General features: G+C 39.1%; 6 protein-coding genes and 1 pseudogene across 6 annotated transcripts; 4 read left to right on the top strand and 3 right to left on the bottom strand.

The window, feature by feature from the left end:
* The first annotated feature begins 4,981 nt into the window (after positions 1-4,981).
* LOC131959962 (integrin alpha-M-like) lies at positions 4,982-22,826 on the top strand. Its single transcript, XM_059325174.1, has 30 exons — positions 4,982-5,184; positions 7,447-7,549; positions 7,702-7,802; positions 8,899-8,969; positions 9,074-9,188; positions 10,924-11,048; positions 11,384-11,526; positions 14,550-14,700; positions 14,781-14,931; positions 15,100-15,173; positions 15,372-15,495; positions 16,563-16,699; positions 16,798-16,944; positions 17,049-17,261; positions 17,344-17,477; positions 17,634-17,773; positions 18,312-18,472; positions 18,555-18,680; positions 18,988-19,061; positions 19,174-19,315; positions 19,417-19,515; positions 19,597-19,676; positions 19,757-19,843; positions 19,952-20,021; positions 20,118-20,216; positions 20,341-20,424; positions 20,995-21,105; positions 21,268-21,381; positions 21,464-21,574; positions 21,720-22,826. The coding sequence occupies exons 1-30, from the start codon at positions 5,148-5,150 to the stop codon at positions 21,807-21,809; spliced, it is 3,414 nt and encodes a 1,137-aa protein (XP_059181157.1). The 5' UTR covers positions 4,982-5,147; the 3' UTR covers positions 21,810-22,826.
* A 2,576-nt stretch (positions 22,827-25,402) lies between these two features.
* LOC131959968 (integrin alpha-X-like) lies at positions 25,403-42,397 on the top strand. The gene is made up of 30 exons (XM_059325179.1): positions 25,403-25,593; positions 27,620-27,722; positions 27,881-27,981; positions 29,913-29,983; positions 30,080-30,194; positions 30,907-31,031; positions 31,369-31,511; positions 33,686-33,836; positions 33,917-34,067; positions 34,234-34,307; positions 34,481-34,604; positions 35,679-35,815; positions 35,912-36,058; positions 36,163-36,375; positions 36,458-36,591; positions 36,743-36,882; positions 37,991-38,151; positions 38,234-38,359; positions 38,667-38,740; positions 38,853-38,994; positions 39,096-39,194; positions 39,276-39,355; positions 39,436-39,522; positions 39,631-39,700; positions 39,797-39,895; positions 40,020-40,103; positions 40,554-40,664; positions 40,824-40,937; positions 41,020-41,130; positions 41,280-42,397. The coding sequence occupies exons 1-30, from the start codon at positions 25,557-25,559 to the stop codon at positions 41,367-41,369; spliced, it is 3,414 nt and encodes a 1,137-aa protein (XP_059181162.1). The 5' UTR covers positions 25,403-25,556; the 3' UTR covers positions 41,370-42,397.
* A 3,893-nt stretch (positions 42,398-46,290) lies between these two features.
* On the top strand, positions 46,291-67,400 carry LOC131959967 (integrin alpha-X-like). The gene is made up of 30 exons (XM_059325178.1): positions 46,291-46,341; positions 48,363-48,468; positions 48,644-48,744; positions 50,943-51,013; positions 51,120-51,234; positions 51,944-52,068; positions 52,396-52,538; positions 54,894-55,044; positions 55,125-55,275; positions 55,446-55,519; positions 55,694-55,817; positions 56,886-57,022; positions 57,121-57,267; positions 57,372-57,584; positions 57,667-57,800; positions 57,952-58,091; positions 59,275-59,435; positions 59,518-59,643; positions 59,981-60,054; positions 61,959-62,100; positions 62,205-62,303; positions 62,385-62,464; positions 62,543-62,629; positions 62,770-62,839; positions 62,936-63,034; positions 63,159-63,242; positions 66,447-66,557; positions 66,714-66,827; positions 66,910-67,020; positions 67,220-67,400. Exons 1-30 carry the CDS (start codon positions 46,305-46,307, stop codon positions 67,307-67,309), a joined length of 3,417 nt encoding a protein of 1,138 aa, XP_059181161.1. The 5' UTR covers positions 46,291-46,304; the 3' UTR covers positions 67,310-67,400.
* Positions 67,401-78,580: 11,180 nt separating this feature from the next.
* Positions 78,581-96,109, top strand: LOC131959965 (integrin alpha-M-like). Its single transcript, XM_059325177.1, has 30 exons — positions 78,581-78,709; positions 80,993-81,095; positions 81,243-81,343; positions 83,539-83,609; positions 83,717-83,831; positions 84,532-84,656; positions 84,993-85,135; positions 85,891-86,041; positions 86,122-86,272; positions 86,436-86,509; positions 86,683-86,806; positions 87,731-87,867; positions 87,966-88,112; positions 88,233-88,445; positions 88,530-88,663; positions 88,820-88,959; positions 89,741-89,901; positions 89,984-90,109; positions 90,959-91,032; positions 93,055-93,196; positions 93,301-93,399; positions 93,479-93,558; positions 93,638-93,724; positions 93,833-93,902; positions 93,999-94,097; positions 94,222-94,305; positions 94,443-94,553; positions 94,716-94,829; positions 94,912-95,022; positions 95,215-96,109. Exons 1-30 carry the CDS (start codon positions 78,673-78,675, stop codon positions 95,302-95,304), a joined length of 3,414 nt encoding a protein of 1,137 aa, XP_059181160.1. The 5' UTR covers positions 78,581-78,672; the 3' UTR covers positions 95,305-96,109.
* A 190-nt stretch (positions 96,110-96,299) lies between these two features.
* LOC131959950 (transmembrane protease serine 9-like) lies at positions 96,300-102,506 on the bottom strand (annotated as a pseudogene).
* An 81-nt stretch (positions 102,507-102,587) lies between these two features.
* LOC131959949 (uncharacterized) lies at positions 102,588-110,575 on the bottom strand. Its single transcript, XM_059325164.1, is given in 26 exon segments — positions 102,588-102,608; positions 102,803-102,919; positions 102,921-103,082; positions 103,171-103,316; positions 103,400-103,674; positions 103,792-103,954; positions 104,116-104,431; positions 104,520-104,665; positions 104,761-105,029; positions 105,141-105,303; positions 105,465-105,780; positions 105,869-106,014; positions 106,110-106,378; positions 106,488-106,650; positions 106,812-107,127; positions 107,216-107,361; positions 107,457-107,725; positions 107,837-107,999; positions 108,161-108,476; positions 108,565-108,710; positions 108,806-109,074; positions 109,186-109,348; positions 109,510-109,825; positions 109,914-110,059; positions 110,155-110,423; positions 110,535-110,575. Coding segments are annotated over 26 exon segments (5,217 nt in total). The 5' UTR covers positions 110,561-110,575.
* Positions 110,576-110,664: 89 nt separating this feature from the next.
* LOC131959948 (transmembrane protease serine 9-like) lies at positions 110,665-119,772 on the bottom strand. The gene is made up of 16 exons (XM_059325163.1): positions 119,616-119,772; positions 116,346-116,456; positions 114,893-114,913; positions 114,579-114,741; positions 114,199-114,467; positions 113,958-114,103; positions 113,554-113,869; positions 113,230-113,392; positions 112,849-113,117; positions 112,608-112,753; positions 112,204-112,519; positions 111,883-112,045; positions 111,491-111,765; positions 111,262-111,407; positions 110,894-111,173; positions 110,665-110,669 (listed from the first exon to the last, which is right to left on the bottom strand). Exons 1-16 carry the CDS (start codon positions 119,770-119,772, stop codon positions 110,665-110,667), a joined length of 2,946 nt encoding a protein of 981 aa, XP_059181146.1.
* Positions 119,773-120,057: the final 285 nt, after the last annotated feature.

Genomic DNA, 120,057 nt, shown 5'->3' with positions numbered 1-120,057 from the left:
ACTATACTGAAACGCGTGTACAGCGCCTATGCAATGAAATCCATCCTCTAACGTGCGCGTGTAAATTCCATTCACTTTCATTGGACAGACGAGCGTCGCATAGGCGTCGCGCAGGTGCTGCACATGCGTTGTTGCGCATACACCTACATGACGGCTGCATGACGGCTGCGTGATGGGTGAACTGCCTCAAATACATGACATGAAGACCCGCGTGACTGTTACACGCTGTGTTTGTGGAAATCAAATAGCGAGGGGTCATTTGTGCCATGCCACAAGCGAACATAGTGGACGCCTGTGCGCACACTCGTGTCAATCAGGTGGCAATCTCCGTGTCTGAGCATGGAGGCCAACCAGGAAGTGCCTTAAGCCTGCAATCTACGAAAATTCCAGCAGGGGGTGCTAATTGGCTGCAAAAAAAATGTGGCCATTCATTTCAGTGCAAAATTTGAAAACTTCTCACTTGAATCAAAATGTTTTCAGGACAACACTATGGTCTTGATCGCTAGTAAAAAAAAATCATCTTCAAGACAATTTGATATCAATAGTTCTAATAATGGCCCCATTTAGAAGAAAATAGAAGATAAAGAATTGTATGATTTGGGGCGTGGCTAGCTTTGATTGACAGGTCACTGACAAGGCCAGCCATCATCAGGAGAGAAGCAGAACAATGCGTATCCACAGCAACGTGTCAATAAAGTTATATATAACGTTATATAGATAGAAAAGAGGACGTTTACCGTTTTGGTCTCATAACTTTGACCCTTTCACACTGTATTTTCACTTAATGACAGTTTATTTGAATGTTTTGTTCAGTAAAAATGTCTTGTTCAGCATTTGGTTGGGCTAACAGACACTCTAAGGAGTCGCTGCTCAGTTTTCTGAGGTAAGAAAGACACATTTTGTTTTTGTTTTTTTGCTAGCCAAAACTAACATCCCAGTTAATGCTCCAATTAATGCTAACATGAATTAGCAGTGGCTTCTCTCAGTCGGGTTGCCGGTGTAGAGAGGCTGTAGTCAGTGTCGTCAGATCCCTCTCGCTCCTCCACAGTCCAATTATGGTCTGATCCGCATATCGGAAACAAGATGGCGACGCAAGATGTCGATGAGTATAACGCTGAACTCGAGGCTTCCAACGGGCAGTCCACAAACCAATGGGTGACGTCACAGTGACTACGTCCATTATTTATATACAGTCTATGGTCTCAATGTACAAATAATTATTGACTTTATGATGACAAATTTTGAGTTTAACAGCTGCTTCGCCTTCCAATTCAAGCAGCCCATGTATTACCAAGAGAGACCGATGAGACAGTTTAGGCTATTTCAGTCTACACACACAGCGATTAAGTCAACGTCACAGCTAACATTATAGCCTCGAAGTGCAATTAATCTTCACTACAGTGCGACGCTCACAGCCGGTTCCCAGCTTCGTGAGTGATTTTATGCGCGTGGACATACAGTTCATTACTCATCAGCTGAGTCGTATAAACAACGCCCAGGTGTGCGTAGGTTTACGCTGCCTGCAGACACCATGATCGATGTCACCGCTGAATATTAAGTCACCATGTGGAGTTGTCTAAAGAATATTAAGTAGCCATGTGGACAACGCAGTCTCTTCACAATATGATTCCGTCAGACCTTATATCTACACTGTTTAACCGAATTCGGTACCTATGCACAGTCCCATTATGTTTAACAGACATTTGTAGTTAACTAATAAGGTAAAACATTTTGTTTATGCTGCATTTTGCTGACTTTCACTTCCCTTTGTATCGTGTGTCAGGCATTTCCCTCAAAATAGCCTAATTAAGCCTCGGGTTTTGGCTGGAAATAGAAATAAAAAATAGAAAATATCCTGACAGCTCTGTTGGGGCTTGGGGTTCATCTATGAGTTATGCTTTCTTATAAACAATCCCGAATGAGACTCGTGTAACAGCTGATCTGTGTAGATATGCTGCAGAACATAGAAAATGAATAACTGTCAGGTCCTGATGATCCAGTGGACCTTGTGCGTAAATGCGCAAAGCCTCTTTCTCAGTTTGGCACCTGAGCAATGGTCCAGTACTGTTATAGGCTTACATGTGTTACAGGCGTTAACGCGTCTGATATTGTCCTAAAGCCAACGCTTCAGACACCTTAACGTGTGCACTTTTAGACTAGACTCTCTTGGTGATACATGTACTGCTTGAATTGTGAAGCGAAGCAGCTGTTAAACTGCAAATTCGTCTTCATAACTTGTTACTCTGTTCAATGACAATAAAACTGAATCTCATCTCATCTCATAAAGTAAATATTTATTTGAGACATTGAGACAAGCGTGCGCTACGTTCGCACGTGGCATGACACTTGTCACCTGTCACCCCTTCATTATCTGGTGAACTCACAATACACGTGCCTGTACACACGCCTATTCATCAGTCATTATGCAGGTGCAGGCGATGCAGTTAAGTCGTTTAAGTATAGTTCGCTGGCATAAAATACCCCTCATAGCCATGGAGTATCATGCATGCACATGAAAACAATTACCTATCACTACATGTACAGCACCTAACTTTACATAAAATAATGTCCATACACTGCAGCGGGTGGTCAGTACCTTTCCCACTGTGGACTGAAGCCAATTATTACAAGGTTTAAATGCAATTTTCGCCCAGTGCAAAAAGGCGGACTCAGAGCGGATCAGAGCGGGTCAGAGCAGGGCAGAGTGGTGCAGAGCTATCATCAGAGACATCGCTGTCTCTCTCTCTCTCTCTCTTTTTAAAGCAATGGCTGAAAAGACTAATTCTGTTTGTCAGCACTTCACTGAGCCAACACCAGGCAAGGCTCGGTGCAACATCTGCCATTCGCTGGTGAGCATGGGTGGTGATACCGGAAAAAAGAAAAACACATCAAATATGTGGACTCATTTGAGGAGCCATCACCCTGAGGCCTATAACAACATACAAAAAGGAAAGGAAGAACGAGCAGCTGCTTCTTTTAAAGGCAGTTCAACTCAGCCCACAGAAACTAAGCTTTTGCACTACAAAGGCCTCATGCTGCTAAGTGAACAAACATTTAAGTGTGAAGATTGTTTATTTCTATTGTTATATCTTTAAATGTTCTAAATTGTTTGCTATTCAACTGGTAATATGGTTTGTTTGTTTGTTTTGTCAATAATTGTTTCTTTTTTTTGTTTAAATTGAGACTTGTGTAACATTTGTTATCATTGTGTCACTTTTATCATGTAAATATAGAGAGGAAAAAGGAAATATTGGCTTCAAGAATCAGCCCAAAAAAATTGGCAGCACATATCGGGGATTGGTTAAGACTAAAGACTCAAAATAATCGGTATCGGCATCAACCTCTCATCAAAATAAAACAGGAAACACAAGACATAGAACATGAAGTCAAAATGAGATACTGGACAGACAGTGAAAGCATGCCCTGTCGGTTGTGGCTCCGATGCGCAGGGGCCATCTACAAAGTGCAATACCGAAGAGAGATGCTACAAATATAAGGTTGTAGTAGTAGCACTACTACCACCTTCAATAATGTAGTTATTACATATTTCATGTCTAAAATATTAAATTACATATATATATATATATATATATATATATATATATATATTACATAAAGGCAGATTTCACCTAAGTAATTGCTGTAGTGTAATCAAGAGGAGCTTGTTAATGTGTGAGGGGATTTTGGTACGACAACAAGCTTCAATATTGTAGTTATTAAATATTTATTCTATTCTGAACAGGCTGTGGGCTGAAAGAGTTAACATGCAGAGTTGTGACAATAAACAGGGTCACTTGGTTTACCATCTGTCAGACAGGCTGAAATTATAGAATGACAAAAGTTATTCTTTATACTTTGTACTGGTCTCTTAAAAATGACGTTCTGACACAATGAAATTGCTTTGTTCATAACATTTGTTTGTTGAAGTCAGTAGTTAGCATTAACTTTTATTTTTTATTAAAAAAACCAAAACCACAATTCACTCAATATGTTATAAACTGCGAAGACTGTAAATGTTGACCAAATGTTTCTAAAAAGTAAAAAAGAAAGAAGGAATGTATCCCTCAATACTGAATTAAGAATGCACTTTAGATATATGAAAACATAACTTTTAGAAGACAGAGTTGTTTAATTCATATGAAGTTCATATTTTTAAATGAATAGTAGGCGGAATGTAGACTAAACATGAAGAGACGATATGTATAAAATCATCAAGCATAGCCTCTTATGGCACGCAGGTTCACAGATTGGATGAGACAGTGCAGAGGAAGTTTTGTAAAAAAGGAGAAATGGATCTTTTTATTTTTAGGTTTTCTTGTCATGAAGAGGCTCATTCGAACAGTGTTTTTTTTTTGCATGTTCATTTAGCTATATAGTGAAGTTAGGCCAGACAATCAATTCAAGTTTGTTTGTGAAATGACATGAAACTTCTTCTCTTCTTCAACAGGTCTCTGAAGGAGACACGAGATAACAACGGCACTGTTTGTAAAAAGGAAGTATGTTAATATCTCAAGGAAAGCAGCGCTGTGTATATGAATTCATACAGTGTTCTAGCTGAATGCCTGAGTGGTCTCCTTGCTGCTCTGTTACATATAAAGTGATGAAAACATGTTCGAGGTTTGATGAAAACACTTTTTCACACTTCTTTTGTCTGAATAAAAACACAGAACATGAGGTTCCTTTTTGTTTCCAGCTAGGAATTTAGCACCACACGAGCTGTAACTAGTGTCATTATCTTAATCATTATTAATTTACCTTGTATCTAAATTATTGTCAGTATCCACTACACCACTCTGATCTTAAATATAACATGTTGAATAAGAAGTGTTTGGACTCATGTCTTAGTCTTTGTCTTTGCGTGGGTGATCAGATCTAAAATAAATAATAGCTATGTGTGTCATGTGACGACATGTAGTATGCCCATATAAAACAGAAAGTGTTGAAACACCTCCTACACAAGGGTTCCTCTAACTGGCTGCCTTAGCTCCGAGCAGACACCTTATAAATTCTGCATTTTGCTTTCGACATCCCCCTCCTTGACAGTTTCTGTGGTAGAAAAAGTCACTAGGTCGTCTGAAAGCACAAATAAATGTCTATGAGCTCAGAGAATACATCAGGCTTGTAGTATTTTCCATGGGAGCATCACAATGGGCCGGATAATTACTACAGCAATATATTTGTCAGGTAAGACAAGTTTTTATCTTTTGATTTTGTCTCTTTTTAAACATATTTGTGCCAGTAGTGAAACTAGGCTCCTCTTATTTTATTTATGACATTTTATTACTAAGTTGTCTTCCTGTAGCATGCTTATTGTGTAACTTATGGTGATGAATTATTTGTGTTATTTAAAAACCACCATAAATAAAATATTAACATGCAATAAAAACTATGTAGAAAAACAGTTACGATGATCAATTCTACATTTGTATTTCATCCTCTTTGAGCCTTTCTATGTCATGAGTAGCTGAGTCAGCTCCTTCCTCATTTTTTTCATTTTAATATAGAAAATGATTTGGTTAGTTGGGAACATTAGGGCTTTGTAAAAAAAAAAAAGGATCATTTGAACTTGTGATGTTAGAGCACCATTGACTATTGAAATCCATAATTTGATGTATTAAAGAGTGTGTTTGCAAAAATGTTAACACTTCATGTTTTGACTCATCATGCCATATGCCATATTTGGTGATGATTGGAAACATCTTTTAAAATTCGGAAAAGCACAAAAATTGGCGTGACCATTACTGTATATGACATATGGGCCCCAGCTGTTACCATTGTGGCAGCCACATAACCTCCAGCTAATCCGGAAATGGGTTAGGGTTAGATGACAGCACCCGCCTGTCACTCAAAGCAGCCACATCCCCAGTTATGCATAACTTTATAAAAGTATAGTTGTGTATAGTGTAGAGTGTAGTTATATAACAATTTACCCCTGTAAAGTTGTTTTGAAGGGGAAAATTAGCTATTGAGACCGAAATCTGTTGTTTGTACCAGGCTGTAAATATATCTATTTCTGCTATAAAGTTGGGCATATTAACATGGGGGTCTATGGGAATAAAGTTGTTTCTGGAACAAGCCTCAAGGGGTCATTCAAGGAACTGCAGTTTTTGACACTTCTGAGCTGGTTAAGTTTTTTACCAGTAGAAGTTGCAGCTTTGGGCTTGACCTATACAAATAGATTTGTCTTGAGCTCTAAAAAGTTGAAGTGAAAGAAAAGTTTTATGAAGAGCTACTTCTCTATATTTATCCTCTTAGTCTATGTAGGGTAACATCACTTGGCTCATAATAGTAAACATGATGGGGTTTGATAGTGGTGTCACACAACTATCTGGACCAACATTTTACACCCTGAGCGGGTGGTGACAGAAGTGACAGACTTCCTGCAACCACTTGATTAATATATATTTAGTGGATGATGATCAAGACTACAACACAACAGAAATGGATATCAGGAAATAACTAATTTCTGTGACTGTCTCTATGAAGCCAGATATCCTGCAGTGACTAAGTAAGACTGTACAGTACTGGTCACACACAAAAAGCAGAACCTTAGGGCGTTAGTGTCTCAGTGATAAAATCAGTATGTGGTTATTTACCATGACAGAAGAACTGTTGTCATGCTATGATGAGACCAACATTTACTGTCAACAGATTCATTAGAGGACCTTTTAACCTTTAATCTATTCACAGAATTTCTGGTAACCATGCAGAAATATTTTGTCAGATAGTCAAGGTGTGTGTATCACATTGACCATTTTTAGAAAACCTCAAGCTATGGCCAAAAAAGGCAACAAAAAAGGAAGAAAGAAAAAGAAAGAAAAAACAGGAAGGCATTTTTGTGCGACCAAAATAACTTGATGTCAGGAAATCCCATGTAAAAGCAAATTAAGAAGGAAGACTTCCTACGTGTTGCCATTTAAAACAGTATTAGTATTCAGTATTTTAAGACACAGAGTGTCTTGTTTCTGTTATTAAAGAATAGAAGAAATGTTAGAGAGAATCAGAAACAAAAGTCAAATCAAAAAGATTCAAATAACTGTCTCAAAAATGTTATCTTGAATATAGACACCCTCTTAAAAAAATAGCCTATGTCATTTTTTTTCTTTTTCTGGTGATAGGTGGTCAGCATCATGAGGAGATGTTTTAGGCAAAAAATATTTTTGGTCAAAAAATGACATAGGCCATTGTTTAAAGACCATATGTTTATAAAATGAGGAAAGAACCTTCTTGTGCAGAATTAAAACACAACCTGACGTTAGCACTCCCTAGTGGTTTTTATCAGAAAAGACACCGTGGCAGACATCAGTTCACACTAATACACTATAAATATAAATGCACTAAATGCAGCAAATACAAGCCGGAGTCCAAGACAGTTGGCTAAAATAATCAAAACAGAAATTGAAAATCCTTGGCTTTAAATCAAGTTGTTCCTTCTTCTCTCCTCAGTGTTAACAGCTGCACTTTGTTTTAATATCGATCCCGTGGCTTGGAAAACCCTGACTAACCCTGCTGAAGGTTTTGGATACCAGGTGGTGCAGAGACGATTAGAGTAAGTCAAAGCATGGATGTTGGCTCATAGACTAATAGAGTGTGTCCTGTCTGTGTGTGTGTGTGTGTGTGTGTGTGTGTGCGTGTGACATGAAGTGGGATTCATTTAGCTACACTGCTCTTTCACATGTTTGTCTGGTTGTGTTTCCTCAGCCTGCTGGTTAGTGCTCCTCTTGCACAGTATTCACAAGGAAGAAAGGGGCAAATATTTAGATGCTCTACCAACGGAGGCTGCAGAGAAGTTTCAGTTCCACGTAAGCAACTTCTCCTTTTCAAACACTCATTAAAAATGATAAATCTTAAGTTATGTTTTAAAAAAAAAAGGTATTTTAAAAGCAAGGAATGTGATTACTTGCAATTAGTAAGGTAATACAAGCATTAGGGGACTGGGTATTAATTCTAAAGAGCAGTTTTTCAACAGATGGGATCAAGATGTGGACAGAATAATTCTAGGAAATATACTGACATAGCTTCCTGAAAATATATTCTAAATATACAACTTCCTTTCGTTGTTGCATATTTTATGGCCTAAAATGAATAACTTGCTATATTGGAAAGTTTTAATGCTGTCGTTACAAAAGTATATATAGTCATTAGGTAGTTAATGTGGTAGGAAGAGAGTTTTGGAGAGAACACACTGAACTGACGAATGTTGCTAATAGTTAATATAGTGAACAGTTCACATAAGGAAGCTTGTATTCAGACGAATGTTGTGCTGCTAATACAAACTGTCCTGAATTATGGAGTATATGCCAAAATTAAGTAAATTAATAAATACATTAAATTACAAATAAATTAATAATGCACCAAATATGTTTTTCTTAAATGTAGGCATTCAGTAATTGGTAAAATGTGACATAAATTGATATTTTTGTTTTAATTTGCTCTTTCATTTATTTACCTTCATAGTAATACCCCTGTTTAATAAATATCCTATTTATTTTTTCCTTTTATTTATTTTCATTTTTAAATGTATTTATACATCTTACTTTTTAAAAAAATATTTTAAATTATTTTCAAATATAGTTATTGATTTTGCAGTTTATTTATTCTATTTTTATTATTTCTAAGCTATTAGATGATTGATGTCTTCATGAAAATAAATGAAATGGAAAATTTTATGGAACAGTAAATAAATAGAAAAATGTACACAAAAGGTAAATAAATGAATAAGGTAAATAAACCCATTCTTAATACCTTAATTTATTTTTGGTACTTTTAATAGCACAATATTTATGTATTATGTATATATGTTTTTATGATCCTATATATTTATTTTTCAACTTGTTACCTTTTGGCCTCCATACTGAAAAACTGTATTTTAACAACTGACAAATTTTTTTAATGCAGTGCCAGCGTATGCAGTGAACATGTCTCTTGGTATGACGATGGCAAGTGATCCTACTACACTTAACACTGTGGTGAGCTGATAAACTGCAAATATTTACAATTTAACGTTGGAAAATCCTCAAAAATAGCGGAAAAGATTGCCCAGGACTACTGACCAGGACTTAACTCTTTACAGGCATGTGGCCCAACCATCCCAAAGGACTGCAGAAGTATCACCATGTACAGTGGTATGTGCATGGAGATAGACAGTTTTGACAGAGTTACAGGTCCTGTCCCTTCTTCTGCAAAAGGTAAATATTGAATAATAAACATAATGATTCAACACAATTAACATAGTGTGCATTTTGTTGTAACTTAACTCAATAAAGCATGCTGTGACAATACAGACATGAGCATTAAGAATAGCGATAGAACCATTTACAAATACATTTTTAAAAATCAGTAAGTCCATGTTTCTTATTGTCTACCGAAAGGAACAAAACTAACTAACAACAACAACTAACAGCATGTGAAATTAGTGTATGTATTAGGGTAAAGGTTGCGAAGATTACATTTACATTCAGTCATTTAGAAAATGCTTTTATCCAAATTGACTTACAGAAAAAGGGAAACAATCAAGGCATATTGCGATAAGAGTCGTTAGTTCACCAATAAGTACTAGTGACGATTCTTTAAGGAGTACAATTGTCGTTTGGTGCTTGGAGAGAAGGTCCTCTCTGAAGAGCTGGGTCTTCAGGAGTTTTTTTAAAAAGGTAGAGAGGGACGCCCCTGCTCTGGTAGGAACTGGTAGTGCGTTCCACCAACGGGGAACAAGAAATGCAAAGAGTTTGGATTACCTTCAACAAACGGGTGGCAGAGCCAGGCGCCGTTCATTGGAAGAGTCAACGGTTGTGAGGTAGCATATGCCTGAATCAGGGCATTCATGTAGGTAGGTGCAGTACCGGAGACAACTTTATAGGCCAGCATTAGAGATTTGAATTGGATGCGGGCTGCAACAGGTAGTGGAGCTCGATGAGCAGCAGTGTGACATGTGACCTTTTTTGGCTGGTTGTAGACCAGGCACGCCACCACGTTCTGGATCATCTGAAGGGGTTTTACTGTGCAGGCTGGCAGGCCTGTCAGGAGGGCATTACAGTAGTCGAGTTTTGAGATGACAACAACTTGTGTCAGGAGTTGAGTGGCATGTTGAGTTAGGTAAGGTCTGATTTTTCTGATGTTCTAAAGTGCAAAGCGGCATGATCGGGTAACTAAGGCAACATGACTGGAAAAGGTGAGTTGGTCATCAATCATCACCCCTAAGTTTCTCACCACCCTGGTGGGGGCAAGACACAGGGGGTCAATGTTGATGTTGATGTCATGCTTTGCTGCTGCTCGTTTCTCTTAAGGCTTCTGTCACAGACAATAGAGCAGTTTCAGTCGAGTGACCGCTCTTAAAATCAGATGGATTTGGGTCCGCCCGTTCAATAGTTTTGGATAGGAATGGAAGAAGTGAGACAGGACGATAGTTCTCGACTTCAGCAGGATTGAGAGAGGGTTTCTTGAGCAGTCACGCTGGTTGAGAAGGAGCATAAGTCTAGTAGCTTTTGAGGTCATCGGAAGGAAGGCTGTCTCTTTGTCTGCTGACAGAGTCTGTTAATCTTTCACAAATGTGCTATAAATGTACAAAGACATCTCAGGATGTTCTCCTTTACATGTTTTCATTGTCTCCTTCTATAGCAGAATGATGGAGGCTGAGCAAAAAGCCAATTTGCATCATCTATTCTATAATTAACATTATATAACATCTATAATTAACATTTAAATATTTGGTTCACCTAATATTTGGAAAACTAAAGGGGTCACAGCTTTGCAGGACTCTCAGGAACTCTAAGGCAAAGGCTTTGGGTTCAGGTTAGCTTCAGGTTTATGTTGTCCTTATTGTCAATGTATTGAAAAGTCCAGAACTTGCATTGTTTTGCTGCCTTTATGTGATGTGTACTGTGTGAAAAAACCTGAATTATAAGTTACCTGACATCTCTTTCACAGAGTGCCAATCAGCAGACATTGCATTTCTGTTGGATGGTTCCGGTAGTGTATCCCCACTGGATTTTCTAACAATGAAGACCTTTATGAAAAATCTGATCCGCTCACTCCTGCCAGTAGATACAAAGGTAATGCTGTTTTAACAATTAGTCGACTATCATTTTGATCTTTAGTCAATAACTCATGCTGCATTACTTATTTCTAAGATACTTATGAGCACATATCTGGTCAACACAAGATTTAAAGTTATGATTTTGCATGATTATTTGTGTATTAAGTCAGTTTCATAAATCTGAAGATTAAATAAACTAATCCACTGGTCAAATAAATCATATGAGCAATGGTCAACTAAGAATTCCTCTAGTTGAGTCAGTTTGACTGTATAGCACAGACTGAGTAAGAGTGAATGTTACATTCAGAGACTGTTGAATTTGACTTCATTTTTTAACTCCTATTTTTGCAGTTTGCTATTGCCCAGTACTCCTACAATCCCAAAGTCCATTATTACTTTGATAATTTTCCCTCTGGATCTTGGGAGACTGCAGTTGATAACATTGGGCAACTCCAGGGCGCAACGTACACAGCCGCAGCCATCAAATATGTCGTGTAAGTGTTGTCATCATGTTGCCCTCCTGTCTGCACAGGACATTTAAGTTTTACTCATGGAAACTTTTAAAACTTTTTTTCAGCTTTTAGTCCTAAGATAATTCATTGTGAAGTAGCTATGTGTGGAAAACTTTTTAGTTTGTTTTAGCTTCCCTTTGCTGAAATTTCATTTGAGATCACAGACGCCTTGTTCTTTCTGCAGTATAAAATAGGAACCAGCTGAAAAACCACTGCTCAGCAATCCATAGCATACATTTTATTACATTTAAAGTGCGGGTAAAGGAAAAAATATATAGGTGATCTGAGTTTTCCACAGCACAGACGAATGTGTTATTAAACATTTTGGATCAGAACTGGGGGCAAACATGACATCTTATATCTAACTTCTCTGCTGACTCTCTGCTGCTGTCACACTGGCTCTCTGCCTCTCTCTCTTGTGTTTCTGTTTGGGTGGTCTGCAGTGCAGAGATCAGCTTGCATGTCAGAGTCACCACCACCTGTAGACAATAGCAGTTTATTTTTAGGTTCATAAAATGCTCCAGAATTTACGTGCATGTGGGATATAACTTCAGACATTGTAATATTCTGTTGCTATGACTGCTGACACGAGTTAATAATAATAATAATAATAATAATAATAATAATAAGTAAATGTATCCATGTTAGCCACTGTTAGTAAAGATATTATATAGTGTTGGTGGGGAGTTATGATAAGGAAGCTCAAGTGTGTCATCAAGTGATGATTTGAGAAACGCCCAACAAATCCTCTACCACTGAAATGGAGAAAAACAGTTTAATAGTCTAACTCCAAAATTCTGTCATGTTGGGATTTTAGGATGCCTCTTTTGTAAATAAATGATATCTTGCACAGGGCACTATTAATGTATGGATTTTTTATCTCTGACAGTTATGGGATGCCTCACGCCAGAGCATCAAAAATGTGAAAAAAAGAGAGAAAAAAGGGCATTATCATAAATGCTATTCCTCCCAGAAGCATTTCAAATATGTAAGGGTGAACCTGAGCAACACTTGTGTGGGTCCTTCGGTGTGTGTGTGTGTGTGTGTGTGTGTGAAGCCGCATGGCCGAACATGTCTGTGAGACAAAGAGTTATAATTCACAAGGATGGTTTGTTGTGAGGAGTGGCTTTCCTTTCCTGCCTTGGAGGGCAATGGCCATGTGCTGGTGCAAGCTTCTACAAATTCTTAATTTTTGTTAAAAATCAATTTAAAGTATATTATATGTCAATCAGTGTGTGAGCAAGTCAAAGTAGTTAGTATAGTTAGCTTACATGTACGACTAAATGTCTGTGTAAAGCAAGATTAACATATGTCTTCAAATGACGTTGCTACACTAATATCACAACAATAATACTTAAAACACACATAAACCAAATAGTTGATTACAAATCAAGTTCTTGCTGATTTTCTTATCTAAGCTCAGGTTAATTACCAACAGTCAAGTTGAGAAAGGGGAAAAATCCCTCCCTATGTGAAGAAGGTTCGGAATCAGGTTGACTTCAAGCAGTTCTTTGCCGATTGAGGCCCCGTTCACACGAGGACGCTCGCGGGTAAAAACGACAAAATATTTTATCGGAAGTGCCTTTCGTTTAGACGGTGACGGCGTTTTGGGGGCTTAAAGACGCAAAAATCTGAAACCACCTTCCAAAGTGGAAAAGTTAAATACACTCCGCCGTAGCGTGTCGTCTACACTGACAAGACGCAAAACTCTGATCTGATCTGCTCACGTCACGTATGTGTTTACATCACATACATGCTCCAGTACAGGAAAATAAACAAACGTGGGATTATTTCCATGCGTCGGACCTTCAAGCTGCTCTGGCAGCTCTAATAAACTTACAGGAGTCTTTCCACCAAATGTACAGGATATGTACAGATAGTATTAGTGAACAGAGAAGGATCTGTAATTACCTCTATCACATTTTGGATGCAGCAATTCGTCGGAGGCGAGCCAGACGGCTGTAAACGAGACCTGGGAGATCTAGTGATGGTGGATAACTTTGTGGAAGGAGAAGCTGATGAAAATGTGTGGCGTGAAAACTTCTGCATGCCCAAAGATGCTCTTATGGCTTTAAGTGATGCTGCCTGGCATGCATACAATCGAATTTCAAACACTTTTGCATCACTTTTATGCACGCAGATTTCCTCCCGAAAATGCTCGTCTAAACGAGGAATAAAAAGTGAAGACGCGACGCCACTTTTGCGTCTTCTGTTGAGACCGTCCTTGTGTGAACGGGGCCTTAGTTGCAGGCTGGTTTTCAATAATTTGCCATCTTGCAAATTAGGTTTTGCTCGCTCTGGTTCGTGAAGGGAAGTCTTTCTGGCAGTTGCAATGAATGTGTGTTCAATAATCCAACCAGTTTAGAGTCAGAGTTGGTTCCAGGAGAGGTGAGCACAGCACAGGACCAAGCTTGTGCACCAGGCCCTTTGTGTGGCTGCAGGGAGGTCAGTAGAGAAAGAGAAAAAATCTGGTAGAGATCTGGTCTAGACAGTGGACCACCTGCGGTGTCAAAGGTCCCTTGACCAATGAGATGGTCTGTCGGTGCCATAAACGCAAGGCATCCTGGGAAAGAGACATCTCTCTGTTCCTTGCCAGATGCCCAAAATGGAGGGGAATGCCATTTTGTGAGTTGAATAAGAATGCTGTTGCATTTTAGTCCACATCAGTTAAAGTCCACAAATGAACCCAAGATTCATATGTGGCAAGATCCCAACAGTCCTGTATAGTTTTAAGTCTTTTTGTCATGTGTTCAACTATTATTTTGTACCTTGTTAAATATGTTTTCTTACAAATCTCTGCAGTGATACTGCAGTAATGGCATAACCACAGACCCTCAAGGGAAAATGAAATCTCTAGCTACAACAGTTAGATTAACCCAATGATCTGCAGATGCGCCTGTGATCCCAGTTGATATCACTGTCTATAAGAGGCTTTCGTGGGCTCAGATAAGATGCTGGTATCATATGAAACTCCTGTGAAATCCATTGCATCTTTCTTTTGACAGGCAAAATGTTTTCACATCATCAAGAGGTTCCAGGTCAAATGTGAAGAAGGTCTTGATAGTCATTACCGATGGAGCATCCAATGACCGGGATGAATTGAGCTCTGCAGCAAACTTAGCTGAGAGGAAAAGGATTGTTCGGTTCGCTATCGGAGTAAGTTCCCTGTGACTTTAAGCAGCTAATAACTCTGTTGTGCAGGACAACACCTCAAACACTTGTGTTTATTATCCTAGGTGGGGGACGCATTTAGAGATCCAAATGCAAAAAATGAACTGGACACGATTGCATCTGATCCCAAAGCTAACCAAGTGTTTCGGGTGCAGAACTTTCAGGCTCTTGAAAGAATAAGGGAGAATTTGCAGGCCAAAATCTTCTCTATTGAAGGTATAGTTGTCTATTGTTTATATAAAAAAAAGATTTTATATAAAGTTCTACCTGCACACAATTTCAGGCTAAACATGAACGGTTCCTTTGTAATTCAGCTCTATGAAAGCATTAACTGAAATGCAGTGATTGCATTGCTGAAATATTTATTTTTTGTTGCTGTTACAGGATCACAAACAAGTGGAGAGTCGCTGAAAATGGAAATGGCACAAGAGGGATTCAGTGCAGTATATGTGCCAGGGGTAAAAAAAAACCCCACAAAAACAAACAAACAAACAAACAAACACCAGACATTCACTAGACAATGCAGACATACATATAAACACGTCTTTGTTTATGGAAAGTAGATATACAGAATAAACACTTTTATATATTAATAAACTAGTTTTGTGGAAATGTGTATCAGACATCTGTTTAAAAGACTTCTGTTTAAATTGAAGGGAATTCAGATGGGTATTGTTGGTGCTAATGTGTGGAAGGGAGGCTACCTGAAATACCAGATGAGGCCAAATGCGCAGAAGATGGACTCCTATGAGCCTGACATAGAGTCTGACAGTTATGCGGGTAAGAACGTCAAAACAAATGTAAACATGCATCATGTCTTTGCACTGCTCCACTGCATCTACTCACTCTGAATTTTACTCATGATTTGTGTTAATATAGAAATATCTAATTTTAAAGGCAAAGTGAGTATAGAAACCATAATGTTTTTACAAATGTCTTAAAGGAAGATGAATATGAAGACTCTTCACAGTGTCAAGACTTGAATATTGTGAAGAAATATTAGATATTTTCTTGTTTAAAGGGGAGCTATTATACTTACATAAGTTCATGGTTGTATTTGGTTATATTTCTACTTGAAAATATTTACATGCTTCAATTATATATATTAAGAGACTTATTTTTTCTCATAAACGGTTATAAACTATACTTCATATCCTATTCACCCTCAAATGCTCCGTTATAGCGCCTGTCTCTGATTGGGCAGCATGCATTTCTGGAACATTTGCACATTTGCGTCTGTCATTACAGTCAGAGGAATGAAAACCAAGTTAATAGATTTCCCTGCCTGATGTTAGCATTGAGCTCCAAGTAGCAGTGTATGTAATGCAAACACTGTGGTAATGTACGTGGAGCATGACCATATACACATTTCTGTCAAATGTCCAAGTATCAAAAATTAAATTCCTCACATGGCCACTTGAGGCTGGCTCCAAAAGTGAGTCAATCCCCATAGACCCCCCATGTTAAAATGCCCGACTTCACAGCAGGAATAAACATGTTTTCAGCTCTTTTACAAAAAACAGTATTTGTGTCTTTAAAACAAACTTACTTTTTCTTAACAACTTGGCAGTAAATTATGATAAAATTCACCCGGTTACATTATTTTAAGGTTTAAAGTTATGCATAACAAACTTTAGCCACATGTGATATGAACTTCCAATATGTGAACTTCCAGATCTCCTTAATAGGTCTTATTAAACTGAGAGATCATTTTTGGAAGATTATTTTTATTCTAAAATATGTAATGTTTTTGTGTTTTACTTCTGCAGAGGCGATGTTAATAACTAACAAGAATCTGCATAAATAGAGCAGCTGGCTAGACTTTTAACTGACTGCTTTTATTCTAGGATACTCCATGGCAGTTGGGAATACGAGGCGAGGCATGTTGACAATTGTTGGTGCTCCAAGATATAAACACAGAGGAGCTGTGATGGTAGTTTCCCAACACCAGCATCGGAAAACGATCGATCCCGATCCATGGCAGGTACGTGCTTACTATTATGAAGGTCCTAAAAGTCAACGTGAAGCATAATTAAAATAAAAAATGTCCTGTTTTTTTATTGATCACTTGTTGTTCAACAGTCTCAGAGCGGTGAATATTTTGGGGCTGTTGTTTGTGCGATGGACGTGGATGATGACAGCTACACTGACATAATCCTCATATCTGCCCCAATGTTCGTGGACTCTGATAGAGAGGGAAGAGTTTACGCTTGCAGCTTATCTGGTTTGGTAAATTACATTATTATCTGGTTTCATTAAATTAATGTATTCAGTATTTTTTAAGGGCCATGCAAACACTGACTCTCATCCTTTTCTTTTTTTATTCTCACCAGAATGTCGAGTGCCACTTAGATGATTCTCCATTAATATTGAAAGGGGATGCCTATGACAAAGCAAGGTTTGGGTCTTCTCTTGCTGTGCTGCCCGACCTTAACACGGATGGTCTCAAAGACTTGGCGGTTGGAGCCCCTTTGGAAAATGACGGGCAAGGCAGCATCTACATATTCCATGGCGAAGGAGCAAGAATTAGTTCAGCATATTCACAGGTGAGCAAGATCGAATTTAGATTCAACAGATCCAAATCGAGTTAAATCAAGTTGATGAATTAAAATATTTCCATTTTGATAGAGAATTGCTGGCTCTGAAGTCCGACCAGGACTGAAGTTTTTTGGCATATCAATCAGTCAGACATCTTTTGACCAAAGTATGGACAGTCTGCCTGACCTGGCGGTGGGTTCGAAGGGTGCAGTTGTTTTACTCCGGTAAGTCCAACATGCAACAGTAATTCAGTGTCTTTTTGCCAATTCAGGACAGAACTCTTCACTGGATGTCACTGGATGTACCAGTTTGGATTTCTGCTAGTTTACTGATAACAAAGCCTAAACGTATCCAAATGTTCCTGCTCTCTCCATTTCCAGATCAAAGCCTATCGTAATGGTAGAAGCTACAGTGGTGTTCAGCCCAAACCAAATCCCTACCAGCTCAGACTGCTCATCAGCATTGGAATTCCAAGCTAACATCTGCTTTATCATGACCAGACACTCTTCAGTGAACAACGGTACATTATTTTCCACTGTCCATGTATTTAAGGCTAAAGCTTTATCATGAGGGTACAAAGCATATACTTAAAGAAACATTACGTGGAATTGTTGTTGTATAGATCACTTCCACACTGCTGTTGTTGTATTAAAAGCTTTACACATCCATTTCTGTGTGATTATACGATCAAAAACCAGTTGACATCTTTGCTTACACAGCCGAACGACAAGTGCAACAACACAAGACATAGCAAGCCAGCTAATATAAGTTACGAGTCCAGCAGCAAGAAGGCCAGCTCAGCTTCTGCCTGCAGGCTTTCATTTTGCAAAGCTTAAGTTCAGGCACAACACAGATAACGCTAATTGTTGATCTGTTGAATGTGAACTAGTCACATGAAGTCATAGAGATAATTTGTTGATGGTGGACAAATCCTTCATTTTCTCTTCATGCTTTAGTGAATCACTGCTTAACTATATGATTTGCACCGTTATTATGAACCCATTTAAATAATTGTGTGTGTACATGAGTGACCTCTTAATGAAACTAATATGTTTAAGTTCAAGCAAGGGTTACATATAATTTAACTCTGGACGCCACGCGCAAAGTGCCAAACAACCGAGCTTATATGACTACGAAACAACAACGAGAGATTCCTGGAGCAGTTAATCTTGACTTTGCACGACGACCTAAGTGCCACCAGGTGATTTTCAATGTTGAGGTGAGTTGTTAGACATACACAATGTTAAATGTTGTACATTCTGCAACTTGAAAAACACAGCAACAGTGCCCTTTTCTTGCAGGCTTGCACGGATGATGCTCTCAATGCACTTTCCAATGAACTCAGATTCTCCTTTGATGGTTTGCCTTGGGACCAAAATCTGCGTCCGAGTCTAGCGCTTCAGGCACAGACATCAACTTTTCATCCTGTAAGTATTCTAAAAAAAACCTTGCTAATGTGTCCAACACATTCATGACTTCATAGTCTCTGGAGAGCCCTGCAGCATGCCATGCCTTATAGGGGAAAACATACAAAGCTAAATGAATGAAGAAGCAAATTAAAACAAAATTATTATATTTTTGTTACATTTAAAGAACTAATTAAAGGCTTATTTGTGGTACCTTCAATGGAATATCTATTCATTTATCTATTTTGGCAGCATCTGTCCTCCATATTTATCTGTCATGTGTACTGGTTCTGATCAAACATGGTTTATGTCTTTCTCTCTTTCACAGTTAGGGTTCCAGATCAACTGCGGCATGGACAACAAATGTGTAGATAACCTGAAAGTGGATTTCAGCTTTACCAGGTGAATTAAAAATGTAAAGCCTCATTTCAGTGTGTGCTCACATGTTCAAAACTGTGGACCTTTGTCTTGTTTTCTTCAACCTTCACTTTTCTCTTTTCCCATAATCCGTCAGTTCCTCAGAGGTCAAAGTGGGCATTGATGAACTGTTGGATGTCACCGTCTCAGTGGAGAACAGAGAGGAAGACTCCTACAACAGCAAGGTCATTCTCACATACCCAGCCGGACTCTCCTACAGGAAGTTTACCATCCTGCAGGTAAGGCTTCCAGGTCAAGTTCACTTCATCTCTGCTGAGCTGCTTTCTCAGGTCACACTTTTTAAAATAACTTACTTTTTAAAAATGTATTTGCAATAAAGGGAAGAATCGAGTGCAACTCCTTGGACAGTGAAGACGGCTTATCGCGAGGAAGGACAGATTGCAGTGTTGACAAGCCTATATTCAAGAGCAACGCAAAGGTTTGTTTGTTAGGACAAAATGATCTTTTCTCACTGCTACAGACAAAAAAGACGATCTAATCCCTCTCCATGTCATTTTAGGTTTTGTTCATTGTCTCCTATGGGATTAAAACCAATAGTCAACTGGACAAAAGCATCTTTATCACTGCAAATGCTACCAGGTACTGCTCAGGCTCCTGCATTATAAATGTGCAATATTTCTATTTCCATTTGTAATTGAGTAATTTCACTTCTCCTTCAGTGGGAATCTGGAGCACTCCACCTCAAGCCAACTCTACAAAATCAAAGAGATTGATGTCAAGTACAGCATTTTTGCTACAATTGAAAGGTTTGTGTCGCTCAATATGAAACAAAAGAAATTATTTAAAAAGTGATCATACTTTGAAGCTATTTTATTACCTATAATATTACTCAAATGTTTGTTATGTCTGTTTAGTACCCTCAGCTACAGCAATTTCACTTTCGGAAAGAATGATTTGCAGAAACCAGTCCAACAATCAGTTGTGGTAAAACATCTTATCATATAATCTTCAGACTTCACTTTCATGCTCATTACGTCAGTTTATTAACTACCACTCTTTTCTATTCAACCCTTCTGTTAGCTTACAAATGACAACAGAGCACTAAATTTCACTGTGGTGATAATGGTGCCAATGAAGCTCGGTGACAAAGACATCTGGAGCGATTCGAGCAGTTTTGAGGTAATGTGGGAACCTCAAAAATGTCTCAAATATTGCAGCTTTCATGCAGCTACAGCCTGGCTGCTGTTCAACAGCGACCACATCTGGTTCTCTGTTAAACTGACGTGAATCGGCTCCGTTTCAGATTCCGGATTGCCAAAGAGACGGAGAAGATAAAAAGCCTAAAGTCACTGATTTTGTTGATGAGATACAGAAAAATAAGTTAGTGGTAAGTATACTGCTACCACCAATCAGAAAGGACTACGCATATACTCATAGAACAGGAGTTACATCTATGTAACAATTTTCTTTTTTTAATTGGATTTTATTTTATTCAGGCTTCTTTTATTTAACGCCTTACCAGGAAGTTTTTTTGCCCTAAACCTAGATCATTGGTTTTGTAGCATAAATTGACCGAAAAATGAAGCCCTTTTCTTTTACAAGCACAAATCATACCTGTATGTATAATGACATGTGTGCTATTTGTAGAACGTTCCTCTCTGTACTGCAAAGTACTCATATGGGTCATTCTGACAAATTATTTCACATTCATGAATTTTACCTACAGGCTACAAAACAAAACAAACAAAATAATAATAGATATCACTCTAATAAATTAGAATAAAGACATGTTAACACTATGTACAAATGTATGAGACAAAAGAGTGTGAAAAAGGTACATTTCAGTTATGAGAAAAAAAGGTTGAATAGGATAAGAAAGAAATGGTGAGCGAGAAAGGGGGATAGAGGGCTGTGATCTGGACTAATGATCTTTTTGCCTTCTTTGAATGACCAACAGGACTGCTCTGTAGCCTGGTGCGCAGTGTTCAAGTGCAGCAGGTTCATGGAAAGACTGGAGCGGAAAGAGTACAAAATCTCTGCCAACATTAGTTCTAGATGGATAGAGCAGGTAACTGATGTGCATGCATCATTTTGAAGAATGTTTTATACGCATTTTAAATGATACATTTAAAATATTACAACTGCTCCTGGCTGTGTTAAAGTATCTATATGAATATTTATTCTCTACTGACATTAACAATATTAAATCACATCCCTTTTCCTCAAACAGATCAGACTTCAATCTGCCAAATTCCTCTTGACCAGCACAGCCAGTCTGGAGTACAACAGAAATCAGTACATCTTTGTTTCTTCTGCATCTAATAACAACCCTCCTGTTCGTAAGGTAATGATTACACCTTTTTTTATTTCTTCGTGTTTGAAAAGAGGTTAAAGTTTGACCTATATTCTGTTGTTTCACCTCTCAGATTGAGGCAATAGTAGAAGTGTATTCTGAACCAGACTTTACCAAAGAGATTGTTGGAGGATCTCTGGGAGGGTTGGCTCTACTGGCGCTACTCACTGCCGCCTTGTACAAGGTGAGACACTGAACATGCACTGTGTCAGGTTATTATGCAGCTTTATAGGGCAATGAAGCCATATTGAGATGTGGTATTGGGGCAAAGATTTTTGTATTTTTTTTGTCCTTCATTTATTATGCAATTCCTTATTTTTTCCTCTCAGGCTGGATTTTTCAAGAGTAAATACAAGTCAATGATGAACGAAGAAGCAGCGGATCCAGGGGCTGAAGGAGACGCTCCCCCACCAGAATAACAATAGTGGATGTCACACAGACACGGGCTATCTCAAGATTCAATACATTGGCCAGCTGATAGCAGAAGAACGTTATTATTATTATTATTATTATACTTGTACTTTTTAGCTTTTTAGGAATTCAAATGTTTTGTATTGTAGAAATATTTGCACCGCAACAGTGAAATCAGATTTGCTCATTCAGTCACTATTGCCGATTCCAAAGAGTTTTACCTCTTCAGGCCCGTAACATGATTCTAATAAATAGTGTGATCAGGGAAAAATCACTCACAGTTTGAACTGCTAACATCCCACACATGCACGTGTGATAAAATATGGAAAGTAGAGAGCGGTGGAGATCTCTTTCCAACTTTTAAAACTGAAGACTTTTTTGCTTGCCACTGCTTTTCAGTTCTCGTCTAAAGATGCCGCATTTTTTTCCTAAAAAACACGATGCCGGTTGTGCCGCTGCCACATAGGGCAATACTGCAATGAGGCGATGAACTAATATTTTCCTTAATAATCAGTGGAAGAGAGAATCTCCTGTTGAGTGGTAGAGATAAACAATCATTTTTAATATTGTACTGTCATTTCTATTTGATATATTTTTTTAATATTTTATCTTCTCATTTACAATTCTAAAATGTTATATGTATATGTCATTTTATATATGTCTCTTTCTAATACTTTTAATGTTTGTGAAAAGCACTTTGAATTCCCTTGTTGTTGAAAGGTGATATACAAATAAACTTGCCTTGCCTTAATCTACAGGAAGTAGCCAATTTGTGGTCTGCAAGCTGTGCATGTTAATTTGCAGAATCTGTTGTATGATGAAAACAAACCAGTTTCATCACATGGATTCTGGTTTTCATCAGATATTGAAATGTAAAAATGCTGAAATTAAATCTAGTTAAGTATTCAGATTTTATGCTAAGAGACACTTTTTTATGCTTCATAGATATTATATATGTGATTAAAAATGCTTTTCATTTGTCTTATTAATATAAGATCTTTTGAGTCATCATCACAGTTTATGTAGAAAGACAGCAGAGTATAAGCAACATATTGAATAAATAACACAAAAGTTGTCCTTCATTTAACTGGATTCATGGAGACACATGGACACTTTGGAGACACTTTGGAAGTGCCTGACAAGTGACCTGAGTATTTTAAGTATTTAGAGAAGGAAGATGAGTGGTGAAAGCTTAATAATAGCAAAATAATGTTTTTATACTTAAGTAGAGAAGCACTAGGCAGAAGTGAGAACAAATGTGTGAGAAATCAAAGTTCCTCCCAAGTGTAGACCCCATTTTTGTAGAGACTAACCTTCCAGGGCCACGTTCCTCCAGATACAACACCACTGTCACCAGGAGCACGACTGTTCATAGGAGCTTTACCACACACCGGTCCTGTAGAAACATTTAAAAAAACAATAGAAAAATGAACGACAGAGGGAAAATCTAACAGTGAGAAATGTATATTACACTTTTTTTCAGGACGCTTACTTGCAGGACTGGTAACAGTTTGGGTAGTAGTGGTTGGTTTTGTTGCTGTGGCAGCTTGGACACCAGGACAGGTGTAGCTGCTGTCAGCATCCAGCCCACTGGAGGTGAACTGGACAAAGCCTGGCTTATCAGAGCTGATGTGGGAGTTGATCCAGGACTGGTACCTGGACACTCTGGAGTAGACTCCAGGCAGATTGGGCCGAGCACAGCCAAAACCAAAACTAACAACTCCAGACTGGACCCAGACAGAGCCCTGCTGGTTCACCATCGGACCCCCTGAGTCACCCTGAGGAGATAGAGAGGAGGCATATGAGCATTTCAGAAAACCCTAAACACCTTTACCAACACGTGACAGATGAAATGAAGCAGCCTACCTGACATGAGTCTTTACCAACAGCGAACTGGCAACAAGACCAGACACAAAGGGGGTTATATATACAGGGCTAATGGGGAATGATGGGAAACAGGTGTGGGAGACACAATCAGGGCTTGGGTGCACACAGACGAGCAGGGGGACGGGACAGACAGGAACCTGAAACAGTGACAGTAGGACTCAATGAGGCCCTATCTTCCTGCCCTATACATCACATCAGGACAGAGCCCACTGGTCTACATGTTCCCCTCTCTCATGGTGTTATCATTGTTAAGTTCACAGAGTCAGTTCCCACAATGCCTTGTGTCTTGAATATCAAGTAGGTCGCCGCCTACCTCATGTCCCACCATGCAGGAAACACCAAATTTCTTTCACAACCTAAATAATTGTTGTCGTGTAATCAAGAGGAGCTTGTTAATGTGTGATGGGATTTTGGTACGACAACAAGCTTCAATATTGTGGTTATTAAATGTTTATTCTATTCTGAACAGGCTGTGGGCTGAAAGAGTAAACATGCAGAGTTGTGACAATAAACAGGGTCACTTGGTTTACCATCTGTCAGACCGGCTGAAATTATAGAATGACAAAAGTTATTCTTCATACTTTATACTGGTCTCTAAAAAATGACGTTCTGACACAATGAAATTGCTTTGTTCATAACATTTGTTTGTTGAAGTCAGTACTTAGTATTAACTTTTATTTTTTATTTTAGTAATACAAAATTTTGTTGCCTAAACCATAATTCACTCAATATGTTATAAACTGCAAAGACTGTAAATGTTGACCAAATGTTTCTAAAAAGTAAAAAATGTAAGTAAAAAAGAAAAAAGAAATGTATCCCTCAATACTGAATTAAGAATGCACTTTAGATATATGAAAACATAACTTTTAGATGACAGAGTTGTTTAATTCATATGAGGTTCATATTTTTAAATGAATAGTAGGTGCAATGTATACTAAACAGGAACAGACCTATATTATATAAAATCATCAAGCATAGCCTCTTATGGCACGCAGGTTCACAGATTGGATGAGACAGTGCAGAGGAAGTTTTGTAAAATGGAGAAATGGTCTTTTTTATTTTGCGTGGTTTATTGTGTGTTTATTTAGCTATATGGTGAAGTTAGGCCAGACAGACAATCAATTCAAGTTTGTTTGTGAAATGACATGAAACTTCTTCTCTTCTTCAACAGGTCTCTGAAGGAGACACGAGATAACAACGGCACTGTTTGTAAAAAGGAAGTATGTTAATATCTCAAGGAAAGCAGCGCTGTGTATATTAATTCATACAGTGTTCTAGCTGAATGCCTGAGTGGTCTCCTTGCTGCTCTGTTACATATAAAGTGATGAAAACATGTTCAAGGTTTGATGAAAACACTTTTTATGTGTCTGAATAAAAACACAGAACATGAGTTTCCTTTTTTTACACAGCTAGGAATTTAGCACCACACGAGCTGTAGCTAGTGGCATTATCTTAATCATTATTAATTTACCTTGTATCTAAATTATTGTCAGTATCCACTACACCACTCTGATCTTAAATATAACATGTTGAATAAGAAGTGTTTGGACTCATGTCTTAGTCTTTGCGTGAGTGATCAGATCTAAAAATAAATAATACCTATGTGTGCCTATGTGTGTCATGTGACTACATGCAGTATGCTCATATAAAACAGAAAGTGTTGAAACACCTCCTACACAAGGGTTCCTCTAACTGGCTGCCTTAGCTCCGAGCAGACACCTTATAAATTCTGCATTTTGCTTTCGACATCCCCCTCCTTGACAGTTTTTGTAGTAGAAAAAGTCACTAGGTCGTCTGAAAGCACAAATAAATGTCTATGAGCTCAGAGAATACATCAGGCTTGTAGTATTTTCCATGGGAGCATCACAATGGGCCGGATAATTACTACAGCAATATTCTTGTCAGGTAAGACAAGTTTTTATCTTTTGCTTTCGTCTCTTTTTAAACACATTTGTGCCAGTAGTGAAACTAGGCTCCTCTTATTTTATTTATGACATTTTATTACTAAGTTGTCTTCCTGTAGCATGCTTATAGTGTAACTTATTATGAATTATTATTTGTGTTATTTTAAAGCCACCATAGATAAAAGATTAATATGCAATAAAAATATGTATCAAAACAGTTACGATGATCAATTCTATATTTGTATTTCATCCTCTTTGAGCCTTTTTTATGTCGTGAGTAGCTGAGTCAGCTCCTTCCTCTATTTTTTTCACTTCAATATAGACAATTATTTGGTTAGTTTGGAACATTAGTGCTTTGCACAATTACAGTTTGACTACAATTATTGTACAAAAAAATGATCATTTGAACTTGTGATGTTAGAACACCACTGATAATTGAAATAATGAGTGTGTTTGCAAAAATGTTAACATTTTGTAACAAATAGATCACACAGTCTAATTAGAGATCATGTTATCGACCTGCCTGTCACTCAAAGCAGCCACATCCCCAATCATGATTAACTTTAAGTCTTTAGATAATTTAAACTAGTCTAGTTGTGTATAGTGCAAAGTGTAGTTATATTAAATCTAAAAAAAAAATCACCCCTGTACAGTTGTTTTGAAGGGGAACATTAACTATAAAGACCAAAAACTGTTGTTTGTAACAGGCTGTAAATATTTATTTCTGCTATAAAGTTGGGCATATTAACATGGGGGTCTATGGGAATAAACTTGTTTCTGGAACAAGCCTTAAGGGGACACTTCCGAGCTGGTTACATTTTTTACTAGTAGAAGTTGCAGCTTTGGGCTTAACCTATACAAATAGATTTGTCTTGAGCTATAAAATCCAAGATGAATAAAATATTGCTTCTCTGTCTCATGGTTTAAGAGCTTTGAGTGAAAAAAAAAGTTTTATAAATAGCTACTTACTAATTGTGTGGAAAGATTAGAAATTACAATAAATATTTACGTTCTCTATATTTATCCTCTTAGTCTGTGTAGGGTAACATCACTTGGCTCATATATATATATTTGATAGTGGTGACACACAACTATCTGGACCAACATTTTACACCCTGAGCGGGTGGTGACGGAAGTGACAGACTTCCTGCAACCACTTGATTAATATCTATTTAGTGGATGACGATCAAGACTACAACACAACAGAAATGGATATCAGGAAATAATTAATTTCTGTGACTGTCTCTATGAAGGCAGATATGCTGCAGTGACTAAGTAAGACTGTACAGTACTGGTCACACACAAAAAGCAGAACCTTAGGGCGTTAGTGTCTCAGTGATTAAATCAGTATGTGGTTATTTTTCTGTCGAGACCATGACAGAAGAACTGTTGACGTTTGTAGGAAGCCTCAAGTTATGGCCAAAAAAGGCAACAAAGAAAGAAGAAAAAAAACAGGAAGGCATTTTTGTGCGACAAAAATAACTTGATGTCAGGACATCCCACGTAAAGGTAAATGAAGAAGGAAGACTTCCTATGTGATGCCAACAGTAATAGTATTCATTATTTTAGAATTAAAAGAGTCTTGTTTCTGTTCTCAAAGAATGGAAAAAATGTCTTTTTTTCTTTTTTTTCCCAGTGAGAGGTTGTCAGTAACATGAGATGATTTGGGCAAAAAAATATTTTTTGTAAAAAAAAAAAAAAAGACTTAGGCCATTATTTAAAGATTATATGTTTATAAAATGAAGACCCTTCATTGTGCAGAATTAAAACAAAACTTGACGTTAGCACTCCCTAGTGGTTTTATCAGAAAAGACACCGTGGCAGACAACAGTTCACACTCCCACACTCTATAAATGCACTAAATGCAGCAAATACAGTCCAAAAACGTTGGGAAAAATAATCAAAACAGAATACAATAATTGGAAAATTCTTTGCGAATTACATTGTATTGATCCATTTCATGGCAAAGTGATTGCATATCCAACATATGTGGCTTTAAATAAAGTTGTTCCTTCTTCTCTCCTCAGTGTTAACAGCTGCACTTTGTTTTAATATTGATCCCGTGGCTTGGAAAACCCTGACTAACCCTGCTGAAGGTTTTGGATACCAGGTGGTGCAGAGACGATTAGAGTAAGTCAAAGCATGGATGTTGGCTCATAGACTAATAGTGTGTCCTGTGTGTGTGTGTGTGTGTGTGTGTGTGTGTGTGTGTGTGTGCGTGTGACATGAAGTGGGATTCATTTAGCTACACTGCTCTTTCACATGTTTGTCTGGTTGTGTTTCCTCAGCCTGCTGGTTAGTGCTCCTCTTGCACAGTATTCACAAGGAAGAAAGGGGCAAATATTTAGATGCTCTACCAACGGAGGCTGCAGAGAAGTTTCAGTTCCAGGTAAGCAACCTCTCCTTTTCAAACACTGATTAAAAATGATTACGCTGAACTTATGTATTATTTATTATTATTCTACTTATTTTAAAACCAAGGGATCTGATTACTTTTAATTATTAAAGAAGTACAAGCATTAGGGGGTTAATTCTGAAGAGCAGTTTTTCAACAGAATGGTTCAAGATGTGGATAGTTTCAGGGTAACTGTAGGAAAGATACTGACATAACTTCCTCAAAATGTATTCTGCCAACAGATTAACTTCCTTTTATTGTTGCATATTTTATGACCAACAAAAAGAATGACTTGCTGTGGTGGAATTTTAATGCTGCAGTTACAAAAGTATATATAGTCATAAGGTAGTTAATCTGGTATAGAAAAAGAGTTTTGGAGAGAACACACTGTGAACTGACCATAGACTGTATAAAATACTGAGGCATACTGCCAACTGACCATTCGCAGAAGCTCCGCCCCTTAGTCACTGTTGCTATGTCCAACAAGCTTACAGGACCGTCAGCCGCCATGGGGCGGACAGGTGCGGTTTTAGCAAGTGTTTGTGCTACAAGTGTGCTACAAAGATTAAAATAAACGAAGAAAAATAAATAAAGTGTTGATAACGGTGATATTAATTTGGCTTAAACAGAAACTTTTTTTTCGTCTCCAGTAAACCCGATGTGGGGTTCAGTGACGCTAGCTATTAGCACTGTACAGCCCTGTAGTATGTTTACCTCCTAGCAACATTGCTAGCTAGGTTAGCGTGTTCATTTTACACACTGTGTCATTAGTATAAGTTTGTTGGACTAGTTCTGCACTAGTAGTGATAAGAATACCTGTTGACAGGAATGTAACTGTTAAAACCGGTTTGGGTTATCTCATCTAACAGCTCAACAATCGTTTGTTAGTTCATGTTCTAGCCAGCAGCTTACCTTGGAGCAGACATATGTGGGTCTTTTGATCTTCCAAATATTAAATTGGAAGTGGGCTCTGTCACACTGTTTAATCCACAGCCAGCATCACTTCTCTTGTTTATTGAGTTTTGGAAAAGGGGAAAAAACACTCCTCCTGAAAAACTTCGGGTACCTGGTGTCAGATTTACAAATCCCGTATGCACACTGTTTCACCATGTAGCTCAGAGCTTGAAGCTTGACGGACCGTCTTCTCTTAGTTATGGTTGCTAAGGTATGATTGGACAAGGAATGTTCAGGGGAGGAGTTTTACGAACGGTCAATAGTTAATATAGTTAACAGTTAACATGTTTTTGCTGTTTTGTTGCTATCACAAACTGTCGGAGGATTATGGAGGATGTGCACAGCCAAAATTAAGTAAATTAATAAATACATTAAATTATAAATAAATTAATAATGTACCAAATATATGTTTTTTTTTAAATGTTGGCATTCATTAACTGGTAATATGTGTCATAAATTAATATTTTTCTTTTAATTCGCTCTTTAATTTATTTACCTTTATATTAATCCCCCTTTTAATAAATGTCCTATTTATTTTTTAAATGATTTAATATTTTTTTCTTTTAAATTTATTTCAAATGTATTTATTGATTTTACAGGTTATTCATTCATTAATCTATTTCTGAATGATTTCATCTTTGCATCCCTCGCACCATTTATCTCCTCATTCATTTTTTACTGTAATTTTGTTTTTTGCATTATTTCATGCAGTTCTTTCCTTTCTAAACTATTAGTAGATTGACGTCTTAATAAAAATAAAATAGAAAAGTAAATAAATAGAAAAATGTATGAAAAGGTAAATAAATAAATAAGGTAAATAAACCAATTCTTAATACCTACATTTATTTTTGGTACTTTTAAGAGCACATTATTTTATTTTTCAGGTCATTTATTTATTTTTTAATTTGGCACCTTCTGGCCTCCCTACTGAAAACTGTGTTTTTAACAACTGATGAATGTTTTTAATGCAGTGCCAGAGTATGCAGCGAACATGTCTCTTGGTATGACGATGGCAAGTGATCCTACTACACTTAACACTGTGGTGAGCTGATAAACTGCAAATATTCACAACATTTAATGTAAAAAAATAGCAGAAAAGATTGCCCAGGACTATTGACCAGGACTTAACTCTTTACAGGCATGTGGCCCAACCATCCCAAAGGACTGCAGAAGTATCACCAAGTACAGTGGTATGTGCATGGAGATAGACAGTTTTGACAGAGTGACAGGTCCTGTCCCTTCTTCTGCAAAAGGTAAATATGGAATAATAACCATAATCATTCAACACAATTAACATAGCGTGCATATTGTCGTAACTTAACTCAATAAAGCATGCTCTGACAACACAGACATGGATATTAAGAATAGAGATATCACCATTTACAACTTCCATTTTTATAAACCAGTCAGTCCATCTTTCTTATTGTCTACAGAAAGAAACAAAACTAACAACCGCATGTGAAATGAGTGTATGTATGGCTGCAAACATGGAGGTGATACATTCACAGGAAGGAAGGCTGTCTCTTTGTCTGCTGACAGAATCTGTAAAACCTTCACAAATGTGCTATAAATGTACATCTCAGAATGTTCTCCTTTAGATCTTTTCATTGTCTCCTTCTAGCAGAATGATGGAGGCTGAGCAAAAAGCCAGTTTTCTGCATCACAGATTCTAATGAACCTCACATTTAAATATTTGGCCGCTATTGTATTTGTAAAGATTTCAAAGACGCAGAAATGTTTAGTTAATATTTAGAAAACTAGAGTGGTTACAGCTTTGCAGGACTCTAAGGAACTCTAAGGCAAAGGCTTTGGGTTCAGGTTAGGCTCAGGTTTATGTAGTTATGTAGTTTGACTTATTGTCAAAGTATTGAAAAGTCCAGAATTTGCATTGTTTTTGCTGCCTTTATGTGATGTGTATTGTGTGAAAATAACTGAATTATAAGTTACTTGACATCTCTTTGACAGAGTGCCAATCAGCAGACATTGCATTTCTGTTGGATGGTTCCGGTAGCGTATCCGGACAGGATTTTCTAACAATGAAGACCTTTATGAAAAATCTGATCCGCTCACTCCTGCCACTAGATACAAAGGTAATGCTTTGTATTGCCATTAGTCGACTATCATTTTGATCTTTAGTCAATAACTCATGCTGCATTACTTATTTCTAAGATACTTATGAGCACATATCTGGTCAACATAAGATTTAAAGTGATGATTTTGCATGATTATTTGTGTATTAACTCAGTTTCATAAATCTGAAGATCAAATAAACTAATCCACTGGTCAAATAAATCATATGAGCAATGGTCAACTAAGAATTCCTCTATTTGAGTCAGTTTGACTGTATAGCACAGACTGAGTAAGAGTGAATGTTACATTCAGAGACTGTTGAATTTGACTTCATTTTTCTTACTCCTATTTTTGCAGTTTGCTATTGCCCAGTACTCCTACAATCCCATTGTCCATTATTACTTTGATAATTTTCCCTCTGGATCTTGGGAGACTGTAGTTGATAACATTGGGCAACGCGGGGGCGGAACGTACACAGCCGCAGCCATCAAATATGTGGTGTAAGTGTTGTCATCATGTTGCCCTCCTGTCTGCACAAGACATTTAAGATTTACACATGGAAACTTTTAAAACTTTTTTTCAGCTTTTAGTCCTAAGATAATTCATTGTGAAGTAGCTATGTGTGGAAAACTTTTTAGTTTGTTTTAGCTTCCCTTTGCTGAAATTTCATTTGAGATCACAGACGCCTTGTTCTTTCTGCAGTATAAAATAGGAACCAGCTGAAAAACCACTGCTCAGCAATCCATAGCATACATTTTATTAAATTTAAAGTGCGGGTAAAGGAAAAAATATATAGGTGATCTGAGTTTTCCACAGCACAGACAAATGTGTTATTAAACATTTTGGATCAGAAAAAAAAGGGTAAAACATTTTGTTTTGAAATAGTAAAAAAAAAAGAGCAGTATTCTCTGCTCTGCAACGCTGGGGGCAAACATGACATCTTATATCTAACTTCTCTGCTGACTCTCTGCTGCTGTCACACTGGCTCTCTGCCTCTCTCTCTTGTGTTTCTGTTTGGGTGTTCTGCAGTGCAGAGATCTGCTTGCGTGTCAGAGTCATGTGAGCCACTGTTGGCATCAGCCAATACAGACCTGTTGTTTCCCACACAGAGGTCCTCACGACCACCTGTAGACAATAGCAGTTTATTTTTAGGTTCATAAAATGCTCCAGAATTTACGTGCATGTGGGATATAACTTCAGACATTGTAATATTCTGTTGCTATGACTGCTGACACGAGTTAATAATAATAATAATAATAATAATAATAATAATAATAATAATAATAATAATAATAAGTAAATGTATCCATGTTAGCCACTGTTAGTAAAGATATTATATAGTGTTGGTGGGGAGTTATGATAAGGAAGCTCAAGTGTGTCATCAAGTGATGATTTGAGAAACGCCCAACAAATCCTCTACCACTGAAATGGAGAAAAACAGTTTAATAGTCTAACTCCAAAATTCTGTCATGTTGGGACTTTAGGATGCCTCTTTTGTAAATAAATGATATCTTGCACAGGGCACTATTAATGTATGGATTTTTATCTCTGACAGTTATGGGATGCCTCATGCCAGAGCATCAAAAATGTGAAAAAAAAGAGAGAAAAAAGGGCATTATCATAAATGCTATCTGTCTTCAAATGACGTTGCTACACTAATATCACAACAATAATATTTAAAACACACATAAACCAAATAGTTGATTACAAGTCAAATGCTTTGTACTTAAGTCCTTGCTGATTTTCTTATCTAAGCTCAGGTTAATTACCAACAGTCCAGTTGAGAAAGGGGAAAAATCCCTCCCTATGTGAAGAAGGTTCAGAATCAGGTTGACTTCAAGCAGTTCTTTGCCGATTTAGTTGCAGGTTGGTTTTCAATAATTTGCCATCTTGCAAATTAAGTTTTGCTCGCTCTGGTTCGTTGAGGAAGTCTTTCTGGCAGTTGCACTGAACGTGTGTTCAATAATCCAACCAGTTTATAGTCAGAGTTGGTTCCAGGAGAGGTGAGCACAGCACAGGACCAAGCTTGTACACCAGGCCCTTTGTGTGGCTGCAGGGAGGTCAGTAGAGAAAGAGAAAAAATCTGGTAGAGATCTGGTCTTTACAGTGGACCACCTGCGGTGTCAAAGGTCCCTTGACCAATGAGGTGGTCTGTAGGTGCCATAAACGCAAGGCATCCTGGGAAAGAGACATCTCTCTGTTCCTTGCCAGATGCCCAAAATGGAGGGGAATGCCATTTTGTGAGTTGAATAAGAATGCTGTTGCATTTTAGTCCACATCAGTTAAAGTCCACAAATGAACTCAAGATTCATATGTGGCAAGATCCCAACAGTCATGTATAGTTTTAAGTCTTTTTTCATGTTTTCAACTATTATTTTGTACCTTGTTAAATATGTTTCTTACAAATCTCTGATTTTACTTTACCTGGACATTTTACTTACACTCCTACTTTTTTTTACCAGAGTGATGCTGCAGTTATGGCATAACCACAAACCCTCAAGGGAAAATAAAAAGTCCCTAGTTTAGCTACAACAGTTAGATTAACCCAATGATCTGCAGATGCGCCTGTAATCCCAGTTGATATCACTGTCTATAAGAGGCTTTCGTGGGCTCAGATAAGATGCTGGTATCATATGAAACTCCTGTGAAATCCATTGCATCTTTCTTTTGACAGGCAAAATATTTTCACATCATCAAGAGGTTCCAGGTCAGATGTGAAGAAGGTCTTGATAGTCATTACCGATGGACAATCTCATGACAAGAAAGAATTGAGCTCTGCAGCAAACTTAGCTGAGAGGAAAAGGATTGTTCGATTCGCTATCGGAGTAAGTTCCCTGTGACTTGAAGCAGCTAATAACTCTGTTGTGCAGGACAACACCTCAAACACTTGTGTTTATTATCCTAGGTGGGGGACGCGTTTAATAATCAGAATGCAAAAAATGAACTGGACACGATTGCATCTGATCCCAAAGCTAACCAAGTGTTTCGGGTGGCGAACTTTCAGGCTCTTGAAAATATAAGGGAGCGTTTGCAGGGCAAAATCTTCTCTATTGAAGGTATAATTGTCTATTGTTTATATATAAAAAAATGATTTAAAATAAAGTTCTACCTGCACACAATTTCAGGCTAAACATGAACTGTTCCTTTGTATGTCAGCTCTATGAAAGCATTAACTGAAATGTAGCCATTGCATTGCATAGATAATTTTTGTTGCTGTTACAGGATCACAAACAAGTGGAGAGTCGCTGAAAATGGAAATGGCTCAAGAGGGATTCAGTGCAGTATATGTGCCAGGGGTAAAAAACAAAAAAACACAACCGACATTCACTGGACAATACAAACATACATTAAACACATCTTTGTTTATGGAAAGTAGATATACAGAATAAACACTTTTATATATTAATAAACTAGTTTTGTGGAAATGTGTATCAGACATCTGTTTAAAAGACTTCTGTTTAAATTGAAGGGAATTCAGATGGGTATTGTTGGTGCTAATGTGTGGAAGGGAGGCTACCTGCAATACCAAATGAGGCCAAATGCGCAGAAGACGGGCTCCTATGAGCCTGACATAGAGTCTGACAGTTATGCAGGTAAGAACGTCAAAACAAATGTAAAACATGCATCATGTCCTTGAACTGCTCCACTGCATATACTCACTCTGAATTTTACTCATGATTTGTGTTAATATAGAAATATATTATTTTGTTTTATGTTACATGCTAAAGCCAGGCAAAGTGAGTATAGAAACCATAATGTTTTTACAAATGTCTTAAGGGAAGATGAATATGAAGACTCTTCACAGTGTCAAGACTTGAATATTGTGAAGAAATGTTATATTGTTGTGTTGATATTTTCTCGTTTAAAGCTATTGTGCTAATATTCAAGTTCATGGTTGTATTATTGTGGTATATTTTCTCATACACTGTTATAGACTATACTTCATATACTATTCACCCTCAAATGCTCCGTTGTAGCGCCTGTCTCTTTAAGACCCCTCCTGAAAAAGCCCAGTCTGCTCTGATTGGTCAGCATGCATTTCTGGAACATTTTCACAATTGCATCTGGATATTCTAACATGTGATCAAAAACTAGAAGAATCGGCAACCAAGTTAATAGATTTCCCTGCCTGATGTTAGCATTGAGCTCCAAGTAGCAGTGTATGTAATGCAAACATGTACGTGGAGCATGACCATATACACATTTCTGTCAAATGTCCAAGTATCAAAAATTAAGTTCCTCACATGCCCACTTGAGGCTGGCTCCAAAAGTGAATCAATCCCCATTGTTTGGGAGGATCCCCCATGTGAAAATGCCCGGCTTCACAGCATAAATAAATAACAACAACTTGGCAGTAAATTGTAATAAAATTCACCCGGTTACATTATATAAAGGCTTAAAGTTATGCAGAACAAACTTTAGCCACATGTGATATGAACATCCAATATTATAACATTACATTGTATATGACACAAAGGAAAAAGGCATAATAGATCACCTTAATAGGTCTTATTAATCCGAGGGGTCATTTTTTTTGGAGGATTTTTAAAATTCTAAAATATGTCATATGTAATGTGTTTTTTTTCTGCAGAGGAGTTTAATAACTAACAAGAATCTGCATAAATAGAGCAGCTGGCTAGACTTTTAACTGACTGCTTTTATTCTAGGATACTCCATGGCAGTTGCGAATACGAGGCGAGGCATGTTGACAATTGTTGGTGCTCCAAGATATAAACACAGAGGAGCTGTGATGGTAGTTTCCCAACACCAGCATCGGAAAACGATCGATCCCGATCCATGGCAGGTACGTGGTTACTATTATGAAGGTCCTAAAAGTCAACGTGAAGCATAATTAAAATAAAAAATGTCCTGTTTTTATTGATCACTTGTTGTTCAACAGTCTCAGAGCGGTGAATATTTTGGGGCTGTTGTTTGTGCGATGGACGTGGATGATGACAGCTACACTGACATAATCCTCATATCTGCCCCAATGTTCGTGGACTCTGATAGAGAGGGAAGAGTTTACGCTTGCAGCTTAACTGGTTTGGTAAATTACATTATTATCTGGTTTCATTAAATTAATGTATTCAGTATTTTTTAAGGGCCATGCAAACACTGACTCTCATCCTTTTCTTTTTTTATTCTCACCAGAATGTTGAGTGCCACTTAGATGATTCTCCATTAATATTGAAAGGGGATGCCTATGACGAAGCAAGGTTTGGGTCTTCTCTTGCTGTGCTGCCCGACCTTAACACGGATGGTCTCAAAGACTTGGCGGTTGGAGCCCCTTTGGAAAATGACGGGCAAGGCAGCATCTACATATTCCTCGGTGAAGGAGCAAGAATCAGTTCAGCATATTCACAGGTGAGCAAGTTCGAATTTAGATTCAACAGATCCAAATCGAGTTAAATCAAGTTGATGAATTAAAATATTTCCATTTTGATAGAGAATTGCTGGCTCTGAAGTCCGACCAGGACTGAAGTTTTTTGGCATATCAATCAGTCAGACATCTTTTGACCAAAGTATGGACAGTCTGCCTGACCTGGCGGTGGGTTCGAAGGGTGCAGTTGTTTTACTCCGGTAAGTCCAACATGCATCAGTAATTCAGTGTCTTTTTGCTAATTCAGGACAGAACTCTTCACTGGATGTCACTGGATGTACCAGTTTATATTTAGTTTACTGATAACAAAGCCTAAACGTATCCAAATGTTCCTGCTCTGTCCATTTCCAGATCAAAGCCTATCATAATGGTAGAAGCTACAGTGGTGTTCAGGCCAAACCAAATCCCTATCAGCTCAGACTGCTCATCAGCATTGGACTTCCATGCTGACATCTGCTTTATCATGACCAGACACTCTTCAGTGAACAACGGTACATTATTTTCCACTGTCAATGTATTTAAGGATAAAGCTTTATCATGAGGGTACAAAGCATATACTTAAAGAAACATTATGTGGAATTGTTTTTTTTTTTTTTTAATCATTCATTTCCACACTGCTTTCGTTGTATTAAAGCTGTACACATCCATTTCTGTGTATTTATATGATCAAAAACCAGTTGACATCTTAAGCTGAACAACAAGTGCAATAACACAAGACATAGCAAGCCCGCTAATACTTACTAGTCCAGCAGCAAGAAGGCCAGCTCGGCTTCTGCCTGCAGGCTTTCATTTTGCGAAGCTTAAGTTCAAGCACAACCAGGGACTGACTGGAACTAAAAAAAGGCCTGTGACTTAAAAAAAAATTTAAGCCGACAACCCATATGCGTTTACGGGTTTAAATAACCTCTTGCCAGTGTGTCAAGACACTATACCACAATCCTGCTAGGCGAGATATCCATAGAGGAAGAGAGAGTGGGAGACTGACAGCAAGTGCGCTCCCCAAAACACAATCCCCCTCCCCCTCCACAATCTTACAAGGTGGTTCAATACTAAACAGCTCAGTAAGCTTTCTACATTTTAATACCTCCGTCTCTAATGATTTGGCCCTCTTCTCTTTTGATTTTTCCCAGCCACCTTTCTCCTTACGCTTCTTACTTGACATTTCTCACACTCTTCTTTGTTATTTTGTTTCAAGTTTTGTGTTTTTTTCCCCAACATGTAATAAATGATCCTATTGGCACTAATCCGATTTTTTTTTTGATGAAACACAAAGGCCACAGACAGGGTCTGTTCTGGACTTTGACAGAATTTCCTGTTGTTCAGTCTGCCCCTGGGCACAACACAGATGAAGCTAATTGTTGATCTGTTGAATGTGAACTAGTCACATGAAGTCATAGAGATAATTTATTGATGGTGACCAACAGGGAATCAAGACAAATCCTGCATTTTCTCCTGCATTATTTTATGCATTAAATCATCATGAGTCATGCTTTAGTGAACCACTGCTTAACTATATGATTTGCACCCTTATTATAAACTCATTGAAATACTTGTGTGTGAACATGAGTAACCTCTTAATAATACTCTAATATGTTTAAGTTCAAGCAAGGGTTACATATAATTTAACGCTGGACGCCACGCGCAAAGTGCCAAACAACCGAGCTTACTTGACTACGAAACAACAACGAGAGATTTCTGGAGCAGTTGATCTTGACTTTGCACGACAACCTAAGTGCCACCAGGTGATTTTCAATGTTGAGGTGAGTTGCGAGACATACACAATGTTAAATGTTGTACATTCTGCAACTTGAAAAACACAGCAACAGTGCCCTTTTCTTGCAGGCTTGCACGGATGATGCTCTCAATGCACTTTCCAATGAACTCAGATTCTCCTTTGATGGTTTGCCTTCTGACCAAAATCTGCGTCCGAGTCTAGCGCTTCAGGCACAGACATCAACTTTTCATCCTGTAAGTATTCTAAAAAAAACCTTGCTAATGTGTCCAACACATTCATGACTTCATAGTCTCTGGAGAGCCCTGCAGCATGCCATGCCTTATAGGGGAAAACATACAAAGCTAAATGAATGAAGAAGCAAATTAAAACAAAATTATTATATTTTTGTTACATTTAAATAATTAATTAAAGGTTTATTTGTGGTACCTTCAATGGAATATCTATTCATTTATCTATTTTGGCAGCATCTGTCCTCCATATTTATCTGTCATGTGTACTGGTTCTGAACAAACATGGTTTATGTCTTTCTCTCTTTCACAGTTAGGGTTCCAGATCAACTGTGGCATGGACAACAAATGTGTAGATAACCTGAAAGTGGATTTCAGCTTTACCAGGTGAGTTAAAAATGTAAAGCCTCATTTCAGTGTGTGCTCACATGTTCAAAACTGTGGACTTTTGTCTTGTTTTCTTCAACCTTCTCTTTTCTCTTTTCCCATAATCCGTCAGTTCCTCAGAGGTCAAAGTGGGCATTGATGAACTGTTGGATGTCACCGTCTCAGTGGAGAACAGAGAGGAAGACTCCTACAACAGCAAGGTCATTCTCACATACCCAGCCGGACTCTCCTACAGGAAGTTTACCATCCTGCAGGTAAGGCTTCCAGATCAAGTTCACTTCATCTCTGCTGAGCTGCTTTCTCAGGTCACACTTTTTAAAATAACTTACTTTTTAAAAATGTAATTGTTATAAAGGGAAGAATCGAGTGCAACTCCTTGGACAGTGAAGACGGCTTATCGCGAGGAAGGACAGATTGCAGTGTTGACAAGCCTATATTCAAGAGCAACGCAAAGGTTTGTTTGTTAGGACAAAATGATCTTTTCTCACTGCTACAGACAAAAGAGACGATCTAATCTCTCTCCATGTCATTTTAGGTTTTGTTCATTGTCTCCTATGGGATTAGAACCAATAGTCAACTGGACAAAAGCATCTTTATCACTGCAAATGCTACCAGGTACTGCTCAGGCTCCTGCATTATAAATGTGCAATATTTCTATTTCCATTTGTAATTGAGTAATTTCACTTCTCCTTCAGTGGGAATCTGGAGCACTCCACCTCAAGCCAACTCTACAAAATCAAAGAGATTGATGTCAAGTACAGCATTTTTGCTACAATTGAAAGGTTTGTGTCGCTCAATATGAAACAAAAGAAATTATTTAAAAAGTGATCATACTTTGAAGCTATTTTATTACCTATAATATTACTCAAATGTTTGTTATGTCTGTTTAGTACCCTCAGCTACAGCAATTTCACTTTCGGAAAGAATGATTTGCAGAAACCAGTCCAACAATCAGTTGTGGTAAAACATCTTATCATATACTCTTCAGACTTCACTTTCATGCTTATTACGTCAGTTTATTAACTACCACTCTTTTCTATTCAACCCTTCTGTTAGCTTACAAATGACAACAGAGCACTAAATTTCACCGTGGTGATAATGGTGCCAATGAAGCTCGGTGACAAAGACATCTGGAGCGATTCGAGCAGTTTTGAGGTAATGTGGGAACCTCAAAACTGTCTCAAATATTGCAGCTTTCATGCAGCTACAGCCTGGCTGCTGTTCAACAGCGACCACATCTGGTTCTCTGTTAAACTGACGTGAATCGGCTCCGTTTCAGATTCCGGATTGCCGAAGAGACGGAGAAGACAAAAAGCCTAAAGTTACTGATTTTGTTGATGAGATACAGAAAAATAAGTTAGTGGTAAGTATACTGCTACCACCAATCAGAAAGGGCTACGCATATACTCATAGAACAGGAGTTACATCTATGTAACAATTTTCTTTTTTTAATTGGATTTTATTTTATTCAGGCTTCTTTTATTTAACGCCTTACCAGGAAGTTTTTTGCCCTAAACCTAGATCATTGGTTTTGTAGCATAAATTGACCGAAAAATGAAGCCCTTTTCTTTTACAAGCACAAATCATACCTGTATGTATAATGACATGTGTGCTATTTGTAGAACGTTCCTCTCTGTACAGCAAAATACTCATATGGGTCATTCTGACAAATTATTTCACATTCATGAATTTTACCTACAGGCTACAAAACAAAACAAACAAAATAATAATAGATATCACTCTAATAAATTAGAATAAAGACATGCTGTGATCTGGACTAATGATCTTTTTGCCTTCTTTGAATGACCAACAGGACTGCTCTGTAGCCTGGTGCGCAGTGTTCAAGTGCAGCAGGTTCATGGAAAGACTGGAGCGGAAAGAGTACAAAATCTCTGCCAACATTAGTTCTAGATGGATAGAGCAGGTAATTGATGTGCATGCATCATTTTGAAGAATGTTTTATACGCATTTTAAATGATGCATTTAAAATATTACTGCTCCTGGCTGTGTTAAAGTATCTACATGAATATTTATTCTCTACTGACATTAACAATATTAAATCACATCCCTTTTCCTCAAACAGATCAGACTTCAATCTGCCAAATTCCTCTTGACCAGCACAGCCAGTCTGGAGTACAACAGAAATCAGTACATCTTTGGTTCTTCTGCATCTAATAACAACCCTCCTGTTCGTAAGGTAATGATTAGACCTTTTTTTATTTCTTCGTGTTTGAAAAGAGGTTAAAGTTTGACCTATATTCTGTTGTTTCACCTCTCAGATTGAGGCATTAGTAGAAGTGTATTCTGAACCAGACTTTACCAAAGAGATTGTTGGAGGATCTCTGGGAGGGTTGGCTCTACTGGCGCTACTCACTGCCGCCTTGTACAAGGTGAGACACTGAACATGCACTGTGTCAGTTATTATGCAGCTTTATAGGGCAATGAAGCCATTTTGAGATGTCGTATTGGGGCAAAGATTTTATTTTTGTATTTTTTTTGTCCTTCATTTATTATGCAATTCCTTATTTTTTCCTCTCAGGCTGGATTTTTCAAAAGTAAATACAAGGCCATGATGAACGAAGAAGCAGCGGATCCAGGGGCTGAAGGAGACGCTCCCCCACCAGAATAACAATAGTGGATGTCACACAGACACGGGCTATCTCAAGATTCAATACATTGGCCAGCTGATAGCAGAAGAACGTTATTATTATTATACTTGTACTTTTTAGCTTTTTAGGAATTCAAATGTTTTGTCTTGTAGAAATATTTGCACCGCAACAGTGAAATCAGATTTGCTCATTCAGTCACTATTGCCGATTCCAAAGAGTTTTACCTCTTCAGGCCCGTAACATGATTCTAATAAATAGTGTGATCAGGGAAAAATCACTCACAGTTTGAACTGCTAACATCCCACACATGCACCGTGTGATAAAATATGGAAAGTAGAGAGCGGTGGAGATCTCTTTCCAACTTTTAAAACTGAAGACTTTTTTGCTTGCCACTGCTTTTCAGTTCTCGTCTAAAGATGCCGCATTTTTTTCCTAAAAAAACGATGCCGGTTGTGCCGCTGCCACATAGGGCAATACTGCAATGAGGCGATGAACTAATATTTTCCTTAATAATCAGTGGAAGAGAGAATCTCCTGTTGAGTGGTAGAGATAAACAATAATTTTTAATATTGTACTGTCATTTCTATTTGATATATTTTTTTAATATTTTATCTTCTCATTTACAATTCTAAAATGTTATATGTATATGTCATTTTATATATGTCTCTTTCTAATACTTTTAATGTTTTGTGAAAAGCACTTTGAATTCCCTTGTTGTTGAAAGGTGATATACAAATAAACTTGCCTTGCCTTAATCTACAGGAAATAGCCAATTTGTGGTCTGCAAGCTGTGCATGTTAATTTGCAGAATCTGTTGTATGATGAAAACAAACCAGTTTCATCACATGGATTCTGGTTTTCATCAGATATTGAAATGTAAAACTGCTGAAATTAAATCTAGTTAAGTATTCAGATTTTATGCTAAGAGACACTTTTTTATGCTTCATAGATATTATATATGTGATTAAAAATGCTTTTCATTTGTCTTATTAATATAAGATCTTTTGAGTCATCATCACAGTTTATGTAGAAAGACAGCAGAGTATAAGCAACATATTGAATAAATAACACAAAAGTTGTCCTTCATTTAACTGGATTCATGGAGACACATGGACACTTTGGAGACACTTTGGAAGTGCCTGACAAGTGACCTGAGTATTTTAAGTATTTAGAGAAGGAAGATGAGTGTCGAAAGCTTAATAATAGCAAAATAATGTTTTTATACTTAAGTAGAGAAGCACTAGGCAGAAGTGAGAACAAATGTGTGAAAAATCTAAGTTCCTCCCATAGGGATGGGTACCGAATTCGGTACTTTTATAGGTACCGACCGAATTCCGTCGGTACTACCGAGTACTGATTCATGTAAAATCAAACGGTACCATGTTTCGGTACCTTAACGGCGTTAACTTTAAACTGATCATTGATTTCAACCCGATTTCATTTCACGTCTTTGATTAACAAGCCTGGTGACGATCGCACTATTTTTTAGTTTTTTATTTACCTCCTCGTCTGGTCCTGTCTGCTCACCGCGGCCACTAGCCACTAGCTGCTGCCCTCTTCCAACCCGGCGCAGAGACGAACAGCCGGCTCTCGGCCTGCTAGCCGCCAGCTGCTATCTCTCCAATGTCTCTACCCGGGCTTGGCCTTCGTCTGCCTCCAGATTGGACCTTCCTTACTCTGTTTGCTCTCTCCATTCTTCTGTAGACCAGTCATTAGCAGCTAGCAGCTAGCTGCTGCATCTCTGGTCCTCCGCTAATACTCTGCTCTTCAACTCAGGAATATTACCTGCCAATTTACTCAAAACTGCCTCGCTGAAATGAAATCCCTCAGACTCCTGCGTCATCCTCGATATGTGCACAGAGCAGCCCGACTCAACTTTGTTTATTCCAACCATGCCCACAATACTGTCTGACCGGTGCTGCGCCGCACAGCTACGACGTCATCACAACAAATCACACGTGCACTTGCAACCTTTTTTGCAACCTGAGAGCGCTCCTCTGCTTTCTTTGATAACACTGCAACCTTCATGTTACAAAATGCACGTTCGCTCAACAATAAAGCACAGCTCATCCTGGATTTTATATTGTTTTGATATATTTTTTAAAGTTTATATTTTGAGAAATAAATATGTTGAATTGAAAAAATTAGATTTTATTATTAAACAAATTAACATTTATTACCACATAAACAAACGCAAAAGTAAGTAAAGGGACAGACAGGAACCTGAAACAGTGACAGGGGTGAGTGATCAAAATAAAACAGGAAACACAAGACATGGAACATTAAGGCAAAATAAGATACTACATGCGCTGTCAGCTGTGGCTCGCATGCCCAGGGACAGTCTACAAAGTGCAATACCGAAGAGAGATGCTACAAAAATAAGGTTAGGGTAAAAAAAAATCCACCCACCCAATAATCCATCCCAGCTGGTAAAACTACAACTATTATTTAGGGAAAATATGCTTTTAAGTAACTTATGTGAATATTTTAGACAAAAAATATTTAATAACTTCACTATTAAAGCTTGTAGTAGTACTTAAATCCCCTCACAGATCAATGAGCTCCTCTGGATTACACCACAACATTTAATTTGGGAAACCCTGCCTTTATGTAATTTATGTGAATATTTTACACATGAAATATTTAATAATGACACTCTTGGATGCAGAATCACTTAAATTCCCTCACAAAGAACACAAGCTCCTCTTGGTTATACTACAACACTTTATTTACGTAAATCTGCATTCATTTAATTTTTGGGATTTTTTTCATCCTTAAAACGACCAACATGTGCATGACAAAAAATGCTTTGGGCATACATTGTCTATACATTTTTAACTTTGTATGCAGTTGCATAAAAATGCATGTAATCTGAAAGACACAATAGTCGTCTTTAAACCTCATGTTATTGTGTTGTTATAACATAACTAGTCATGCACATCACAACAAATGCTGTTTACTTAAACTACTACAACACACATCTAAGTTCAATTCTATTGTATGAAACCACAATCTTAGTTTTGAAATGGCAAAGAAGCCTTTTATCAACAGGCACTGACAACTGCACTAAGTTAATGGGTGAGCTGGCCAAACACAAAGCACTCAATACTCTGTTCAGCAAGTTTTATTAGCACATTCGTATTCCATACACCGCACAATTCCGAATGGCTATTTTACAATACAACAAAGTCCCATACACCACTCAACTTCTGACTGTTGCACTTTTCAGCATTGGCTTTTAAGTAGGACTCAATGAGGCCCTATCTTCCTGCCCTATACGTCACATCAGGACAGAGCCCACTGGTCTACATGTTCCCCTCTCTCATGGTGTTATCATTGTTAAGTTCACAGAGTCAGTTCCCACAATGCCTTGTGTCTTGAATATCAAGTAGGTCGCCGCCTACCTCATGTCCCACCATGCAGGAAACACCAAATTTCCTTCACAACCTAAATAATTGTTGTAGTGTAATCAAGAGGAGCTTGTTAATGTGTGATGGGATTTTGGTACGACAACAAGCTTCAATATTGTGGTTATTAAATGTTTATTCTATTCTGAACAGGCTGTGGGCTGAAAGAGTAAACATGCAGAGTTGTGACAATAAACAGGGTCACTTGGTTTACCATCTGTCAGACAGGCTGAAATTATAGAATGACAAAAGTTATTCTTCATACTTTGTACTGGTCTCTTAAAAATGACGTTCTGACACAATGAAATTGCTTTGTTCATAACATTTGTTTGTTGAAGTCAGTACTTAGTATTAACTTTTATTTTTTATTTTAGTAATACAACATTTTGTTGCCTAAACCATAATTCACTTAATATGTTATAAACTGCGAAGACTGTAAATGTTGACCAAATGTTTCTAAAAAGTAAAAAATGTTTGTAAAAAAAGAAAGAAGAAATGTATCCCTCAATACTGAATTAAGAATGCACTTTAGATATATGAAAACATAACTTTTAGATGACAGAGTTGTTTAATTCATATGAGGTTCATATTTTTAAATGAATAGTAGGTGCAATGTAGACTAAACAGGAACAGACCTATATTATATAAAATCATCAAGCATAGCCTCTTATGGCACGCAGGTTCACAGATTGGATGAGACAGTGCAGAGGAAGTTTTGTAAAAAGGAGAAATGGTCTTTTTTATTTGCGTGGTTTATTGTGTGTTTATTTAGCTATATAGTGAAGTTAGGCCAGACAATCAATTCAAATTAGTTTGTGAAATGACATGAAACTTCTTCCCTTTTTCAACAGGTCTCTGAAGGAGACACGAGATAACAACGGCACTGTTTGTAAAAAGGAAGTATGTTAATATCTCAAGGAAAGCAGCGCTGTGTATATTAATTCATACAGTGTTCTAGCTGAATGCCTGAGTGGTCTCCTTGCTGCTCTGTTACATATAAAGTGATGAAAACATGTTCAAGGTTTGATGAAAACACTTTTTCACACTTCTTTTGTCTGAAGAAAAACACAGAACATGAGGTTCCTTTTTTCCAGCTAGGAGCACCACACGAGCTGTAGCTAGTGGCATTATCTTAATCATTATTAATTTACCTTGTATCTAAATTATTGTCAGTATCCACTACATCACTCTGATCTTAAATATAACATGTTGAATAAGAAGTGTTTGGACTCATGTCTTAGTCTTTGCGTGAGTGATCAGATCTAAAAATAAATAATACCTATGTGTGCCTATGTGTGTCATGTGACTACATGCAGTATGCTCATATAAAACAGAACATTTTGAAACACCTCCTACACAAGGGTTCCTCTAACTGGCTGCCTTAGCTCCGAGCAGACACCTTATGAATTCTGCATTTTGCTTTCGACATCCCCCTCCTTGACAGTTTTTGTAGTAGAAAAAGTCACTAGGTCATCTGAAAGCACAAATAAATGTCTATGAGCTCAGAGATTACATCAGGCTTGTAGTATTTTCCATGGGAGCATCACAATGGACCGGATAATTGCTACAGCAATATTCTTGTCAGGTAAGACAAGTTTTTAATCTTTTGATTTTGTCTCTTTTTAAACATATTTCTTTGCCAGTAGTGAAACTAGGCTCCTCTTATTTTATTTATGACATTTTATTACTAAGTTGTCTTCCTGTAGCATGCTTATAGTGTAACTTATTATGAATTATTATTTGTGTTATTTTAAAGCCACCATAGATAAAAGATTAATATGCAATAAAAATATGTATCAAAACAGTTACGATGATCAATTCTATATTTGTATTTCATCCTCTTTGAGCCTTTTTTATGTCGTGAGTAGCTGAGTCAGCTCCTTCCTCTATTTTTTTCACTTCAATATAGACAATTATTTGGTTAGTTTGGAACATTAGTGCTTTGCACAATTACAGTTTGACTACAATTATTGTACAAAAAAATGATCATTTGAACTTGTGATGTTAGAACACCACTGATAATTGAAATAATGAGTGTGTTTGCAAAAATGTTAACATTTTGTAACAAATAGATCACACAGTCTAATTAGAGATCATGTTATCGACCTGCCTGTCACTCAAAGCAGCCACATCCCCAATCATGATTAACTTTAAGTCTTTAGATAATTTAAACTAGTCTAGTTGTGTATAGTGCAAAGTGTAGTTATATTAAATCTAAAAAAAAAATCACCCCTGTACAGTTGTTTTGAAGGGGAACATTAACTATAAAGACCAAAAACTGTTGTTTGTAACAGGCTGTAAATATTTATTTCTGCTATAAAGTTGGGCATATTAACATGGGGGTCTATGGGAATAAACTTGTTTCTGGAACAAGCCTTAAGGGGACACTTCCGAGCTGGTTACATTTTTTACTAGTAGAAGTTGCAGCTTTGGGCTTAACCTATACAAATAGATTTGTCTTGAGCTATAAAATCCAAGATGAATAAAATATTGCTTCTCTGTCTCATGGTTTAAGAGCTTTGAGTGAAAAAAAAAGTTTTATAAATAGCTACTTACTAATTGTGTGGAAAGATTAGAAATTACAATAAATATATACATTCTCTATATTTATCCTCTTAGTCTGTGTAGGGTAACATCACTTGGCTCATATATATATATTTGATAGTGGTGACACACAACTATCTGGACCAACATTTTACACCCTGAGCGGGTGGTGACGGAAGTGACAGACTTCCTGCAACCACTTGATTAATATCTATTTAGTGGATGACGATCAAGACTACAACACAACAGAAATGGATATCAGGAAATAACTAATTTCTGTGACTGTCTCTATGAAGCCAGATATCCTGCAGTGACTAAGTAAGACTTGAGGACCTTTTAACCTTTAATCTATTCACAGTATGTCTGGTAACAATGCAGAAATATTTTGTCAGATAGTCAAGGTGTGTGTATCACATTGACCATTTTTAGGAAGCCTCAAGTTATGGCCAAAAAACAGGAAGGCATTTTTGTACGACAAAAATAACTTGATGTCAGGACATCCCGCGTAAAGGTAAATGAAGAAGGAAGACTTCCTATGTGATGCCAACAGTAATAGTATTCATTATTTTAGAATTAAAAGAGTCTTGTTTCTGTTCTCAAAGGATGGAAAAAATGTTGTCTTGAAATATCAGCCTAAGTCTTTTTTTTTCTTTTTTTCCCAGTGAGAGGTGGTCAGCAACATGAGGAGATGATTTGGGCAAAAACATATTTTTTGTAAAAAAAAAAAAAAAAAAAAAGACTTAGGCCATTATTTAAGGATTATATGTTTATAAAATGAAGACCCTTCATTGTGCAGAATTAAAACAAAACTTGACGTTAGCACTCCCTAGTGGTTTTATCAGAAAAGACACCGTGGCAGACAACAGTTCACACTCCCACACTCTATAAATGCACTAAATGCAGCAAATACAGTCCAAAAACGTTGGGAAAAATAATCAAAACAGAATACAATAATTGGAAAATTCTTTGCGAATTACATTGTATTGATCCATTTCATGGCAAAGTGATTGCATATCCAACATATGTGGCTTTAAATAAAGTTGTTCCTTCTTCTCTCATCAGTGTTAACAGCTGCACTTTGTTTTAATATCGATCCCGTGGCTTGGAAAACCCTGACTAACCCTGCTGAAGGTTTTGGATACCAGGTGGTGCAGAGAGGATCAGACGAGTAAGTCAAAGCATGGATGTTGGCTCATAGACTAATGTGTCCTGTGTGTGTGTGTGTGTGTGTGTGTGTGTGTGTGTGTGTGTGTGTGTGTGTGTGTGTGTGCGCGTGTGACATGAAGTGGGATTCATTTAGCTACACTGCTCTTTCACATGTTTGTCTGGTTGTGTTTCCTCAGCCTGCTGGTTAGTGCTCCTCTTGCACAGCATTCACAAGGAAGAAAGGGGCAAATATTTAGATGCTCTACCAACGGAGGCTGCAGAGAAGTTTCAGTTCCAGGTAAGCAACCTCTCCTTTTCAAACACTCATTAAAAATGATTACACTGAACTTATGTATTATTTATTATTATTCTACTTATTTTAAAACCAAGGGATTTGATTACTTTTAATTATTGAAGAAGTACAAGCATTAGGGGGTTAATTCTGAAGAGAAGTTTTTCAACAGAATGGTTCAAGATGTGGATAGTTTCAGGGTAACTGTAGGAAAGATACTGACATAACTTCCTCAAAATGTATTCTGCCAACAGATGAACTTCCTTTTATTGTTGCATATTTTATGATTAAAAAAAAGAATAACTTGCTGTGGTGGAATTTTAATGCTGCAGTTACAAAAGTATATATAGTCATAAGGTAGTTAATCTGGTATAGAAAAAGAGTTTTGGAGAGAACACACTGTGAACTGACCATAGACTGTATAAAATACTGAGGCATGCTGCCAACTGACCATTCGCAGAAGCTCCGCCCCTTAGTCACTGTTGCTATGTCCAACAAGCTTACAGGACCGCCAGCTGCCATGGGGTGGACAGGTGCGGTTTTAGCAAGTGTTTGTGCTACAAGTGTGCTACAAAGATTAAAATAAAATAGGTTCATAGTGGCCTGTTGGGACGTTATGTTCAAACTTGATATATACATTACAGGGCTGTACAGTAACTTTTTTTGCTTATAGAACTCTAGAAAACATGAAAATAAGATGACACTGGTACCAAGATGGTAAATCATCCATAGCACAGACTGATGTAGCATGTGCTATAGGCTACATGTGTATTTTTATTGTACTGTGACTTATTGTGAAGGACTGAATAAATAAAGATCGGTGTGCGGATTGGGTGTGTTGATAACGGTGATATTAATTTAGCTTAAACAGAAACTTTTTTTTCGTCTCCAGTAAACCCGATGTCGGGTTCAGTGACGCTAGCTATTAGCACTGTACAGCCCTGTAGTATGTTTACCTCCTAGCAACATTGCTAGCTAGGTTAGCGTGTTCATTTTACACACTGTGTCATTAGTATAAGTTTGCTGGACTAGTTCTGCACTAGTAGTGATAAGAATACCTGTTGACAGGAATGTAACTGTTAAAACCGGTTTGGGTTATCTCATCTAACAGCTCAACAATCGTTTGTTAGTTCATGTTCTAGCCAGCAGCTTACCTTGGAGCAGACATAAGTGGGTCTTTTGATCTTCCAAATATTAAATTGGAAGTGGGCTCTGTCACACTGTTTAATCCACAGCCAGCATCACTTCTCTTGTTTATTGAGTTTTGGAAAAGGGGAAAAAACACTCCTCCTGAAAAACTTCGGGTAGCCTACCTGGTGTCAGATTTACAAATCACGTATGCACACTGTTTCACCATGTAGCTCAGAGCTTGAAGCTTGACGGACCGTCTTCTCTTAGTTATGGTTGCTAAGGTATGATTGGACAAGGAATGTTCAGGGGAGGAGTTTTACGAACGGTCAATAGTTAATAGTTAACAGTTAACATAAGGAAGATTAAGTACTCAGACTGTTGTTTTGCTGCTATCGCAAACTGTCGGAGGATTATGGAGGATGTGCACAGCCAAAATTAAGTAAATTAGTAAATACATTAAATTATAAATAAATTAATAATGTAGCAAATATAGCCTATGTTTGTTTTTTTAAATGTTGGCATTCATTAATTGGTAACATGTGTCATAAATTGATATTTTTTCTTTTAATTCGCTCTTTAATTTATTTACCTTTATATTAATCCCCCTTTTAATAAATGTCCTATTTATTTTTTAAATGATTTAATATTTTTTTCTTTTAAATTTATTTCAAATGTATTTATTGATTTTACAGTTTATTCATTCATTAATCTATTTCTGAATGATTTCATCTTTGCATCCCTCGCACCATTTATCTCCTCATTCATTTTTTTACTGTAATTTTGTTTTATACATTATTTCATGCAGTTCTTTCCTTTCTAAACTATTAGTAGATTGACGTCTTAATAAAAATAAAATAGAAACGTAAATAAATAGAAAAATGTATGAAAAGGTAAATAAATAAATAAATAAATAAGGTAAATAAACCAATTCTTAATACCTACATTTATTTTTTGTACTTTTAAGAGCACATTATTTTATTTTTCAGGTCGTTTATTTATTTTTTTAATTTGGCACCTTCTGGCCTACTTCTGAAAACTGTGTTTTTAACAACTGATGAATGTTTTTAATGCAGTGCCAGAGAATGCAGTGAACATGTCTCTTGGTATGACGATGGCAAGTGATCCTACTACACTTAACACAGTGGTGAGCTGATAAACTGCAAATATTCATATATATATAACATTTAATGTAAAAAAAAATATCAGAAAAGATTGCCCAGGACTATTGACCAGGACTTAACTCTTTACAGGCATGTGGCCCAACCATCCCAAAGGACTGCAAAAGTATCACCATGTACAGTGGTATGTGCATGGAGATAGAACGTTTTGACAGAGTTACAGGTCCTGTCCCTTCTTCTGCAAAAGGTAAATATGGAATAATAAACATAATCATTCAACACAACTAACATAGCGTGCATATTGTCGTAACTTAACTCAATAAAGCATGCTCTGACAACACAGACATGGACATTAAGAATAGAGATATCACCATTTACAACTTCCTTTTTTATAAACCAGTCAGTCCATGTTTCTTGTCTACAGAAAGAAACAAAACTAACAACCGCATGTGAAATGAGTGTATGTATGGCTGCAAACATGGAGGTGATACATTCACAGGAAGGAAGGCTGTCTCTTTGTCTGCTGACAGAATCTATAAAACTTTCACAAATGTGCTATAAATGTACATCTCAGAACGTTCTCCTTTAGATGTCTTCATTGTCTCCTTCTAGCAGAATGATGGAGGCTGAGCAAAAAGCCAGTTTTCTGCATCACCGATTCTAATGAACCTCACATATAAATATTTGGCCACTATCGTACTCTTAAAGATTTCAAAGATGCAGAAATGTTTAGTTAATATTTAGAAAACTAGAGTGGTTACAGCTTTGCAGGACTCTAAGGAACTCTAAGGCAAAGGCTTTGGGTTCAGGTTAGGTTCAGGTTTATGTAGTTATGTAGTTTGACTTATTGTCAAAGTATTGAAAAGTCCAGAATTTGCATTGTTTTTGCTGCCTTTATGTGATGTGTATTGTGTGAAAATAACTGAATTATAAGTTACTTGACATCTCTTTGACAGAGTGCCAATCAGCAGACATTGCATTTCTGTTGGATGGTTCCGGTAGCGTATCCGGACAGGATTTTCTAACAATGAAGACCTTTATGAAAAATCTGATCCGCTCACTCCTGCCAGTAGATACAAAGGTAATGCTGTTTTAACCATTAGTCGACTATCATTTTGATCTTTAGTCAATAACTCATGCTGCATTACTTATTTCTAAGATACTTATGAGCACATATCTGGTCAACACAAGATTTAAAGTGATGATTTTGCATGATTATTTGTGTATTAACTCAGTTTCATAAATCTGAAGATTAAATAAACATTCCACTGGTCAAATAAATCATATGAGCAATGGTCAACTAAGAATTCCTCTATTTGAGTCAGTTTGACTGTATAGCACAGACTGTGTAAAAGTGAATGTTAAGGGACTGAATTTGACTTCATTTTTCTTACTCCTATTTTTGCAGTTTGCTATTGCCCAGTACTCCAACAATCCCACTGTCCATTATTACTTTGATAATTTTCCCTCTGGATCTTGGGAGACTGCAGTTGATAACATTTGGCAACTCTGGGGCGGAACATACACAGCCAGAGCCATCAGATATGTGGTGTAAGTGTTGTCATCATGTTGCCCTCCTGTTTAAGTTTTACACATGGAAACTTTTAAAACTTTTTTTCAGCTTTTAGTCCTAAGATAATTCATTGTGAAGTAGCTATGTGTGGAAAACTTTTTAGTTTGTTTTAGCTTCCCTTTGCTGAAATTTCATTTGAGATCATAGACGCCTTGTTCTTTCTGCAGTATAAAATAGGAACCAGCTGAAAAACCACTGCTCAGCAATCCATAGCATACATTTTATTACATTTAAAGTGTGAGTAAAGGAAAACATATATAGGTGATCTGAGTTTTCCACAGCACAAACAAATGTGTTATTAAACATTTTGGATCAGAGAAAAAAATGTGTAAACATTTTGTTTCGAAATAGTGAAAAAAAGAGCAGTATTCTCTGCTCTGCACAGCTGGGGGCAAACCTGACATCTTATATCCAACTTCTCTGCTGACTCTCTGCTGCTGTCACACTGGCTCTCTGACTCTTGTGTTTCTGTTTGGGTGTTCTGCAGTGCAGAGATCTGCTTGCGTGTCAGAGTCCTGTGAGCCACTGTTGGCATCAGCCAATACAGACCTTTTGTCTTCCACACAGAGATCCTCACGACCACTTGTAGACAATAGCAGTTTATTTTTAGGTTCATAAAATGCTATAGAATTTGCGCACATGTAGGATATAACTTCAGACATTGTAATATTCTGTTGCTTTGACTGCTGACACAAAGTAGCGTTAGCTTCAGCAAACATCATAAGTTGTATCCATGTTAGCAACTGTTGGTAAAGATATTGTATAGTGTTTAGCGGCGGAGTTATGATAAGGAAGCTCAAGTGTGTCATCAAATGATTTTAGACACGCCAAAAAATCCTCTACCACTGAAATGGACAGTAAAACAGTTTAATGGTCTTTTTACAAAATTCTGTCATGTTGGGATTTTAGGATGCCTCTATTATAATAAATTATCTTGCAAGGGGCACTGTTAATGTAGGGATTTTATCTCTGACAGTTATAGGATGCCTCACGCTGGAGCATCAAAAATGTAAAAAAGGGCATTATCATGCTATTCCTCTCAGAAACATTTTAAATATGTAAGGATGAACCTGAGCAACACTTGTGTGGTTCCTACTGTTCAAAGGTGTGGTTAATTGGCTATCAGAATTATTAATAATTATCATAAATAATTTTTAATTATAATATATGACATGACTTGATTTACTCTAAGTCAAGTCTCGATTGGGACACCACTCTGTTAAACAGAGAAAAGTAGGTCAATTCATCTAAATCAGTCTCATAAAGTTACTAAACTGTCAATTTGGAACGCTGATTAATAATTAACTTAATAATTATAAACAAATGACCATATTTATATTTAGTAGTGTTTGAAGGAATTTGGAATTCTTTTCATCGAAGATGTTGGCATATCATTCGTATTGTACATCATTAAATGGACAGCATGTATATTCCAAAAAGGTATTAATTCTTAATAAACAAGCAAAGCAAACAAAAGCACACAATCTATGGAATATAGAGAGCTACAAAGTCTAATCTATGATTATCAACAGTATAGAGGTGCTAAAGAGAAAAAGTGTGTGCGTGTGTGTGTGTGTGTGTGTGTGTGTGTGTGCGTGTGAGTGTGTGTGTGTGTGTGTGTGTGTGTGTGAAGCTGCATGGCCGAACCGCATGTCTGTGAGACAAAGAGTCATACATCAAAAGGATGGTGTGGTGTGAGGAGTGGCTTTCCTGCCTTGTAGAACAATGGCCATTTGCTGGTGCAAGCTTTTACAAACTGGGTGTTTGTTAAAAGCCAATTTAAAGTAAGAGAAAGATCTGGTGGAGATCTGGTCTTTACAGTGGACCACCTGCGGTGTAAAAAGTCCCTTGACCAATGAGGTGGTCTGTAGGTGTCATAAACGCAGGGCATCCTGGGAGAGAGACATCTCTCTGTTCTTTGCCAGATGCCCAAAATGGAGGAGAATGCTATTTGGTGATTTGAATGAGAATGGTGTTGCATTTTAGTCCACATCACTTAAAGTCCACAAATACACCCAAGATTCACATGTGGCTTTTGTATGCCTTGTTAAATAGGTTTTCTTACAAATCTCTGACTTTACTTTACCTGGACATTTTACTTACACTCCTACTTTATTTTACCAGAGTGATGCTGCAGTAAAAGCATAACGCACTCTCAAGGGAAAATAAAAAGTCCCTAGTTTAGCTCCAATAGTTAGATTAACCCAATGATCTGCAGATGTGCCTGTAATCCCAGTTGATATCACTGTCTATAAGAGGCTTTCGTGGGCTCAGATAAGATGCTGGTATCATATGAAACTCCTGTGCATTCCATTGCATCTTTCTTTTGACAGGCAAAATGTTTTCACATCATCAAGAGGTTCCAGGTCAAATGTGAAGAAGGTCTTGATAGTCATTACCGATGGACAATCTCATGACCGGAATGAATTGAGCTCTGCAGCAAACTTAGCTGAGAGGGAAAAGATTGTTCGATTCGCTATCGGAGTAAGTTCCCTGTGACTTGAAGCAGCTAATAACTCTGTTGTGCAGGACAACACCTCAAATTCATGTGTTTATTATCCTAGGTGGGGTCCGCGTTTAATAATCTGTATGCAAAATATGAACTGGACACGATTGCATCTGATCCCAAAGCTAACCAAGTGTTTCGGGTGGAGAACTTTGAGGCTCTTGAAAAAATAAGGGAGACTTTGCAGGCCAAAATCTTCTCTATTGAAGGTATAGTTGTCTATTGTTTATAAAAAAATGTTTTTGTATAAAGTTCTACCTGCACACAATTTCAGGCTAAACATGAACTGTTCCTTTATAATTCAGCTCTATGAAAGCATTAACTGAAATGCAGCCATTGCATTATTTAGATAATTTTCTTATTTTTGTTACTGTTACAGGATCACAAACAAGTGGAGAGTCACTGAAAATGGAAATGGCTCAAGAGGGATTCAGTGCAGTATATGTGCCAGGGGTAAAAAACAAAAAAACACAACCGACATTCACTAGATAATGCAGACATACATATAAACACGTCTTTGTTTGTGGAAAGTAGATATACAGAATAAACACTTTTAAATGTTGATAAACTAATTTTGTGGAAATGTGTATCAGACATCTGTTTAAAAGACTTCTGTTTAAATTGAAGGGAATTCAGATGGGTATTGTTGGTGCTAATGTGTGGAAGGGAGGCTACCTGCAATACCAAATGAGGCCAAATGCGCAGAAGACGGGCTCCTATGAGCCTGACATAGAGTCTGACAGTTACGCGGGTAAGAACGTCAAAAACAAATGTAAAACGTGCATCATGTCTTTGCACTGCTCCATTACTCACTCTGAATTTTACTCATGATTTGTGATAATATAGAAATATTTTATTTTGTTTTATGTTACATGATAAAGCCAGGCAAAGTGAGTATAGAAACCATAATGTTTTTACAAATGTCTTAAGGGAAGATGAATATGAAGTCTCTTCACAGTGTCAAGACTGAAATATTGTGAAGAAATTTTAAATATTTTCTTGTTTAAAGCTATTGTGCTAATATTCAAGTTCATGGTTGTATTATTGTTGTATATTTTCTCATACACTGTTATAGACTATACTTCATATACTATTCACCCTCAAATGCTCCGTTGTAGCGCCTGTCTCTTTAAGACCCCTCCTGAAAAAGCCCAGTCTGCTCTGATTGGTCAGCATGCATTTCTGGAACATTTTCACAATTGCTTCTGGATATTCTAACATGTGATCAAAAACTAGAAGAATCGGCAAACAAGTTAACAGGTTTCCCTGCCTGATGTTAGCATTGAGCTCCAAGTAGCAGTGTATGTAATGCAAACACTGTGGTAATGTACGTGGAGCATGACCATATACACATTTCTGTAAAATGTCCAAGTACCAAAAATTAGATTCCTCACATGCCCACCTGAGGCTGGCTCCAAAAGTGAATCAATCCCCATTGTTTGGGAGGATCCCCCATGTGAAAATGCCCGACTTCACAGCATAAATAAATAACAACAACTTGGCAGTAAATTGTAATAAAATTCACCCGGTTACATTATATAAAGGCTTAAAGTTATGCAGAACAAACTTTAGCCACGTGTGATATGAACATCCAATATTATGACATTACATTGTATATGACACAAAGGAAAAAGGCATAATAGATCTTCTTAATAGGTCTTATTAATCTGAGGGGTCATTTTTTTGGAGGATTTTTAAAATTCTAAAATATGTAATATGTAATGTGTTTTTTTTTCTGCAGAGGCGATGTTAATAACTAACATGAATCTGCATAAATAGAGCAGCTGGCTAGACTTTTAACTGACTGCTTTTATTCTAGGATACTCCATGGCAGTTGCGAATACGAGGCAAGGCATGTTGACAATTGTTGGTGCTCCAAGATATAAACACAGAGGAGCTGTGATGGTAGTTTCCCAACACCAGCATCGGAAAACGATCGATCCCGATCCATGGCAGGTGCGTGCTTGCGATTAGGAAGGTCCTTAACGTCAACGTGAAGCATATTTAAAATTAAAAATGTCCTGTTTTTTTACTGATCACTTGTTGCTCAACAGTCTCAGAGCGGTGAATATTTTGGGGCTGTTGTTTGTGCGATGGACGTGGATGGTGACAGCTACACTGACATAATCCTCATATCTGCCCCAATGTTCGTGGACTCTGATAGAGAGGGAAGAGTTTACGCTTGCAGCTTAACTGGTTTGGTAAATTACATTATTATCTGGTTTCATTAAATTAATGTATTCAGTATTTTTTAAGGGCCATGCAAACACTGACTCTCATCCTTTTCTTTTTGTATTCTCACCAGAATGTCGAGTGCCACTTAGATGATTCTCCATTAATATTGAAAGGGGATGCCTATGACAAAGCAAGGTTTGGGTCTTCTCTTGCTGTGCTGCCCGACCTTAACACGGATGGTCTCAAAGACTTGGCGGTTGGAGCCCCTTTGGAAAATGACGGGCAAGGCAGCATCTACATATTCCTCGGTGAAGGAGCAAGAATTAGTTCAGCATATTCACAGGTGAGCAAGATCGAATTTAGATTCAACAGATCCAAATCGAGTTAAATCAAGTTGATTAATTAAAATATTTCCATTGACATAGAGAATTGCTGGCTCTGAAGTCCGACCAGGACTGAAGTTTTTTGGCATATCAATCAGTCAGACATCTTTTGACCAAAGTATGGACAGTCTGCCTGACCTGGCGGTGGGTTCGAAGGGTGCAGTTGTTTTACTCCGGTAAGTCCAACCTGCAACAGTAATTCAGTGTCTTTTTGCTAATTCAGGACAGAACTCTTCACTGAATGTCACTGGATGTACCAGTTTATATTTAGTTTACTGATCACAAAGCCTAAACGTATCCAAATGTTCCTGCTCTGTCCATTTCCAGATCAAAGCCTATCGTAATGGTAGAAGCTACAGTGGCATTCAGCCCAAACCAAATCCCTACCAGCTCAGACTGCTCATCAGCATTGGAATTCCAAGCTAACATCTGCTTTATCATGACCAGACACTCTTCAGTGAACAACGGTACATTATTTTCCACTGTCAATGTATTTAAGGGTAAAGCTTTATCATGAGGGTACAAAGCATATACTTAAAGAAACATTATGTGGAATTGTTTTTGTTTTTTTAATCATTCATTTCCACACTGCTGTCTTTGTTTTAAAGCTGTACACATCAATTTCTGTGTATTTATATGATCAAAAACCAGTTGACATCTTAAGCTGAACAACAAGTGCAATAACACAAGACATAGCAAGCCCGCTTATACTTACTAGTCCAGCAGCAAGAAGGCCAGCTCGGCTTCTGCCTGCAGGCTTTCATTTTGCAAAGCTTAAGTTCAAGCACAACCAGGGACTGACTGGAACTAAAAAAAGGCCTGTGACTTTAAAAAAAATTTAAGCCAACAACCCATATGCGTTTACGGGTTTAAATAACCTCTTGCCAGTGTGTCAAGACACTATACCACAATCCTGCTAGGCGAGATATCCATAGAGGAAGAGGAAGAGAGAGTGGGAGACTGACAGAATATGCGCTCCCCAAAACCCAAAAGTAATTTTGTTTGTTCATAGCAGCAGAATCCTAATAAATGTAGGTTCAACCTCCTCCTGTTGGCCGTCCTCCACAATCTTACAAGGTGGTTCAATACTAAACAGCTCAGTAAGCTTTCTACATTTTAATACCTCCGTCTCTAATGATTTGGCCCTCTTCTCTTTTGATTTTTCCCAGACACCTTTCTCCTTACGCTTCTTACTTGACATTTCTCTCACTCTTCTTTGTTATTTTGTTTCAAGTTTTGTGTTTTTTTCCTCAACATGTAATAAATGATCCTTTTGGCACTAATCAGATTTTTTTTCTGATGAACCACAAAGGCCACAGACAGGGTCTGTTTGGACGGCCGTTCTGGACTTTGACAGAATTTCCTGTTGTTCAGTCTGCCCCTGGACACAACACAGATGACGCTAATTGTTGATCTGTTGAATGTGAACTAGTCACATGAAGTCTTAGAGATAATTTGTTGATGGTGACCAACAGGGAATCAAGACAAATCCTGCATTTTCTCCTGCATTATTTTATGCATTAAATCATCATGAGTCATGCTTTAGTGAATCACTGCTTAACTATATGATTTGCACTGTTATTATAAACCCATTGAAATACTTGTGTGTGAACATGAGTAACCTCTTAATAATACTCTAATATGTTTAAGTTCAAGCAAGGGTTACATATAATTTAACGCTGGACGCCACCCGCAAAGTGCCAAACAACCGAGCTTACGTGACTACGAAACAACAACGAGAGATTTCCGGAGAAGTTGATCTTGACTTTGCACCACAACAAAAGTGCCGAAATGTGATTTTCAATGTTGATGTGAGTTGTTAGACATACACAATGTTAAATGTTGTACATTCTGCAACTTGAAAAACACAGCAACAGTGCCCTTTTCTTGCAGGCTTGCACGGATGATGCTCTCAATGCACTTTCCAATGAACTCAGATTCTCCTTTGACGGTTTGCCTTCTGACCAAAATCTGCGTCCGAGTCTAGCACTTCAGGCACAGACATCAACTTTTCATCCTGTAAGTAATCTTTAAAAACTTGCTAATATAGCAGTTCCAGCTTCACTTTTGATGCATAATTAACCATTCCATGCCAGCTACCAAATAGAGAGATTTGCAGCATGTCATGCCTTATAGGGGAAATCATACAAAATAGGAGAAATCATACAAAGCTAAATAAATAATTAATTAATTAATAATTAATTACAGGTTTATTTGTGGTACATTTAATAGGATATTTATTTTTCATTTATTTATTTTGGCAGCATCAGCCTCCGTATTTACCATAATATCATCGTATTATGTCATTTGTACTGGTTCTGAACAAACATGGTTTACATATTTCTCTCTTTCACAGTTAGGGTTCCAGATCAACTGTGGCATGGACGACAAATGTGTAGATAACCTGAAAGTGGACTTCAACTTTACCAGGTGAATTAAAAATGTAAAGCCTCATTTTGCTGTGTGATTACATTACATGTCATTTGGCTGACGCCCCGGCTGACCTAAGCGACTTAAAATAAGTTAATTCAACCTGGTGGTACTAGCCTTAGACCAAAGGAATCGAGTAAGTACACAACTTTTAAGAGCCAACTGTAACCACTACAGGAATGCTATACGCTAAAGAAGAAGAGGATTTTTAATTTTTTTTTAAATCAGGCGACCATGACTTAACCGAGGTATTATTGGAAGAGGTAGGTCCTCAGCCTGGTGGTTTTGAGGTGAGTTGACCCACACAGGGTAGGAGGCGCAAGCTGTTGGGCTGATGCAGAGCGGAGAGGACGGGCAGGAGTGTAGGGTTTGACAAGATCCTGGATGTAAGCTGGGCCTGAACCATTTGCAGCGGAGTACGCTAGTGCTAGAATCTTGAAGGGTATCCGTGGAGCCACTGGTAACCAGTGGAGGGAGCGGAGGAGGGGTGTTATCTGTGAAAATTTGGGAAGATTGAAGGCCAACTGAGCAGCTGCATTCTGGATGAGTTGGAGAGGTCGGATGGCTTTGGCAGGCAGACCTGCCATGAGGGAGTTGCAGGAGTGCAGGTGTGAGATAACCAGGACCTGGACCAGGACCTGAGCTGCCTTCTGAGTGAGAAATGGGCGGAGTCTCCTGATGTTATGCAGCAAGAATCTGCAGGATCTGGTGCTACAGTAATGTTTCCAGCGAGGGACAGTTGGTTGTCGAGAGTCCCACCAAGGTTTTTAGCAGTCTTGGTGGAGGCAACCACTGTATTCTCAACAGTGATGTGGAGATCAGTGGTGGGAGAGCCCTCCCCTGGGAGGTAAAGTAGCTCTGTCTTTTCCAGGTTGAGTTTGAGGTAGTGTGAGGACCAGGGTTGGAATTTCACAACGGCAACGACGGCCCCACACTCTGGCCTTGATGCCCTGTGAAAAAAGGGCCTTTGCGCACCTGTCAAAGTTCCAGTATAAACACAACGCTAACCCGACCCACTCCCCCTCCTTCGAGAGGTGTGCGCATCAACACATGGCTAATTTGAATATTCAAATGAGCCATGTGTTGATGCGCAGCACAGGTAAGCTAGCGGGACAAGCTGTTTTGATATGTTGTGACTGAAGTATGTGGTAGTATTTGACAGAACTTAACATTTACGTTTTTATAGAAAGTACTATTGATAGGTAATTACCATTGTATTTGCCTATTTAAAGTCGACTCGTTAACGTTACATTTTTGCGTCATGAAAACTAGTGATAGCTAGCTAGTTGGGATATCGCTAATGTCTTCCCTACCTCAGGGACAAGGGGTCGACATTTAGCTGATGTAAATTTCACCTCAGCAGGTTCCTTTTTTATGGCAGGAGGAGGCATTTCTCTTTCCTTACTCTTAGATGAACTCAGGCAGGAGATTCATTTTGCCATCTTTTCAAAATATATGCATTTGCCGTCTTTTCAAAACATGTTCATTTGTCATTTTCCAAAAAGGTCCTTTCTAATATATTTAATTAATTTTAATGCATTAATGTTTCTTGGTGAATGAGAATGTTAAGGTATTAATCTGAAAGGTACCAAACGGCCTTTATGCCCTGTCATGTGGCATTTGAGCCCTCAAAATAAGTGTGAACAGGAAGGCCAAATGGCCTTGCCCCTAAAATGACGAAATTCAAGCCTGGTGAGGACATTCACTGGGAGATGTTGGCCAGACATCCTGAGCTAGTGCTGCTGTCTGTGTTTCAGACTGTGAAAATGAAAGGATTAGCTGGGTGTCCTCGGCATAGCTATGATAGGAGAAGCCATGCGAGTGTATGACAGAGCTGAGGAAGTTGGTGATCACATGTTCAAAACCGTGGACCTTCACTTTTCTCTTTTCCTGTAATCCGTCAGTTCCTCAGAGGTCAAAGTGGGCATTGATGAACTGTTGGATGTCACCGTCTCAGTGGAGAACAGCGAGGAAGACTCCTACAACAGCAAGGTCATTCTCACATACCCAGCCGGACTCTCCTACAGGAAGTTTACCATCCTGCAGGTAAGGCTTCCAGGTCAAGTTCACTTCATCTCTGCTGAGCTGCTTTCTCAGGTCACACTTCTTAAAATAACTTACTACTTTTTGTGTATGTAATTGTTATAAAGGGAAGGATCGAGTGCAACTCCTTGGACAGTGAAGACGGCTTATCGCGAGGAAGGACAGATTGCAGTGTTGACAAGCCTATATTCAAGAGCAACGCAAAGGTTTGTTTGTTAGGACAAAATGATCTTTTCTCACTGCTGCAGACAAAAGAGACGATCTAATCTCTCTCCATGTCATTTTAGGTTTTGTTCATTGTCTCCTATGGGATTAGAACCAATAGTCAACTGGACAAAAGCATGTTAATCACTGCAAATGCTACCAGGTACTGCTCAGGCTCCTGCATTATAAATGTGCAATTTTCCTATTTCCATTTTCACAAGTAATTTCACTTCTCCTTCAGTGGGAATCCGGAGCACTCCAACTCAAGCCAACTCTACAAAATGAAAGAGATTGATGTCAAGTACAGCATTTTTGCTACAATTGAAAGGTTTTTGTCGCTCAATATGAAACAAAAGAAATTGTGAAAATTGTGAATTGTGAACTTTTTCTTGTGAAGAAAAAGTGATCATACTTTGAAGCTATTTTATTACCTATAATATTACTCAAATGTTTATTATGTCTGTTTAGTACCCTCAGCTACAGCAATTTCACTTTTGGAAAGAATGATTTGCAGAAACCAGTCCAACAATCAGTTGTGGTAAAACATCTTATCATATACTCTTCAGACTTCACTTTCATGCTCATTACGTCAGTTTATTAACTACCACTCTTTTCTATTCAACCCTTCTGTTAGCTTACAAATGACAACAGAGCACTAAATTTCACTGTGGTGATAATGGTGCCAATGAAGCTCGGTGACAAAGACATCTGGAGCGATTCGAGCAGTTTTGAGGTAATGTGGGAACCTCAAAAATGTCTCAAATATTGCAGCTTTCATGCAGCTACAGCCTGGCTGCTGTTCAACAGCGACCACATCTGGTTCTCTGTTAAACTGACGTGAATCGGCTCCGTTTCAGATTCCGGATTGCCAAAGAGACGGAGAAGACAAAAAGCCTAAAGTCACTGATTTTGTTGCTGAGATACAGAAAAATAAGTTAGTGGTAAGTATACTGCTACCACCAATCAGAAAGGGCTACGCATATACTCATAGAACAGGAGTTACATCTATGTAACAATTTTCTTTTTTTATTTGACTGGAGTGCAGTTACATCTTTGTCTGCTTTTTATCCTTCTTTCATCTAACTACTTTATCCAAGATGATGTCCAATATGTTTGAATTAACTGGTTTGTGATACGTCAGTTAGAACATAGACCAGTGATCAACTGGCGGCCCACGGGCCGAATCCGGCCCGCCGAACTGTCCAATCCAGCCCATGATTGGATTTCAAAATTGTCAATCAAGGACAAAATATCATGTGGTCCGCACTATTAAAGCAACTAAAAACAGCAACGACAACTGAGACTTTTAACTATCAGTAATCCCCACCATCATAGACGGATTATCATGACCACGGGCCCTGGACACAAACTCGCCACGGGCCCCTGCCTACACACGCAAACAGTGTGCGCACAAAGGCGCTCTTCCCATTACGCACATAACAACACCGGCACACACAACCAAACAAAATAACTGTCATTTTAGGTCTGTTTTGTTTGGCACCTGCCACGTACAGGACGATATACACATAGACGGATTATCATGACCACGAGCCCCTGTCTACACACGCATTATGTGGGCGTGCAACGGCGCTCTTCCCATTACGCACGTAACAACACCGAGCAACACACAACCACACAACATTACTGTCAGTTTAGGTCTGTTTTGTTTGGCACCTGCCATGTACAGGATGATATATATATTATGGGAGAGACAGAAAGCTCAAATAGCCAGCCCTTGTAGTATTAATTAAAATATAGGTAACCACCTATTTTTTAAAAACGAAACTATCAACCAGCGCATCCAGAGTGTCCCATTAGTACTCTCTCTCCCTCGCGCTGGCCGGCGCACACAGACGCACTTACACACACAAATACAGCACATGCCATGGAGGAGTCATGTTGTAATGGTAATAAACAAATGCACTAAATCGCGCTAATGTGTTCAGACCGACCGCCCGGCTACAGTCCTTGAAACTACTCACCTAAACCACCGGCTCTTTACTGGCCTTCTTCGAGGAAAAGTCCTTGATAAAGTAATCACAGTCCAACTCTCTGACCAGTTTGGTGGTTTCAGCCGTTTCAGCTTTTTTCTTTCCTCTGTTTTCGTTTAGCTGATCCACTGAGCGCCCACATCTCCATTTTAAAAACGCACTTTTTTCAACTTTGACCCCAGTGACCAGCGTATTGTGTCATCACACATTACTGATTTAATCTTATAATTTCTAAAGCATTTCATTGATTTTATTATCATACTACATTTTCAAAGCCACATTCATTCCAATATATTTTTAAATTGTACCAAAAAAAAGGGCCACTATTGGCTCTATGGCCCTGGGCACACGCCCACTTTGCCCATGCGGTAATCCGTCTATGCCCACCATATATGACTCTATTTAATGAGGACAAACTCGCTGCACTATTTAAATCAGGGCTTGAAGACCTCAGGTACGGTGCCGGAGGCCGGCTCGTTAAGAAGAGCCGCAGTTAGCGGCAGTTAGCTACAGTTAGCTCTGTAGCAGTACAGTGTGTTTGTGCTGCAGGAGGTGTTCACTTAGCAATCTGTTTGTTTACAACAAGCACCGGACACTGTGCACAGTTAGCTCGTACCGTTAATTCACGATCACTATGTTTATGATCAGCGGAGACACTGTGCATAATAATTAGCCATGCTGCTTTGTTTATGATCATTTGCTGTGCACAGTTAGCAACAGCGAAAACCACACGTCACCTCCAGAGTCTCTAAATCGCTCTGGGGGCTATACGGTCCGTGCGTGCGCTCTCCCACACGTCAACCTTACCGGGGATTTCCACCGGGCGCGGAACGGCTCCGCCGCGGGTTTGCTCCGTCCTCTGCCCGGAGTCAGTTCCCACCGGGCGCGTAACGGCAGCGTAGCGAGCCAGCCGTATACACGCGAGGTAACGAGAACAAGCGATAATCCTGAACGTATGGGAGACCGCGAGATCCCGTGATAAACTGTGTATAAGGTAAACAACAACAAACAGCTTACTTTGCTTCTCCGACGCGGAAGATCTGTTGATCTGACCATATATCCTCATAGAAAGAATGTGTTATGTCATAAATTATTGTATGCTTGATTGATTGACTGATTGCTGATCTCGTGCGAAGACGTAATGTTGATGTGAGGTTGTTTTAGGCTGCACGAACTGCGTATTGTTTTATTTTGAAAGGAGCAAAATTTCTGACAGGATTCTGTATTCTCATATCGTTAACAAGAATCAGTTTTCCAGTTATGCAGTATTTGTTTTGAACTTATAATAGCATGGTATCAGAACAGAACAGGTCACAAATAATGATTGCAAATCAAATAAAACTTGACTCATAAAGGCTAAAAATGCCTTCAGTTTTGTAATGACATGAAAAAATATGAACAATAAATAAACATTAAATAATAATATTATGCCAAAATTTGTTTTTTATTTCATTTTATTTGAGGGTCCGGCCCACAACGTGACTGTCCAGTAAAATTCTGGCCCTCCGACAAATTTAGTTGGTGACCCCTGACATAGACAAAAGCATGAACACTCCTATCAGCTCTTACTCATCTTCCATGTTCCCCAAAATATAGATGTGATAGTGATAGTGATAGATGGGTCAAACAAACATTGAGCTCTGGGTTCATGTCCCCAACGATGTTATTTAAACATTATGGTACTTCTGTGCCTCATGTTTTTAGGTAACTGTGTCACTTACGGTAGTCCTGTCACCCTCGTAACTACTTCGCTTCCAGCAATTACTTACATTTTCTTTATTTTTAACTGTCTATTATAATGCCTCACCAGGAACTTCTTTGCCCTAAACCTAGGTCAGTGATTTTGTAGCATGGCCCTTTTCTGTCGTTTAGGTTGGAGATCTTGTTGCATATTTCACTTTCACAAATATCATTTACAGGCTGCAAAACAAAACAAACAAACAAAATTATATTAGATAGATAACACTATAATACATTATAAGAAAGACATATTGTATACTGTACACTATGTACACATGTATAAGACAAATTAGTGGTAAAGGGTACATTTTTCAGCTGGAAGTGAGAAGAAAAGTTTGAATAAGATAAACAACTGTAGAAAGCTAGCTTTGATCTGGACTAATGATCTTTTTGCCTTCTTTGAATGACCAACAGGACTGCTCTGTAGCCTGGTGCGCAGTGTTCAAGTGCAGCAGGTTCATGGAAAGACTGGAGCGGAAAGAGCACAAAATCTCTGCCAACATTAGTTCTAGATGGATAGAGCAGGTAACTGATGTATAATTTTGAAGAATGTTTTATACGCATTTTAAATGCTGCATTTGAAAGATTACAACTGCTCCTGGCTGTGTTAAAGTATCTACATGAATATTTATTCTCTACTGACATTAACAATATTAAATCACATCCCTTTTCCTCAAACAGATCAGACTTCAATCTGCCAAATTCCTCTTGACCAGCACAGCCAGTCTGGAGTACAACAGAAATCAGTACATCTTTGTTTCTCCTGCATCTAATAACAACCCTCCTGTTCGTAAGGTAATGATTAGACCTTTTTTTATTTCTTCGTGTTTGAAAAGAGGTTAAAGTTTGACCTATATTCTGTTGTTTCACCTCTCAGATTGAGGCATTAGTAGAAGTGTATCCTGAACCAGACTTTACCAAAGAGATTGTTGGAGGATGTCTCGGAGGGTTGGCTCTACTGGCGCTACTCACTGCCGCCTTGTACAAGGTGAGAGACTGAACATGCACTGTGTCAGGTTAATATACAGCTTTATAAGGCAATGAAGCCATTTTGAGATGTGGTATTTGGGGCAAAAAAATAATTTTTGTATTTTTATTTACAGATATTTAAGATTTTTTTCCCCTTCATTTATTTTGCAATTTTTTATATAACTTTCTTTTTTTTCTTGTTTCTTTTTTCCTCCCAGGCTGGATTTTTCAAGAGTAAATACAAGGCCATGATGAACGAAGAAGCAGCGGATCCAGGGGCTGAAGGAGACGCTCCCCCACCAGAATAACAACAGTGGATGTCACACAGACACGGGCTATCTCAAGATTCAATACATTGATTGATTCAATACTCAGCTGATAGCAGAAGAACGTTATCATTATTATACTTGTACTCGTTTTGCTTTTTAGGAATGCAAATGTTTTGTATTGGAGAAATATTTGCACCACAAATATTTCTTACCTCTTCAGGCCCGTAACATGATTCTAATGAATAGTGTGATCAGGGGAAAATCACTCACAGTTTGAACTGCTAACATCCCACACATCTGTCACAAAATATTGCAAGTAGAGAGCGGTGGAGAATGAATGTGATTTTGGACAAACCCCATGTAATGTAATGTAGCAGGAGGCTTTACAAAATGATTGACATCTTTTTGCATCTCTTTCCAACACTTTTAAATCAAGACTGAAGACTTTTCTGTTTGCCACTGCCTTTCAGTTCTCGTTTGGCTATGCCGCCTTTTTTCCTAAAAGGGTGATGCCACGTAGGGCGATACCGCAATGAGGCAATGAACAAATATTTTCCTTAATAAACAGTAGAAGAGATAATCTCCTGTTGAGTGGTACAGATAAACAATAATTGCTAATACTGTACTGTGACTTCTATTTCATACTTTTTTCTTAAATATTTTATCATCTCGTTTACAATTCTAAAATGTTATATTTGAATATCATGTTTCCAATGCTCTTAAAGTTTTGTGTAGAGCACTTGGAATTGCCTTGTTGTTGAAAGGTGCCATACAAATAAACTTGCCTTGCCTTAATCTACAGGGAAAAGCTAATATGTGGTCTGCAGTGAAACATTTTTGTTTTTAAATGTCTGCAAGCTGTGCATGTTAATTTGCTAAATTTGTTGTATGATGAAAACAAAACAGTTTCATCACATGGATTCTGGTTTTCATCACATATTGAACTGTAAAACTGCTGAAATTAAAACTAGTATTCAGAATTTATGCAAAGAGACACTTATTTTATGTTTTTTGTCAAAATTGATTTTTTTTTGCCTAAATCATATACTCATAACGCTGGCCACCTATGGTAAAATCGCCTACATCCTCAGTTGATCAGATCATGTGATTTTACCCCTTTAGATAATGGCCTATGTCAAGTGTGCGACTTAAGCAGATTTATTATGCCGAAGTCAAAATAAAATGTGACTTAGGCAATTTTTTGAACATGCCTTTGTGACTTAAGCAAGATATGGTAGCACTTTATTTTGAAGGTTAGGGTTAGGGTTAGGGTTAGGGTTATAAGAGTGACATGAGTGTGTCATAAATGTCATTAATGACACTTTGAAGTAACATTACTTAGAACTTACTAGAAATCAGTACATCTTTGTTTCTCCTGCATCTAATAACAACCCCCCTGTTCGTAAGGTAATGATTAGACCTTTTTTTATTGCTTCATGTTTAAAAAGAGCTTAAAGTTTGACCCATATTCTGTTGTTTCACCTCTCAGATTGAGGCATTAGTAGAAGTGTATTCTGAACCAGACTTTACCAAAGAGATTGTTGGAGGATCTCTGGGAGGGTTGGCTCTACTGGCGCTACTCACTGCTGCCTTATACAAGGTGAGACACTGAACATGCACTGTGTCAGGTTATTATACAGCTTTATAAGGCAATGAAGCCATTTTGAGATGTGGTATTGGGGCCCTGAGGCCACGGTGGCCTTGATGCCTCGCCCGCACTGCCCAAGTTGGTTTTGCAGTTTTCTAGTCTGCCTCTTTCCTGTCAACACAGCTTTGACACCTGCGTCCTTTGAGAAAAAAAAGCGTCTTTTGATGACATTCATCATTAGTGGTGGGTTTGATTCAAGCCTGGCATGAACCGCTCGGATGGGCTATAATGACAGTTCGACATGAATCGGCCAAGCAAGGAGACTTCATCAAACGCACTCTAATCTGTCCTGCCATAGTCTCATCTGCTGCGCTAACGTCACATTTTAAGGTGCTGAAAGTATTTTTTTCATGATGCATAATATCGTCACACTTAAAATAATCGCCTAAGTCATTTTTTTGTCAAAATTGTTTTTTTTTGCCTAAATCATATACTCATAACGCTGGCCATCTATGGTAAAATCGCCTACATCCTCAGTTGATCAGATCATGTGATTTTACCCCTTTAGATAATGGCCTATGTCAAGTGTGTGACTTGAGCTGATTTATTATGCCTAAGTCAAAATAAAATGTGACTTAGGCAATTTTTGAACATGCCTTTGTGACTTAAGCAAGATATGATAGCACTTTATTTTGAAGGTGTCTACATAAGAGTGACATGAGTGTGTCATAAATGTCATTAATGACACTTTGAAGTAACATTACTTGTCATGTTTCTGGCTTGTGTCACTCTTATGTAGACACCTTCAAAATAAAGTGTTACCATATCTTGCTTAAGTCACAAAGGCATGTTCAATAATTTGCCTAAGTCATTTATTTCTCTTACGTTACATAATTTACACAAAGTGTTATTACAGTGCCAATAGCCATCCTTTGATACATCCTTTTTGAGTGAAATGATCATTGAATGTCATATGTTACACTTTTGGTGAAGTTTTTTGTGTTTCCTGCAAAACTTGAAAAAATGAGTTAGGCGATTATTTTAACAGGGTGACGATATAAAGTTATTTGGCGTTGTGTTGCCGTTGCCTCAGCAGAATGTCTGTCACCCGTCAGTCACTCAAACCCCGACCACCTCTCCGTCGGCCTCCAAGACGCGTGCATTCACACACTTACACCCCACCTGCCTGCTGGAGACTCCCAGGCTGCTGATGCCGCCACTGGGGGGCAGTATAGGGACGTGAACAGTGAACCAGATGACTTGTCTTTCTTGTCTTCACTCTCACAGGATGGAGCTGGCATTACAGAGTTGCAGCAGGCTGATCCTGACATCAGCAGAGTATTGGACTGGATTGGGACAAATGGTTCTCGGCCTCCCCGGGACCAGATGAGAGGTCAGCCTCGGGGGCTGCGTAAATTGTGGACAGAATTTCCTCGTATCTCTGTCGTAAACAAACTTCTCTGTCGGACTGTGAACTCTCCCACCATGGAGGGTGCTTTATGTCAGGTGGTCGTGCCCTCCTCGCTGGTCCCAGAGGTCCCATTGCAGCACATTTCTCAGCGGACAGATTATGGGAAAAAGCGAGGCAGACCTATTACTGACCCTTCATGTTCAGAGACATTCAGCAGTGGTGTGAGCAGTGAATCCCCTGTCAAACCCGCAGGGCTCTGGTGCCTAAGCATAGAGCACCAAGGGGGGGTTTTCAAGCAAGCCGACCATTTCAGAGAGTCACAACTGACTTTCTCGAACTACCAATGACTTCTAAAGGTAACAGATATGTGCTGGTAGTTGAAGACTACTTCACCAAATTTGTGAATCTGTATGCCCTTCATAACCAGACCGCCCAGTCAGTGGCTCAGCGCTTGTTGGACGACTATGTGCTGCTACATGGCATTCAAGAGGCGCTTCACATCGACCAGGGCCGTCAATTTGAGTCTGAGATTGTGCAGAGACTATGTCAGCTTTTGGGGATTAGAAAAACCCGCACGGCCCCTTACAATCCCAAATCAGATGGCATGGTTGAACGTTTCAATCGGACTCTTATTAATCAACTGGCCAAGGCTTTGCTTTCCTCTGGTGGAGAATGGGATGATTACCTGAAATCTGTGGCTTTTGCCTACAACACATCTCTTCATGCCAGCACCAACTACACTTCATACTACCTGGTTGATGGACGCGAAGCCCGGGTCCCTGTGGATGTTTTGGTGCCATCGCAGCAGGGGCACTGGAGAGTCTTTTCTTCTCAGGGGGACTTTGTGTCCACTTTGGTGGAGAAACTAAAGACTGCTTTCGGTGGTGCTAGGCGGTCCAGCACCTGTGCCAGGGAGGAACAGAAACTGTATCATGATGGAACGGCTCGTCACAGACCGTATGCTGTGGGGGACCTGGTCTGGCTCCTTGATCCAACAGAGGACCGGATGAAACTGGTGCCTCACTGGAAGGACCCGTACAGGGTCTTGACTGTGTTGGGCTCACGGGGGGACCCTGGTCTCACATATCGTATTGGCTATTGTTAGAAAAATTGCATGAGTAAACCTTGAAAATTTAATTATCTGACACCAACAGGAAAATACCTCACCAATTATTTCTGCGCAGTCTTTGATGGGGAAAGGATGAGCTGGAGACGTCCGTGTTCTCAGTTTAACATAGTTTTATTACAATACGTCAAGAAATGTGAATTACAGAGCTCTGGGATTCACTTTAGGAATCAGTTTAACCGTCCCTGATACACACAGACAGGTTTCAGGTCATGAAGTCTGAAAACCTCGTCTCTACTCCTGCAAAAAAACCCAGTTTTTCACTAACATAGTTTAATTATCTCAATGAAGGTAGATTTCTTCAAGGAAGTCCAGCCTTCCCCCTCCACTGATTCGCCAGTCTTCTTTCATACCGTCACACGTCAGGCCACCTGGGCACTACAATCACTGCTGCCCAGGACAAGGCCTTGTGACCTGCTAACAAACTTGTTATGACAAACATACTGCCTTGTTATGACCTACAGAAATATAACAAGAGCCCAACTATTCTTCAATATCTACATGTTCTTTTAAAGTTTAAAAATATAAGACAGACAATACTATTTTTTGTGATTATAGAATCTTAATTAGTTTAAGCAAATGGAATATATGTAATTAAAGTAATCATAGTTTTCTACATCAATATTAACACACAAACACAGTCAATGTATCAAAATCATATTACCTGATTAATATAAATGCACAGAGATAGACATTATCAAGGTTTAGTGAATTACGCATGCATAGTGACCTGTGATGACTGTTGGGAGAAAAATCACAAAGAGGAAAAAGAGAGGAAGACAGTAACATTTCATTTTCAACAAGTATAATATTCAAATTATTCTAACACTATCCTTTGGACTAGACAGACCAGAGCAGATTGTTCACTACAATGGTTGAAGCCGTACACACTGCCACTGCCTCCCGCTTCTTTCAGCAGCTCTTCATCTCCTCCGGTCCCCTCACAGCTGGATGATGGACTGGTACGTGGGGACTGGGTGGCTGAGGAACCGCTCGTTGCCGGCGGTGTAGGGACAGATCCTGCTACGTGCTCCAGTGGGCCTCCACCACAGCTGTTTCGGTTTGGGAGAGCTTTGAGGCAGCCTCTTCATTTCAAGGACTTTGTTTCTTATCAGTGACTGTCATGTTTTCGATGTGAGCATGGTGGGTCGGTTAATCTGGTACAGAGTCAGTGATGTGTTTTTTATTTTTTTGTTGGTTCTCATGCTTGTTGTTTTCTGCTTCACAAGCTACTTGTTTATAAGTATGTGCAGTATTTTCCTGTTACTTATTGAGAGTTTGGATATGCATGTGATTTGTGTTGATCTGTGATGTAATGTTGTTCATGCTGTGAAACGAGGACGTTTCTTTTCGGAGGAGGGGAGGTATGTACAGGCCAGCTGACAGTCTTGCCTGGGCCCAGGACGAGATTATCTTAGATGTGCCCCCCCGCGCCCAGATCTCTCCTTTTCTCTTGTTGTTCCTCTCCTCTCCTCTCCTCTTTCTTTATAAGCCATGACTAAATGTGCAGCTATTTACCCTGCAGATTATGAGTGTATATTTTGAAATAAGGGGCTAATTCCCATCTTTCAAGTATAATATCCCTGATTTACAAAAAGATTTTTTGCAGATAGCCTATTTGTGCAATGAGCTTTATGTATCTATTTTATTCTTTAAAATAAATTAAATATGAATTAAAATATTGCAAGCAAAAACATTCTCTCCTGTTCCTCTCCTCACATCTCTCTTTGACAAGAGACAATAATGGTTAAGATTAACAAACTACACATGCGCTGTTGCTAAATACACTCTTCATATGTATTGGAATTCTGACACTAGCAGGAAAATAACTGACTAAATAAATAAACTATAAATGCATCACTCTCTCTGTCACCTGACAGCTGCTGGATCTCTCCCCTCTCTGTCTCATCCTCTCTGACGGAGCTACCAGACTTTGTTTCTGTCAAAGATAACGTGTTGTGTCAGGCTTTCATACAAGCTAATGGACGTTAACATTAGAGCGAGCTTGTTAGGTTACGTTACAAGGCTGTAAACATTGGCTGCGCTGTTTCTTACCTTGCTCTACGTTCACTTTACTAGTCCCAGCTTCACCGTCACCACCTTTTTTTTTTTAATATTTGTTCATAAAATAAGGCCTCCATTTTCTTCTTCTCGTCTTCTCTTTTCTTTCCGTTTCTGAGCACCGGACTTGTGTTTACCGGACGGCAACATCAAAGTTTGATCAGTGGCCAAACCATTTTTGTGTTGGGGGGGGGGGGGGGGGGGGTTCTTGACCACTAGTTCAAGGACAATTAGGAAGAAAATAAATAAAAAGCTTTTAACTCAAATACATATTACATTTTTTTTCCACAAATAGGCCTATTTCATTTTATTTTTTTAATCATTCCATAATTTAATGAGGGCCCAGTTCTGGGCCCCCCCCTACCCTGGGCCCGGGACAGCAGACCCGTTTGTCCCCCCCCTATCGGCGGGCGTGGGTATGTAACCTAGTTTTGTTATGGTAGCTCTTAGTCAAGCTTTGTCAGATATTATTCATTACACAAGTGTTTTATTGTGAAGGATAGACCGGAAGTAGTGTGTTGTTGGTCTGGTGGAGTCTTGACTGTTGTTGTGAGAGCAAGCTGTGAAGAGGAATAAAAGTGAGACTTCTCCTGTTGAAGACAGCTATTTATGTCCGTTTATTATTTTATTATCCATCTAGTATGTGTTAACAGAATCGACCACAGAATTTACAAGAAGACTGTCAAAATAAGATGCCTAAAATAACATATGCAAGAACCCTAATTCTCCTCTAAAATATATATTTTTTTAAATATGCAATGATTAAGATCAGTGTATATGATGTAATAGTGGCATTAGCATGTGCGAGACGCCACCAAATTTAGGCTTTTAGGGCAAAAATTTCTGACAAAAGAAATCCTGAAACACTGGTTCTAAAGGCTTGACAGACTGGACAGATGAGAAATTGCCCAGCATCCTATGTTCAGGATAATGAAAGGAGGAGAGATGTTTTTGGGTCCTTCAATGAGTCAGCTTCAAGTCAGTAAATTTCTTTGGCTGCACTGGGAATTTCATGTATAAACTTCTTTTTATTTATGTTAGTAAATTGGTTGTTGTTTACACTACAGTTCATCTAAAAATGTTTAAATAAAACATATTTTGGTTAAGGCATGGAGTGGAAAAAAACTTAAAATCATTGTTTTATTTTATGGCCTTGGTGCCCTCAAAAAATTGACAACACAAAAGCCCCTAAAATGCCACTAAAATGACAAAATTCCAGGCCTGCTTCTACGTGATTAAAAATGCTTTTCATTTGTCTTATTAATATAAGTTCTACTTTTGAGTCATCATCACAGTTTATGTAGAAAGACAGCAGAGGTAAAAACAACATATTGAACTAGAAAATTTCCTCTGGGGAAATTTTGAAAGGGCCACGGGGGCTACTGCCGGTGTGTGTACACTATGATGAGATTCTTCAGAGATTTCAAACAATTAATACTAGTAATGTTATGATACTATATAATATACAAGGAGCACACCTACAACAAGCATTCCTCTTCAAATATTTATTTATACAGCAACCTATGCCCTTTAACCTCAAAATGTGTGTGTGAGTGAAACATTTGTATCTGGAGGAGTGTGCGCGCTTACGCGAGCATATGTGTGTGTGTGCGTGCGTGTATCTTTAACTGTTATTACATTAAATGACCAGTGTGTGTGTACGTGCGTGTATCTTAAACTGTTATTACATTAAATGACCAGTGTGTGTGTGTGTGTGTGCGTGTATCTTTAACTGATATTACATTAAATGACCAGTGTGTGTGTGCGTGCGTGTATCTTTAACTGTTATTACATTAAATGACCAGTGTGTGTGTGCGTGTATCTTTAACTGTTATTACATTAAATGACCAGTGTGTGTGTGTGTGTGTGCGTGCGTGTATCTGTAACTGTAATCACATCAAAGCATCAAAGCGTTGGGGTCGACCAATCAGAGCAGAGCAATCAACAGAATAAACAGCTGTGGAATCTTCTGGCACAGTGAAAGCAGCCAGAGGTGGGCAGAGTGAAATTTCTGGCCTCGAACAGAAAGCATTTTTGGCAAAACCATAATACCTATCATTGATCCGACTTCACTTTGAGCGTCCTGAGTTCTTCCTGAACGTCTACATATGTTTTTTTTTTAAGAAAAATGAAAAAATAGCTTTGTTAGAGCGATCTAAAAAAACTTTAAAATCTCACTTTTTCCGAAATCTTCCTGCGTTTTTAATATGGGAGCCAATGAGGCTGTTGGTGGTGTTGGTGGATCATCTCTGCGTCTTACGCCCAAACTATAACTCTGACAGCTTTACCAGAGGATTGTGAGTGAGAAGACAAATTTTCCTACGTTTCTATGTATAAATTATTTCTGTAGAGTGGAATTTGCGGCCTGGAGCGCAGTTTTAAAATTTATTTTTTGACAGTTTTACCTCTCCCTCTACACTCTGAGCGATGACATCACACACTCTGACATGAACATTCCGTGCAATACACACCCATTATAATCTCAGAATTTCTCCAAAAATGATCATGGTCATTGAACAGGGATTGATAAAAAACTGTATGACCTATCGAAACGCAAATTAATACACCAATACACAAGACTTGTGTCTACTGTTTAAAGTTTAAATGGAGTCTCTAGGTGAAATTATGCCGGAGAAGTAGACGTCTGAAAATCTTCAATTAATGTTCTTTTTAGCTCATTTTCTTTCGGCCGTCCCATTCATTTCAATGCAAAATTTTGGGCAGTTTTAAAAAATTCAAAATTCGTAATCCGTAGAGAAAAGTAATAGCACACTGATCCCGATCAAACCGCACATTTTGATATATAATTTGTCCTGCAACTCGAAAAGTAATAGCACACCGATCCCGATCAAACCGCACGTTTTGATATAAAATTTGTCCTGCAACTCGAAAAGTAATAGCACACCGATCCCGATCAAACCGCACGTTTTGATATATAATTTGTCCTGCAACTCGAGTCCTGCAACTCAAAGAGTTGCAGGACTCGAGTTGTAGCGGAACGAAATTGCGTCCGGAAGTAGCCTGGGTATACCCAGACTGCCTTGCGCGCTCGAATTTGATTTCGAACCTCCAGGCGGTCTGGAAACGAGGCGATTATCTTAGCCCTGTTTTAGGGATCCAATCACAGAGCGGGGAGGGACGGTGAGACGATGACGCGTACTACTCGGCACTTGGAAGCTTTCCTGATCCAACATGGCTGCTGCGGACGCGAAACTCTCTTTAGCTGTAGATGGTGTTTTAAATAGTTTAGAGCGAAAGTTGAAAGGCGAAAGGTCTCTCGGCAGCTCCGCTGTCCCCCGGCTCGTAACGAGATCACCGGTAGCGGGGCTATTAGCGCCGCACGGGCGGTTTCTGCGGCTCGTTGCGCCGAGCCGGTGAGACCGTCGGTCACCGCCGGTGATCTCGCTCCGAATCGGGGGACAGCGAAGCCCCCAGAGACCCGCAGCAGCTTGTTTATTGCCCATAAAATCAGTGGATGTGTGTGGCTGAATGACATGAGGGGGAATAAAGCGTGAAAATAAATAATCTTGCAGAAAGCGAGAACTGGAGAAGCAAAGCAGCAGCAACACTCTCTCACAGACACACACACAACAAACATCCATCTCTGTTGCTCTACTACGTCATCTGGTATAACTGATCTGATTGGCTAAGAGCTACCTACAGACGCTTTGATAGACATTCTAAGCGTCCAATAAACGGCTCTGGAGGATCGTAAACCACACCTCCTCTACGGAGAAAAGCATTGTAGGTGTCCAGACCTAATCTCCAATGAGATTTGGTCTGGTGTTAGCCAGGCTAGTCCGGAAGAGGAATAAGAAGAAATCCACAGTATAACACCAGTGCTCAGTGAGATTGCCCCGAGGCCCTAATAAATAACACAAAAGTTGTCCTTCATTGAACTGGATTCATGGAGACACATTTGGAAAAAGACATTTACCTGTACAATTTATTTAAAGAATAAGATAAAACTAAAACACCTTTTGTTGTTATAAAAATATACACTTCTTTGGAAGTGCCCGACAAGTGACCTGAGTATTTTAAGCATTTACAGAAGGAAGAGTGTTGGGGCAAGAGTGTTGAAAGCTTAGTGCAATAATTAACCCCAAGAGGCTTAAGAATTAAATTCTACTTTGAGATTGGTTTGACACATGGTGAGATTCTACAGTTATTGAGCACAATGGATGATATATTTTTTTATCAGTATACGTACTCTGAGAAGGTTTTTGAAACTTGACACTCCTATGAGCTGTCGACTGTGGCTCAAATGCGCAGGGCCCTTTTACAAAAAGCAGTATGGAAGAGAGATGCTACATAGATAATCAATAATGTTACCACGGAAAGGTGTAGGGTAAAAAAAAATCCACCCACCCAATAATCCATCCCAGCTGGTAATAATACAACTATTGTTTTGGGAAAATATGTTTTTATGTAACTTACATGGATATTTTAGACATAAAATATTTAATAACTACACTATTAAAGCTTGTAGTAGTACTAAAATCCCCTCACACATTAATGAGCTCCTCTGGATTACACCAAAACAATTATTTGGGGAGAATCTGCCTTTATGTAATTTTTTGTGACTATTTGAGACATTAAATATGTAATAACGACAGTCTTGAAGGATGCAGTATCACTTAAATTCCCTAACAATTCCCATGATCGGTTTTCTTGCTGCTCTGTTAAATATGAAGTGATGAAAACATGTTCAAGATTTGATGAAAACACTTTTTATGTGTCTGAATAAAATCACAGAATATGAGGTTCCTTTTTTTCAGCAAGGAAGTTAGCACCACACGAGCTGTAGCTAGTGGCATTATCTTAATCATTATTAATTAACTTGTATCTAAATTATTGTCAGTATCCACTAAACCACTCTGGTCTTAAATATAACATGTTGAATTAGAAGTGTTTGGGTATGAGTCTTTATCTTTGCGTGAGTGAGAAGATCAAAATTAAGCAATACCTATTTGTGCAATTATGTAGTGTGCTCATATAAAACAGAAAATGTTGAAACACCTCCTACGTAAGAGTTCCTCTAACTCTGACTTAGCTCCACGCAGTCACCTTTTAAGTTCTGCATTTTGCTTTTGACATTCCCCTCCTTGACAGTTTCTGTGGTAGAAAAAGTCACTAGGCCGTCTGAAAGCAGAAATAAATGTCTATGAGCTCAGAGAATACATCAGGCTTGTAGTATTTTCCATGGGAGCATCACAATGGGCCGGATAATTACTACAGCAATATTCTTGTCAGGTAAGACAAGTTTTTATCTTTTGATTTTGTTTTTTTAAAAAACATATTTGTGCCAGTAGTGAAACTAGGCTCCTCTTATTTTATTTATGACATTTTATTACTGAGTTGTCTTCCTGTAGCATGCTTAACGTGTAAAATATCATGAATTATTATTTGTGTTATTTAAAAGCCACCAGGGCTAAAAGATTAATATGCAATAAAATATGTAGAAAAACAGTGAAGATCATCAATTCTACATTTGTATTTAATCCTCTTGTCGAGATGAGTAGCTGAGTCAGCTCCCTCCTCTATTTTTTTTTTCATTTTAATATAGAAAATGATTTGGTTAGTTGGGAACATTAGGGCTTTAGGACTGTTTTTACTGTTTTCAATTGTGTCTTGCTGTTTCTAATGTGTATGTAAAGCACTTTGAATTACCGTGTGTTGAATTGTGCTATACAAATAAACTTGCCTTGCCTTGCCTTGCCTTTGCACGATTACAGTTCAACTCCAAGTATTGTCCAAAAAAAAGATAATTTGTGTGGTAATGAGTGTGTAAAAATGTTAACATTAAGTCTAATTAAAGATCATGTTTTGACTCATCATGCCATATGCCATATTTGATGATTGGAGACATCTGTTAAAATTCAGAAAACCACAAAAGTGGGCATGGCCATTACTGTATATGACATATGGGCCCCAGCTGTTACCATTGTGGCAGCCACATAACCTCCAGCTAATCCAGAAATGGGTTAGGGTTAGATGACAGCACCCGCCTGTCCACATCCCCAGTCATGCATAACTTTATAAAAGTATAGTTGTGTAGAGTGTAGAGTGTAGTTGTATAACAATTTACCCCTGTAAAGTTGTTTTGAAGGGGAAAATTAACTATAGAGACTGAAATCTGTTGTTTGTACCAGGCTGTAAATATTTATTTCTGCTATAAAGTTGGGCATATTAACATGGGGGTCTATGGGAATAAACTTGTTTCTGGAACAAGCCTCAAGGGGTCATTCAAGGAACTGCAGCTTTTGCCACTTTTGAACTGGTTTGAATTTTTTAACACCTCGAGCTTGCCTAATATATAAATGTTGTTTGGGGTTTGATAGTGGTGACACACAACTATCTGGACCAACATTTTACACCCTGAGCGGGTGGTGACGGAAGTGACAGACTTCCTGCAACCACTTGATTAATATCTATTTAGTGGATGACGATCAAGACTACAACACAACAGAAATGGATATCAGGAAATAACTAATTTCTGTGACTGTCTCTCTGAAGGCAGATATCCTGCAGTGACTAAGTAAGACTGTACAGGACTGGTCACACACAAAAAGCAAAACCTTAGTGTCTCAGTGATTAAATCAGTATGTGGTTATTTTTCTGTTGATACCATGACAGAAGAACTGTTGTCATGCTATGATGAGACCAAAATTAATTAATATCCACCACAGCAGTGTCTGTCAACAGATTAATTAGTGGACTTTTTAACCTTGAATCGTTTCACAGAATTTCTTGTAACCATGCAGAAATATTTCGTCAGATAGTCAAGGTGTGTGTATCACGTAGACCATTTTTAGGAAGCCTCAAGTTATGACCAAAGAAGGTAATAAAAAAGGAAGGCATTTTTGTGCAACAAAAATCAGTTGATGTCAGGAAATCGCACGTAAAAGGCAAATGAAGAAGGAAGACTTCCTATGTGTTGCCATTTAAAACACAATAAGTCATCAGTATTTCAGGATTAAAAGAGTCTTGTTTCTGTTATTAAAGAATAGAAGAAATGTTAGAGAGAATCAGAACGGAAAGTCAAATCAAAAAGATTCAGATAACTGGCTCAAAAATGTTATCTTGAATAAATAATGAATATCTTAAAATAAAATAATAGCCAAAGTTATTTTGTTCAAGTTTTTCTGGTGAGAGGTGTTCAGCATCATGGGGAGATGATTTAGGAAAAAAAAAAATTCTGACTTAGATCTTAAAATTTGTGAAAATAGCTTAGGCCGTTATTTCAGGAAGATGTTTATAAGAATGAAGATAGAACTTTTTTGTGCAGAATTAAAACAAAACCTGATGTGAGCACTCCCTAGTGGTTTTATCAGAAAAGACACCGTGGCAGACATCAGTTCACACTAATACACTACGCAAAAAGTCCAAAAAAGTTGGGAAAATATAGTGAAAACAGAACACAATCATTTGAAAATTCCTTTGCGAGTTATATTCTATTGATCCATTTCATGGCAAAGTGATTGCATATCCAACACATGTGGCTTTAAATAAAGTTGTTCCTTCTTCTCTCCTCAGTGTTAACAGCTGCACTTTGTTTTAATATCGATCCCGTGGCTTGGAAAACCCTGACTAACCCTGCTGAAGGTTTTGGATACCAGGTGGTGCAGAGACGATTAGAGTAAGTCAAAGCATGGATGTTGGCTCATAGACTAATAGAGTGTGCGTGTGTGTGTGTGTGCGTTGTTCTAATGAGGAAACAAACATGAAGTGGGATTCATTTAGCTACACTGCTCTTTCACATGTTTGTCTGGTTGTGTTTCCTCAGCCTGCTGGTTAGTGCTCCTCTAGCACAGCATTCACAAGGAAGAAAGGGGCAAATATTTAGATGCTCTACCAACGGACGCTGCAGAGATGTTTCAGTTCCACGTAAGCAACCTCTCCTTTTCAAACACTCATTAAAAATGATAAATCTGAACTTGTGTTTAAAAAAAAAGGTATTTTAAAAGCAAGGAATCTGATTACTTGCAATTATTAAGGAAATACAAGCATTAGGGGACTGGGTATTAATTCTGAAGAGCAGTTTTTCAACAGATGGGATCAAGATGTGGACAGAATAATTCTAGGAAAGATATTCTGCCAACAGATTAACTTCCTTTTGTTGTTGCATATTTTATGACTAAAAAAATTAATAACTTGCTATAGTGGAATTTTTTTTAATGCTGCAGTTCGTAAAGTATATATAGTGGAGGACCGGAAGTGACCTGCAGACGCAATGGTCGGAGGGCACTCGAGCTCTTACTAATTATCCTTCAATTTTGATATTTAGTCAGGTTGCGCATTTGATAAACCTGTTTATTGAATTGGCAAAGTTGTAGAGGATGTCGGGAGACAGAAAAACGGGCAGTTCGCTTACCAAAACCCCTTCAGATGGAAACGGTGAAGGGGCTGGTGGTGAGAGTGGATTACGGGGATCGCGACCGGCAGAGAGGGAGGGGACGCAATCGCTTTCCTACAAGACATGCTGCCAAAGTGGATCCCCTTTGAGATTCAAATGGAGCCTGCCCATAGGAAGAACATTATGTCAGGCAATAAACCATTTGAATCAACATCATGGTCCTCAAAGGGAGTGTACAATCCATGTATGGTATGGTGGTATGGTAAGGTATGCTTAGCTTCCAGACATTAGCTGTGTGCCAATGTCAAGGAAGGATGCTCAAACGGCTGGATTTGAAGGATACTACGTCATCGACATCCGCCGAAGGACTGTCCCAATGTCGAGGATCCTCCAGAGGACAGAGTCCTTCTTCTGCCCAAATTCCAAGGATGCATGTGTGTATCCTCTGTGTGCTGACTTCAAACACTCACACAGAAAGAGCGACCCCTGGCCAAGGCATGGTCCAGAGACTTGGCTGTTGAAAAGGAGGACATAAATTGGGAAAAGGTCTGGGGGAACATATTGCACACGTCCAAAAACCCAACCATCAGTTGATTCATTATAAGCTGTATCAGAAGGCCTATCTGACACCACTTTTGAGATTCCGTATGCATAAGTTATATAGTATCAGTAGTTATATAAGTTATCATCCAGCCCAGACTGTGACCTGTGCTCCCTGAACACGCCAGGAACATTTAAGCATATGGTATGGGACTGTCCAGAGGTTTACGACTTTTGGAGGAAGGTAACAGTGATTTTATCTAATGTAACTGATAAGCCTGTACCTCTGGAGCCGACTCGACTTTTAATCAGTGATGATTCACATTTGGGGCTGAATGAGAAACAACGTAAGGTTTGGTTGGCTGGCCTGACGGCTGCCAGAAAACTGATAGTACAACGCTGGCTACCTACTCACAAACTGTACGCTAAAAAATGGCTGGGACACTTTCAGGATGTGGTCATGTTAGAACTGTCTACAGCACGGGTGAACAAAGCATATTGAAGTACAAAGCGTGTTTTTCTCCTCGCAGGCTACAATATTGCTCTAGGGAGCAGAGGTGTAGGATACAAAATAGCTTGCGAGTGAGTAATATTTGATGATATTCAAATATAAATATGATTTCATTCATTTAATTTATTTACCTTTATAGTAATCCCCCTGTTTAATAAATATTCTATTTATAGTTTTTTCTTTTATTCATTTTGATTATGTTTTCAATGTATTTATACATTTTCCTTTTTTATATTTCAAATGTATTTCAAATGTATTTATTGATTTTACAGTTTATTTATTCATTAATCTATTTCTTTATTATTTCACCATTTGCATCCCCTGCACCATTTATTTCACCAAACTTGTGCATTACTGTAAATCTGTTTTATATATTTCTTTATGAAGTCCTTTCCTTTCTAAGCTATTAGTAGATTGACGTCTTAATAAAAATAAATGAAACAGAAAATTGAATAGAAAAGTTAATAAATATAAAAATGTTTACAAAAATAAATAAATAAATAAATACATACATAAGGTAAATAAACCAGTTCTTAATACCTATATTTATTGTTGGTACGTTTAATAGCATATTATTTTATTTTTCAGGTTGTTTATTTATTTTTTAATTTGGCACCTTCTGGCCTCCCTACTGAAAACTGTGTTTTTAACAACTGATGAATGTTTTTAATGCAGTGCCAGAGTATGCAGCGAACATGTCTCTTGGTATGACGATGGCAAGTGATCCTACTACACTTAACACTGTGGTGAGCTGATAAACTGCAAATATTCACAATTTAAAATTTAATGTAAAAAAAAAAAAATAGCAGAAAAGATTGCCCAGGACTACTGACCAGGACTTAACTCTTTACAGGCATGTGGCCCAACCATCCCAAAGGACTGCAGAAGTATCACCATGTACAGTGGTATGTGCATGGAGATAGACAGTTCTGACAGAGTGACAGGTCCTGTCCCTTCTTCTAAAAAAGGTAAATATCGAATAATTACCATAATCATTCAACACAATTAACATAGCGTGCATATTGTCGTAACTTAACTCAATAAAGCATGCTCTGACAACACAGACATGGACATTAAGAATAGAGATATCACCATTTACAACTTCCATTTTTATAAACCAGTCAGTCCATGTTTCTTATTGTCTACAGAAAGAAACAAAACTAACAACCTTATGTGAAATGAGTGTATGTATGGCTGCAAACATGGAGGTGATACATTCACAGGAAGGAAGGCTGTCTCTTTGTCTGCTGACAGAAACTGTAAAATCTTCACAAATGTGCTATAAATGTACATCTCAGAACGTTCTCCTTTAGATGTTTTCATTGTCTCCTTCTAGCAGAATGATGGAGGCTGAGCAAAAAGCCAGTTTTCTGCATCACCGATTCTAATGAACCTCACATTTAAATATTTGGCCACAATCGTATTCGTAAAGATTTGAAAGACGCAGAAATGTTTAGTTAATATCTAGAAAACTAGAGTGGTTACAGCTTTGCAGGACTCTAAGGAACTCTAAGGCAAAGGCTTTGGGTTCAGGTTAGGTTCAGGTTTATGTAGTCCTTATTGTCAATGTATTGAAAAGTCCAGAACTTACATTGTTTTGCTGCCTTTATGTGATGTGTATTGTGTGAAAATAACTGAATTATAAGTTACTTGACATCTCTTTCACAGAGTGCCAATCAGCAGACATTGCATTTCTGTTGGATGGTTCCGGTAGTGTATCCCCACTGGATTTTCTAACAATGAAGACCTTTATGAAAAATCTGATCCGCTCACTCCTGCCAGTAGATGCAAAGGTAATGCTGTTTTAACCATTAGTCGACTATCATTTTGATCTTTAGTCAATAACTCATTCTGCATTACTTATTTCTAAGATACTTATGAGCACATATCTGGTCAACACAAGATTTAAAGTGATGCTTTTGCATGATTATTTGTGCAGAAACTCAGTTTAACAAATCTGAAGATTAAATGAACTAATCCACTGGTCAAAGAAATCATATGAGCATTGGTCAGCTAAGAATTCCTCTGGTTGAGTCAGTTTGACTGTATAGCACAGACTGTGTAAGAGTGAATGTTACATTAAGAGACTGTTGAATTTGACTCCATTTTTTTAACTCCTATTTTTGCAGTTTGCTATTGCCCAGTACGCCTTCGATCCCAAAGTCCATTATTACTTTAATAATTTTCCCTCTGGATCTTGGGAGACTGCAGTTGATAACATTGGGCAACTCAAGGGCGGAACGTACACAGCCGAAGCCATCAAATATGTGGTGTAAGTGTTGTCATCATGTTGCCCTCCTGTCTGCACAAGACATTTCATTTAAGTTTTACACATGAAAATGTATAAACTTTTTTTCTGCTTTCAGTCCGAAGATAATTCATCGAGCAAATTTTGAAGTGTAGAAAACTTTTTAGTTTGTTTTAGCTTCCCTTTGATGAAATTTCAGTTGAGATCAAAACTGCCTTCTTCTTTTTGCAGTATAAAATATAAACTAGTTAAAAAAAACACAATGTTAGCCACCGTTGGTAAAGATACTAATATAGTGTTGGTGGCGGAGTAATGATAAGGAAACTCAAGTGCATCATCAAGTGATGATTTTAGACTCGCCCAAAAAAACCTGATCACAGAAATGGAGAAAAACACTTTGATGGTCTCACTCCAAAATTCTGTCATATATAGTTGTAAGTCTTTTTTTTTTATTTTTTTTTACGTATTTTCAGCTATTATATTGTGCCTTGTTAAATGTGTTTTCATACAAATATCTGACTTTACTTTACTTGGACTTTAACTAACACTCCTACTTCATTTTACCAGAGTGATGCTGTAGTTATGGCATAACCATGAACCCTCAAGGGAAAATAAAAAGTCCCTAGTTTAGCTACAACAGTTAGATTAACCCAATGATCTGCAGATGCGCCTGTAATCCCAGTTGACATCACTGTCTATAAGAGGCTTTCGTGGGCTCAGATAAGATGCTGGTATCATATGAAACTCCTGTGAAATCCATTGCATCTTTCTTTTGACAGGCAAAATGTTTTCACATCATCAAGAGGTTCCAGGTCAAATATGAAGAAGGTCTTGATAGTCATTACCGATGGAGCATCCAGTGACCGGGAGGAATTGAGCTCTGCAGCAAACTTAGCTGAGAGGGAAAAGATTGTTCGATTCGCTATCGGAGTAAGTTCCCTGTGACTTGAAGCTGCTAATAACTCTGTTGTGCAGGACAACACCTCAAACACTTGTGTTTATTATCCTAGGTGGGGGACGCGTTTAATAATCAGAATGCAAAAAATGAACTGGACACGATTGCATCTGATCCCAAAGCTAACCAAGTGTTTCGGGTGCAGAACTTTCAGGCTCTTGAAAGAATAAGGGAGAATTTGCAGGCCAAAATCTTCTCTATTGAAGGTATAGTTGTCTATCGTTTATAAAATAAATGATTTTGTATAAAGTTCTACCCGCACACAATTTCAGGCTAAACATGAACGCTTCCTTTGTAATTCAGCTCTATGAAAGCATTAACTTAAATGCAGCCATTGCATTGCTTAGATTATTTTTGTTGCCGTTACAGGATCACAAACAAGTGGAGAGTCGCTGAAAATGGAAATGGCTCAAGAGGGATTCAGTGCAGTATATGTGCCAGGGGTAAAAAACAAAAAAACACAACCGACATTCACTAGACAATGCAGACATACATTAAACACGTCTTTGTTTATGGAAAGTACATATACAGAATAAACACTTTTATTGATTAATAAACTAGTTTTGTGGAAATGTGTATCAGACATCTGTTTAAAAGACTTCTGTTTAAATTGAAGGGAATTCAGATGGGTATTGTTGGTGCTAATGTGTGGAAGGGAGGCTACCTGCAATACCAAATGAGGCCAAATGCGCAGAAGACGGGCTCCTATGAGCCTGACATAGAGTCTGACAGTTATGCAGGTAAGGATGTCAACACAAATGTAAACATGCATCATGTCTTTGCACTGCTCCACTGCATATACTCACTCTGAATTTTACTCATGATTTGTGATAATATAGAAATATCTCATTTTAAAGGTAAAGTGAGCATAGAAACCATAATGTTTTTACAAATGTCTTAAAGGAAGATGAATATGAAGACTCTTCAGTGTCAAAACTTGAATATTGTGAAGAAATATGAGATATTTTTTAATTTAAAGGGGAACTATTACACTAACCATCAAGTTCATGGTTGTATTTGGTTGTATTTCTTCTATAAAATGTTTACATGCTTTAATTATATATATTAAGAGACTTATTTTTTTCACTTATATACTATACTTCATGTACTATTCACCCTCAAATGCTCCATGATAGCACCTGTCTCTTTAAGACCACCTTCTGAAAAAGCCTAGTCCGCTCTGATTGGTCAGCATGCATTTCTGGAACATTTGCACATTTGCGTCTGTCATTACAGTCAGGGGAATGAAAAAATTGGATATTCTAACATAATCCAAAATTGTAGAAAAATCGGCAACCAAGTTAACAGGTTTCCCTTATGTTGGCATTTAGGTTCAAATTATTTATGTATTTATAGTTAACTTGCCCTTTCATAACAACCATTTAGTTACTTATAATAAAATTCACCCGGTTACATAATATTAACGTTTAAAGTTATGCATAACAAACTTTAGCCACGTGATATGAACCTCCAATATTATAACATTGCATAGTATATGAAAGACAGGTCTTATTAAACTGAGGGATCATTTTTGGAGGATTATTTTTATTCTGAAATATGTAATGTTTTGTGTTTTTTTTCTGCAGAGGCGATGTTAATAACTAACAAGAATCTGCATAAATAGAGCAGCTGGCTAGACTTTTAACTGACTGCTTTAATTCTAGGATACTCCATGGCAGTTGCGAATACGAGGCAAGGCATGTTGACAATTGTTGGTGCTCCAAGATATAAACACAGAGGAGCTGTGATGGTAGTTTCCCAACACCAGCATCGGAAAACGATTGATCCCGATCCATGGCAGGTACGTGCTTACTATTATGAAGGTCCTAAAAGTCAACGTGAAGCATAATTAAAATAAAAAATGTCCTGTTTTTTTATTGATCACTTGTTGTTCAACAGTCTCAGAGCGGTGAATATTTTGGGGCTGTTGTTTGTGCGATGGACGTGAATGATGACAGCTACACTGACATAATCCTCATATCTGCCCCAATGTTCGTGGACTCTGATAGAGAGGGAAGAGTTTATGCTTGCAGCTTAACTGGTTTGGTAAATTACATTATTATCTGCTTTCATTAAATTAATGTATTCATGTATGTATTAATGTATTTTTTTTTAAGGGCCATGCAAACACTGACTCTCATCCTTTTCTTTTTTTATTCTCACCAGAATGTCGAGTGCCACTTAGATATTTCTCCATTAATATTGAAAGGGGATGCCTATGACAAAGCAAGGTTTGGGTCTTCTCTTGCTGTGCTGCCCGACCTTAACACAGATCGTCTCAAAGACTTGGCGGTTGGAGCCCCTTTGGAAAATGACGGGCAAGGCAGCATCTACATATTCCTCGGTGAAGGAGCAAGAATTAGTTCAGCATATTCACAGGTGAGCAAGATCGAATTTAGATTCAACAGATCTGAATCTATACATTTTTCAAATTGATGAATTAAAATATTTCCATTTTGATAGAGAATTGCTGGCTCTGAAGTCCAGCCAGGACTGAAGTTTTTTGGCATATCAATCAGTCAGACATCTTTTGACCAAAGTATGGACAGTCTGCCTGACCTGGCGGTGGGTTCGAAGGGTACAGTTGTTTTACTCCGGTAAGTCCAACCTGCAACAGTAATTCAGTGTCTTTTTGCTAATTCAGGACAGAACTCTTCACTGAATGTCACTGGATGTACCAGTTTATATTTCTGCTAGTTTACTGATAGCAAAGCCTAAACGTATCCAAATGTCCCTGCTCTGTCCATTTCCAGATCAAAGCCTATCGTAATGGTAGAAGCTACAGTGGTGTTCAGCCCAAACCAAATCCCTACCAGCTCAGACTGCTCATCAGCATTGGAATTCCATGCTGACATCTGCTTTATCATGACCAGAAACTCTTCAGTGAACAACGGTACATTATTTTCCACTGTCCATGTATTTAAGGCTAAAGCTTTATAATGAGGGTACAAAGCATATACTTAAAGAAACATTATGTGGAATTGTTTTTTTATAGATCACTTCCACACTGCTGTTGTTGTATTAATAGCTTTACACATCCATTTCTGTGTGATTATACGATCAAAAACCAGTTGACATCTTTGCTTACACAGCCGAACATCAAGTGCAGCAACACAAGACATAGCGAGCCAGCTAATATAAGTTACGAGTCCAGCAGCAAGAAGGCCAGCTCAGCTTCTGCCTGCAGGCTTTCATTTTGCAAAGCTTAAGTTCAGGCACAACACAGATGACGCTAATTGTTGATCTGTTGAATGTGAACTAGTCACATGAAGTCATAGAGATAATTTGTTGATGGTGACCAACAGGGAATCAAGACAAATCCTGCATTTTCTCCTGCATTATTTTATGCATTAAATCATCATGAGTCATGCTTTAGTGAACCACTGTTTAACTATATGTTTGCACCCTTATCATAAACCCATTTAAATACTACATACTTGTATATTGCCATGATTATGCAGTATTCACATTCTCAGAATGCTACACAAATAAGAAAATGGGTATTGCTTTAGTTTCTGAAAATTTTAACTTTAACAAGCTCTACAGTTGTCATCAAAAATTATGAAATAAGATGTGTGTGTGTGTGTGTGTGTGTGTGTGTGTGTGTTAGTGTGTGTGTGTGTGTGTGTGTGTGTACATGAGTAACCTCTTAATAATACTCTAATATGTTTAAGTTCAAGCAAGGGTTACATATAATTTAACGCTGGACGCCACCCGCAAAGTGCCAAACAACCGAGCTTACGTGACTACGAAACAACAACGAGAGATTCCTGGAGCAGTTGATCTTGACTTTGCACGACGACCTAAGTGCCAACAAGTGGTTTTCAATGTTGAGGTGAGTTGCGAGACATACACAATGTTAAATGTTGTACATTCTGCAACTTGAAAAACACAGCAACAGTGCCCTTTTCTTGCAGGCTTGCACAGATGATGCTCTCAATGCACTTTCCAATGAACTCAGATTCTCCTTTGACGGTTTGCCTTGGGACCAAAATCTGCGTCCGAGTCTAGCGCTCCAGGCAAAGACATCAACTTTTCATCCTGTAAGTAATCTTAAAAAACTTGTTAATATAGCAATTCTAGCTTCACTTTTGATGCATAACAAACCATTCCATGCCAGCTACCATATGAAGATCTCTGCAGCATGCCATGCCTCATAAACACTTTTTTAATATAATTTAATTGTGAGAGACTTTCAACTGTGAAGCCAGTAAGCTGCCAACATTAAAAATAAATAAACAAACAGACACATAAATGACTTGATGAATTAATTATTAGTCCATTAAACATACAAGAAATAAAATAATATTATTGGTAAAATGTAACATAAATTTAAATTTTGTTTATTCATTCACCTTTATATTAATCCCCCCATTTATTTGCTACAATTTTTAGTTTTCTATTTTATTCATTATTTTGTAATTTATTCATTCATTTTTGCAGTATTTTGTTATTTACTATAATTGTTTTTAATTTTTAATTTTAAAATGTATTATTTCATTCATTTTATTTATTCTTTCTTTATTGTTTATTTTTGTATTACTTTGCCTTTGCATTTCCCCCATATACTGTATTTTTTATTCGTATAATATTATAATAATCTTTAGAATATAATCTTTAGAATATATATATATATATATATATATATATATATAGAATATAGAACATGCAACGCTAAATAAATAAAGGAACAAACTAAAACAGAAATATTTAGTTTTTGTTACATTTTAAGAACAAATTACACCCTACATTTATTTATTTTTAATTATTTGTGGTACCTTTAATGGAATATTTTTTTATTTTTTTATTTTGGCAGCATCCGTCCTCCATATTTATCTGTCATGTGTACTGGTTCTGAACAAACATGGTTTATGTCTTTCTCTCTTTCATAGTTAGGGTTCCAGATCAACTGTGGCATGGACAACAAATGTGTAGATAACCTGAAAGTGGATTTCAACTTTACCAGGTGAATAAAATTTTAAGCCTAATTTTGGTGTGTGCTCACCAAGTGGCAACCTCCGGGTCTGAGCATGGAGGCAAACCATGAAGTGCCTTACTGGGGATTTCCACCGGACGCGTTACAGCAGCAGCACATCTCCACAGCGTTTTGCTGCGTCTGTCAATTCACACTGGGCGCGTTACAGCAGCAGCACGTCAGCTTAGCGAGCCGGCCGTATACACGCAAGATAACGAGATCACGAGATCACGCGATAATCCTGACCATACGGGAGACCGCAAGATCCCTTGATAAACTTTAAACTCTATTTATACAGTCTATGGATAAACTGTGTGTATAAAGTAAACAACAAAAACCAACTTACTTTGCTTCTCTGAGGTGAAAGATATGTTGATCTGACCATCTATCCTTATAAAAACAATATGTTATGTCATAAATGATTGTATGATGTTCCACTTCAACAATCTGTCTCTTGTCGTCCGTGTCGCCGATCCCCTGAGACCCTTTGATTGATTGATTGCTGATCTGGTGCCCCGGTCATAACATAATGTTGATGTGAAGTAGTTTTAGGCTGCATGAACTGCGTATTGTGTTTTATTTTGAAAGGGGCGGAAGTGTTTTACGCTGATTCTGAGTCGGACTTCCTGTCTGGTGCGATCTGCTCTGTTGAGATTCACACGATTTGGCAGCGTCTCGCGGAGAAATAGAAGTCCTACCTATTTCTCGCGTAGAGACGCTGACGCGACGCTGCAGTAACGTTACGCTACGCGCCCGGTGGAAATGCTCTCATTGATTAGAGTGTTACCTATTTGCAACGTCATACGCGTCGCTGACGTGACGCTGCAGTAACGCGCCCGGTGGAAATCAGGCTTTAAGCTGCATTCGACCGAAAATTCCAGCAGGGGGTGCTGACGAAGATTGCAGAAGCATTTGGGTCCTTCATTTTAATACAAAATGAGAAAACTTAGCGCTTGATTTATTACCTCAGAATTTTTTTTAGGACAACACTATGGTCTCAATCACTAGTAAAAAATCTTCTTCAAGACAATATAATTGTAATTGTGTAAATACTGGTCCCATTTAGAAGAAAATAGAAGAAAAAGAATTGTACGATTCAGGGCGTGGCTACCTTTAATTCACAGGTCACTAACAAGGCGAGTCTTAACCAGGAGAGAGGAAAAGTAATGTGTATCCACGGCACTGTCTCAATAAAAAAAACTAAAAAAAACAACGTTAAACGGTTTTGTCTCTACTGAGCCCATAAAGGGACACGGTAGTCAAACCAGCTGCCCCTATATATGCAGTGTGCCCGTACTGTGATATTCATGGTAAATTCATTGAAACTGCACAGAGTTTGCTGACATGAAGGATAAACACTTCACTGTCATTAATTCTCACTTTTTTCAGTATAAAACGCTTACCTGCAGAGAGGAGATGAAGTATTAACTTTACATGAACACACCACGTGAAATAATGAAATTGCGTCGCGCTTAAAATGTATTTGTTGTGTCGACGTGCAGTTTTCAGTTTTCAGAATAAAGTGTTACACAACCAAGCCCAAATACCAGATAAATAATGAAATAAGACTAATTGCATGATATTCACAGAACTGTTTACATTGGAATTTTTATTCTGTTCATTTTTTCAGGTAAGTTACGCACATTTTGTTTTCGATTTTTGCTAGGAAAAATTAACATCCCAGTTAATGCTAACATGAATTAGCAGCGACATCACTCAGTCAGGCTGCCGGTGTATATGGCGTGTAGTCAGTGGCGACAGATCCCTCTCGCTCCTCCACAGACCAAATATGGTCTGCTCCTCATTTCCGAAAACAAGATGGCAACACAAGTAAAGCAAGATGGCAACAAGCATAATGGCAAACTCGATGCCGGGCAACAGGCAGTCCACATCCAATGGGTGAAGTCACAGTGATTACGTCCATTATTTGTATATAGTCTAAGGTGCTCACATGTCCAAAACCATGGACTTTTTTCTCAACCTTCACTTTTCTCTTTTCCCATAATCCGTCAGTTCCTCAGAGGTCAAAGTGGGCATTGATGAACTGTTGGATGTCACCGTCTCAATGGAGAACAGCGAGGAAGACTCCTACAACAGCAAGGTCATTCTCACATACCCAGCCGGACTCTCCTACAGGAAGTTTACCATCCTGCAGGTAAGGCTTCCAGGTCAAGTTCACTTCATCTCTGCTGAGCTGCTTTCTCAGGTCACACTTTTTAAAATAACTTACTACTTTTTGTGTATGTAATTGTTGTAAAGGGAAGGATCGAGTGCAACTCCTTGGACAGTGAAGACGGCTTATCGCGAGGAAAGACAGATTGCAGTGTTGACAAGCCTATATTCAAGAGCAACGCAAAGGTTTGTTTTTTAGGACAAAATGATCTTTTCTCACTGCTACAGACAAAATACGATCTAATCTCTCTCCATGTCATTTTAGGTTTTGTTCATTGTCTCCTATGGGATTAAAACTAATAGTCAACTGGACAAAAGCATCTTTATCACTGCAATTGCTACCAGGTACTGCTCAGGCTCCTGCATTATAAAATTTGCAATATTCCTATTTTCATTTTCATGAGTAATTTCACTTCTCCTTCAGTGACAATCCGGAGCACTCCAACTCAAGCCAACTCTACAAAATCAAAGAGATTGATGTCAAGTACAGCATTTTTGCTACAATTGAAAGGTTTGTGTCGCTCAATATGAAACAAAATAAATTATTTAAAAAGTGATCATACTTTGAAGCTATTTTATTACCTATAATATTACTCAAATGTTTGTTATGTCTGTTTAGTACCCTCAGCTACAGCAATTTCACTTTTGGAAAGAATGATTTGCAGAAACCAGTCCAACAATCAGTTGTGGTAAAACATCTTATCATATACTCTTCAGACTTCACTTTCATGCTCATTACGTCAGTTTATTAACTATCACTCTTTTCTATTCAACCCTTCTGTTAGCTTACAAATGACAACAGAGCACTAAATTTCACTGTGGTGATAATGGTGCCAATGAAGCTCGGTGACAAAGACATCTGGAGCGATTCGAGCAGTTTTGAGGTAATGTGGGAACCTCAAAAATGTCTCAAATATTGCAGCTTTCATGCAGCTACAGCCTGGCTGCTGTTCAACAGCGACCACATCTGGTTCTCTGTTAAACTGACGTGAATCGGCTCCATTTCAGATTCCGGATTGCCAAAGAGACGGAGAAGACAAAAAGCCTAAAGTCACTGATTTTGTTGCTGAGATACAGAAAAATAAGTTAGTGGTAAGTATACTGCTACCACCAATCAGAAAGGGCTACACATATACTCATAGAACTGGAGTTCTATCTATGTAACATTTTTTTTATCTGGCTTTTTATCTGGACTAATGATCTTTTTGCCTTCTTTGAATGACCAACAGGACTGCTCTGTAGCCTGGTGCGCAGTGTTCAAGTGCAGCAGGTTCATGGAAAGACTGGAGCGGAAAGAGTACAAGATCTCTGCCAACATTAGTTCTAGATGGATAGAGCAGGTAACTGATGTGCATGTATAATTTTGAAGAATGTTTTATCCGCATTTTAAATGCTGCATTTGACAGATTACAACTGCTCCTGGCTGTATTAAAGTATCTACATGAATATTTATTCTCTACTGACATTAACAATATTAAATCACATCCCTTTTCCTCAAACAGATCAGACTTCAATCTGCCAAATTCCTCTTGACCAGCACAGCCAGTCTGGAGTACAACAGAAATCAGTACATCTTTGTTTCTTCTGCATCTAATAACAACCCTCCTGTTCGTAAGGTAATGATTACACCTTTTTTTATTTCTTCGTGTTTGAAAAGAGTTTAAAGTTTGACCTATATTCTGTTGTTTCACCTCTCAGATTGAGGCATTAGTAGAAGTGTATTCTGAACCAGACTTTACCAAAGAGATTGTTGGAGGATCTCTGGGAGGGTTGGCTCTACTGGCGCTACTCACTGCCGCCTTGTACAAGGTGAGAGACTGAACATGCACTGTGTCAGGTTATTATGCAGCTTTATAGGGCAATGAAGCCATTTTGAGATGTGGTAATTGGGGCAAAAATTTTATTTTTGTATTTATATTTACAGATATTTAAGATTTGTTTTTTTCCTTTATTTATGATGCATGTTTTTATATAACTTTCTTTGTTATTTTTTCCTCTCAGGCTGGATTTTTCAAGAGTAAATACAAGGACATGATGAACGAAGAAGCAGCGGATCCAGGGGCTGAAGGAGACGCTCCCCCACCAGAATAACAATAGTGGATGTCACACAGACACGGGCTATCTCAAGATTCAATACATTGGCCAGCTGATAGCAGAAGAACGTTATTATTATTATACTTGTACTTATTTAGCTTTTTAGGAATTCAAATGTTTTGTATTGTAGAAATATTTGCACCACAACAGTGAAATCAGACTCGCTCATTCAGTCACTTTTGCTGATTCCAAAGAATTTTACCTCTTCAGGCCCGTAACATGATTCTCATAAATAATGTGATCAGGGAAAAATCACTCAGTTTGAACTGCTAACATCCCACACATGCACCGTGTGATAAAATATTGCAAGTAGAGAGCGGTGGAGAATGAATGTGATTTTGGACAAACCCTATGTAATGTAATGTAACAGGGAGTTTTTACAAAATTATGTATATATTTTTTAATCTACAGGAAATAGCTAATTTTTGGTCTACAATGAAACATTTTTGCAATGAAACATAACATGTCTGCAACGATGCATGTTAATTTTCCGAATTTGTTGTATGATGAAAACAAAATTATTTCATCACATGAATTCTGGTTATTATCACATATTTAACTGTAAAAATGCTGAAATTCAAACTAGTATTCAGAATTTATGCAAAGAGACGTTTATTGTATGCTTCATAGATATGATTTATTATGTACATGATTAAAAATGCTTTTCATTTGTCTTATTAATACAAGATCTACTTTTGAGTCATCATCACAGTTTATGTAGAAAGACAGCAGAGGTATAAGCAACATATTGAATAAATAACACAAAAGTTGTCCTTCATTTAACTGGATTCATGGAGACACATTTGGAAAAAGACTTTTACCTGTACAATTTATTTAAAGAATAAAAAACACCTTTTGTTGATAGAAAAATACAAACTTCTTTGGAAGTGCCCGACAAGTGACCTGAGTATTTTACGTATTTACAGAAGGAAGAAGAGTGTTGAAAGCTTAGTGCAATGATTAACTACCTTAACCCCCTGATGACATCACACCTAACATCCTGACAACAGAAACATTGAGCTTATAGGGACAGTGAGGGTGAGGAGTAAGGAAATTGAGAAACCTGCTGCATTTCCTGTTGCAGGAGACGGCATGTCCCCGACTGTCTCCTTCACGAAAGCTCCGAATCTTGAAGTTTTGGCAAAGACCTGAACCTCAGCGCGGGCCAACTTACTTCCACTCACTGTTACAACGGCCGCCTGGAACCACGATGAGTCTGACCTGCACAGCAGTGGCCCGCCCTGATCCCCCTAAAAATATAAAACCAGAGGATTCATCATCAGTAACGCCCTGACACGCCCAATCTGAAAACTTCTCCTTACACTGGTGAATAGGAAAACTTTATTTTACCTGTTGAAGGTCCATGGTGTATGTGCAAATGCTCTCTGAGTCAGAAACATTCCCACAGCTCGCTACTTGAGTTTCAAGATCTCGAAGAACTGAGTCGGCTTCATCAGCAATTGAGAAAAATTACATTTACTCACATGAATACACACAGTCTTTGTGAATAATCAAACTTGTAGATTTTCAAGATTTACTAAAGGTGAGACACTACAGGCAAAAACATTGTTTCTCCCTACACAAATTCAATGTCTTCTTTCAGAATAGTGGACATAAAACATCCAAACATTTAGGTGTATATTTTACTATATTTTATCCATTTGCACCTGTAGATTTATCCTAAATTCACTGAAAATTAGCATTATATTGCAACATATTCTATATTGTTGTTGCTATGAATTAAACTCAATATGTGCTGTCAAATAGTAATTTCCATTAAGAATGTATGGAATCTCAAAATGTGTTTTTCTTCCCTCATGCTGTGGGCCATAAATCTCAACTTCAGCTACACTTACAGACACCAAACTTACCAGCTTTATTCCTGACTATAATTTTTAAGTTTTTTACAGAGGGGTTTGTCTATATATAATTCATACCCTTAGTTATAGAACATTTTGTTCCTAAAAACATGACGAAACCAGTACCTTAAGCTGCAATCTTCCAAAGATTCCAAAAGGGGGCGCTGCAGCGGCTGCAGGAGCAGTTGGGTCAATCAATTTCAATACAAAATGAGAAAACTTCTCACTTGATTTATTATCTGAGAATTTTTTTAGGACAACACTAATGTCTCAATCGCTAGTAAAAATATTCTTTAAGACAATATGATGTTAATTGTGTAAATAACGGCCCATTTTAGAAGAAAATAGAAGATAAAGAATCGTATGATTTGGGGCATGGCTAAGCTTGATTGACAGGTCCATAATGAGGCGAGCCGTCATCAGAAGAGAGGAAAAGCAGTGTGTATCCGCAGCACTGTGTCAATAAAGGACGTTTACCGGTTTGACTCTTTCACTGTATTTTCACTTAATAACAGTTTATTTGAACGTTTTGTTCAGTAAAAATGTCTTGTTCAGCATTTGTTTGGACTAATAGACACTCCAAGGAGTCGCTGTTCATTTTTCTTAGGTAAGAAAGTACGTTTGTTTTTGGTTTATTGCTAGCCAGAATTAGCATACCAGTCAATGCTACAGTTAATGTTAACATGAATTAGCAGCGACTTAGCTCAGTCAGGCTGCCGGTGTATATGGCGTGTAGTGCAAATTTAAGTTCACACCTTATTTGCAAATATAAACATAACATTTAAGAAAACGTGTAATGGAAAAAAAATATTGTCTTAATGTTTGTAACAACCTGGGGAAGTTTCATTGTGATATCTATAAGTTGAAAAAAATGACCCTTTTCACCTGTAGTGTCTCCCCCTAAATTGTTCTTATCATATGACCAATAGACACAAAAGCTTGATTAAGCCCTTACCTCTCTTGCTCCCGTTCTCCCAGCCTGCCACCCAGCATTGAGTTCCAACAGGGAAAGTTCTGGAGCTGCTAGTGTCCATGCACACAGGCTGGATGAAATCACTGAGGCTGACTCGTTTAGCTAGCTTCAGCAGTGCAATATTGAAACCTGTCATTTGGCTCACTATGATTTTCACAACGCCCAGAGACATCTCAAACTCTTCAGGGCTGTTCACAGGTTGCTGGCCCAGAAACACAGTCCACTCACTGACATCTGGCCTGGAGCTGTCAGCAGGATAAAGTGTACCATACCACATTATTTCAATGCTAAATGTCATAAATTGATGATGTAATAAGAAAATAATGCAGTTATACTTACGTAGAGAAGCACTGGGCAGAAGTGAGAACAAATCGGCGAGAAATTAAAGTTCCTGCACAAGTGTAGACCCCATTTTTGTAGAGACTAACCATCCAGGGCCAAGTTCCTCCAGATACAACACCACTGTCACCAGGAGCACGACTGTTCATAGGAGCTTTACCACACACCGGTGCTGTAGAAACATTTAAAAAAAGAAAAGAAAAATGAATGACAGAGGGAAAAACTAACAGTGAGAAATTTTTAATTCCACTTTTTTTCAAGACACTTACTTGCAGGACTAGTAACAGTTTGGGTAGTAGTGGTTGGTTTTGTTGTTGTGGCAGCTTGGACGCCAGGACAGGTGTAGCTGCTGTCAGCATCCAGCCAACTGGAGGTGAACTGGACAAAGCCTGGCTTATCAGAGCTGATGTGGGAGTTGATCCAGGACTGGTACCTGGACACTCTGGAGTAGACTCCAGGCAGATTGGGCCGAGCACAGCCAAAACCAAAACTAACAACTCCAGACTGGACCCAGACAGAGCCCTGCTGGTTCACCATCGGACCTCCTGAGTCACCCTGAGGAGATGGAGAGGAGGCATATGAGCATTTCAGAAAACCCTAAACACCTTTAGCAACACGTGACAGATGAAATGAAGCAGCCTACCTGACATGAGTCTTTGCCTCCTGCCAGAACACCAGCACAGATCATGTTACCCGTCACTGTACCGACTCCATTGAGACAGTTACACTGTCTGTTTCCCAGAACTGGAACCTCCACTTCTTGAAGAGTTGCAGGGAATGGTAATGCCACTGACAGAGCAACAAATAAAGAGACAATTCTAACATCCATCTGCTGTTTAAAGGACACTAAAACAAAACTATTGATCAGCAACAAGCAGACTCACCTCCCTCCTGTACTGCGCCCCAGCCAGTGACCCAGCTATCAGTACCGTTGTTGAACACACTGTCACTGGCTGCCAGACACACAGGTCTGATGTAGTCTGTGAATGTGACTGGTGAGGAGAGTCTCAGCAGAGCAATGTCATTGTCATTGCTGGCACTGTCATAGTTTGGATGCAAAATGATTTCGGCAACAGTTCTGGACACTTCGTTTGGGTTATCACCCTGCAGGTTCTGACGACCGAGAGAGATCCGCCATCTAGATGTACTTGTACTGAAAGAAAAAAAGACAACATTGCATTGATTTAAGGAAGGGTATATACTTAAATTCAATGCAACACTGACACGCTGAACAACTTATCCTCTATAATATGACAGTGACCCACCTGGAGAAGCAGTGAGCAGCAGACATCACCCACTCTCTGTTGATGAGGGAACCACCACAAACATGGCCGCCAAATCTCTGCAGACTGACCTGCCAGGGCCAACTTCCTGCTGGAGCATCTTCACCTCCAACTATCCTGTTGTTCAGGGGAGTGACGCCACACACTGCAAACAACAAGACGAAACAAGTTGGCTGTGAAATTATTGAATCAGACTAAAAGTCTGAATGTAACATTTCAGTTGCTCACTTGACTAGGTGTATTCATCAGAAAAGAGACCCCAATAAAACATGCATTTCTTTGGTATTATGGTGCTCAAAATACGTACATTCAGCACTTGGTGCTGTGGATCCTGAATCTGTACTTGTCTCAGATTCTGCACTAGGAGTAGTAATAGCAGTGATAACAGGAGGTGGCAGACCAGGACAGGTGTAGCTGCTGTCAGCATCCAGCCCACTGGAGGTGAACTGGACAAAGCCTGGCTTATCAGAGCTGATGTGGGAGTTGATCCAGGACTGGTACCTGGACACTTTGGAGTAGACTCCAGGCAGATTGGGCCGAGCACAGCCAAAACCAAAACTAACAACTCCAGACTGGACCCAGACAGAGCCCTGCTGGTTCACCATCGGACCTCCTGAGTCACCCTGAGGAGATGGAGAGGAGGCATATGAGCATTTCAGAAAACCCTAAACACCTTTAGCAACACGTGACAGATGAAATGAAGCAGCCTACCTGACATGAGTCTTTGCCTCCTGCCAGAACACCAGCACAGATCATGTTACCCGTCACTGTACCGACTCCATTGAGACAGTTACACTGTCTGTTTCCCAGAACTGGAACCTCCACTTCTTGAAGAGTTGCAGGGAATGGTAATGCCACTGACAGGGCAACAAATAAAGAGACAATTCTAACATCCATCTGCTGTTTAAAGGACACTAAAACAAAACTATTGATCAGCAACAAGCAGACTCACCTCCCTCCTGTACTGCGCCCCAGCCAGTGACCCAGCTATCAGTACCGTTGTTGAACACACTGTCACTGGCTGCCAGACACACAGGTCTGATGTAGTCTGTGAATGTGACTGGTGAGGAGAGTCTCAGCAGAGCAATGTCATTGTCATTGCTGGCACTGTCATAGTTTGGATGCAAAATGATTTCGGCAACAGTTCTGGACACTTCGTTTGGGTTATCACCCTGCAGGTTCTGACGACCGAGAGAGATCCGCCATCTAGATGTACTTGTACTGAAAGAAAAAAAGACAACATTGCATTGATTTAAGGAAGGGTATATACTTAAATTCAATGCAACACTGACACGCTGAACAACTTATCCTCTATAATATGACAGTGACCCACCTGGAGAAGCAGTGAGCAGCAGACATCACCCACTCTCTGTTGATGAGGGAACCACCACAAACATGGCCGCCAAATCTCTGCAGACTGACCTGCCAGGGCCAACTTCCTGCTGGAGCATCTTCACCTCCAACTATCCTGTTGTTCAGGGGAGTGACGCCACACACTGCAAACAACAAGACGAAACAAGTTGGCTGTGAAATTATTGAAACAGACTAAAAGTCTGAATGTAACATTTCAGTTGCTCACTTGACTAGGTGTATTCATCAGAAAAGAGACCCCAAAAAAACATGCATTTCTTTGGTATTATGGTGCTCAAAATACGTACATTCAGCACTTGGTGCTGTGGATCCTGAATCTGTACTTGTCTCAGATTCTGCACTAGGAGTAGTAATAGCAGTGATAACAGGAGGTGGCAGACCAGGACAGGTGTAGCTGCTGTCAGCATCCAGCCCACTGGAGGTGAACTGGACAAAGCCTGGCTTATCAGAGCTGATGTGGGAGTTGATCCAGGACTGGTACCTGGACACTCTGGAGTAGACTCCAGGCAGATTGGGCCGAGCACAGCCAAAACCAAAACTAACAACTCCAGACTGGACCCAGACAGAGCCCTGCTGGTTCACCATCGGACCTCCTGAGTCACCCTGAGGAGATGGAGAGGAGGCATATGAGCATTTCAGAAAACCCTAAACACCTTTAGCAACACGTGACAGATGAAATGAAGCAGCCTACCTGACATGAGTCTTTGCCTCCTGCCAGAACACCAGCACAGATCATGTTACCCGTCACTGTACCGACTCCATTGAGACAGTTACACTGTCTGTTTCCCAGAACTGGAACCTCCACTTCTTGAAGAGTTGCAGGGAATGGTAATGCCACTGACAGAGCAACAAATAAAGAGACAATTCTAACATCCATCTGCTGTTTAAAGGACACTAAAACAAAACTATTGATCAGCAACAAGCAGACTCACCTCCCTCCTGTACTGCGCCCCAGCCAGTGACCCAGCTATCAGTACCGTTGTTGAACACACTGTCACTGGCTGCCAGACACACAGGTCTGATGTAGTCTGTGAATGTGACTGGTGAGGAGAGTCTCAGCAGAGCAATGTCATTGTCATTGCTGGCACTGTCATAGTTTGGATGCAAAATGATTTCGGCAACAGTTCTGGACACTTCGTTTGGGTTATCACCCTGCAGGTTCTGACGACCGAGAGAGATCCGCCATCTAGATGTACTTGTACTGAAAGAAAAAAAGACAACATTGCATTGATTTAAGGAAGGGTATATACTTAAATTCAATGCAACACTGACACGCTGAACAACTTATCCTCTATAATATGACAGTGACCCACCTGGAGAAGCAGTGAGCAGCAGACATCACCCACTCTCTGTTGATGAGGGAACCACCACAAACATGGCCGCCAAATCTCTGCAGACTGACCTGCCAGGGCCAACTTCCTGCTGGAGCATCTTCACCTCCAACTATCCTGTTGTTCAGGGGAGTGACGCCACACACTGCAAACAAGACGAAACAAGTTGATTGTGAAATGAATGAAAACAGACTAAAAGTCTGAATGTAACATTTCAGTTGCTCATTTGACTAGGCATATTCATCAGAAAAGAGACCAACAAAACATGCATTTCTTTGGTATTATGGTGCTCAAAATACTTACATTTAGCACTTGGTGCTGTGGATCCTGAATCTGTACTTGTCTCAGATTCTGCACTAGGAGTAGTAATAGCAGTGATAACAGGAGGTGGCAGACCAGGACAGGTGTAGCTGCTGTCAGCATCCAGCCCACTGGAGGTGAACTGGACAAAGCCTGGCTTATCAGAGCTGATGTGGGAGTTGATCCAGGACTGGTACCTGGACACTCTGGAGTAGACTCCAGGCAGATTGGGCCGAGCACAGCCAAAACCAAAACTAACAACTCCAGACTGAACCCAGACAGAGCCCTGCTGGTTCACCATCGGACCCCCTGAGTCACCCTGAGGAGATGGAGAGGAGACATATGAGCATTTCAGAAAACCCTAAACACCTTTACCAACAAGTGTCAGATGAAATGAAGCAGCCTACCTGACATGAGTCTTTGCCTCCTGCCAGAACACCAGCACAGATCATGTTACCTGTCACTGTACCGACTCCATTGAGACAGTTACATTGTCTGTTTCCCAGAACTGGAACCTCCACTTCTTGAAGAGTTGCAGGGAACGGTAATACCACTGACAGAGCAACAAATAAAGAGACAATTCTAACATCCATCTGCTGTTTATAGGACACTAAAACAACACTATTGATCAGCAACAAGCAGACTCACCTCCCTCCTGTACTGCGCCCCAGCCAGTGACCCAGCTATCAGTACCGTTGTTGAACACACTGTCACTGGCTGCCAGACACACAGGTCTGATGTAGTCTGTGAATGTGACTGGTGAGGAGAGTCTCAGCAGAGCAATGTCATTGTCGCTGGTGGCACTGTCATAGTTTGGATGCAAAATGATTTCGGCAACAGTTCTGGACACTTCGTTTGGGTTATCACCCTGCAGGTTCTGACGACCGAGAGAGATCCGCCATCCAGATGTACTTGTACTGAAGAAAAAAAGACAACATTGCATTAATTTAAGGAAGAGTATATACTTAAATTCAATGCAACACTGACACGCTGAACAACTTATCCTCTATTATATGACAGTGACCCACCTGGAGAAGCAGTGAGCAGCAGACATCACCCACTCTCTGTTGATGAGGGAACCACCACAAACATGGCCGCCAAATCTCTGCAGACTGACCTGCCAGGGCCAACTTCCTGCTGGAGCATCTTCACCTCCAACTATCCTGTTGTTCAGGGGAGTGACGCCACACACTGCAAACAACAAGACGAAACAAGTTGACTGTGAAATTATTGAAACAGACTAAAAGTCTGAATGTAACATTTCAGTTGCTCACTTGACAAGGTGTATTCATCAGAAAAGAGACCCAAAAAAACATGCATTTCTTTGGTATAATGGTGCTCAAAATACTTACATTCAGCACTTGGTGCTGTGGATCCTGAATCTGTACTTGTCTCAGATTCTGCACTAGGAGTAGTAATAGCAGTGATAACAGGAGGTGGCAGACCAGGACAGGTGTAGCTGCTGTCAGCATCCAGCCCACTGGAGGTGAACTGGACAAAGCCTGGCTTATCAGAGCTGATGTGGGAGTTGATCCAGGACTGGTACCTGGACACTCTGGAGTAGACTCCAGGCAGATTGGGCCGAGCACAGCCAAAACCAAAACTAACAACTCCAGACTGGACCCAGACAGAGCCCTGCTGGTTCACCATCGGACCTCCTGAGTCACCCTGAGGAGATGGAGAGGAGGCATATGAGCATTTCAGAAAACCCTAAACACCTTTACCAACAAGTGTCAGATGAAATGAAGCAGCCTACCTGACATGAGTCTTTGCCTCCTGCCAGAACACCAGCACAGATCATGTTACCCGTCACTGTACCGACTCCATTGAGACAGTTACACTGTCTGTTTCCCAGAACTGGAACCTCCACTTCTTGAAGAGTTGCAGGGAACGGTAATGCCACTGACAGAGCAACAAATAAAGAGACAATTCTAACATCCATCTGCTGTTTATAGGACACTAAAACAAAACTATTGATCAGCAACAAGTAGACTCACCTCCCTCCTGTACTGTGCCCCAGCCAGTGACCCAGCTATCAGTACCGTTGTTGAACACACTGTCACTGGCTGCCAGACACACAGGTCTGATGTAGTCTGTGAATGTGACTGGTGAGGAGAGTCTCAGCAGAGCAATGTCATTGTCATTGCTGGCACTGTCATAGTTTGGATGCAAAATGATTTCGGCAACAGTTCTGGACACTTCGTTTGGGTTATCACCCTGCAGGTTCTGACGACCGAGAGAGATCCGCCATCCAGATGTACTTGTACTGAAGAAAAAAAGACAACATTGCATTCATTTAAGGAAGAGTATATACTTAAATTCAATGCAACACTGACACGCTGAACAACTTATCCTCTATAATATGACAGTGACCCACCTGGAGAAGCAGTGAGCAGCAGACATCACCCACTCTCTGTTGATGAGGGAACCACCACAAACATGGCCGCCAAATCTCTGCAGACTGACCTGCCAGGGCCAACTTCCTGCTGGAGCATCTTCACCTCCAACTATCCTGTTGTTCAGGGGAGTGACGCCACACACTGCAAACAACAAGACGAAACAGGTTGACTGTGAAATTATTGAAACAGACTAAAAGTCTGAATGTAACATTTCAGTTGCTCACTTGACAAGGTGTATTCATCAGAAAAGAGACCCAAAAAAACATGCATTTCTTTGGTATTATGGTGCTCAAAATACTTACATTCAGCACTTGGTGCTGTGGATCCTGAATCTGTACTTGTCTCAGATTCTGCACTAGGAGTAGTAATAGCAGTGATAACAGGAGGTGGCAGACCAGGACAGGTGTAGCTGCTGTCAGCATCCAGCCCACTGGAGGTGAACTGGACAAAGCCTGGCTTATCAGAGCTGATGTGGGAGTTGATCCAGGACTGGTACCTGGACACTCTGGAGTAGACTCCAGGCAGATTGGGCCGAGCACAGCCAAAACCAAAACTAACAACTCCAGACTGGACCCAGACAGAGCCCTGCTGGTTCACCATCGGACCTCCTGAGTCACCCTGAGGAGATGGAGAGGAGGCATATGAGCATTTCAGAAAACCCTAAACACCTTTACCAACAAGTGTCAGATGAAATGAAGCAGCCTACCTGACATGAGTCTTTGCCTCCTGCCAGAACACCAGCACAGATCATGTTACCCGTCACTGTACCGACTCCATTGAGACAGTTACACTGTCTGTTTCCCAGAACTGGAACCTCCACTTCTTGAAGAGTTGCAGGGAACGGTAATGCCACTGACAGGGCAACAAATAAAGAGACAATTCCAACATCCATCTGCTGTTTAAAGGACACTAAAACAAAACTATTGATCAGCAACAAGCAGACTCACCTCCCTCCTGTACTGCGCCCCAGCCAGTGACCCAGCTATCAGTACCGTTGTTGAACACACTGTCACTGGCTGCCAGACACACAGGTCTGATGTAGTCTGTGAATGTGACTGGTGAGGAGAGTCTCAGCAGGGCAATGTCATTGTCATTGCTGGCACTGTCATAGTTTGGATGCAAAATGATTTCGGCAACAGTTCTGGACACTTCGTTTGGGTTATCACCCTGCAAGTTCTGACGACCGAGAGAGATCCGCCATCCAGATGTACTTGTACTGAAGAAAAAAAGACAACATTGCATTAATTTAAGGAAGGATATACTTAAATTCAATGCAACACTGACACGCTGAACAACTTATCCTCTATAATATGACAGTGACCCACCTGGAGAAGCAGTGAGCAGCAGACATCACCCACTCTCTGTTGATGAGGGAACCACCACAAACATGGCCGCCAAATCTCTGCAGACTGACCTGCCAGGGCCAACTTCCTGCTGGAGCATCTTCACCTCCAACTATCCTGTTGTTCAGGGGAGTGACGCCACACACTGCAAACAACAAGACGAAACAAGTTGGCTGTGAAATTATTGAATCAGACTAAAAGTCTGAATGTAACATTTCAGTTGCTCACTTGACTAGGTGTATTCATCAGAAAAGAGACCCCCAAAAGCATGCATTTCTTTGGTATTATGGTGCTCAAAATACTTACATTCAGCACTTGGTGCTGTGGATCCTGAATCTGTACTTGTCTCAGATTCTGCACTAGGAGTAGTAATAGCAGTGATAACAGGAGGTGGCAGACCAGGACAGGTGTAGCTGCTGTCAGCATCCAGCCCACTGGAGGTGAACTGGACAAAACCTGGCTTATCAGAGCTGATGTGGGAGTTGATCCAGGACTGGTACCTGGACACTCTGGAGTAGACTCCAGGCAGATTGGGCCGAGCACAGCCAAAACCAAAACTAACAACTCCAGACTGGACCCAGACAGAGCCCTGCTGGTTCACCATCGGACCTCCTGAGTCACCCTGAGGAGATGGAGAGGAGGCATATAAGCATTTCAGAAAACCATAAACACCTTTACCAACAAGTGTCAGATGAAATGAAGCAGCCTACCTGACATGAGTCTTTGCCTCCTGCCAGAACACCAGCACAGATCATGTTACCCGTCACTGTACCGACTCCATTGAGACAGTTACACTGTCTGTTTCCCAGAACTGGAACCTCCACTTCTTGAAGAGTTGCAGGGAATGGTAATGCCACTGACAGAGCAACAAATAAAGAGACAATTCTAACATCCATCTGCTGTTTAAAGGACACTAAAACAAAACTATTGATCAGCAACAAGCAGACTCACCTCCCTCCTGTACTGCGCCCCAGCCAGTGACCCAGCTATCAGTACCGTTGTTGAACACACTGTCACTGGCTGCCAGACACACAGGTCTGATGTAGTCTGTGAATGTGACTGGTGAGGAGAGTCTCAGCAGAGCAATGTCATTGTCATTGCTGGCACTGTCATAGTTTGGATGCAAAATGATTTCGGCAACAGTTCTGGACACTTCGTTTGGGTTATCACCCTGCAGGTTCTGACGACCGAGAGAGATCCGCCATCCAGATGTACTTGTACTGAAGAAAAAAAGACAACATTGCATTCATTTAAGGAAGAGTATATACTTAAATTCAATGCAACACTGACACGCTGAACAACTTATCCTCTATTATATGACAGTGACCCACCTGGAGAAGCAGTGAGCAGCAGACATCACCCACTCTCTGTTGATGAGGGAACCACCACAAACATGGCCGCCAAATCTCTGCAGACTGACCTGCCAGGGCCAACTTCCTGCTGGAGCATCTTCACCTCCAACTATCCTGTTGTTCAGGGGAGTGACGCCACACACTGCAAACAACAAGACGAAACAAGTTGACTGTGAAATTATTGAAACAGACTAAAAGTCTGAATGTAACATTTCAGTTGCTCACTTGACAAGGTGTATTCATCAGAAAAGAGACCCAAAAAAACATGCATTTCTTTGGTATAATGGTGCTCAAAATACTTACATTCAGCACTTGGTGCTGTGGATCCTGAATCTGTACTTGTCTCAGATTCTGCACTAGGAGTAGTAATAGCAGTGATAACAGGAGGTGGCAGACCAGGACAGGTGTAGCTGCTGTCAGCATCCAGCCCACTGGAGGTGAACTGGACAAAGCCTGGCTTATCAGAGCTGATGTGGGAGTTGATCCAGGACTGGTACCTGGACACTCTGGAGTAGACTCCAGGCAGATTGGGCCGAGCACAGCCAAAACCAAAACTAACAACTCCAGACTGGACCCAGACAGAGCCCTGCTGGTTCACCATCGGACCTCCTGAGTCACCCTGAGGAGATGGAGAGGAGGCATATGAGCATTCCAGAAAACCCTAAACACCTTTACCAACAAGTGTCAGATGAAATGAAGCAGCCTACCTGACATGAGTCTTTGCCTCCTGCCAGAACACCAGCACAGATCATGTTACCCGTCACTGTACCGACTCCATTGAGACAGTTACACTGTCTGTTTCCCAGAACTGGAACCTCCACTTCTTGAAGAGTTGCAGGGAACGGTAATGCCACTGACAGAGCAACAAATAAAGAGACAATTCTAACATCCATCTGCTGTTTATAGGACACTAAAACAAAACTATTGATCAGCAACAAGTAGACTCACCTCCCTCCTGTACTGCGCCCCAGCCAGTGACCCAGCTATCAGTACCGTTGTTGAACACACTGTCACTGGTTGCCAGACACACAGGTCTGATGTAGTCTGTGAATGTGACTGGTGAGGAGAGTCTCAGCAGAGCAATGTCATTGTCATTGCTGGCACTGTCATAGTTTGGATGCAAAATGATTTCGGCAACAGTTCTGGACACTTCGTTTGGGTTATCACCCTGCAGGTTCTGACGACCGAGAGAGATCCGCCATCCAGATGTACTTGTACTGAAGAAAAAAAGACAACATTGCATTCATTTAAGGAAGAGTATATACTTAAATTCAATGCAACACTGACACGCTGAACAACTTATCCTCTATAATATGACAGTGACCCACCTGGAGAAGCAGTGAGCAGCAGACATCACCCACTCTCTGTTGATGAGGGAACCACCACAAACATGGCCGCCAAATCTCTGCAGACTGACCTGCCAGGGCCAACTTCCTGCTGGAGCATCTTCACCTCCAACTATCCTGTTGTTCAGGGGAGTGACGCCACACACTGCAAACAACAAGACGAAACAGGTTGACTGTGAAATTATTGAAACAGACTAAAAGTCTGAATGTAACATTTCAGTTGCTCACTTGACAAGGTGTATTCATCAGAAAAGAGACCCAAAAAAACATGCATTTCTTTGGTATTATGGTGCTCAAAATACTTACATTCAGCACTTGGTGCTGTGGATCCTGAATCTGTACTTGTCTCAGATTCTGCACTAGGAGTAGTAATAGCAGTGATAACAGGAGGTGGCAGACCAGGACAGGTGTAGCTGCTGTCAGCATCCAGCCCACTGGAGGTGAACTGGACAAAGCCTGGCTTATCAGAGCTGATGTGGGAGTTGATCCAGGACTGGTACCTGGACACTCTGGAGTAGACTCCAGGCAGATTGGGCCGAGCACAGCCAAAACCAAAACTAACAACTCCAGACTGGACCCAGACAGAGCCCTGCTGGTTCACCATCGGACCTCCTGAGTCACCCTGAGGAGATGGAGAGGAGGCATATGAGCATTTCAGAAAACCCTAAACACCTTTACCAACAAGTGTCAGATGAAATGAAGCAGCCTACCTGACATGAGTCTTTGCCTCCTGCCAGAACACCAGCACAGATCATGTTACCCGTCACTGTACCGACTCCATTGAGACAGTTACACTGTCTGTTTCCCAGAACTGGAACCTCCACTTCTTGAAGAGTTGCAGGGAACGGTAATGCCACTGACAGGGCAACAAATAAAGAGACAATTCCAACATCCATCTGCTGTTTAAAGGACACTAAAACAAAACTATTGATCAGCAACAAGCAGACTCACCTCCCTCCTGTACTGCGCCCCAGCCAGTGACCCAGCTATCAGTACCGTTGTTGAACACACTGTCACTGGCTGCCAGACACACAGGTCTGATGTAGTCTGTGAATGTGACTGGTGAGGAGAGTCTCAGCAGAGCAATGTCATTGTCGCTGGTGGCACTGTCATAGTTTGGATGCAAAATGATTTCGGCAACAGTTCTGGACACTTCGTTTGGATTATCACCCTGCAGGTTCTGACGACCGAGAGAGATCCGCCATCCAGATGTACTTGTACTGAAGAAAAAAAGACAACATTGCATTCATTTAAGGAAGAGTATATACTTAAATTCAATGCAACACTGACACGCTGAACAACTTATCCTCTATTATATGACAGTGACCCACCTGGAGAAGCAGTGAGCAGCAGACATCACCCACTCTCTGTTGATGAGGGAACCACCACAAACATGGCCGCCAAATCTCTGCAGACTGACCTGCCAGGGCCAACTTCCTGCTGGAGCATCTTCACCTCCAACTATCCTGTTGTTCAGGGGAGTGACGCCACACACTGCAAACAACAAAACGAAACAAGTTGGCTGTGAAATTATTGAAAGACTAAAAGTCTGAATGTAACATTTCAGTTGCTCACTTGACTAGGTGTATTCATCAGAAAAGAGACCCCAAAAAAACATGCATTTCTTTGGTATTATGGTGCTCAAAATACTTACATTCAGCACTTGGTGCTGTGGATCCTGAATCTGTACTTGTCTCAGATTCTGCACTAGGAGTAGTAATAGCAGTGATAACAGGAGGTGGCAGACCAGGACAGGTGTAGCTGCTGTCAGCATCCAGCCCACTGGAGGTGAACTGGACAAAGCCTGGCTTATCAGAGCTGATGTGGGAGTTGATCCAGGACTGGTACCTGGACACTCTGGAGTAGACTCCAGGCAGATTGGGCCGAGCACAGCCAAAACCAAAACTAACAACTCCAGACTGGACCCAGACAGAGCCCTGCTGGTTCACCATCGGACCTCCTGAGTCACCCTGAGGAGATGGAGAGGAGGCATATAAGCATTTCAGAAAACCCTAAACACCTTTACCAACAAGTGTCAGATGAAATGAAGCAGCCTACCTGACATGAGTCTTTGCCTCCTGCCAGAACACCAGCACAGATCATGTTACCCGTCACTGTACCGACTCCATTGAGACAGTTACATTGTCTGTTTCCCAGAACTGGAACCTCCACTTCTTGAAGAGTTGCAGGGAACGGTAATGCCACTGACAGAGCAACAAATAAAGAGACAATTCTTACATCCATCTGCTGTTTAAAGGACACTAAAACGAAAATATTGATCAGCAACAAGCAGACTCACCTCCCTCCTGTACTGCGCCCCAGCCAGTGACCCAGCTATCAGTACCGTTGTTGAACACACTGTCACTGGCTGCCAGACACACAGGTCTGATGTAGTCTGTGAATGTGACTGGTGAGGAGAGTCTCAGCAGGGCAATGTCATTGTCATTGCTGGCACTGTCATAGTTTGGATGCAAAATGATTTCGGCAACAGTTCTGGACACTTCGTTTGGGTTATCACCCTGCAGGTTCTGACGACCGAGAGAGATCCGCCATCCAGATGTACTTGTACTGAAGAAAAAAAGACAACATTGCATTCATTTAAGGAAGAGTATATACTTAAATTCAATGCAACACTGACACGCTGAACAACTTATCCTCTATAATATGACAGTGACCCACCTGGAGAAGCAGTGAGCAGCAGACATCACCCACTCTCTGTTGATGAGGGAACCACCACAAACATGGCCGCCAAATCTCTGCAGACTGACCTGCCAGGGCCAACTTCCTGCTGGAGCATCTTCACCTCCAACTATCCTGTTGTTCAGGGGAGTGACGCCACACACTGCAAACAAGACGAAACAAGTTGATTGTGAAATGAATGAAAACAGACTAAAAGTCTGAATGTAACATTTCAGTTGCTCATTTGACTAGGCATATTCATCAGAAAAGAGACCAACAAAACATGCATTTCTTTGGTATTATGGTGCTCAAAATACTTACATTCAGCACTTGGTGCTGTGGATCCTGAATCTGTACTTGTCTCAGATTCTGCACTAGGAGTAGTAATAGCAGTGATAACAGGAGGTGGCAGACCAGGACAGGTGTAGCTGCTGTCAGCATCCAGCCCACTGGAGGTGAACTGGACAAAGCCTGGCTTATCAGAGCTGATGTGGGAGTTGATCCAGGACTGGTACCTGGACACTCTGGAGTAGACTCCAGGCAGATAGGGCCGAGCACAGCCAAAACCAAAACTAACAACTCCAGACTGGACCCAGACAGAGCCCTGCTGGTTCACCATCGGACCTCCTGAGTCACCCTGAGGAGATGGAGAGGAGGCATATAAGCATTTCAGAAAACCATAAACACCTTTACCAACAAGTGTCAGATGAAATGAAGCAGCCTACCTGACATGAGTCTTTGCCTCCTGCCAGAACACCAGCACAGATCATGTTACCCGTCACTGTACCGACTCCATTGAGACAGTTACACTGTCTGTTTCCCAGAACTGGAACCTCCACTTCTTGAAGAGTTGCAGGGAACGGTAATACCACTGACAGAGCAACAAATAAAGAGACAATTCTAACATCCATCTGCTGTTTATAGGACACTAAAACAAAACTATTGATCAGCAACAAGCAGACTCACCTCCCTCCTGTACTGCGCCCCAGCCAGTGACCCAGCTATCAGTACCGTTGTTGAACACACTGTCACTGGCTGCCAGACACACAGGTCTGATGTAGTCTGTGAATGTGACTGGTGAGGAGAGTCTCAGCAGAGCAATGTCATTGTCATTGCTGGCACTGTCATAGTTTGGATGCAAAATGATTTCGGCAACAGTTCTGGACACTTCGTTTGGGTTATCACCCTGCAGGTTCTGACGACCGAGAGAGATCCGCCATCCAGATGTACTTGTACTGAAGAAAAAAAAGACAACATTGCATTGATTTAAGGAAGAGTATATACTTAAATTCAATGCAACACTGACACGCTGAACAACTTATCCTCTATAATATGACATTGACCCACCTGGAGAAGCAGTGAGCAGCAGACATCACCCACTCTCTGTTGATGAGGGAACCACCACAAACATGGCCGCCAAATCTCTGCAGACTGACCTGCCAGGGCCAACTTCCTGCTGGAGCATCTTCACCTCCAACTATCCTGTTGTTCAGGGGAGTGACGCCACACACTGCAAACAACAAGACGAAACAAGTTGGCTGTGAAATTATTGAAACAGACTAAAAGTCTGAATGTAACATTTCAGTTGCTCACTTGACTAGGTGTATTCATCAGAAAAGAGACCCAAAAAAACATGCATTTCTTTGGTATTATGGTGCTCAAAATACTTACATTCAGCACTTGGTGCTGTGGATCCTGAATCTGTACTTGTCTCAGATTCTGCACTAGGAGTAGTAATAGCAGTGATAACAGGAGGTGGCAGACCAGGACAGGTGTAGCTGCTGTCAGCATCCAGCCCACTGGAGGTGAACTGGACAAAGCCTGGCTTATCAGAGCTGATGTGGGAGTTGATCCAGGACTGGTACCTGGACACTCTGGAGTAGACTCCAGGCAGATTGGGCCGAGCACAGCCAAAACCAAAACTAACAACTCCAGACTGGACCCAGACAGAGCCCTGCTGGTTCACCATCGGACCTCCTGAGTCACCCTGAGGAGATGGAGAGGAGGCATATAAGCATTTCAGAAAACCCTAAACACCTTTACCAACAAGTGTCAGATGAAATGAAGCAGCCTACCTGACATGAGTCTTTGCCTCCTGCCAGAACACCAGCACAGATCATGTTACCCGTCACTGTACCGACTCCATTGAGACAGTTACATTGTCTGTTTCCCAGAACTGGAACCTCCACTTCTTGAAGAGTTGCAGGGAACGGTAATGCCACTGACAGAGCAACAAATAAAGAGACAATTCTAACATCCATCTGCTGTTTAAAGGACACTAAAACGAAAATATTGATCAGCAACAAGCAGACTCACCTCCCTCCTGTACTGCGCCCCAGCCAGTGACCCAGCTATCAGTACCGTTGTTGAACACACTGTCACTGGCTGCCAGACACACAGGTCTGATGTAGTCTGTGAATGTGACTGGTGAGGAGAGTCTCAGCAGGGCAATGTCATTGTCATTGCTGGCACTGTCATAGTTTGGATGCAAAATGATTTCGGCAACAGTTCTGGACACTTCGTTTGGGTTATCACCCTGCAGGTTCTGACGACCGAGAGAGATCCGCCATCCAGATGTACTTGTACTGAAGAAAAAAAGACAACATTGCATTCATTTAAGGAAGAGTATATACTTAAATTCAATGCAACACTGACACGCTGAACAACTTATCCTCTATAATATGACAGTGACCCACCTGGAGAAGCAGTGAGCAGCAGACATCACCCACTCTCTGTTGATGAGGGAACCACCACAAACATGGCCGCCAAATCTCTGCAGACTGACCTGCCAGGGCCAACTTCCTGCTGGAGCATCTTCACCTCCAACTATCCTGTTGTTCAGGGGAGCAGTGCCACATACTGGAAAATACAACAGCAGTTAAAGACTTTAGGATTAAGGTAAATTTGAATCAAATATTTAACAAATTTGGACATGTTGTCACTGGGCAATAAGCATGGAAGCAATAAGGAATGAACATATTTAAATAGGCACTAAGTGTTTACAACTCACCATCAAGCTGAGCATGTGATCCTGGAAAAGATATATAAATGTGGGTTAGTTATATCAGTTTGAGTTGTCTAGAGTTTTTCTGGGCAAACGCCCGAAAAGATCAGAAACAGATTATGTTCATGAATTTTCCTTTACCACTTTACATCTTTATATTCCACATTGTAATGTCTCTTTTTTTTAAGTAAGTATAAGTTGTAACTTTTGGTCATGAAATCCCTTTGGTTGGTAAGAAAAAGTTTGTAAACCAATAAAAATGACTCATATGTCTCTCTTTTTCTTTTAAACCATCAGATCAGCTAGTTATGAAAGTCATTAAAATCATTAATGAATGCCAACAGCATCATCATGTCTTAATAATTCAACAGAAAAAGTTAATCAAGTCATGTTCAAATACATGGTAAATGCAACTTTTAAAAAAAAAAAAAAAAAAAAGGTTATCATGAGGTGGTAACTATAATTCATGAAAAAGACAAATTAGGATGTGACGTGATAAAATTGATATGTTAGGATAAAGATAAAGTACCTGTTGAATTTCAAAAACAATTTCAATCTACTTAAATTCAACATTTAGATCAAATTTCCACAAATGACCATAATTGTCTAACTTTTTATTTAAAAATAAATCCTGTATATTTTTAACATTAATGCTAAATAAGAATGAAAACCGGGAATCCAATTTCAGGACGCCTGGTGGGAAAAGGCCAAACTACAGGTCAATTGCTCGTCCTTTTGTGCTCGTCTTAATCTCATACAATTTAAAGTCGTCCATAGAATGCATTTTAGTTCGGCCAAATTAGCAAAATACTTCCCTGGGACCAGTGAGGTTGTGTTAGGTGTGCTTTTACCCCTGCTTACCTGGCACACACCTTCTGGTCTTGTTCAAAATTAACAGCATTCCGGAAAACTTTTTTAAAGTAATGTCAGAAGTTCTAGATAAAGATTTACTGAGAAGGAACATAATGCCCTGTCCATCTCTCATTGCTCGTGGATGTGTCCTTCTGCAGTGGAAGTAGCCTAAGCCCCCAGCTTTTCTGTTTTATACAGATTTATGTTATTCTGTCAGTCTGGGATCAGGAGGCTTTAAATAGAAACCAGAAACAATGTAATGCTGTTGTTTTTTGTTTTGTTTTTTACTTTGAATGCTTCTGAATCCCTTATTTCAATAAAAAGATGTTGAAAATTAATTTTAGCCACTGTTCTCTGTTCTGTCTCTGAGTGAAACCTGGTAAAATAATATAGTGGCATAGTTTTTACTGCAATATTATTTATAATTATACACATCCAACTATTTATATAGTTTAAATACACATTAGACAAATATTAAAATAAATGTAAAAATCTCCAGTACCAGTTTCCCATTTAAATCATACTTTAAATCTAACATTCAGCCACTCACAGTCGACCAAATCTTGCAGCTCAACAAAGACATTGGTCCAGTCTCAGTGGGACTTACCTGCTGGTAAAAGGCTCACCACAGTCAACACGCACATCCACTTCCTCAAAGCCATTGTGTGACTGTCTGCTGCATGTTGGTCTCTCTTTATATACCTGGTTTGACCGTCACCTGCAGCAAGCCGTGCCAAGCCCCTCCCCTCAGACACCCCTTACAACATTTAATAACTTGAACAGCTTCCTGTTGCTTTTGTTTAATTTTTGGGAAAAGACTGCATGATGTCATTTCATACATAGACAGCTGAAAGAGCTCTGTCATTACTGTTAATCTTTTCATTGCGGGAATAAAGCTGTGATAGATTACTTTATTAAAGTAAGTAAAGTCTAGATGAGAATATCAGATTTTTTTCCTCATCATTGATGTGAAATCTGAAATAAAATGTGATTATGAGGACTGTTTTTAATAGTCTAAATAGAGCTCTACTGTTGCATAATTCCAGAGGCTGGTCTTCACTTCTTCTCTGTCGCCATCAGAGGAGTGGACAAACCAGTCACATATGGGACTTTTGCAAAATTAGTGTCAAGGTGCATACCTCACATGTCCCCTGGTTGAATAACAGCTAGGAGTGGAACATTTTTAACGAGGTGTGACGAAGATGACTGCTTTGTTTGTATTTTCAACACCTCTTCTATAGGTTGAGCTAAAAATGTTTTTTCCCCAACTCAGAACCTGGTTATGTCACCTCTGTCTTACAGACTATGTATTATAATGTTGATAAGGAAAAATGTCAAACATTAAAATATATCTCCTTTTAATTTTATTCATGATTCATGTTTTTTTTATTTATTATTGGTGCAGCCCATAGAATATCAATCAAACTTTTAATAACATTGTGCAATCAATGGGGAAAAAAAATTTGGTTTGTTAATTTTTTATATTTTTTATATTATAATGTTGATGTGATGGGATAGAATATTTAGGCTAAAAGACTTTATTTAGTATGATGAGGAAAATGACAAACATTTAAAGAGTTAATTTGGAAAAAAAAGAAAGCTCTAGTTTTATTTTTATTTGTTTTGGTTAATTATTAATAATTATTTTATTTTTATTTTATTGATGCAGTACAGAGAATATCAATCAAACTGCTGTTGGGTTGGATTGTTTCAAAAAAGATATTTTACTTTTGTTTTTTCCTAAATCATTCATTTTTATTGTGAATCAATGGTTAAAAAAATGTTGGTTTGTTAATTTTACGATATATCACATGAAAAATCACACTTTAATCAACGTGAAAATCAGGATTTTTCAATAAGGGAGAACACAAACATTGTTTTTTGTGTGTTGTTTCTGCATGTGTTTCATGCATATATGGTATCCTGAATCTTTTTTTTTTGTCTTTTTTTATAATACTATATTTCATCTTTTGGCACATGGTAATATTGTTTTTTAATGTGAGTGTAATGGATACTAGTACATTAACAATAGTTCATAGCATAATTACTAAATAGTATGGTAATAAAAACTAATTTTTCAGTTTACCAATTTTGAAAATGTCTTCATGTTTGTACTTTGTGAATAAATAAAAAATTGCAGGCACAAACAGGATACTGACTCAGATTAAGGTGCATTTTATAGCTACAGTATGGTTGATACAGTTGGTTTAATTAGTAATGCATGCTTTCATCTTAGTTGCTAGGTAATCTAAATGAGGCTTTTCTCAGCTCATAACATGAACAGCTAGAAGCATTCATCATAGTTAAAGATAAATATTATCAGACAAGGTTTGTAGGGTTTGTTGTGCAAGAAGGTGGATGAGATGCAAAGAAATACGTCATTCACAGACCAAACATTTCTACCAACACCTTCACACTACAGCTCATCACTGATATCTGCTGTTTTTCCGTCTTTCAGTCCCATTCCAAAAATAAATTTCAACAAAGGTAAAGAATTCAGAAGGAGCGAGGACAAACAGCTCTTTCTTATGTGTTGATGAAATGACTTACGTAACAAAAACAACCTATACCTGTGTTTACATTCACAGCATGGCTGCAACCTTTACACACCATCAGTCATTCTTTGTCTATTCTTTTTGTGCAAATATGCATTTTGACAGTCAAGAGAAAGACCTTTTCAAATGCAGTTATACAACATTAAATTACGTTTGCCTATTATGTTCTCAATGAAACTTGGATTAAGTTTATGCCCACTGAGCGATCACGTTTGGACAGAGTAATTACTTTCTTTATCATCTAAAACAGGAAAATATATATATATATATATGCATGTTCAGCCTCCAATAATAATAATAATAATAATGAAGAAGAAGAAGTGAAGCACTGTCTACATATATTCTGGTTCTTGCTGAATTCAAACACATTAAAGAATTCACATAAAAAAAACATTAAATATCAAGTTACTTAAACTTTTTAATATGAATAAATAATGAGGACATATGCACTTTGCTGTCACAAATGCTCTCCAACACATAAACTGGTAAAGTTGGACAAAAAATAAAAAAGACACCCATCCAAAATTTAGTTAATTAGTTATTTAGTCATTGTTTTAATTATGTTTTTCTTGTCCATCATAGAGAATTGACACACTGACCTCAGAACCAAGTTTGGGTGCTGGTCCGACAAATCATTATATGACACTGCAGAGTTGATCCCGACTGCCTTGAGGATGAAAGGAAGAAGATTGGTTGTTTAGCAGTGACTATTGATCCAACATGTTATTGTCACAAACAATAATGTTGCTTAAAAAAATCTTGAACCTCTTGAAAATGATAATGATTTATAAATCCACACTTAATTTAGAAATTAACAATTGGTTTACTCCAAAAAAAACCTGATTTATAAAAACCTTGTGCATGCCTGCCAGGGCACTTTGGCTTATTTCTAAATCTCAAATTACTTTTGAGATCTGTGCCAAGCCCAACACTCCACTCCCACAATTACCCATTAATGGTTAAAAAAACGTCTTTAATACTCATATCAATGTCCTTGATAATCCCTATGTAGGCCATGTCTGTGCAAAATTGGCAAACCTAAGGAGAGAAATTTCCCAGAGGGGAGGTTGCGGCCAAAAAAAAAAGTTTGGTTGCCATAGCCCTGGCATCAAAACCATTTGCAGCATTTGCTAAATGGCAACAGGATTTATTACAACATATCCAAATACAGTTTGTATGATATCTGACTAAATAGTTTTAAACACATTATTAACATTGTAAAACTATGAATGTGGTTAGGTTAAGGCAACAAAACTACTAGATTGATCCACTCCTTCTCATTGGAGGAGAGTGAGGTGAGGTGCACGATGTGGACCGTCAACCCGAGGAAGTCGACTGGACCTGACGGCTGCTGAAGGACTGCACAGACCAGCTGGCTGGAGTCTTTACCAGGATCTTCAACCAGTCTCTGTCCCAGTCCACGGTCCCTCCCTGCCTGAAATCCTCAATCAGAGTCCCACTGCCCAAGAAATCCCACATTATCAGTCTTAATGACTACTGGCCAGTTGCACTCACCCCTGTGGTGATGAAGTGCTTTGAAAAACTGGTACGGGGTCACATCACATCATTCCTCCCATGACCTTCAATCCACACCAGTTTGCTTACAGGGCGAAAACAGATCCACAGAAGCTGCCGTAGCTACAGCCCCCATAGGGATCAATGAAGGAATATCTTATATGATGCGAGGGATCAAACATGACAAATGACAGAGTCACTGGTTATAAATAGTCATGGTTAATAAGACATGAATTTGAGTAAGACTAA

The sequence above is a fragment of the Centropristis striata genome, chromosome 21 (assembly GCF_030273125.1).
Source record: "Centropristis striata isolate RG_2023a ecotype Rhode Island chromosome 21, C.striata_1.0, whole genome shotgun sequence".
In the NCBI taxonomy this organism is placed as follows: domain Eukaryota; kingdom Metazoa; phylum Chordata; class Actinopteri; order Perciformes; family Serranidae; genus Centropristis; species Centropristis striata.
The sequence above is the reverse complement of the archived record's forward strand: the minus strand, read 5'-3'. Positions and strand labels throughout refer to the sequence as shown.

Bases quoted from the DNA above. Each gene is read 5' to 3' on its own strand.
- LOC131959962 (XM_059325174.1), top strand. From the start codon at position 5,148: ATGGGCCGGATAATTACTACAGCAATATATTTGTCAG. The intron at 8,970-9,073 runs GTGAGCTGATAA...AACTCTTTACAG, and splicing joins CTACTACACTTAACACTGTG to GCATGTGGCCCAACCATCCC. The intron at 19,316-19,416 runs GTAAGGCTTCCA...TTTGCAATAAAG, and splicing joins GGAAGTTTACCATCCTGCAG to GGAAGAATCGAGTGCAACTC.
- LOC131959968 (XM_059325179.1), top strand. From the start codon at position 25,557: ATGGGCCGGATAATTACTACAGCAATATTCTTGTCAG. The intron at 31,032-31,368 runs GTAATGCTTTGT...CTATTTTTGCAG, and splicing joins TCCTGCCACTAGATACAAAG to TTTGCTATTGCCCAGTACTC. The intron at 38,360-38,666 runs GTAAGTATTCTA...TCTCTTTCACAG, and splicing joins AGACATCAACTTTTCATCCT to TTAGGGTTCCAGATCAACTG.
- LOC131959967 (XM_059325178.1), top strand. From the start codon at position 46,305: ATGGACCGGATAATTGCTACAGCAATATTCTTGTCAG. The intron at 48,745-50,942 runs GTAAGCAACCTC...TTTTTAATGCAG, and splicing joins CAGAGAAGTTTCAGTTCCAG to TGCCAGAGAATGCAGTGAAC. The intron at 55,276-55,445 runs GTATAGTTGTCT...TTACTGTTACAG, and splicing joins CAAAATCTTCTCTATTGAAG to GATCACAAACAAGTGGAGAG.
- LOC131959965 (XM_059325177.1), top strand. From the start codon at position 78,673: ATGGGCCGGATAATTACTACAGCAATATTCTTGTCAG. The intron at 86,807-87,730 runs GTAAGGATGTCA...CTTTAATTCTAG, and splicing joins AGAGTCTGACAGTTATGCAG to GATACTCCATGGCAGTTGCG. The intron at 93,903-93,998 runs GTAAAACATCTT...CCCTTCTGTTAG, and splicing joins CAGTCCAACAATCAGTTGTG to CTTACAAATGACAACAGAGC.
- LOC131959948 (XM_059325163.1), bottom strand. From the start codon at position 119,772: ATGTGGGATTTCTTGGGCAGTGGGACTCTGATTGAGGATTTCAGGCAG. The intron at 114,914-116,345 runs GTAAGTCCCACT...TATCTTTTCCAG, and splicing joins GGTGAGCCTTTTACCAGCAG to GATCACATGCTCAGCTTGAT. The intron at 111,174-111,261 runs GTAGGCTGCTTC...CCATCTCCTCAG, and splicing joins GAGGCAAAGACTCATGTCAG to GGTGACTCAGGAGGTCCGAT.